This window comes from Chanodichthys erythropterus, chromosome 18 (assembly GCF_024489055.1).
Source record: "Chanodichthys erythropterus isolate Z2021 chromosome 18, ASM2448905v1, whole genome shotgun sequence".
NCBI lineage: Eukaryota > Metazoa > Chordata > Actinopteri > Cypriniformes > Xenocyprididae > Chanodichthys > Chanodichthys erythropterus.
Window position 1 is genome coordinate 13630287 of NC_090238.1, and position 135611 is coordinate 13765897.

The window sequence follows — 135611 nt, forward strand, 5'->3', positions numbered from 1 at the left end:
TCAAACGTACACATGGACATACACTCGCACAGAAATGTTTGGAAATGTTTGACACTGCTGCCATTACAGACGTACAGACTCAAGTAGGCTAATTCACATTTGCTGCTTATTCTCTCTCTCTCTCTCTCTCTCTCTCTCTCTCTCTCAACTGTGTTAATAGAGACTTTAAGCAACAGTCGTTCCATCAACAGCGACCAGAAGTAAACTGTCAACTGCCATAGCTAAAGAATGCAAAAATCGCTAAGCAACAACAAAGAGGACGGTATAACAAAGGCCTACATTTAAATAAAAGCAAGAGAATGGTTGCTTTTGGCATTAAATGACATACAGATAGAATTAAAATGTCAAATAACCATAAAACATGACATTTACTTATCTAAAAACGTATTATCAACTACGGCAAAGAACGTCAAGAAGTAACGTTAGCAGTTAAACTCGCGCATACACGACAGATGCCGTTGTATCAGCAGCTGCTACTTAAAGGGTTAGTTCACCCAAAAATGAAAATAATGTCATTTATTACTTACCCTCATGCCGTTCCACACCCGTAACACCTTCGTTAATCTTCGGAACACAAATATTTTAGTTGAAATCCGATGGCTCCGTGAGACCGGCATAGAGAGCACTTACGACTTATTTAGTAATGGCCGATTTCAAAACAATGCTTCAGGAAGATTCGGAGCACAAATGAATCAGTCTAATGTTAACCCTTTAAAATCCCTAATGTATCAATGGTATTATTCTGCTATCAATGGCTGAAGCCTTCGATACTGGTTCTGAAATGTTCTTTTGGATTTAGCAACGGAGCCTTAGGATGCGATGCGTAAGAAATTAGTCCCACACACAAGAGTGTTTTAAGGACAAAAACCTGACAAATGTATTGAAATACAACAACGGAACAGTGAGGTGTGGTAACCGTAGTATAAGCGGAATAATTGAGTCCAGGCCACTGAATTCTTAGAAAATAATGCACACCCGAAATGTAACTTCGCATCCTGGCCGCATTACCACCTCGGGTGTGCATTATTTTCTAAGAATTCAACGGCCCGTCCTCAATTATTCCTTACACAACTGACAGTAAAGACATTTATGGTAAAATGTATCACAGTTTCCACAAAAAAAATTAAGCAATTGTTTTCATCATTGATAATAATAAGAAATGTTTCTTGAGCATCAAATCAGCATATTGGAATGATTTCTGAAGGATCATGTGACACTGAAAAATTATGATGCTGAAAATTCTTTCAGAATATTACTGTTTTTACTGTATTTTTAAATCAAATATATGCAGGCTTGGTGAGCATAAGTGAAAATCTTACTGACCCTATGGTTACATACATATAAAATATATTTTCAGTGTGGTCTCAGACATTTGGTCTTTGATAGCTTCTGAATGGAGCATTTCTTTTGAAGGTCTGCTGAACCAAGTGATAAGGTGATGCAAATTACATTCACCCACCAGTAGCTTACTATCCTCTTCACTGTGCAGTTATGTAGATATGGGCAAAAGGAATAAGGTATGACAGTTATGAGAGCCAGACAGCTCGCATGCCATCTGCTTCCTGATGTTGTACTGCAGACACTTCAGACCTTCTAAACAGCTGTATAAAATTCATGACTCAACAGCCTATTGATTGCTTGAATTGCTTATCAGGTATTTCAGATGAACTGAAACGTATGAGAAGTGCACAGGACAAAACGAACAATATCGTTTTTAACCGTCCATGAAATATGTGCAATGCCAAAATTGGTATGATGCAGGACATCAGATCATTTTCTCCAGCACTTTGTATCTTGAACTTTGAAACCTGCTTTGTTTATTTTGAAATGAATGACTGTATGTATAGGTGTAATGCATGAGCAATTATAATAAAATATGCTTTGCCAGTTTTGCTGGGAAATCTTGTAAATGTGTGTGATGTGAAATTTTTTATTTACTATATTTAGCCTCACGCACCGGATGCCGTGCGTGCGCTCAAAGCAGTTGAACATGGTGTTTTAGAGGTAAAAAAATGATATAAAAACTGTTCGGTTTCTCGCACAAACTGATCGTTTCGTGTCTTAGGACATCAGTGTGTCGTCACGAGCCGCAGGGTTTAATTTGGATTTGTCTGTGCATGTTTTTTTTTTTACTCCCATAGATTTTGTTACCATTGACATGCATTATACGACTGACAGACTGCAACGGTTGGGAGTTAAAAATCATCATTTATGTTCTACTGAAGAAACAAAGTCACCTACATCTTGGATGCCCTGGGGGTAAGCAGATAAACATCAAATTTTCATTTTTGGGTGAATTATCCCTTTAATGAATGTGACACACGTCTCCTGGACATCCTGTAGAATTCAACCAACCAGATGACGACTTTGAAAATCCTGAAGTGTTTCCAGTTAAAGTTGGCATGAAGTGAAAGTTTGTCCATAGGGCTGCAACGATTAATCGAGATTAATCGTTTACAAAATAAAAGTCTGTGTTTACGTAATATATATGTGTGTGTTCTGTGTATAATAATTATGTATATATAAATACACACACATTCATGTATATATTAAAGAAAAATGTTATATTTATATATAAAATATTTGTTTATATGTAATATAAAATACATATAAATATATATATTTATAATACATGCATATATTTCTAAACTTTATACCTGTATGTGTGTGTTTTTATATATACATAATTATTATACACAGAACACACACATATATATTACGTAAACACAGACTTTTATTTTGCAAACAATTAATCGCGATTAATCGTTGCAGCCCTATTTGTCCGATTGTCCGAGTACCAGGAAGGCGGTAAAAATGGAGCTCCAGGGGATGGGGGTGTCGCTTTAACCCGCGGACTGAAAAATACAACCCGCAGCTACAGTGTAAAAGTAGCCCAATGCCGCGGGAAAACTGCAGACTTGGCAACACTGCGCTTCCATTATTATTTATGCCATTTTGAAACTATATTGAATATTTATTGGAAGTGATATTTGGTATTGTGTGTGAACGCTAATTAATTTCCAAATTTTGATATTAATCAAATCAAGTAAAATGTATCATATTCTCTTTATAGAAATCATTACTAAATTATACTCTGCAATTGATTGCTGGACAATTTCATTTGATCAGCCATAAAACTGATTCAGTTGTCAAAATTTGCTATAAATACAATTATTAATTACCTTTGAGCTAAACTGTTCTGCTTTCCTTACAGAGGCCTGTCATGTCTGAGTATGTCATGACATTCCCTCTATCTGTCACCAGCAGACCTGCGGCCCTCGCCAGCTTTCACACCCACTAGTGTTGATAGAGTCAGATCCTGCGCTCACATCAGGGGATATCAGAGGTGATGTGAAAGCCAGCAAGTAATTTAAAGGATTTCCAAACAGAAAAATAGATGCTTTCTAGCATAATCTCGTATTTGTTGGTTTGAGCATTCTGTGCTGTCAAAATGAGTGAGTGGATCAATGCTCCAAACAGTCATATTGTTGCACATATATTCGACTCCAGAACACCTGAGTTATTATATGTCTGCGGGTTGATTTTAAAACACAGGCCTGTCATGTCTGTGTATGTGAGTCATAGGCTACATAAAGCTCCAAATAAGCTTTATTCAACAAATAGGCCTACTGTTCATTGAACACAAACTCACTGACCGTGACCATACATTTTTATCTTCTTAAAAAAATAAAATACAATTTTTATTTGTATTTAAAACAATGTGATAACTTGCTTCAACAAAAATCTGCCTGATTTTTTATGAAAAATACCCTTGTTTAACTTTTAAAATATACCTTATATAAATGACTTTTGGTTGAATGCCTTTACTGTAGTCATGTGTTTAACAGTACAAAAATATGATGATGTTGTACATTTAGTTTGCATTAGAGAAACAGAATTCACAAAATTTACTGAACTCAGTATTTGAAACCAATATATAAAACACTCATTTGTATATATATATTATATATAATATGGACAAAACCCTTTGGTGTGTATTTCTTACAGAAGGTTACCATAGCTTATAGTTTCAACCATAACACCATATAACTACAGTTTTCATTTTTATTATTACTATAAATTATTATTATTATTAATAGTAATAATAATTGATAATAATTAGCCTAAAATTATTATTGATATTTTGGTGGATACTCTTGTAAGAGGTCTTTCTATGCTAGGTCAACTCATGGCAATTGCGACAAATGTCCACTAGAGGGCGCCAGGATGTTGAAAAAAACCCTGAAGATCCCTTTTGCAGGTGTTAATAGAAATTAGATTTTATCAAGTACAATCAAACGTTTTTATCTTTAAGTTTTTTGTTTTTCTTTTTTCCCCCGACAGTTTTTTCCACAAAATGATTGAATAGCTGATGGAATTAAAGTGAGTCTTTCTTAAAAAATAAATAAATAAATTATTACGTGGAACAAATAATAAATATATAGACTCCAGATTATGCATATTTTTGGAAAAATATGCATACATCAGCATGAATAGCTTTTAAAAAAATCTTATTTCAGAAAATAAATTTGAGAAATATAAGCAGAAAATCCCACATCCTGTCGTCATGTCTTAAGCGAATAAAAAGTCAGAAATAACATTTTTGTTCCTGCAGCAGTTGGTGAAAAATGAGCGAGGATGAAACTGTACCATATTCCACTGGATTTGTAGTCCAGCGCTCGGCGAACTCCCATTGAGTGTCACTTTCCCGCCCGCCGAGATGAACTACAACTCCCATGAAACCACCGTAGCGCTTCTGTTAATATCAATATGGCTTCTGTCAGTCAGACAAAGGCGAATCAGTTTTTGCCTTGAAATGAAATCAAATTAGGGAAAGGTAGCGGGAGAGTCGGACATCGTCCTATTTTGCTGGTACATGTCTGGCGACGGGGATTAAAAGGGACGGAAACACTGTCAGTTGAGTTGAATAAATGCTGTGGTGCACGGAGGCCCCGCACGCGCACAATCAGAATCAGGTAAGTCTGAGATGCCAAATTATAAGAAAGGCGTCATTTGTTAAATATGTCTGGAGACATGAAACATGCATTGACGAGCAAATGACACCCGGGCTGGAAACGAGCGCGGTTCGACTGCTGGTTCGCATCGCAAGCGAAGTCACATCTGCTCTCATTCTGTGGTGGGATAGGGGTTTAGAAAAGAAATGCTTGCAACTGTGCAACAACTGACACTGTGTTGACATTGGTGCGTTGTGTTGATGCTTGCCTCATTTCATATATTATTATGACTATGTATTGTGTATTTCTATATTATTATTATTATGTTTTGTGTTTTAACAAAGTGCTGTCAGCATCTTATATCAATTTGGTACAGGGTGTGTGTATATATATATATATATATATATATATATATATATATATATATATATATATATATATATATATATATATATATATATATTGGGTTAAGGTGACGTATAGTAAATTTTTATTCGATAGTTCACGCAGTGATTTTTTATTTATTTTTTTAATTGCAATGATTTTTAATGAAGGAAAATGTCACTCTTAACACACTAAATTGTCCATGTTGTCTTATAGCAGTGGTTTAATGATCTTATAGTGCTTGCAATGTACAATTAATCTATAGTAAAGCACCAATTTTTATTTTTGTCTCAAAATTAAATATCTTAATTTACTTGCAAATACTGTTAATCCAGAGTGAAAGTATAATACATGTGGATCCCATCACGATTTGTTTTTTTATTGTAAAGTCTTCACATTACATTACATTAAAATGAGTAAATACATTACATCAATTTAGAATAATGTTTGATTTACCAAGCTAACAAACTGCAATAACTGCTGATCAAGCTAAAATATGGATTACAGTTTTAGTATTTGACACTTTTCAGCATCCATCTAACAACAACCAAAGTCAGTCTGGATGTTCCTCTACTGGTCCATCCAACCTGTTCTTATATCTTACCTTAGGACAGCTTGCATTTTCACTGGCTGAGCGTCTTTCTGCACTCTGTCTTTCACTTTGTGTTTCAGTTTCTTTCTATCAACTCCATATTTTTTCCCAGTGCAGCAAGCTTGTGAGACTTCCCTTTTTTATGCCATATCAATTCATTTTCTCAGTGCCCAGTTTGTCCCCACAATGAAAATAATGTGGGGTAAAGTAAAATGATATAAAAAAAAAAAATAATATAAAAGAAAAGAATGTGTTTGAGCAGTTAATGCTTTAAATGAGGATTATATGAGGTTTAATTGGCTTAGTAGGCTAATTAGGAGCAGGGAATAGAATTACTTATAAGCCCACTTGACAAAAACACGTTTATGGATTATATTACTTTTGGTCCCACTTTATAATAGGTGGCCTTAACTACTATGTACTTACATCAAAAAATAAGTACAATGTACTTATTGTGTTCATATTGTATTGCAAAACACTTTTGCTGCTATTGAGGTGGGATACGGGTAAGGTTAGGGACAGGTTTGGTGGTATGGGTAGGTTTAAGGGTGGGTTAAGGTGTAAGGGATGAATCAACATCAACAGTGTAATAATAAATGTAATTACAGAAATATAAGTGCATTTTATCAATAAGCCTATTGAATGATTCATAGTAGTTAAGGCCAACTGATATAAAGTGGGACCTATCTTTTTGTTTGTTTGGTTTATTAATATCTTAATTTAAAAAAAAACAAACTTATCAATATGCAGCTGAACCTAAAAACTTTAAATGGCATCTCAAACACCTTTGTTTTTTCAAACAGAAGTTTTGCTGACTTCAATATTCATCTTATTTGTGTCACGTTAAAGGGTTAGTTTACCCAAAAATTAAATTTCTGTCATTAATTACTCACCCTCATGCCGTTCCAAACCCGTAAGACCTTTGTTAATCTTCAGAACACAAATTATTTTTGATAAAATCTGAGAGGATTTTTTTTTTAATCTCCCATAGAAAGCAATGAAATTGCCACATTCAAGGTCCAGAAAGGTACTAAAGACATTGTTAAAATAGTCACCGTGACTACAGTGGTTCAACCTTAATGATATGAAGCGACGAGTACTTTTTTTGCTCAAAATAAAAATAACAACTTTATTCAATTTCTTCTCTACCCTGTCAGTCTCCTACGCAGTGCAGCGCTTCCGTGTTTACGTCCGAATGCAGACTCTTGTTCACGTGAGCAGCATGGCACATACGTGTGATGCTGACGCAGGAGCCGGCCAATACAGAGCCGGCGTTCTGATGTAGAACCTGGAAGCTCTGCAATGTGTCTTCAACGTAAACTGCGTAGGAGAATGACAGGGTAGAGAGGAAATTATTGAATAATGTGTTATTTTTATTTTGTTTTTACGCACAAAAAGTATTCTCGTTGATTCATAAACCACCATACTAGTCACGATGTGTTTACTACTTTTAACAATGTCTTTACCAGTTTCGTTGCTTTCAATGGAAGATAAAAAACCTCTCTGATTGCATCAAAAATATCTTCATTTGTGTTCCTAATATGAACGACCAAGTTTTGCGGTGTGGAATGACATGAGGGTGAGTAATTAATGACAAAATTTAAATTTTTGGGTAAACAAACCCTTTAAGTCCAGTGTTATTAAATATGATAAGCATCTACAGAATATTTAAAAATATAATTTTAATTTTAAAACCACAGTGGGCATCAGGTACTACAGACGATAGTTCTCTGGAAGGGCTTTATTTTCATTGATCAGTGGGCATGAACGTCTAATAATTACCAGCTGTCTATAGAGGGAAATGATACTTTAAAGATCACTGCAAGTTACATCTGAAACAAATGGGCTGTAAGAAGTGTTTAAAATTGTGGAGAATAGAAGTAAAGTGAGATTTGGGCTATTTTGGATGCCGTGCTGATGAAGGGAACCAGGGCATATGGACAAAATCAACTTTGATCTTGAGCTGCTGCAAAACAGATGCGTTTCCGAAAACTGCAATAGTTTCATAACTATAATCTATAGATGCTTTTATGCTTCCATGCATATGTCCGATAAGACTATGACTATGATAAGACCATGCAAATAAAAAAAGAAACAATGAGCAACCTAAACTCTAAAACTCCTCTGTGCATTAAAACGTTATTAAAATTGCATGCACACCAGTAGCCTTGCATTTTAATGCTTGATATAGCAAGATTGCATCCTTCTTAATGAATGTTGTAAGTAGTGCTGCATTTATTTAACATTTATTTGTCTTACTAGTCCTACATAACTGCATGTGGGAAGGCCAGTTAACCGAGTTGGTTTGTCATCAAGTGACAGTATAATCTCAGAAGAAGCGGTTGTGCGTGCCTGTGGTTGAACTCGTCTCCATATGGGCTATTCTGAATTCTTGTGTCACTGTGGTTTATCGGCTAGCTTGGTGATGATTATTCAAAACCAGATTTGATGTCTAAGGTGACATTTTTAGATTTGGGACGCTTTTTATTCCCATATAAGAAAGATTTTGTCAGCCTGTGGTGCACACATTGATGGGACAATAGTTGTTTTATGACTGTGTCTGACATTGTTTGGCTTCCACCAAATGCTTGTTTGTTACAGGATTCATGTATTGTTCTTTAGGAGATACATAAAAATTACAGACTGATCTGATACCGAATGAATCCTCAACAACTCAAAAAACACTCCTGGTTGGGTTTATTGTTGTTTTTGCTGATTTGCTGTATCTGATGTCTCTGGATAATTAAACCTTTTGAAGCTTTTTAAGGGTGCTTGGGTGAGCAGAAATCTTTTTTTATTCATTTTATGCAGCGCAGACACCAGGAGACAGTCGTACTCGCTTATCAGCAGAATTTATTCTTAAAGAACATGTCGCAGGGAAGTTGAAATCTTCATTTTGTTAAAAGGAGCCTACCATTTTCTCCTTCACTTGATTGCGCTCTGCCATATGGAATGCATATTGCATTGGCACGAGTTTTGCATTTGCTGCGTCATAAGTTGTAGCTTCCTTTCAAAACTTAGGCATTGAGCAAATGAACTGAAATACAATGTGTTACGGGATAACAATTCAGCAAAGCATGTGTGTGTGGGCAACAGTCAAATGCCTGGCATTGGGAGGACTATTCTCAGACAAATGCCTGTACGGAGATTCATTCTCAGCTTCTTGACTGAAAGTAGGTTGGCCGCCTCAGATGGAATTTTTCTTGGCAGTTTTCCCTAAAGTTAACCTCCTTCCCCCTCCTCACGTGTCCCAGCTTTCTGCTGTTTAAAGTCTATTAAAAATTCTGTGGTAATGCATGCAGTGTCTTTGCCTTGACCTCAGACAGGCTCTGCACTTCTGTTGCAATGATTGGTCGATAAAGGTGTGGTGACTTTGACATTTTCTTGGATAAATAACACTTTAGTTAGAGCTCAAGCGCATGCGGCCCCTGCTACACCTCCTCCGCTGCATTTCTTAAACTAAAGCTTTGTTTTGTTTTTTTTAGTCTAGGCTATGTTATTATGACTTTTATACATTATGCAGCCATGTGTCGTGTTTTATCAGCATGGGTTTAAGGATTTCCTCCAACATCAATTCTCTAATACAGCAGCTCTCTCTTTTTCTTGGCAGAATGTCCCATTATACAGATGAGCCTCGTTTTACCATTGAGCAGATCGACTTGCTGCAGCGGCTACGTCGAAGCGGCATGACAAAGCAAGAGATCTTGCACGCCCTGGACACCCTCGACCGGCTGGACCGCGAGCACGTGGAGAAGTTCGGCCACCGGCACGCCCATGGCGGAAATGGGGCGGCCGGCGTCAACCACGGCAACAGCAGCAACGCCACCACCTCTTCCAACTCCTGCACTACCTCCACTAACAACCTCGCAGCCTCTTCTTCGACGACCTCTACGGCCACGCAGACCGGTTACCGTGGCAACGGCCTCTCACCATCTCCTAGCAACAGCTATGACACCTCCCCGCCCCCAATGGTCCCCACACCCATGCCGGTAGTAGCACCCATGGTCCAAAACGGACGGGAAGGCCTCGCCTCTATGCCCAACGGGAAGCTCTCCCCGCCCCGCTTCGCTGTTAGCAATGCTTCCTCGAGGGCCTTTGCGATCGAGAACCCCGATGAGGAAGTGGACATTGATGACAAAGTTGAGGAGCTCATGAGGTCAGTGGAAAACTCTTCAGATGGGTGATAAACTCATAAGGGGGAAAGTGAAATCATGGTAGGGAATCGAGTGCTGGTTCAGTTTTGTTTACAAAAAACACTCATTGTATTCTCATGTGAATGTGTTGAACTTGAAAAATAAGAAATGTTAAAACTCAATGTTTCAACAATTGACTCTTATGAACAGTTTTTTTTACATGAATCACAAATGAACTCAGGCTAAAATGACTCACTCATTAACTTTGGTCGTATCTGAACTGAAATAAACTGTATATTTGTAGTTTGTGAGACTTAGATTAGTTTTATTAGTACTGACTCGTTGTTCATATGACAACATATAGTTAAAGTCGGCATGAAACAGAAGTTACAATAGTCTTTTCTTCTATATTGTGAGATATATAGGCTTCTCAAACAAGAAAAAATGTAGGGTGGGACTTAAAGGGTTAGTTCACCCAAAAATTAAAATAATGTCATTTATTACTCACCCTCATTTAATTTTTGGGTGAACTAACCCTTTAATTATGTCTATCGTGGTTTGCTATTGCTGTGATGTCATGTGAGTGACAGGTTGTCCCTGCATGACTCCTCATGTCAGTATATGCATCATCAGAGAAGAGATGTCTCTGCAGTTGGTAGAAGTTATTAGGAATAAAGATTACTATAATAAATACTAAAATATTCCATATAAATAAGGTATTTTCTATTTGAAGTTCATGGTGATTTTAAAGGTATGTATTAGGGACATTTTGTTGTAATAAATGGTTATGTAAAAAAATGTTACCAAAAATAGTATTGCTGTTTTCCATTTGATGTCATTTTTTAGTCTCAGTGTCTCTCTCTCTCTCTCTCTCTGTTGTTGTAGAATGGACAGTGCTATAATTAAAGAAGAGATTAAAGCATTCTTGGGGAATCGGCGAATATCACAGGCAGTAGTTGCCCAAGTTACAGGTTAGTGTGCTTTGGCTTTTTGTTTTCCAAATTGAAAAACAAATATATTGTGATATACGGTGACTTTTCCTTTTTATTTTGTATAATAAAAAAGAGAGCAGTTAAAGCACACCATGATATTTTGTTATGAAAGAAATGTCAGCTGTATGGCTGCCTTTTATTAAGGTTGAGGGATTTGTCAAGGCCGGCCTTAGAAAGACATATGCAAGTCAGATTTTGCCCTTATATGCTGTGTGTCTTTCTCTGCAGGTATCAGTCAGAGCCGGATCTCTCATTGGCTGCTCCAGCAGGGCTCAGATCTCAGCGAGCAGAAGAAAAGAGCCTTCTACCGCTGGTACCAACTAGAGAAAACTACACCTGGTAATACCCAACACCAATGTCATTTATTATTGCAGGACGTACAATGTCGTTCTAACATTTCTATCAGTCACTTTAACTTTAACTCTAAACATACCCCTAAAATCAAAAGATATTATTAGTTGATAACAACAATGTATCCTATTTGGGATATATTTAATTTAATTTATTGATTGTGTGCATGTTAATTTCCTTAATTTACATTAAGGCTGTGTGTCCACCAGAGCGTTTTTAGCCAGCTGAAAATGCTAGGCGCTCTGCTTCTGAGGAAAAAAAGTCAGAATCCTGAGTTTATCATGCAGTTCTGGGGAAAAAAAGTCAGAATCGCGAGTTTATCATGCAGTTCTGAGGAAAAAAAGTCAGAATCGCGAGTTTATCATGCAGTTCTGAGGAAAAAAAGTCAGAATCGCGAGTTTATCATGCAGTTCTGAGGAAAAAAAGTCAGAATCGCGAGTTTATCATGCAGTTCTGAGGAAAAAAAGTCAGAATCGCGAGTTTATCATGCAGTTCTGAGGAAAAAAAGTCAGAATCGCGAGTTTATCATGCAGTTCTGAGGAAAAAAAGTCAGAATCGCGAGTTTATCATGCAGTTCTGGGGAAAAAAAGTCAGAATCGCGAGTTTATCATGCAGTTCTGGGGAAAAAAGTCAGAATCGCGAGTTTATCATGCAGTTCTGAGGAAAAAAAGTCAGAATTGCGAGTTTATCATGCAGTTCTGGGAAAAAAAGTCAGAATCACAAGTTTATCATGCAGTTCTGAGGAAAAAAAGTCAGAATCGCGAGTTTATCATGCAGTTCTGAGGAAAAAAAAGTCAGAATCGCGAGTTTATCATGCAGTTCTGGGGAAAAAAAGTCATAATCGCGAGTTTATCATGAGTTCTGAGGAAAAAAAGTCAGAATCGCGAGTTTATCATGCAGTTCTGAGGAAAAAAAGTCAGAATCGCGAGTTTATCACGCAGTTCTGAGGAAAAAAAGTCAGAATCGCGAGTTTATCACGCAGTTCTGAGGAAAAAAAATTTCAGAATTGTGAGTTTATCACGCAGTTCTGAGGAAAAAAAGTCAGAATCGCGAGTTTATCATGCAGTTCTGAGGAAAAATAGTCAGAATCGTGAGTTTATCATGCAGTTCTGAGGAAAAAAAGTCAGAATCGCGAGTTTATCATGCAGTTCTGAGGAAAAAAAGTCAGAATCGCGAGTTTATCATGCAGTTCTGAGGAAAAAAAATGTCAGAATTGTGAGTTTATCACGCAGTTCTGAGGAAAAAAAGTCAGAATCGCGAGTTTATCATGCAGTTCTGAGGAAAAAAAGTCAGAATCGCGAGTTTATCACGCAGTTCTGAGGAAAAAAAGTCAGAATCGCGAGTTTATCATGCAGTTCTGAGGAAAAAAAGTCAGAATCGCGAGTTTATCATGCAGTTCTGAGGAAAAAAAGTCAGAATCGCAAGTTTATCACGCAGTTCTGAGGAAAAAAAGTCAGAATCGCGAGTTTATCACGCAGTTCTGAGGAAAAAAAGTCAGAATCGCGAGTTTATCATGCAGTTCTGAGGAAAAATAGTCAGAATCGTGAGTTTATCATGCAGTTCTGAGGAAAAAAAGTCAGAATCACGAGTTTATCATGCAGTTCTGAGGAAAAAAAGTCAGAATCGCGAGTTTATCATGCAGTTCTGGGGAAAAAAGTCAGAATCGCGAGTTTATCATGCAGTTCTGAGGAAAAAAAGTCAGAATCGCGAATTTATCACGCAGTTCTGGGGAAAAAAGTCAGAATCGCGAGTTTATCACGCATTCTGAGGAAAAAAAATGTCAGAATTGCGAGTTTATCATGCAGTTCTGAGGAAAAATAGTCAGAATCGCGAGTTTATCATGCAGTTCTGGGGAAAAAAGTCAGAATCGCGAGTTTATCATGCAGTTCTGAGGAAAAAAAGTCAGAATCGCGAGTTTATCATGCAGTTCTGGGGAAAAAAGTCAGAATCGCGAATTTATCACGCAGTTCTGGGGAAAAATAGTCAGAATCGCGAGTTTATCATGCAGTTCTGGGGAAAAAAGTCAGAATCGCGAGTTTATCATGCAGTTCTGAGGAAAAAAAGTCAGAATCGCGAGTTTATCATGCAGTTCTGGGGAAAAAAGTCAGAATCGCGAGTTTATCACGCATTCTGAGGAAAAAAAAATGTCAGAATTGCGAGTTTATCATGCAGTTCTGAGGAAAAATAGTCAGAATCGCGAGTTTATCATGCAGTTCTGGGGAAAAAAGTCAGAATCGCGAGTTTATCATGCAGTTCTGGGGAAAAAAGTCAGAATCGCGAGTTTATCATGCAGTTCTGAGGAAAAAAAGTCAGAATCGCGAGTTTATCATGCAGTTCTGGGGAAAAAAGTCAGAATCGCGAGTTTATCACGCATTCTGAGGAAAAAAAATGTCAGAATTGCGAGTTTATCATGCAGTTCTGAGGAAAAATAGTCAGAATCGCGAGTTTATCATGCAGTTCTGGGGAAAAAAGTCAGAATCGCGAGTTTATCATGCAGTTCTGAGGAAAAAAAGTCAGAATCGCGAGTTTATCATGCAGTTCTGGGGAAAAAAGTCAGAATCGCGAGTTTATCACGCATTCTGAGGAAAAAAAAATGTCAGAATTGCGAGTTTATCATGCAGTTCTGAGGAAAAATAGTCAGAATCGCGAGTTTATCATGCAGTTCTGGGGAAAAAAGTCAGAATCGCGAGTTTATCATGCAGTTCTGAGGAAAAAAAGTCAGAATCGCGAGTTTATCATGCACTTCTGAGGAAAAAAAATTTCAGAATCGCGAGTTTATCATGCAGTTCTGAGAAAAAAAGTCAGAATCGCGAGTTTATCACGCAGTTCTGAGGAAAAAAAGTCAGAATCGCGAGTTTATCATGCAGTTCTGAGAAAAAAAGTCAGAATCGCGAGTTTATCATGCAGTTCTGAGGAAAAATAGTCAGAATCGCGAGTTTATCATGCAGTTCTGGGGAAAAAAGTCAGAATCGCGAGTTTATCATGCAGTTCTGAGGAAAAAAAGTCAGAATCGCGAGTTTATCATGCAGTTCTGGGGAAAAAAGTCAGAATCGCGAGTTTATCACGCATTCTGAGGAAAAAAAAATGTCAGAATTGCGAGTTTATCATGCAGTTCTGAGGAAAAATAGTCAGAATCGCGAGTTTATCATGCAGTTCTGGGGAAAAAAGTCAGAATCGCGAGTTTATCATGCAGTTCTGAGGAAAAAAAGTCAGAATCGCGAGTTTATCATGCAGTTCTGAGGAAAAAAAATTTCAGAATCGCGAGTTTATCATGCAGTTCTGAGAAAAAAAGTCAGAATCGCGAGTTTATCACGCAGTTCTGAGGAAAAAAAGTCAGAATCGCGAGTTTATCATGCAGTTCTGAGAAAAAAAGTCAGAATCGCGAGTTTATCACGCAGTTCTGAGGAAAAAAAGTCAGAATCGCGAGTTTATCATGCAGTTCTGAGAAAAAAAGTCAGAATCGCGAGTTTATCATGCAGTTCTGAGGAAAAAAAATGTCAGAATCGCGAGTTTATCATGCAGTTCTGAGGAAAAAAAATGTCAGAATTGTGAGTTTATCACGCAGTTCTGAGGAAAAAAAGTCAGAATCGCGAGTTTATCATGCAGTTCTGAGGAAAAATAGTCAGAATCGTGAGTTTATCATGCAGTTCTGAGGAAAAAAAGTCAGAATCGCGAGTTTCTCATGCAGTTGAGGAAAAAAAGTCAGAATCGCGAGTTTATCATGCAGTTCTGAGGAAAAAAAGTCAGAATCGCGAGTTTATCACGCAGTTCTGAGGAAAAAAAATGTCAGAATCGCGAGTTTATCATGCAGTTCTGAGGAAAAAAAAAAACAGAATTGCGACAAACTCGCAATTGACCCTTCGCCGGGAATTTGATTGACAAGCGATCTAACCAATCAGAACGCTGCATCTGCCATTTTGTCCGACAAAGCAGCCAGTAGTTAGAAGATTAACCTCGGTGAAGTTAAACTTGAAAACTTGTGTATATTGATGTCTTTCCGCGTTTGAAACAACATTCATTCTCATGTTCATTCATGTTTATTTGACACTATAAGAGATGATCTTTTAACGAGCGTCTTGAGCTGAGGCGTTACAGCACTCTGTCATGACCATGGTCACGACATATTAAAGAGCCACAAAACAGTTTTTATTGTTTGAATTTCTTTAATAACTACACAGTTTGAAAGCAAGGACTTTGTTTAGTATCTTAAATAACCTGCTTTGTCTTGTCTGTCGACGTGTTGTCAGCTTCCTCTTTGTTCTGTGATGTATTTTTCACTGCGTGTGGCGTGACTGCACTACGGCTTGTCGGACAAAGCAACAGTAACTAAGGGGGGGCGGGTCTTTGCGAAGGGTCAATTGCGCAAAATTTTCCTAGCGAAATCAAGCCTCTATAGTCATAACCTAACGGTCACATAAAAATAATCATTTAAAACGCTAATAATTTAATTAACACTGTTAAATGTAATCTTTTGCAGTCAAAATGAATATCTATTTTCCATACTTACGTTATAATGTTGTGATGCCAAAATTCACTTGAAGCATTCAAAATTATTTATTTGATTGTTTTTAGAATTATTATATAGTATTATATATTTAGTTTTATTTTTAATTTATATACACAAGATATGTAATATCAGCTATGTATTGTTTAACAGTCATAACATGAATAATTATTGTGATCTTGTGCTCTGTCAGTTTCATCTAGGCAGATCTTACGGAAGATATCAGACTTTCAGTGAATAGATTAGAAGATCATGACCCAAACCCCAGAACACCAGTTTCTCATTATCATTTGCTTCCGGACACAGTGAACAGGCTACCAGAAAGTCTGTCCTCAGAAGCCCACAGACTGTTTTCCTTATGACACTTCATCTGAGATGACATGTCATGTTTGTGTCCCAGGTGCAACACTAGCAATGCGGCCCACCCCGATGGCCCTGGAGGACATTGTGGAGTGGCGTCAAACACCCCCTCCCATTAGCAGCACCCAGGGCAGCTTCCGTCTGCGGCGTGGAAGCCGCTTCACCTGGAGGAAAGAGTGTCTGGCGGTGATGGAGAGGTGAGAGGATGTGGTAAATTGTGTGAATGGCCAGGACAGGTTACTGTGGGTCATCCAATGAAAGTACATTACTAAAAATGAAAAATAATTATAAAGCACACTTTGATAATGTTAATTTCGACATTTACTAATACATTAACAAATAAAAAGTTCTATTCATTAGCATTATTTAGTGTTAATTTATCTTTTAATTCATTTTTTGTTATTGACTTTATTTCATTAATTACTTGAAGAAAAGTTTTCTCAATTGACAAATACTCTAAGGCTACATGCCATTGTTTTATTTCAATTAGTTAACATTTTATTAATAATTAATACTTTAAATAAAGCTATCAAATGTGTGAATTGCGTGATAATTTCATGTTATCTGCCTTTGCTGTCTTATATCATTGCTCAAGTTATTTCAATGACAACCAGTACCCCGACGAAGCCAAACGAGAGGAAATTGCCAACGCCTGCAATGCAGTTATTCAAAAACCAGGTAGGATAAACACAGCCCCCATAAAGAAGATGAATGCATGTGTAAATGCCTGTTATCGTGGCCCCAGACATTATTGATGAGCTCTGCTGTGATTTGATTAAGGGAAGAAGCTTTCAGATCTTGAGAGGGTCACGTCTCTGAAAGTTTACAACTGGTTTGCCAACAGACGGAAGGAAATTAAGAGAAGAGCCAACATAGGTAATGTTGAAGCCCTCTGGGGACAGACCAAGCTCGAATTACACGCAACAATGCATTTTGAATATGGACAATGCAATTATTTCCATTGCATTGTTATCACCGTGCTGCAGCTGTCTCATTCAAAATATGCATTCATCAGAAATATTGAATTTACAGAAAAATCCCTTTCAGAAAACTTCCATCATGTTAGGTACATCCTAATGGGCTCAGATATGTTATGGCAAGGTCTGTTTTTTTCTAAGAAGCAGCAATCCTGGAGAGTCATGGGATTGATGTCCAAAGCCCGGGAGGTCATTCCAACAGCGATGAGATTGATGGAAATGACTACGGTGAGCCAGTAGCTGCTGACCAAGTTTTGGGAATGGTAAGGGATTATTATTTATTTATTTATTATTTTTGGTTACACTTTATTTTACAGTGCCATAGTTACATAGTAATTACTCAAATAAGTACTGAGTACTATTAATTAACTACATGTAAAAAGGTATTTTCTTTTAATTTTAAAATCTTTTTAATTTAATTAAAATGGCCAAAATTACCTAAAGATTATTGTCATGTTAAGGCTAATAATTACTAAAAACTAAAACCAAACATTTTAAATGCTTTAAAGAAATTACGGAATCACAGCTTTATAATGTACAGTATAAAAATGTATAATAATTTTGAGATCTGCTAAAGATAACATTTAAAGGGGTTATGAACTGAGAAAAACAATTTTCCTTGAGCTTTTTGATATATAAGAAGTCATCATACTATAAGAGTATCCTGTAAGTTTCAGAACTGGAAACTTCCTTGTAAGTCCAAAAGCAGCTTTTAAAGGCACAACATGTAAAATCTTTAGATTAAAATATCCAAAAACCACTAGAACTATGTTATATATTTTGTTGACTTGTGTCCAAGAATGTTTAAATCCAGAAATAAGCAATTTTAACCAGGCCTCGGGACGTGTCCGTGTCTCGCTTATCAATGACATCATACCCGCGTTACCCTCGGTTTCCGGTTTCATTTTGTAAAAACCATGGAAACGCCAAAGATGCTTTAATATATTATGTGTTTTATTAGACTGTTGGGATGAATACATTCATCGACAAAAAAATTATTATTTTCCACTGGCTGTAGATGTGTAGACAACACATCCCATGATTCCGCGAAATAAAGACATCATCAAGCTATGCCTTTGTTTTGAATAAGTGACCTTTAGTGGCGAAAAATTTACATAAAATTTACAAATTTACATATTGTAGCGAACGACTCGTCCTGGAATGTGCCTATTTATGATGTAATAGATACATGTAGACGGCCTCTGCAGAAGAAAATAAACACCTATTTCACCATTGCAACTTGCCCCACCCACTGGCATTAATGAGATGAGGAAGAGAGAAGAGCACAGGATCACTCACTGGACTAAAAATAACACCTTTCAAAGGATCCTAATGCTAGGAATGTGGTTATTTTATTTATTTTCAACATTGTGAATGTCTCAGTTGAGCATTATTTTTTATGGGGTACATTTCACTGTGGATTCTTTGGTAAATCAGTCACAATTTTGGAGCAGGCTTTGCAAAAATACATTTATGCTAAGGACTTGATAGTAATGCGACAACATGCAAGTAATCGTGTTAATTCTAATGTCTGATCTGAGACCAGTGATTTCTGATTTGTAATGATTCATGTACAGTCAGATGTTCTTTGTCTGTGTGTCAGTAAATCAAACCAGTGATGACTTAAGTCAACTTCACATCGTTTCTCTTAGTAGGATGAAAATAATCTGTTATTTAAACGGCGATTAAATTATAAATAGAAAGTAATCAAAGAACGCTCCCTTTCCAATCGCTGGAGCTGTCAATCAAACAGAGTGAGTTTATCAGTGACTGAGTTCTGCACTCTTGCCAAGGTTCCCATAATAATCAACAAATCTCTTATTTACAGCATGTTTACACTGTTAGTTATGAAAGCATCCGTTAGTGTGCAAAAATCGAGTTGCAATGATGAGATCCCTAAATTCATGTGCTCAACAACATGTCTGTGATCGGCTACATGCTCATCACTGCAACCTTTCATGCCACGATTTAAATATAATGCCATAGATCTAAAAATTTTTATATATATATATATATATATATATATATAAAATAATTAACACCTTACACGATTAGTTAACCGAGTGAAAGCAATGGCCGTTTAAACTGAAGTCTCACGGCAGATACTCCCCTTAAAACAGAGCATTCAAATCAGAGGGTTAAAATCAATTTAATTGCCTTTTTTTTCTAAATTATGATATTTTTATGTAAAAATCATACTAACAGTATAAGTGCACCACAGGAAACATTATAAAACAATTAAACAATGCAGTTCATGACCCCTTTAACTCTGTTATTAAATTATTATCCTCTAATATTGGCCAGTAACCGATATACAGTGGGTACGGAAAGTATTCAGACCCCCTTAAATTTTTCACTCTTTGTTATATTGCAGCCATTTGCTAAAATCATTTAAGTTCATTTTTTTCCCTCATTAATGTACACACAGCACCCCATATTGACAGAAAAACACAGAATTGTTGACATTTTTGCAGATTTATTAAAGAAAAACTGCAATATCACATGGTCCTAAGTATTCAGACATTCAGTATTCAGTATCCTTTGCTGTGACACTCATATATTTAACTCAGGTGCTGTCCATTTCTTCTGATCATCCTTGAGATGATTCTACACCTTCATTTGAGTCCAGCTGTGTTTGATTATACTGATTGGACTTGATTAGGAAAGCCACACACCTGTCTATATAAGACCTTACAGCTCACAGTGCATTTCAGAGCAAATGAGAATCATGAGGTCAAAGGAATTGCCTGAAGACCTCAGAGACAGAATTGTGGCAAGGCACAGATCTGGCCAAGGTTACAAAAAAATTTCTGCTGCACTTAAGGTTCCTAAGAGCACAGTGGCCTCCATAATCCTTAAATGGAAGACGTTTGGGATGACCAGAACCCTTCCTAGAGCTGGCTGTCCAGCCAAACTGAGCTAAAGGGGGAGAAGAGCCTTGGTGAGAGAGGTAAAGAAGAACCCAAAGATCACTGTGGCTGAGCTCCAGAGATGCAGTTGGGAGATGGGAGAAAGTTGTAGAAAGTCAACCATCACTGCAGCCCTCCACCAGTCGGGGCTTTATGGCAGAGTGACCCGACGGAAGCCTCTCCTCAGTGCAAGACACATGAAAAAACACCTGAAGGACTCCAAGATGGTGAGAAATAAGATTCTCTGGTCTGATGAGACCAAGATAGAACTTTTTGGCATTAATTCTAAGCAGTATGTGTGGAGAAAACCAGGCACTGCTCATCACCTGTCCAATACAGTCCTAACAATGAAGCATGGTGGTGGCAGCATCGACTGGTTGCAATTGAGGGAAAGATGAATGCGGCCAAGTACAGGGATATCCTGGATGAAAACATTCTCCAGAGTACTCAGGACCTCAGACTGGGCCAAAGGTTTACCTTCCAACAAGACAATGACCCTAAGCACACAGCTAAAATAACGAAGGAGTGGCTTCACAACAACTCCGTGACTGTTCTTGAATGGCCCAGCCAGAGTCCTGACATAAACCCAATTGAGCATCTCTGGAGAGACCTAAAAATGGCTGTCCACCAATGTTTACCATCCAACCTGACAGAACTGGAGAGGATCTGCAAGGAGAAATGGCAGAGGATTCCCAAATCCAGGTGTGAAAAACTTGTTGCATCTTTCCCAAAAAGACTCTTGGCTGTATTCGATCAAAAGGGTTCTTCTAAATTTTCTACTAAATACTGAGCAAAGGGTCTGAATACTTAGGACCATGTGATATTTCAGTTATTCTTTTTTAATAAATCTGCAAAAATGTCAACAATTCTGTGTTTTTCTGACAATATGGGGTGCTGTGTGTACATTAATGAGGAAAAAAATGAACTTAAATGATTTTAGCAAATGGCTGAAATATAACAAAGAGTGAAAAATTTAAGGGGGTCTGAATACTTTCCGTACCCACTGCATTGTGGTTTGTATGAACAATTTCATGCTCCTTTTTCTTTTAATGATACAAAGTCATTCAAACAGGTTTTCGGGGCAAAAGCAGAGGGCTTCAGACCAATCTCTGGTTCTCTACTCCCTTATAGGACGACAACGCCGGCCCAAACGAACACCAGGACCCTATAGCTTTGGCAGTGGAGATGGCCGCTGTCAATCACAGCATCCTGGCACTAGCGAGGCAGGGTGGAGCCACCAGTGACATCAAGACAGAGGTGCTGGATGACGAGTGAGAATCTTCCCTTCCACGTGGAGCACGGAGGGAAGCCGAAGGAGAAATGTGGGGTTACGAAAATAAAGCCAGACAGTTGTGCGTGAACTGTGATTGAGGAATATGGCCAGGTCGTGGATGACCAAAGTGAATGCGGAGGTTATAAAGACTGTTAACCCAACGTTCCTTCCTTCCACCTCCCTTCTACATGTGACGCCTCAGTAGTCTTTTCATTAATATCGTTCTCATACACGCAGCAGGTCGGGGAGGCGCTGCGTTTAAACTGTTGATGAAACACGTTCACTAAAAACTTCATGCGACATATCACCCTGCCATATCACACTTGGATAGTGAATTTCGTCTCTCAGTTTTTCCTTCTTTCAGGAAGTCTTCTTTGCAGGATTTAAGAGGTCAGTATCATACTAAATGTTCACTGCCTCAGCCTCTCCAGGGAAAGTGTGTTGGGAAGCATATTCTCTCTCACTTCTTAACTTATTTCTTTATGTATGTGCAGTCCAGCATTGCTGAAGTTGCATTTGAACTTGTACACTTGTCACCAGGGTCCAAAATTAACACTCGCCTACCACCAAATGCATACCAGCGGCTTTTCCAAGTTAATAAAGCAAAGTTACTGGGTAGTTGTTAAGAAATGCAACATAGTTTGGTTATGTGTAAAACCACATATTTCCAAAATTGACTAGTTTATTAATCAGCCCTGTATAATTAGGTAGATTTTAAACACGCTGTTTTGGCCGTTTGCATAAAATGCGAAATTCAAAAACGGCTCTAGATGAAGTGCAATGGAATTGTATACAACACAAGGGGTCTTAAGATGTGGTTTTAAAAATGTTTTAAAAGTTTTACCTTATTTTACCTTCAGATGTCATCTTAAAAATGGTTAAAATGCTCAAAAAACAAACAAACAGTGCGATACACAGTGCAAATCTTTCTGAATATGTATATTGCTGAGGTGATCGTCTTTAAACAAGATGAATTTAAAGATGCAACTTTTCTGGAAAAGGTTTCATCATGCAAAATGTCTTACGAGCCAAGGTGTAGCATCGCCGCTAAAATATCTAAACTAAAAGCAAAAATAAATAAATAAACAAAAAAAATCAGTTGTTGGACGATTAGTCGTAACTAGGGCTGCATGATTTATCACGATTAAACCGCACACGATTTGGCAAAGGCTGCGATTATTTTATGTGCAGCTTGTCAGAGCTGTACGGCTCTGTGACCAGTATTAAATGCTGCTTCATCTGAAAGCCAGAGGTTGCTCTCACACAGAAACACTAAATATGCCCTGCCGCAGAAGAAGATAACACGCGTCATATCACTGTAGCTGAATAAACAGAAGATTGAAACTCTTTGATTGATTAAACATAACTAATACACACACGACTGCCTTATTCTGTGTAAGAGGCCACATCATCTCACAGAAGGATGCTCAACTGTCGTTATGAAGTGAGTTTGGAGTAAAAACATGTTATTAAATGTTGTCTTTTGTTGGACAAGACGTTAATAAATGCTTCTCATGTCTGGAAAGATGTTTTGCGCGTGTCGCTTTTTCAAATGTACATTATAAGCGACTCAAACTCACAGTGCTTTCAGATGGATTAGCATTTAGAGCCATACTTCATTGACAAGCTGCGCATAAAAAAATAATCACACTAAGAATCGTGTTTATGCGATAATCGTGTTCGAGTTCAATGTTATTTTTCGTATCGTGCGATAAATTGTGCAGCCCTAGTCGTAACTCATAACTGAACATGTAAGCGATTTCAGTCAACGGTATCTTTTGCGACTTGTGGTCTTCAAAATTTTTCTCAGTAAACAAAAAATTCTAAAGTTTATCTGGGATGATGGCACTGTTTGTCACTAATATGGGGGAAAACTTCTAAATAATTTAATTATAATTGAGGTAAGAATGTTTTAAGTAAAACAAAATACTGTTTTATGACCAGAATTAAATATTTGTTTCCGTAAAATTGGCCTAACGTTAATTCTGGACCCTGGTTGTCACCGTAGAAGTTGCACAGGACTGTATAGTTGCATACCATAACCGGCCTGCTGGCTTCAGCAATTACGTATTGCACTTTTAATTACTGGCGGCAGCTTATTTATGTTCCTGCCGCTACACAACTGTGCATCTCTGCAGGGAGGCATCGAGGGCCGCCTGGAAACTGAAGCCTACTCGTGAAGATTGTGCCATTATATTTCAGCATTAGCAGACTAGAAAATCAGTTGGGCTCTTCTGCAGGCCTCTCTAAAAGCAATCAGACAACAGCCGTTTATTTGAACGTATATAACCTCAAAGTGTTCTACTCAGCCAATAACTGTGCAAACGTTTCAGCAGCACACGGCTGGAAAATGTTGTAGCATTGGGAATTTCTTTGTCTCAGCGAACGGGAAAACACTTGACAATCAGGATGACGACGTTCCAATACAAAAACCTGTTGGTGTTTGCCCTCGTGTCCAAATATGGGGTTTCTCTGGAAAGTGATGATAACTCCTCTCCATGGGGATTAATAACAGTTATTTCCGAAATTAAAGTGGATTTAACCACTCTAATAAATATCCCATGTAATTGCTTATTTGTTTTTTGTTTTAATAATCATAAATTGTCACTTTAAGGGGGAGGGTTATGGTGCTTTGGGTTCTTTACCCTAACATACTTTTTTTTCCCTTTCTTTTATCTGGTACTGTTTCAAAGAAAGGTAAGAGGGATGGACTAATTCAGGTTATTTTCATTTGTGCTTCAGAATTATGGTGCTTGTTTTAAAAAAGGAAAGGAGATACTAACAGCAGGCCCTCTCCCACCTTTTACTGTCTTTTCTCTGCCTTTTAGGAAGCTGCTTTCTGTGTGTAATGCATATCATTGCAGTCACAAATAAGCTTTTTTTAGACTTATCAAAATAGATATCAGATGACAAACCTGTGAAAAGTATCAGCTGCTTCAAAAGTTCTCTCAGAATGTCTGAAATACCATTTCAACTCATAAACACGCCTTTGTTTTTATTGAGCAGATTTATATAGATGAGATCGCCACTAGCTAACAAATGAGCTCGTAATTAAAACGCCAGTTGCAGCTGAACGTGAATCTTGAAAATTGATATTGGGCTTCAGCCTTAATGCAAGTATTTCTAAGCACTTAAATGACAGAATATGGCAAATCTGTCAACACATAATTTCTGTGAAAATTAACTGTGGGTGATGCTGTTTAATTTAACGCTAATGTTCCTAGATACATTTATTCCATAAATCTACATAAGTTTAACATAAATGTACCAAGAGTAAAATATGTATCAAAGGAATATTGTATGTTCAGAGAGAATGTTAATTGAAAATGTAATTTCTCATCTTAAATTCTGCCAAGCAGAAAAAAAAAAAAAAAATCAATTGAGACTTTGTTCTTTTTGTAGTTATGCCTTGTAATTTGGTTGAAAGGTTAAAATATGTTTTCCTTTATAGAGGTGACCGGGGCTAGTTGACAAACTTTTTACTCCATGACTATTTGTTAGCGTGAGATTATTGTTGAAAGTTAAGTTCTGCATAGACGCAAACCTTACAGACTAGTGCTTGTTGTGATGTGTTATGTGGGGTAAGTTGTCACAATGGCAACCTGCTATGTATTAACACAGCATACTTGTGTTTATATTATATGAATTATATTACTATAAACCGCTTAATGGCTTTTCAGAAAAAAAATGTAATCTGTAAAATGTATAATATCAAGCAAAATCTTTAAATTAATGTTAATGTTTTGGCTAACAGAAATTGTAATAAAATTACAAACTATAAAACTTGCCCCAACCTAAATTTTAAACCTGAAAAAGTTCAAATTTAAAAAGGTACACTATGTAATTTTTGGCCTTTTAGCAGTTAAAAACAAACCTGAATGTATTTTGCGGAAGAACATTGTTTTAGTTGTGCTTTGGCTCTGCATGACTGTGCGGATGAATACGTTTAATCTACTGCTCACAAAACATTCTAGGCTTAAAGGATTAGTTTATTTTAAAATGAAAATAACCCCAAGCTTTACTCACCCTCAAGCCATCCTAGGTGTATATGACTTTCTTCACAATCGGAGTTATATTGATAAATAGCCCGACATGTCCAAGCTTTATAATGGCAGTGAACAGGAAACAAGTATGAAGCTCAAGAATGTGCATCCATCCATCATAAACGTACTCCAAAAAAAAACAAATAAAGTAAAAAATAAAATATCTACGCTTCTGTTTCAACTTACGAAAAAATCGTAACGGACGTCGCGCCGGTTACACTTTGTTCGTAAGTTGAATAGAGAAGGTGTAAGATGTAGTGTAAGTGTTTTGAACTGCGAGAGGCGTTACATTTTCTTTGCAAGTTTAATACAGAAGGCGATCTGGCGGAAGCTAGATATTTTACTTTATAACTTGTTAAATATGGATATTTTTCTTACACAAACGCATCGCTTCAGAAGGCCATTATTAACCCCCCGGAGCCGTGTAGAGTACGTTTATAATGGATAGATGCACTTTCTTGAGCTTCAAACTTGTTGCCCCCATTCACTGCCGTTATAAAAATTGGACGCATCAGGATATTTATTAATATAACTCCGATTGTGTTCACCGGAAAGAAGAAAGTCATATGGATGGCTATGATGGCTTTAGGGTGAGAAAATCATGGGGTAATTTTCATTTTAAAGTGAATTAATCCTTTAAGAGATATGGCCAGTTTAGATGGAAATGATCTCAAACTAACTACCTAAATACATTACTGTAGCTGTACCCATTAATAGACAACAACCTGTTGAGTAAAAACCAAAATACATAATAGGTGAATCATGGTAAGCCAAAAACAGATTTTGGAAGAAGGATTGATGTATTGATTTAAATTTTGTTAATTTTGAAAGAAAAGAAAAAAGTTACATAGTACTGTACCTTTAAATTGACTTTCATTATATAACTGACTGTAGTCTGAATGTATACAAATGTGGTTTAAGTGTGTTAAGTGGCTGTTAAAGACAAATGTGATGGAATGGTTGGATGGTTTGAATCCAGCATGGAGCATCACTGTTAGCAATTAAGCAATTTTGACTCAAAATGTTTTATTTTCTGAAATACAGTAGTTGTGATAACTTCCCAATGTGACAACTAGCCCTGGTCTCGGTTTCACATTTCAAAGTTTTTATTTTCTTTAGTTCACTGAACGTCCATTAAAATACTAGATGCTATTATAGCCAGACAATGAACAGTATTGCAAACTGCCAATCATACATTCAGCTAAGAAAAAGTTAGAATTGTCCCTGAAATGTGTTTTTACGTCATTGCCAACCCAAATTTGAACGTGATGTATCGAGCTTACACAGCAATCATGTAGTCTTGTATATTTTATTCTAGGATACAGACAGAGTCCCTCATTAAACGCTTTCTTAGAAACAGTACTGAGGCACAGTGTGATGGACTTGTGCCCAGTGAGTTACCCAGAAGTCTTTATTAAGCTAGTGTTGGAATGTGTTTGGAACAGAAGTCTGTCGTGAAAGAATGAGGGAACACTTTGACTGTGTTTTTAATCTGTCCATGTTCAATATGTGAATATATTAAAAATGTATAAATATATTCTATGAGTATAAAAAATTAAAAATATATCACTGTTGTATTAACTTGAAATAGTCTAATCATGTATCTCTTATTACAGAATTTAGTGCCTTTTTTGGACAGTAGACTGTTCTGTAATTAATATGTAGTATAAAACGCATATGCTTTGTTACTTTTTTAAGTTTTGTTTTGACACTTTTTTTGGTTCGTTTTCAAACTTTGTTTTTAAGTTGTTTTTATTTAGAACTGTACCTTCTAGAGAATAAAGACTTAATGAGCTGAAAGACACTGGCTAATTGTACTTTTTACATTATTTTATATGTTTATATGCAAAATATCAATTATATTAAAAAGTCTGAAGTTGTAACTGGATTGTTATTTGAAGACGATAAAGTAATGTGAGGCATTTATGTATCACAATGTGTGCAGTTGAATAACATGATCACTGGCTGTCAAGTTCAATTGCAATGTTGTTTGTCAAAAAAATCAGACATCGTCACATGGGTCCTTAATAACAGACCTGCAAACTCACAAGTGGTGAAAAAAGTGCAGGGCTCAGCAAGGACTCATAAGGACTGCCAACGTGAAAGACACCCAGTCCTTCTGACGAATCTGTCATTTGCCCGATCGGGCCAGTGCTGTGCCTTCATGGAAGTTGATAATCTGCACATTTTTAAGCCTTGACAACTTAAATATTCAAGCACATGCACCCACGTCTCTTAGTTTGGTATTTGCGCGCTTTGTGATAACTTTTGTGTGTGCAACCAAAGTGCGTGTCCAGAACACCGCGTCTCACAGCGTGCGAATACATCTCTCTGAGCTTGCATGGCTATATTCACACAAAAATTGCCCGTCTTGTCGAGTATCATTGTAAACATAGTTATGTCTGAACTGAATGTAAACGTGAGATAAGATGCATGTGTAACAATATATTGGAAGTGACAGCAGCCTAATATTCCAGCTGCTGTCTGATTTTATGTTAATCAAACAAAAGAGAAAAGACTGCTCTTGAATGGATAACTTTAATAAGGGTTAATCTATATTTACACAGTGAAGACTATGCAGTGGTATTTTACATTTGACATACTATTTTCTATACTATTTCTGTACTTGTATGTTTGCTCTGTTGTATTTATGTGCTATTGCTTGTAATTTGATTATTTGTTCTTATTTTATTACTGTCTTTAACAATATAAATGTGATTTAGGCCAATAGTTTTTGGTGTCATAACCTTATTTATTAAGTTCACATGGATCAAAAACAACAAAAACTAGGCATATTTTATTTTTTGTTTATTTTTTTATTTTTTTGGTGGGGCCAATGAAATATTTGGCAGGAGAAGTAAACATTTGAATAACTGGCCCAACCAGGCCAGTAGAAAAAATCCTTAGCATTGAGCACTGAGGTAACATGTTTATGAAATAAATCCATGGAGGAGGGTCTGGGGACATCCTACCTCAGAAGACACATTTTTGTGATTTTAACCCGTAAACGAAGTTTTCTGGTGCACTCTGGGAAAAACACAATTTGATTCAAGTAAAAAAAAAAAAAAAAACATTTGACACTAACTCTGCAGGACAATGGCCCTCCAGGTCCAGATCAACGTTCCCCACCCCTGCTATAAATGGACATTGACACAAATTTGACAATTTGATTCAATATGTATATTATTCAATTTGAATATTCAATTCGATATTGATTAATTTGGGGCCTACCAGGTAACGTAATTTACAGTAGCCTACATAGCAAATTTCAACTAATGCTGTAAACTATACAGGGAACTCCAGTTGGTACATAATTATAATATTAAAGGTTAAAATTAATTGATTTGTAGGCTACTAACATTTAAATTACACACAAGAAATTTATAATAATGTTATAATACATTTTCAATAACAATTACTACTTTTTTTTAATATATTAATATTTAAATGGTGGCTGAAATGGATTTAATCAGACATTAAATGTTGAAGTACAGGTTAGGTACAAATATAAAGAATATGCAATATAGAGCATATATTTAGCAAAATGCTCCTTATTAAAGTTAATTTTTCAATCTGACTAAGGAGTTTGTGGACACCGAATGGCTTTTCTGAGGTAAATGTGACGTTATTATGTTTAAAAGCGGTTTTATTGACGTCTTTCCGTGATTGAAGAAGTGATAAAGCAATTAACGTTACATGTGACATGAATCTGATTTTGGTAAGTTGTTCTGTATCTTTCAGCATACCTTCTGATGTTCATTCTTGTTTATTTCGTGCTGTAAACCGGAAGAGATGATCGCCGCTACAGCGACCCGTCACGCCACAAAAGCAAGCGGCAAAAACAAGATTTCGACAGCTCGAGACGTCTCACTCCAGCCTACGGGAAATTAGCCCATTTCCGATTATTATTGAGAGGTTTATTGTGCTTGTGTTGCAGGCCCCGCCTCCGGAGACCTGTCAAACAGATTACTGTTTACCTGTAAAACAGGATAAAATGAAAAGAACGGGAGACTCTCATCTGCTCTTCCACAGCTGGTCTGTTGATAATGAGGGAGCATGCGCAGTTCACCAGTCCGTTCGCGTCTCCCGAGCCAGAATATCAAAATAAGAGTCTTTTTTTCTGTCCACATAAATCAATATACTACATTTGTTAATTTGCATATCAGCACTGCATAAGAAAATAATGCAATAATTGAACTTCTAATAATATACAGATTCAGAGAAAGAGGGAAAAACAAACAATTGTACACATACTTTGTGTGTATCACACTTGCAAATGTAATTTTCAAAAGCTCAACTGCAATTTCCGTCAAAATAAAAGCTATAGGTTCATCTCTTGTAAGTGAAGAAACTAGGACAAAATTATTATATTCTAATTGTTTGGCATCCTACAACACCAGTGTGAATGTAATGTCGATGCTAAAAAGAGGTTTAAAGTTCAGGTACAAGTCAATGTCAAGACTTTTTTTTTTTTCTTTGTTCAATTTGCACACTGAACATGTGTAGAAGAATATTGAATATAGGAGGTATTGAACTCTCAAAGTGCACCAGATTGATGAATTTAACTTTCTTTGCAGGGGACCATACCTCAAGACCCCAGTCTCACAAAAACATATGGGGAAACTCTATTTTTAAGTTTTAAGTTGGTAAAGCTGTTAAAGGTGCTAAAGAGGATCTTTTCATCGACTGAGAATCCAAAGACTGTCAGTGAGTTTTTGAAATGAGCGCATGCGTAAGAACATCCCCCTCATTTCAAAGGAACGCCTCCCAAAACTCGTGCACGAGTATTGGAACACGAGTGTTTACCACCGGCATTCGCTGTATCGTGTTAGTGGATTCATTATGTCGGACTCACCGCAGGTAACTCATAATCTGCAGCTGTTACTCCTGTCTCCGGACAAAAACATTGCATGCGGCGCCTGTTGAGTGTGGAAAGTTACTGGAGCGCGCAGTCGCGCTCATCTCTCACAAGGAACGTCACGGCAGTGATTGACAAGCCTTTCCTGTAGCTCAGTGGTTAGAGCATGGCACTAGCAATGCAAAGGTCATGGGTTAGATCCCAGGGATTGCACATACTCAGATACAAATGTATAGTATAATGCAATGTAAGTCGCTTTGGATAAAAGCGTCTGCCAAATGCATAAATGTAAATGTAAGCCAGAGGGCCAATCGTTTTCGTGATGATCGCGTAAACGATTAGCTGATGTTTTTAAGGCCCTACCTCGTGCACAGATGATGTATATTAATATTATTCCTTTCAGTGCACCTAATAAATAGTCTTTTATCAGTTAGTAAAGACAGTTAAGTAATATTGCAAAAATGTACTAAACAAAACATCCTCTTTAGCACCTTTAAAGCCAAATTCTTTCGCTACCTATCTTATGTAACTTTAAAATAGTTACATCAGACAATTCTTTTAGTTGGTAGGAGTGAAAATTTGACATCCTCAAACCGTGTTGTTATGGTTTCAAAATGCTGAAGGCAGATAACATTTAGAAAAAAAAATAAAATAAATCATATACATGCCATAAATGTGAGAAAAAATATGACCCCGGACCAACTAGATATGGCCTAAAACTGCAAATGAGGCCACCTAAATTATAAGATGACAATGATAACAATAACTATAATGATAAGACAACTATGTAAATCAATTCACTTTTTATTTTTACCTTTACAGCCAGATTATTGTACAGTCAATATAAAAGAAATTATAAATGAATTATTATACATGATTATTCTTTGGATATCAGCATAGAATTGCAGATAATTAAATTAATCAAACCCAGCCTTGTGCTCAGATTGAACTCTCAAGATGCAACTATATACAAAACACACATACACTCGTATACTTGGGGACAAACACTCCATGTGCAGGACAACTTTCATGACATAAAATCAAACCTCAGGAAGAGGCACAGACTAGTGGTGAAAGATGGAGCCGTACACTTACTGCTCAGAAAGAGGGAGGGGAAAAAAAAAAAAAAAAAGCTACAAAAGTAGAGCAGCAACTTCCTGCCAAGAGCTTCGTCTGACATCTGTGTAAACAGCACGGCCCAAAGCTTCCTTCAAAACCTTTTTTCTCCTGGTGCCCTTAATGGGAAGGATTTTAAACAGCAGGAGAGCATGAGTATCCACACCTGTATTTAGTATTTGACTTCAAAAGGCCACTGTGTGGTTGCTCGGATATGGCTCTGGTTCTATGCCACTTTATGACAGATCAAGGTGTCATTGCTACTGAAGACTTGCTGACTTTGACCAGAATGGATGCAGAATGCATTCAACCTTTTTAATGATAAAAATTAAAAATGGTAAATTGCACTTGAAAATGAAATAAACACCTAGTACACTAGTATACACCAACTTTAAAGTTTCTATGACTGAAATATGGGGCTGTGGAAGGGGATCAGCTCATTGAAAATTCTTCAATAAGTTCATTTCCCCTTTCTAGTGACAAGTAACACATTAGGTTCAAACCAATGAACCATCAAATTCCTACAAACGACATGAGTGTTATTGCTAAAATAGAAAATGTATTAAAATAAACTTAGTTGAGACTTGTCATTCCAAAGGCAATCAATCTGTTCTTGTACTACCTTGAAATTAATACTCAAGAATGACTAGTTGCTAATATGACCCAACAGACCTTAAAATCACTGGGGTGATAATTACAGCAACAAAGTCATGCTCCATGTGTGCGTTTGTTTTTTCTCATGATGAATGAGGCACAGGTCAAGATACATTTAAAAAAAAAAAAAAAAAAAAAGGGGAAGATCTCAACCCAATTTTACACGACTGAACACAAACATCAAGACATCACTCTACAGGAAAACAAATTCAAGGCAACTTGAAACTGGAGAAATCATCTTTTCTCGGATCAAAATTTTGAAATGCTTTTGACACGAGCACCAAATCCAGTGAAAAGCAGATTTACAGTGGATCATTGGTTAGTTTAAGTTAATTTACAACAAAACTAAGTACCCTTTGGGCACATAAGCTATCTATTATAAATCAAATGTGCAAATTAATTTTCCATTCATGGGATTTTTACACTTTATAAATTCAATATACATACCTACAACCATTAAAATATATTTTAATAATTTGATATTGCATTAGACTTCAGAAATCACGAGGATTTCCACGAAAATAGAGTATAAAAGGAACGAAATAACACGTCTTTTCTCTCCATGATGATGTGAATGAGCATCATATCTGTATGGTATAATGCTCCTCATTAAAAACTATATAAATGTGCCCACAGTATGCACTATGCAGTATACAGTATGCTAAAAATATTTAATGAAATCATTTTTAGATCTTTTAATTTGAATAAATATGTTGGTATTGCCAGTAGTTGGTCCAATACACAAAACTGGAATGTGCTTTTACCGTGACCTTCTTGTGGAAGACAGTCCTTTAGAAACCAATCAAACTGAGCTATGTTAAATTGTCACTAAATTGCAGCACAAAGTAATTTTATGTTGAAGTAGTTTCAATAACCCAGTTCCAATTAAAAGGCTGCTTACTAAAACGTGCCCCAACCCATCAGATTGTAAATAAGCCCTCTAAAATACTTTTTTTTTTTCTTTCAGTCCAATCATCAAAACCATTAAGAAAGAGACTAATTAAGCCAGTCAATTAAGCCTGAATGTGCCAATTCAGTCAAGTCTAAAAATTATCCATGTGCAATCAAGGATACACACCAAGTGGGCAGTTTCCTTCTTAAATACTGATAGGCAAGCCTTCAAATGGCACCAAACCAAATAAAATATTCAATCTTGTGGATTTAGTCATCCAGTCACTGGCTGTGTAATAGTAGTACTTCACGAAATGACAAAACTGACATCAATTACCTGCATTGACCTGCTCAGGGCAACACCTATCTTGAAATACATGCAACCCTCCTTGATAGTGGCTTAGAGATGAACACATATCCAATAACTCTGATCGAATCCCTGAGATAATCTCTTACTTGTCTACCATTTACCATGTTTATACTAGTGTTACAAAGGTGCAATGAGGGATGACAAACAAGAAATGGGTTGACTTAAAAGGCACATTCAGGAAACTACAAATCGATTACTGACTGCACAGAGAAGATAAATCAAGCATAATTTGCAGTATCAAGTCCAAAAATGGACTCTTGATAAAACCAGGGCACGAACAAGAATGATGGGTTGATCCTAAAGACCTGGAAGATTCATTTATGGTCAACTCATGGAGGCTTTCTTGAGTTACCAAACCAACTAATCTCAAGGAACATAGCTGAAGCAGCATGTTAAAATACATAGCACTCCCACATGCTACACATTAGCATAGCACCAAAACTGATTGAGGGGTTTGTAAGGGAATGTTGTACCACCTCCATGGAAAGCCCAAGAACAGTGATGGAGGTGACCTCCTCCGTTAGATTCTGATGTTGGAGGTGTAGCTCAGCTATGGAGGTTCGGTCCTGCTCAGCTCAATGTCAATTAGCTGGTCCAGGATTTGCGATTCTCTCTTTTCTGAATGGCAGTGCCAGCTCCTCCCCTCAGTTGCTGACTGAACTCCCCGCTGCGACGATTTTCGGTGTGCCTTTTGGAAGCTTCCCTTTGAGTCAGCCGATCTGGACGGACTAGCACCCCGTAACCAGGGTTGCATTGGAAGTACTGGTGGCCCTCAATGGAACCATCATTCTTACCTGGTGGACAAAGGATACAAGAGGAACAAGGTCTATGAATTGGCTTCACCAAGAAGGTGTAAGTATCTTAGGAAACTTGGAAGACTAACAGAAGACTTGACTTTTCCTTTCTTAGTGACAAATAACACATATTAGGGTCAAACCAATGAACCATCAAATTCCTACAAGCATTTTAAGTGTTACTGTTAAAATTGTATTCTAAACTTAGTTAAGACTTGTCATCCCAAAAGGCATTCAATCTGTTATTTTATTTCCTTTTCAATTAATACTTAAAGAATGACTAATTGCAGCAGGCCGTGGAAACTTGAAAACTGGCAACTTGAAACTGGTTCTAAATCTCAGAAAACTTGTCAGATATGGAAAACTTGACAAACCTGAGGGAGTGTCCAGCTCAACGCCGACCCAGACGCCCTCAGAGAAGTGCGTTGGGCCAATGTAGCGGACCGTGCCGGACTTACTGGTTCCAACAGTCACTCTCCCTCCCACCTTGAGCCAAGCAAGTTCCTTGGGTTCTACATCCTCAAAGGTTATCTCCAGCTTCTCCAGGCTGTTAATTTGCTGCGTTTGCATTGTAGTTGCTTTTCCGCCACCGTCTCCAAGAATGTTACTGAAAGACCTGAGTTCATTGGCTTTGACCTTCTGGAAGGAGAAAGGGTTGTCTGTGGAGGTACTCAACACCAGGGGAGGGTTTGCGTTTAGCTGTACATCCTGCTGAGAGGTGGTGACGCCATTTCTGTGGGCCGCCTGGGTATCTTCCTCTTTTCTAAGCCTGTCAGATCTTAGCCCAGCTTCTACAGGAGCAGAGGCATTAACACGGGTGGGTAGACAGTCTTCAATGTCATCTCCTTTTTGCCTGGATGCTACAGGGCCAGCTTGGGTATTGGGAGTAGGGGTAAGGTCCCCGCAAGCTATGGAGACATCGGAAAGGGTGGCAGTGGAGACGCTAGAAGAGAAATAGCCACTGGAGGCCTCACTAATGGGGCTCAGGGGCAGGTCATGCGGATCATGCATAGAGGACGGGGCATCAGGAGCATCTGAGTGTCTGTCTGAAGCAGGACTCTTCCCCATTACTGCGACCTATTGGGAAGCACATCCAAAACCACAAGGAATATTTACTACACCTCAACCTATCATCTGACTCTCACACAGAGAGCACATGCTAGGAAAACCACAGACTTAATAGCATGCAATTTACATCACATGCAGGAGAGAAAGATTGGGGTCTTAAAATATCTTCCTAGGCTATATTTTCACAAAATACAAGTCTGTAAGCCAATTCATCATTCATATTTATTTAATTTTGCCAAAGACAGAGCATGAGATCACAGTGGAGATATACTTACTGGTTCTATTCTTACTCTTCCTTCATCAGGGTTGTTGGCCGTTTGCATCATTATTCGTGGCATATGCTGGAGAGATGAATGGAACGTATTAAATTTGTTTTTACGATTTCAGTAATGGTTTTCAAAGAGGCGGCACAAAGCTTGATTTAAGTGTCACGTGTTCATTTTTTATGTTGGGAGCCTTTGGATTACGTTTGATCTAAAGTACTGACAGATCAAAAGTCTGCGTGCAGGGGAGGAGTGGTGTACACGATGAAATATTACTGTCATATTTTTTTCCCTCTACGCCTCCGTTGAAAGCATGCTAGGAGATGTGATGAAAGGGTATGGCTTGACAATCAATCTTGGGGAAATTAAACACTGGAGTTTATCTATGGACTTCTGCCTAACATATAATCAGGTTTCTCTGACATGATTTACTTTGACAAAATGAGGACACAGTTTTAATCAAGGAAAACCAAAAAAGCCTGTTTTTCTCACAAAAAAATCCACCACCAAGCAATGAGGCTTAAGTTAAAGACTTAATTTGCCTAATACAAGAAGGATAATATATCACGGATATATTGGCAATGTAGTAGCGTATGGAATTTCTGTCTATATGGAAATGAGGAGGCATGAAGACAGAACGACATTATACTAGAATCTAAAATTGACTCAAATTAAATCGGTCAAGAGCATTCGCATCCCTTTTTGATTACCACATATGATTTACTCATCTAAATGCAGCATATTTCTGAAAGGCTTTGCAAGTGCTAATTTGGCTATTTTTATGACGGATGCTTCATATCAGTTTTTTACATTTATGCATGAATCAATCCATGGAGGGTACTGTTGACTGAAATTTGCATGCAGAAATGTTTATAAGCATAGATCCTGCTTGTCTTTTGAATAAATTCAACAATTTGAGAGAATTGTAAAAAAGCCTAGTTTTAGGATCATTACGTTTTTTTGTATTTTCATGTTTATGCCAATTAAGCACATTTTACCACCAAATTCTCATTTTTGTAAAACTACTGTAATATCAGCATAAATGAAATACACTACAACAAATACCACACGATCTATGCATAATTTGATTTCAAAATGTAGCATATCATCATATCATTTTTTCTTCTGGTTTAGGGTGAAATATGACCTGGAAATGTATTGACAGGTAACATGAGACTCACCCAAGCAGCCAAAGCATTGTTTGGGCATGGTTTACTCATTAAAATGTCTGAAATGGGGCAGTTGTGGCCTAATGGTTATATAGAGGTGGACTTGTAACCCGAAGGTCGCGGGTTCAAGTCTCAGTATCGGCAGGAAATGTAGGTTGGGGAGTAAAGTAACAGCACTCTCTTCCGCTCTCATTACTCACAACTGAGATGCGCCTATCCTCCAATAACTCCCTGGGTGCCGCAGCAAAAATGGCCACCTACTACTCTAGGTGTGTGTTCACAGTGTGTGTGTTCAGTAAAAAACAAAAAAGATGACTGAAAAGTAAATTAGTACAGACCTGTTGTGACTGTGGAGAGGGTCTCAAATCTTTCTTGTCGTCACGCACAGGGAACAGGGACTTGAGCAGCTTGGGCATCTGAGGGACAAGGGCCTTGACTGGGGAGATATAAGAAGCAGCAAGCCCTGAAAAACCTGTGGGCAGGTTGGGAAGGAGGCAAACAGCAAGGTAGAGGTATGGAGAGAGACAACAACGATGGTGAAACAAAGACAGATGTAGAAAATATATAGAAGGAGTCCATGGAGCTGGAAAATAATGTCACACTGATACAAAAATGTCACATTGACATTTTGTGACAGATCACAAAGACAAGTGAAAAAAAGAAGCTGTAGTTGGACAAGACAGAGATTCAGTGGTAACCAAAAGGTGGTCTAATATTTTCCCTCTAATAAGCGTACCTGAAGTTGATTTAGATAAAAGTTAATAAAGTTCATAAACCGGGTTAGAAATGACACCACAAGTTCAAGCAGAAATGAGAAACACTTGCAGTAGAGAATAGAGTCGAAAGTTGAAAGGAAAGACAAATAAAGATTGGGTCATGCTGGAAATGGAAAAGGGCGATTATTTTATTGCAGGAAAAAAAACGTCAGATTCTGAACTGCTCACTTCAAGAGTGATCGCTATGTCGTACCTTGCTCAGGGTCCTGATTCTGTGTAGGAGGTGTCGGAGGTCTGGATGGTCGTGGCAGTGTTTTGCTAAACTGGGAGGATGTACCGAAGATATCCTGCTGACTTTCCCATCGATTCTTACATAAGCAAATTGGATATCAGAGGTTACATAAAACAACCTGTTTCCTGTGGTGGACCATATGTCCTTTTTCACCCTAGAAACTTACCTTGTTGTCATCCAGCACTGAGTTTAGTGACAGATCCTGTCTGCTTCCAGATAACTAGAGGAAGAGATGATGTGTGAATACACAATGTGCCAGACTCTGATGATGCTGAGTGTCCTTAACATTTCTCTCTGTTAAGATTAATTTAAGGCTCCAGATGCACTTACCCTGTGCACACTAGGAGAGCTGAGACTGCGTCTGCTGCCCTTGCCTTTACCTGCCAAATGCTCCTTCACTGCCACCTCCTGTAGCACATGATAGAAAATCTGATTTACATGATGAAAACAACATGATGACCTGAACTAGAGAAGACTGGACAGCACTGAGAAGTCGCCATTCATTTTAGTGGACTGTTCATTTTAATTAACAGTTTTTTTCTGTTTTGTTTTTTTAAATGGTTCAACTATTTGTTCAAAGAAGTCCCTGGGTAATAAATATTAGGGGTGTAACAGTACATGTATTCGTCCTGAACTGTCACAGTACAGACGTCCCGGTTTGGTGCATACAGTCAGATGATGAATACAGTCAAATCACAGGCGATCCACACTCCAATCCAGTGCAAGAAAGGGTTCCCTCTATATAGTTTACAGCATTAGCATAAGTAGATTTTTTTATCCTTCAGAAAGTGTTAATTATAATTGAATTTATATAAAGAGAGACACAATTTCTTTAATAAACCACTGTTTAATAAAAAAGAAGGGAAAAAAAGCTATTTGTGTGTTTAGTTTTCTCCCTTGCTGTACTGAACCCGTTCTGAACCGTGACTTTAATACTGAGGTACATACCAAATCACCATGTTGGTGTACCATTACACCCCTAATAAATATATTTAAAATTTAATTAAAATACTGCTATTTATCACTATGAAATACAGAACAAGTTCAATCTTGTGCTTTTAACATATTACTCACGTCTGTTTTACTCCCAAAGTACAGTGATTTACAAACACTTTGTGAATCAGTTTGACTGAATCATAAAAGACAAAATACGAATTAGATCAAATATTATTGCTAAGGGTGGTTTTCTGCTTTACTAAACCAAGTATTCCTGATAAATTCAGATAAAAAATAGAAAAACACACACAAATGATTATAACATTAGAAAGAGATGATAAAATGCAGATTTATCAGTTCAAAAATATTAGTGGCGGTAGCTGGGTGACCTGTCTCAGACGGTCCAGTGTGAGGATGTTCTCCACAGCCAGGACGCTCCGCAGGTACTTCTCTATGGCAGCTTCATTGTCTGAGGATTTGGGATTCTCAGCGCTGGCGGCCACACGTGCCAGCATCTCCCTGTCCTCTGAGCTCTGACTGTCCTGCTGACGTACACAGCCAAGAAAAGACAGGTGCTCGTAAACAAACCAGCTCAAGAAACCAGTCCATCTTTATCTGATTCAAGTATATTTCTTGTGGGTAATGGCCTACTAAAGCCGGGCACACATTTAACGACTAGCTAAAACATTCTAAGATTGTGCTCAACATACAGCGACTGTTTCCTGCGACTGAAGCAGATTTAAATACTTACACATGGAATTTAAACACCGACTCTAATCGCAGACTGAAAACAACTGGCTCTGACTGGACGCGTTTGAGCGTGATCAGTCATAAGTATCAATTTACATTCATAATCGGCCTTACAATCGTTAAGTGTGTGCTCGGCTTAACATTGCCTTTAGTTGTTGCCGAGAGTTCGGAAGTGATGCATATGAGCTTATAAACTGATTGTTTTAAGATTATTGATAAATTAAGAACACTGAAGTTTCTCCTTGCTTCAATTCTGAAATTTACTGACATTTTTTTCTGAATCAGTGTTTTAGAATTTTAGTACTATTCATATACTATTATAGTATTTAAAGTCCCCCTGTGGTAAAAATCTAGTTTTTAATGTTGTTTATATGTCTATGTGGTGTTTTTAATATATTTTAAGACATACCATGTGCAAATTCATGTCAACACCATTGCTGGGTATTTTCTCTTTAAAACTGCAGAGACCTAAAGACAGTTTCAAAAACGGTTTGAAATCGCTGGTGTTTCTGACGTCACAAACTACCTTGTAACCAATCATGTCAACGTGCCGGCAGGCTTTGGTATATCATATCATTAACTATGAACGCTCTGAAAAAGGGGAGTCTCGAGAAGCCAGGTTATTTTTCTGTTGTTCTATTGTTATGAAAAATTGGGTAGATTTAGCAATATAGCAGGTGCATGATGGACATTACGATGTTATGATGAACTATATGCCTTACTCTACCAATGTTCTGAGTTGTTCAAAGAGTTTGTAAGGATGCTGATTATTAGAGGGCATCTGTCTGACTCTGAAATGGCGAACAGGAACATGGTTTGTGTAACATTAGCAACACATTATTAGCTGTAGTCAAGCAAAAGGCTAATCGTATTAATTAAATATGTTTGTGTCCAATGTTGTAAAAAACGATACCACTGTGCAACTTTACCTCAGTAATTTGACCGAGTGGATCTCTGAGCTCATGCGAATGAGTGTAGGCGGAGCTAATTAGCATATTCATAGATCCACGTATACTAAATGAAGCAAGGGGTTAGAGTTACATTCAAGCTATTTTAAGGTATGAAGAAATTGTTTTCACAGGAAAAATGTTCAGATATGTCAAAGATAAGTTTTAAAGGATAGATTATTGACTACAGGGGCAATTTAACTTGAATTAGCTTTCATTTTTATATTTTCAGTATATTTTCATTTTAAGTTTTGGTAATTTTGTTATGTGGTTTTGTCATTTTTATAAGGGTTTTATTTTTGCTGTACTATTTGTATTTAGCTTTAATTTATATTTAACATGTTTCAGTTATTTGCCAAGGCATCATTTATATTTTATTTGAATTCAGATTTATTTTAGTTAACGAAAACTGATTTTTAATAGTTTTAGTATCAGTTAGCAATAACAACACTGCTTTCAATTTGAAGAGAATGTATATTGTCATTGGTCACAAAAAAAAAAAAACACATATAATTAAGCTACTAATGCATTATACACACACACACACACACACACACACAAAAAAAAAACCCAAGAGATTTTTTATGCCTACCCCTGGGATGTTGGAGACAACCTCAAAGGTCACACCACAGCCGGGAATAGTGCTCCTAGTGGACATTCTTCTCAAGAAATTTTGGGCAAAACCCTGTTTAAACAAAAACACATATGCAGAGATAGGTATGAAAAAAATGTTAAGCTTAATTAAATGGCAAAAAAAAAAAAAAGTGTGAGAGGACTTTTCTGCAGTTCTGATAATGTTGTAGGTCATATAAATTGGACTGTGCCTCACCGGTCGTCCAGTGAGGTTCACACAGATGCGTTTGCGCAGGACTAGCTGCATCTCTGCTGGGTGGCTGAGCTGTACCACAGTGCGGACGATCAAGTATACTCTCTGATCTGGGGTGGCCCCTCGACTCAGCTGTGGACATTCATGAACCGTGGAATCCCAAGTGGCTTCGGCTTTCACCTGGAAGTAAAACAGGTTTTAATGTGTTCCTTCAAAAACAACTATGGAGCCTGCGAGAGCCCCGAGGGTACGTGGGTCACATTCTCACCTCTCCATCATAGTGTTTGACAATCTGAAGGTCAAAAAATTCATCTTCGTCTTCTGAGCTGAGCATAGCATCCCAGCCGCCCGCCTCAGGAACGTCTAGATTCTCCTGAGAGCTGAAATCATCAGCTGGAGGGACGAAGAACAGAAACAAAGGAGAAACAAGTGTGAAAATGGGTATTAAGATAAATAAGGCTTGCAAATGGGAGTAATAGAAGAAAGGTCACAAAGGACATTGCATTTCTGCAGAGAACATTGCTGTTCTTCAGCAGGCAGGGAAAACATACCGCTCAAGTCGAGGAAGAGCACTGGAATGTGAGTTTCCATCCCAGGTACTGGTACCCTGCCAAGACAAACATAAAATCCAACACATGGCCCAAATACTCATGACTACACATTTGTAAAAACTGTTTAACTGATACTGACATTCATTTAGCAAACAAAGCCTCAAATCCAAATATAAATCTGTCAAAACACATCATTTAAGGATTATAACAACCTCCCTAAAAAGCAAGCTGCATAAAACTTAGCTGATTTTACATTAAATTTCATTCAAACCTTCTCTGACAGACAACATGTGTATCAGCTATTTTTGACACTGCATTTAACTCTTCAGTTTAAATGCTAATTGTTCAGTATGGTTGTAGCAGTGTCGTACCACTCAGCAGGAGCTCCTGGTATTCCACTGCCAGCAGAGGGCACCAACACTGCATTTCTCTCCTCTGTGAGCGTCAGACGCCACTCAAGCAGCTGGGCCTCCCTCTCCACGTCATCCTCGGACTTATCTGGTCAAAGAGAGAGTCAACAATGTTTCCGCTAATTTCTATTTCATACTTAAAAAAGCCATTCCTGCACAGAATTCCCTTCATCAATGTATATACACAAATTTATAAAATAAATATATTTGTGTGTATGTATATATGTATATACAGTGCTGGGTAGATTACTTACAAATTGTAGTCGGTTACTGATTCTAAATTACATGACAAAAATTGTAGTTAGTAACGTAATCCATTACTTTACACATTAAAGGCAACATAATCTGACTACTTTTTGACCTAACTCGTTTATCACACTGATTTGAAAAATGAATAAAAATTGAGGAGGAGCATTTTGCTAAATAAAATCAGTATACTGCATAGTCATTGTATTTTTACTTTATATTTTAAGCTTAATATTCTTCAATATTCAATGTTTGAATAAGTCCATCATGTTTTTATGACAGCCACCAATTATTACAGAAGAGGATTAGGGCCAAGCAATAATAAAAAAATAAAACCATCTCGAGATTAAAGTTGTTAAATTTCGAGAAAAAATTCGAGATAAAATGTTGAGAATAAACTCGTTAAATTACGAGAAAAAACTCGTTATATTACGAGAAAAAAGTCGAGATAAAATGTTGAAAATAATCTCGTTCAATAACGAGAAAAACCCATTAAATTTCGAGAAAAAAGTTGAGATAAAATGTTGAGAATAAAGTCATTAAATTATGAGAAAAAAAGTTGGTAAATTACGAGAACAAATTCGTTATATTACGAATTTGTTCTCATAATTTAACGACTTTTTTCTCGTAATTTAATGATTTTTTCTCATAATTTAACAAAATTTGTTCTCGTAATTTAACGACTTTTTTCTTGCAATTTAATAACTTTATTCTCAACACTTTATCTCGACTTTTTTCTCTAAATTTAACGATATTTTTCTCATAATTTAACAAATTTGTTCTCGTAATTTAACGACTTTATTCTCAACATTTTATCTCGACATTTTCTTGAAATTTAACGAGTTTTTTCTCGCAATTTAATGAGTTTATTCTCAACATTTTATTTAGACTTTTCTCGAAATTTAACAACTTTAATCTCGAGATGGTTTTATTTTTTTAGTATTGCTTGGCCCTAATCCTCTTCCGTAAAATATAAATGTTTATATAAAAAAAAAAAAGTAGAAACATAATTGTCTTTCAAAATGTATTGTAATGTTATTACAAAACCTTCCTTATGTGTCATTTAAATGTAAGTAGCCTACAAATCAGATAATTTTAACCTTTAATATTATAATTATGTACCAACTGGGGTTCCCTGTAGTTTACAGCATTAGTTGTGAAATATTTTTTCCTTGAGAAAATTTGCCATGTACTGTACCTGACAGGCCCTAATTAACCGATATTGAATAAAATTTAAATTGAATCGAATCACAAGCTTGTGAATCGAAATCAAATAGAATCGTAAAATGTGTCAGTGCCCATCCCAATTAAATATTTATATTCAGCTCTATTCCTTCCATCTCTCTATAAAAGAATTATTTCATATTATAATAACATTGTACACTATAATTTATTTGAGAAAACTTTATTGAAAAATTTAAGATGTTTTGTTGAGTAAAATTTGTTGGATCACGATAAATACACTATAAGCAGAGCTGTCAAGAAACCAAGAGCTTGAAACCTTCTGCTAACAAGATTTCTCACAGCTTTAGCTTAATGCTTAAAAAAAAAAAAAAAAAGAAAAAGAAAAGAAAAGAAAAAATGGACATGCAGAGACACAATGCTGCCCAATGTAGCTCTGATTCAGGCAAATGTCAAATATTTTCCACCCGCTTTTGAGTATGCATTATGCAACATTTTGATCGGCAAAGGAACAACAATATGTGGAGTGGGATTTTTAAACCAATGCATGATGTGATACAAATAGTAACAACAAACACAAAAGCTCCCCAAACAAGGACAGAACAAAGCTAATTAGCATCAAATTAAAGGCACAGCATGCAAGTCTCGCCGCTAGAGGTCGCTTTTTCAAAACAATAACAAAGGCGTAGCTTGTTGACCCTGTGAATGGGAATCATGGAAGTTGTCATCTTCACATCCACAGATGATGGAAAGCAATCTGACAGGACTCAGGCAAAAATCATGTTCATGGGTGAGCTAATGTATTAAAGTTTTATTAACTTTATTGTGGTATGAAGCAAGGCAGGGCCAAGAACCTGGGACATTTTACGTTTTATTATGCTTATACACAGCAGTCGTCCACTAGTGCCGCTCCTTTCATTTTTTTAAACTTATTTTATGATTAAAGTCACGTTTAATATTCGCCTCCTTCGTCCCAGAACTTGAACTTTGTTACTGTTACGTTTGATCTCTTAAAATCACATTATTTTATTTCATTCCAATAAAACAGCCTCAAGTGCTGAATTAGTACTCATACAATCACTTTATTTGACAAATAAAAATGGTGTGGTAATGCAGAGCTTTTTCACTTGTTTAAAACAATCATACTTAATATGTTTAAATATGAGTGTGTTGAAAGTTATGTTATAAAATTACTCTGTGCGTTTGCTCGGTGGCTGCCATGAGACACTTGTTGAACACACTGCAGTAAGATAGATCGATATTAGAATATCATATTAATAAAAGCTGGATGACTTTGTTGCTAAATTGCATGCAATTCATTTTAAATGTATTGTATGGCAGAGAAAATATTACTTGCTGTATTACACAGTGTTCACACCGCCATCGGCGAGAGCGTCAAAGTGACGCTAGTCATTAATTTTCAATGAGAGCCGGAGGCGAGCTCCGGTGAGAGCGTCGAGGAGAGTTGAAATCAGGTTAACTTTATGGTAATGAGCTATGACGCGGTTCGGCGGCAACCAATTACAAAGTAGAGGTCCTCTCTTGAGAGGCTTCCGATTGGTTGACGCGACTTGTCATTTACTTTGGCTCTGCTTTGACCCTCCCGTCGGCGGCCGTTTGAATGAACAGTACAGCGTTGTTGGCAGGGTGGCCAAAGCGAATGTTGACGCTCTCGCCGGCGGCGGTGTGAACACACGGTTACTGTTACTTCAAATAAAGCTCTTTCTGATTTTGCCATGTTAGCCACCGGAAAAAACAGTGTTGTCTCTGAGGCATGGTACAAACGGTAAATCGGAAAAACAAGAGATTCAAACAATATGACTAACCGTGTTGAGCTATATAACATTAATTAGTTTTCTGTCGATGAAAGTATCCAAGCAGTTGCTCACCTGTCTAATAAAACATAATATATTAAAGCGTCTTTGGTGTTTGGATGATTTCTACAGAAGTAAAACCAGAAATCGAGGGTAGAGCCGATATGACGCCATTGACCGTTGACCCAATGACAGGGGCCGTTACACTGCTTAAAAAAACGAATTAAAATTTCTCTGGAAACATTTGGGATAATGCAAGAACACAAGTCAACAAAATATATAATACTGATTTAATGTTTTTTTAGTTAGTGGATTTTTGAATGAAAACAGCTTACATATTGTGCCTTTAAATAGAGGAAGCACTCTTTTGTAGTCCATTACTGAGCTGAGACTACAAAACAGTAAATGTGTGTCTGGTTTTTACCTGTTTTGCTGACCAAAGTCTGAAGATGTTGGTCCAGATATTCTTGTCTCTTAGTGAGGGCAGTGAGCCACTGACGTCGCAGACGCTCTAAATCACGCTCCTACAGGATGATGGACAAATGCATAATTACAAAAGTTGCTTTTGCCTGGCATCTTTTTTTGCTAATTAATAGACCTTTCATGCCTTTAATGGGCAGGACAGTGGAGAAGAGACAGGAAACAAGTGGGAGGGAGAGACAGGAACGGGATCAGGAAATGATGCAGACCAGATTCAAAACTGCACCTCACACCACGAAAACTCATTTTCTATTGAAATATATGTTAAAATTCAATTTATTTGTGTGATGGTAAAGCTGAATTTTCAGCAGCATTGCTCCAGTGTCACATATTCCTTTAGAAATAATTTTAATATGCCGATTTAGTAAACATATTTCTAATTATCATCAATGTTGAAAACAGTTGTGCTACTTAATATTTGAATATAATATAATATAATATAATATAATATAATATAATATAATATAATATAATATAATATAATATAATATAATATAATATAATATAATACTTTATTTATGATATTTATTAGCAATTGAAAGTCAATGTCATAGATGTATTGCATCACAACCAAACATACCTGATAACTGTCCATTTCATCACCCTCAGGCTACAAAGAAAACCAATATAAACATTAGCAAGATCATGTCTGAATATGTCAGAGATATCCGAGAATCTGTAAATGATAAAAGCTCAAGTGAAAAAATGCACATGTACCTCTTGTGGCTCATTGTTTTTGGTCATCCGCACCTGCCTGATCTCCACACAGCCGATAGACACTCCCAGAATGATCTCTGATATCAAAGGCATTGTGCCGGAGTCCTGCACTGAACGTACCTCCACCTGAATCCGCCGAGACTGGCCCTGGGAAAGACGCATAAAAACTGTTATTACCCCATGGTAAAAAAAGTGAAGTGAAATGTTAAACACAGTGTTAACAGAATAACAGAGCACAAGCAAAATACAAAAGTACACATGCTTAGGAATCATAAATAAATCTACAAAAATAAAAAAAAGCAATACAGAGTTTGCTCAAGACAAGCATTCAAAAACATCTCGTTACCATTTATTGAGCATGTGACTAAAAAAAGCCCCAAAACTGAGTCATAAGGTATAAATAAATAAATAATGCTATGCTTTATTCTGATTGTAATATAATTTATAAGCCTGCAGGAACATGAGGTGTCTGACTTGTTTGAGCTGGAAGATTCCACCCGTGCGAACATCTCTTGCTGGCACCACCTCCACGGGCATGTACTCTCCGTTCTCATTCAGCTCCAGAATCTGCACCCACATCTCCAACTTGCGCGTTACCTCACTCCACCTGAGGACACATAAGAGTCAAACCAGTCCAAAAAGCAGGAAGCAAATCATACATGTTCTCTACCATTTCTTAAGTTTGTATTAGCATAATTGGACAATTACAGAGGGCTGAAGCTCAATTTTGTGTTCACCTGTCACGTAATGTGCGTGTTTTGGCCTGGATTATGCTAAGGTCCCACAGCGCAGGGTTCCTGCCTGGATCAGCCTGTCTGTGTCCGAATACCTCGATGGCCACGGCACCCTCTGTTAGATACTCTATAAAATCCTCTGTCACAGTCACAGCATGCTCCTACAGACGGTATAACAAAAGTAAATGCATGTTAATAGTTTCTTGATTAATCCTTTGTTAACAAACTAAGAAAGAGATGCACAATTAACCAGTTATAAAAGCTGAAGGTAATAATACTTCAAAAAATGTACAAGATTCATTCAAGCAGCATGTTCCAGGATCACCATTAGAGACAGAGATGGCCCAAGGCGTAAGTGAACTAAGTGGCCACCAGGGGGCCCCCATTCTATCAGTTGCAGTTCTGGCGTCCCAATACTGTACAACTCGACGTACATTTGCATCACATGTTAATGCAGCGGTAGAGTTACACTCACAGGACACTGAACTTACTCGCAAAAGTTCATTATTTGCATGTGCAAAATAAAAGCCTGTCAAACAGCACCCGATTAGCTTTATCTTTCGAGTCTGATTGCACTAATACTGTCAAATACACACAAGGTTTACATCTAAAGTGAAAGTAATCAGCTGAGAGAAAAATCGGATGCGTGTCTGTATATTAGATGCGTGCAGATCTTAAAGTGACAGCAGCCTAATAGTAAACATGCTGCTGGGATAGTTCACCCAAAAATGAAAATTCTGTCATTATTTACTCACTTTCATGTTGTTCCTAGTAAAATTGATAATGGTGTGTTAGATTTATAGCAGAGCTTCCCACACATTGGGTCTCATTCATGAAACACGAGCAGAACGAATTTTTGTGTAAATCGTGTGTAAAGTGGTTCTGGCGTAAATTTTCAGATTCATTAAAATTTTCGTATTTTCCAAATGTTAGTTGGTATGAAAGAAATCTACACCTGTTCCCAGCCACGCGTAAATAGTGCGTTTAACATCCGAACGTTTTGCTCATTAATAAGGCTGCATTTTAATTCACCTTAATAAGGTACATATTTACACAGCATTTTGAAAAAATATTATATATAGTAATTACATACGTTTTTTCTTTTTACTTTTATTGTGAGAGCCAGTAATAGCATCTGCAAACGGAGCACTTTAATCAAATAATTAATTGATTTAAATAGGGCTGGGCAAACTAATGGCCCCTTAATTGTTATGGAAATTGTTTTCTATAAAATGGCCAAAATCCTTTGTTTGGTGTCATAATATGATGCCCATATATAGTTGTCCGTCGGATTTAATGGGTGGGATTTATGGTAATTGAGAATGAGCGAGCACGCGCGTCCCATTTACGACTGATTGGAATTCATTAACACACACACATTTCACTATCACTTCTGATGTTTACGAAGTATTTGTGAATCAGGAGAAGAGTTTTCGGGAAGGTCTCTTTACACGCAAATCACTCACATATTTACTCGTATTTATTTATTTTCATGAACGAGACCCATAGACTTAACTTGGGCGGGCCGCCCAGGTATATTAACCGTCGCCCAAGTATATTTGGAGACATAGTTTTGCTTTTGTTATTTTTATCCTCTTTACATTTATATCTGCCCAAGATAATGAAACCATCCACGATCAATTAACTAGTCATTTCATACCTGCTCATTATGTGTGCGTCAGAACTGTTTACTCCCGCTAACATTCCCACAGGCGCTGCATTATAAATTGTATTTAATTTGATTTCCATTTAACTCGTTGTAAATTATTGTAGTCTCCCCCACAGGAAGAAAAGACTAAAAACATTATTTGAGACATATAATATTCATTATATAAATATTACTAGTAAAATCTGTGTCCCATTCACTGAGAGAGACACTATATGACATAGCAAGGAGAACATAGGAAAAGGGTAACCTGCTTTGTAAAAGGACACATCTTGACTTGTACCTTACAGCTGTCAAACACCACCATGCAGTGGGGGTCTTTGCTGCTGGAGAAGGAGGCAGATGGATCTACTTCTGGGGCAACAATAACAGGCTCTGCTTGGTCCCAGAAAGAGTACTGACAGAAGACAAAATTGGACAGGTACTGTGGGAGACCTGTAGCCTGCAGGATCTTAATCTGTTTGAGAGACAGGAGTAAAATAAGTACGGGGTCAATATGTTTTTTGTTTTTTTTAAGAAATTAATAAATTTATTCAGCAAGGACACATTTATAACAACATTTATCATGTTATAAAAGATTTCCATTTCAAATAAATGCTGTTATTTTGAACTTTCTATTCATTAAAGAATCCTAAAAAATAATAATGTACACAAAAATATTAAGCAGCACAACTGATTTCAATATTGATAATAATAAGAAATGTATCTTGAGCACCAATTAAGCATATTAGAATGATTTATGAAGGATCATGTGACAGTGAAGACTGGATTAATGATGCTGAAAATTCAGCTTTGCCATAACAGGAATAAGTTACATTTTAAAATATATTCAAATAAAATAACAGTTATTTTAAACTGTAATATTATTTCACAACACTAATGTCAAAATAATACAGACCTGGTAAGCATAAGAGACTTCTTTTAGAAACTGTGCCTTAAACTTTTGCATGGTAGAGTACACATTTATTAATATAATATAATATAATATAATATAATACAATATAATACAATATAATACAATATAATACAATATAATACAATACAATACAATACAATACAATACAATACAATACAATACAATACAATACAATACAATACAATACAATATAATATAATATAATATAATATAATATAATATAATATAATATAATATAATATAATATAATAAATTACTTTTAAAATATAATTTAAACCAAAATCTTCAGTGACTTAAATTTCTCAAACCTTAACCGCACTGTTTTTGCGAACTTCAGTACTCACCATACAGACCAGCTTGCGTTCCTGTACATCTCCATCCGGGCTTCCGTCACTGTCATCTCCTCCAGCTACGCTGTCATCAAACCCTCCACCCATCCTCATCACCTCCACATGCAGTCGCCCGGCAACCTGACACCAGCAACAAGTGTGAACAACACATCAGTGGCCCGCTGGAGATGAACTGTGTCTCATGCTTGATATGATGACTCGATTAGATTCAATTTCACAGATCAATTCACACTTGATTTAATTTACATCCCACTTCATAATCCAGAAGAAATTTCCTTCAGAAATGAATCGAGTCAGTTATCATGAATTATCCATAGCCACTGATCATATTTGCTGGAATATCTGAATGCATAATCCTCACCTCCCCTTTCTGATTGATGATGGGAACTGCATATTGTAGCTTTACATCATAGAACAGGCAGGAGAGGAAAACGTTGGCCACCCCGATTAAACTGTGGTTCACCTGCTCATCGAAGAAAGGGTCGGCTCTCTTGAAGTATGAGCACATCACCTATGAGATGGAGAGCAAGACCACATCTATAGTGTCACCTTTTCATTTTTATGGAACAGTAAAACATCGGTGACGAAAAAGAGCTTACGGGGTTGTCCTCGTCAAAGTCTTTCCACTCCTGGTAAAGCTCTCTCATGTCCACCAGCCGGTTTTCCATCTTCTCAAGGGCCCAGATTTGCTTCCCTTTGCCTTTCCTCCTCACTTGAATGGCGGGTTCACTCAGGACAGCATCTCGCTGCAAACACAAACAAAAGAATTAAACGGACTGCACCCTCCATGCTGTGTTTCTCCTGTGCACTGCTTTAAAAGGTGCCTGACCTTCCTGTTGGCATTGAGGTTTGCAGCAGGGATCTGTAGAGTAACTCTGTACTCGGTTCTTTTGTCCAGCTCCTCAGCGATGAAGCTTGCCTCCTGCACCAATAGATTAGCTCGTACGATCTGCTCCCTCAGTTTCCGGAAGCTCCGTGTCAGCACCACCTCCCTAGCATCATCACAAAAAGAGCGTTACAACAAACCCACCATGTAACGAATTTCTCCTTGCTAGGACAAAACACATTTGTTTCCTCCGAAAAGGTAAAGCTCACCTTTCCTCACTCCACTGGCGCAGGCGGTTCTGGGCATTGGGTGACGATGACATTCCTCCCTGGCTCAGTCTCTCCAAGCTGCGGTAGTGCGGCTGCAAGGGCTGCGATTGTGGTATCTGCATGCTCTGCCTGTCTGGAGTCAGCTGTCTGCGCAGCTGTTGCAGCTCCTGCTCGTACATCTGCCGCTGACGCTCCAGAGCAGTCCGCTTCTCCTCCTCATGTTGGCGCTCCAGAGACTGTAAAACAGCCTGCATGGGGTCTGTTAGATAACAAAAACAGTAATGTTTTACACCATTTTGTTTTTGCTACTGTACCTTTAAGACTTTATGCAAATTACCTCGGTTTTGATTGGATAAACTTTTCACATGTAAAATGAGAAACATTCCTCCCTTAAAAGCAAAATAAGTGCCCATATTTTCAATAGCAGCATTATGTTTTTACTTATTACAGATACACTACTTTTCAAAAGTTTGGAGTCAGTAATATTTTTTTTTTAAAGAAATTAATATTTTTATTCAGCAAGGATGCATTAAATCAAAATTGACTTAAATATTTAGTAAAATTACAAATATATTTACCATTTGAAATAAATGCTGTTTGTGTATCACAGTTTCCACAAAAACATTAAGTAGCAAACAATGTTTTCAATAATGATAATAATAATAAATGTTTCTTCATCACCAAATCAACATATTAGAATGATTTCTGAAGGATCATGTGACACTGAAGACTAGAGTAATGAAGCTGAAAATTCAGCTTTGCAGTCGGAGGGAAAAAAAGCTTTAAAAATTAATTAAAAGAGAAAAACAGTTTAAATAATTTCACAATATTACTGCTTTTACAGTATTTTTGATCAGCCTTGGTGAGCATAAGAGACATCTATTAAAAAAATCTTACGGACTTTAAACTTTTGAATGGTTGTGTAGATAAAAGATTTAACATGAAGTCATATATTTCATATGCATTTTGCTTATAATATAGCTTAATGGCTAAAACTCACCGTTGCTGCCCAAAGCCTTCATCATGACTTCAGTCTGAGCAAACTCGTAGCTGAAGCTGACCTCACTGGACACCTCGCTGGCGGTGTCTCCCTCTCCGTCCAGCTGCTCACTGCTGTTACTGTTCTTCATGTTCCCTCCCTCACCCTCCTCTTCCTCACCCCGTAAGCGCCGCTTCGGTAGGTTTATTCTTAACAAGACACAAATATAAAGAGTCTTCGTTAAAGAAAATATCCTTAATGCACTTGCATTTACAAATACAGTAAGCTGCAGTGTGACATTCTTCAGTCTGGGGTAATAACAACCCTAACTGACCTGAAAAAGTGATTGTTTCCCCAAAGAATACGGTCACCATGGTGAAGCTGCTGCCGGCTGGTGACTGGAGATCCGTTCACACAGGTTCTGCAACAGAGGCAACATCAGGTTCTTTTATATAACTTAATATTTAACATTTACCTAAACAGAGATGAAGATTTGCTTGTATTTCATCAGTTTTTTTATCCTTTAATTTATAGTACTAACTTATTATTTTGGATAAAAGCACTTGTCAAATGCAGTATGCATACATAGTGCAGAGAAAGCCTTTGGTTAAACACTCTCCAGTTCATGGACTGGCCCCCTCTGGGCTTTAAACCTATGACCTTTTGATTAGGGATGAAGCAATACAGATACTGATACTGTGCGTGTGTACTTGTGCTCGTACTCCTTAATATACTCAGATACCAAAAACTGATACCACGCAGAGTGTACAGTGTGTAGAGAGAGAGAGAGAGAGAGAGAGAGAGAGAGAGAGAGAAAGCACATTTCTGTTGCATGCTCTTGATTGCTGATCACTCACTCAGCACACATGCGTCATTTGGATTAAAACTAAATCGTGTTTGTAAGTGAAACATGTGAAACTGTTACATGATTTATGTATAACGAGTGCTTTCCTACATTATTACAGGAAGGTGATACAGTAATCACATGACGTTTTCAAGAAGTTTTCTGAGCGCAAACATCCAAAGCACGTGCCAAGAAAGCTGCCTCTCAGACAGCGCGTGAATAGCCTATTAAATCGAGTTCTCTTTCAAGTCTTCTTGCACTTGAATGGACAAATTCACACAGAATTATTTCAAAATGCCCGTATCGGCCAGTGTCCTTGTGAAACATAGTTGGTGAACATAAACCATTGAGAAAGAAAACGTGTGTGTAACAGTATGATGGATGCATGCAGCTCTTAAAGTGACAGCAGCCTAATAAACCTACTGCTGACTTTGTCCTTAAAAGGTGCAGTATGTTGGATTTCTGTCCACTAGAGGTCTATTCAAAATGAAGGCATAGCTTGATGACGTCAAGTTTGAGCATGGAATCTTGGGACATGTGGTCTCCCCTCAACGGACGGTGCAAAAGAATAGGGATAGGACTCGAGAAGAAAAAATGTTCATGGATGCGATTATTAACGTTACTGTAATATGAAGCAGAGCAGGACTGAGTGTTGTGGGAGCTGAACGAGGAGCTGGAGCGACTGCGCAACACACGCCTCACGGGCAGCAGGACTTTTATTATGCCACAGTCGCCGGCAACTCTGTTTATCATATTAGATACATTTGAGTGTATTGAAAATGATGTTATGACGTTACTCTGTGCGTTCGCTCAGCTGCTGCTGTGAGACACTTGTTGCACACTGCAGTAAGATTTTAGAATATCATTAATGCTGGGTGGCTTGTCATGCAATTAATTTTAAAACATATTGTATGATGGAGAAAATGCTGTATTACTGTTACTAAAAATAAAGCTGCATCTGATTATGTTATGTTAGCTATTTGACAAAATAGTGTTTTTCTCTGAGGCATGGTAAAGCATGGTAACGTTACTCGCAAAAAATTTATCTATATTTAATTTATACAGGGAAGACTATGCAGTGTTATTTTACATTTGATTACTTTATTCAATTTTTGTACCTGAAAATTGTGATGTTTGACTGGTATCTAAAAATCTGAACCACTGGCCCAACAGCAAAAATAAATCCTAAGTATTGAGCCCTGCTGGAGCTCTAAATATTTACTGTGCTATTAAATGAAAGATAAAATAAGATAGGGCAATAGAATAGAATGAAAAGTGAAAGTAACAGAAGCTCCTACAATACATTTTAACAGTCATAATTAGCCATGAAAATAACTGAAGAAAATATCTATTTGCTAAATGAAACGAGGAAACTAATTTGATTCATATTATTTTGGTTTCTCCACCCAATATTTAAAAAAAATTACAAATGCAATGGATATACAGGTATCAGTACTCTCTATCGGCAAGTACCAAAAATGAAAGTATCGTTATCTGACTCATTCTGGAAAAAGTAGTATCAGTGCATCCCGACTAAGGCTGGGCGATATATCGAATGCTTTTGTCACGCGCATTTCGTCAGTAAAGCCGGTTCCCTAATTACCACTAAATCGCCATCACCTGCTTTCAAACGAAGCGGCATTTAATAGACAGAGCCGTAGTTCACTGATAAGCCACGCAATATACTGACGAAATGCGCATGACAAAAGCATTCGATATATCGCCCAGCCCTAATCCCTACTTTTGGTTTACACATCTCAAACATTTATAACACTCAATGCATTACCTTGAGTTTCTGTAAGGGTTGATAAAGACAGCTCCCTCAGGTGTGATGTTAATGACACAATGCTCTGCTTGGATCCCCATTCCACACAGCTGGATGTCCTGGGAATCTGCTGATCCAACCTTAGTGTGTTCCTGCAAAACATCCCAGCATTAACCACTGTTACTACCACACAGACCACATCCATAAAGGCACAATTACAAAAACTTAATGGATGCCATATTTCAAGCACCATATGTACCAAGACAGGTTCCAAGTACATTATATTATTCTAAAAGAAAAAATGAACGCACTCCATCTGAGGGTGCAAGCCAAGAAGGATAAATCCAAACTTATATGAAAAATATGACTGCACACTCACTTGCAGACAGTTTATTCACCAACGTTTCAGCAAAAAGCCATTGTCAAGGTGCCATTATATTATTATACCATGATGTTCATGATATTAGGCAGCAAAAAAAAAAAATGTGATGGCAAGACTGAACTATTCTTCTAGTAGGCTGATTTGGTGCCATTTTAACTTGAATTGTCTTTACTACCTTTCTGGGCCTTGAAATTGGTTATGACTTTGCTGTATATAGGGAGGTCAGAAAGCTCTCAGATTTCATCAAAATATCTTTGTCTTCCGAAGATGAACAAAGGTCTTATGGGTTTGACATGAGGGTGAGCAATTAGTGACAGAAATTTCATTTTTGAGTGAACTAACCCTTTAAACTTGTCCAGCAATATACAAAACTACCATCAGTACCTTAAACTAAAAAGTCCTGCTTGTGCATTACCTTTAGATAATAAACCAGTAGTTCATTAAGGGCAGGGTCAGCATTGAGATTGACCAGGAAGCACTTATCTTCTCCAACCTTGATACCAGAAGACTGCAGAGAGATGCCAAGGCTCTCCAGCTGTTTTTGTCTCTCCTACGCAGAACAAAACCCAATGCAAGAAGAACATGAGTGTCCACTTCTGTTGGTGTTATGGCACATGAATAACAGAGTAACCTGACATAAACAAAATTATGATCCAGATAAAACGTTGTGGCCATTACTTGTGCAATTTCCTCAGTCTTCCTCAGCTTCTCTTCCCAGGTGACAGTCATCTCCTGTATCAATTTTTCAGATTCCTCCAGTCTCTCCTTAAGCTCTGGTGCCTTCATAGACTGAGGAGGAACAAGACAGGTTCTTAAACACATTGTTTTTGACCTTTTGCAACAACACCAAAAAAAAAAAAAAAAAAAAAAGTGCCTACCTCAGCCTGCGTTAGCTGATCTCGCAATTTCTCCACTTCCTCTCGCAGTTCCCGGATGATCCTGGCATTGGGGTCTTCGTTGACCACGGCGTGGTTGACAATGCTCTTTGCTCGGTCTGCATAGCGTAACGTTGACAGCGTCTCATCGTAATTATCTGCCGCAGGGCTTACGGTGGCAACCATGGCAGTCCGACTGTTTCCACCCAGACTGTCCTGCGGTCACACCAGAAGGACGGACATTAGACATTTAAAAGGGGTGTGTGTGTGTGTGTGTGTGTGTGTGTGTGTGTGTGTGTGTGTGTGTGTGTGTGTGTGTGTGTGTGTGTGTGTGTGTGTGTGTGTGTGTGTGTGTGTGTGTGTGTGTGTGTGTGTGTGTGTGTGTGTGTGTGTGTGTGACAGTGGACTGGAAAAAGTAAAAAAATACTGTGGAAATTCCCCCTCCTAGTGTTTACTGGACAGAATGAGTGTTCGTACCTTGAGCAGCCATGTCAGCACTGAATCTCTGTAGGGCACAAACTTGTTCTTGTTCTTTCCAGCCCCCTGGTCTGCCAAGGCTGAGATCACCAAACCCAGAGTGGTTAAAGACCTGTCCAGTGTGGAAAGGGAAGATGGAATTGGAAAGAAAAAAAAAAGTGAGAGAGAAACAGACCGAGACACACATCACACAGAAATATGCACCGGCAGGCCAAAAAACCTTCACCAGATTTATAAACCTTCCTCAGAACAAACGGTGCCCTTCGATGTAGCCATTTTAACAAGACTGATTCTCCACATTAGAAAGTCCTCTCTCATCCACAGAAAAAAAGAACGTTACAAATCAATGTTACAAAAAACATTCTTAGGTGACTAAAACGTCCAGACACAGTATTAGAGAGGAGCGTCACACTGTAAATAAAGAGTATGTCAACATAAAAGATCAGATGTATTTCAAAACAGTTATTTTCCATGATACTGCATGTGCCCTTTAAAAAGCAAAGCACCCGTCCAACAGAAAAGGAAACGCCTCAACTCAGTGCCATAGGAAAATATTCTGAGGTGACTCAGACATTCAGAGACTTAAGCAAAAGAATCTCACAAAAACATATCTGGGTTGCATTTTACCCCAAAGGTTATGCATAAAGAAAATGAAGAGTTTTGGACCTTCTAATTATTATATTCCTAATTAATTAATATATCAAAGTAATATACTTAAGTAATAAAATATTACCAATTAATATAATTAAATATTAATAATTATTGTACAATAATATACAATAATAAGAACAGGCGAATCTCAACATAACACCAACTGTCACGTAACAGTCGGGATCATTAATATGTACACCCCCAATATTTGCATATGCCAGCCCATGATTGAGGCATTACACAAGGGCAGGCAGTATTAACGTCTGGATCTGTGCACAGCTGAATCATCAGACTAGGTAAGCAAGCAAGGACAACAGCGAAAAGTGGCAGATGGAGTGATAATAACTGATATGATCCATGATATCATGATATTTTTAGTGATATTTGTAAATTGTCTTTCTAAATGTTTCGTTAGCATGTTGCTAATGTATTGTTAAATGTGGTTAAAGTTACCATCGTTTATTACTGTATTCACGGAGACAAGAATGTCGTTATTTTCATTATTAAACACTTGCAGTCTGTATAATTCATAAACACAACTTCATTGATGGAGTACTATCAAACTCGTTCAGAATCAAAATTAAACATCCAAATAAATACTATACTCACATGACCCGAAGCATGCATGCAGCATACATGACAAACATCTTGTAAAGATCCATTTGAGGGTTATATTAGCTGTGTGAACTTTGTAAATGCACTGTATTATAGAGTCACGAGCTCGATGGGCAGGGAGCCTGTGATTTAAAGGGTCAGCAGCCCCTGAATCGGTGCATAGTTAATGATGCCCCAAAATAGGCAGTTAAAAAAATTTATTTAAAAAAATCTATGGGGTATTTTGAGCTGAAACTTCAGACACATTCAGTGGACACCTTAGACTTATATTACATCTTGTAAAAAAACATTCGATGGCACCTTTAACTGAATTATTGAATTATATAATTTTATTATTTTTTAAATCTACTAAATATAGTATACTTAATTTAAATTGATTACATTAATTAATTAATAATTACTGTACATATAAAATAAAAATAAAATAAAATAAAAATATTATGTCCTAAAATTATTTCCTAATGCAAAAAAAACTATTGTCTTTTTAGGCTACCTCTTTAGGTTAATTTCTTAGTTAAATAAAAGTTTTTTTTTTTTTTAGGATCCAATATGACTTAGGCTTGTTCTTGACAGGTTCTGTAAGATTCTTGCAAACCTTCTGTAGGTTTGTGTATTAAGTAAAAAAAAGTACCAAGACAAAACAGACTAAACGAAAAAGGACAAAGAAAGTAATCATGCAGAATGAGACAAGCGTGCACACACTTGTTGATGTTGCTGCCTTCCTTAAGCCGCTCGCCTGCAGCGCCTGTCTTTGCAGCTCTCTCACTTCCTGCCAGGTCCACCAAACTCAGCTTACTCACCTTTTCCCCACTCGTCTGTAGAAAGAGAATCCAAAAAAAAGAAATGAAAAACTGTATGTTCAAAATGTAATACTAGCATACTGTAATACTAGCATACTGCACAGTATACACTGCCTACTGTTTTTTTTTAAATAGTATGTCACATGACCTTATTATGTGTATCTTTCCATGAATGCCACCTAGTTATACTGGAAATAAATAGCAAATTAACGGTGGTGCGAACTAATAATTAAAGGAAAAAGCAACATAATAATCCCTCACTACTGAACATTTCCATGGCTGTCAAGCCTGTCTGTCCTCCCTAGAAATCCAGGGAAACAGCTTCAAATGTTAAATTTGTGTATGAATGACCATGCTGGACACATTCTGGTGAGCTGTCCTATATTACGCAGGAACAATGGCAAGGGAGGCTATGGCGGGCCATGGACAAGCATCCATTGTTCTCCACTCTATTGCACAGCATTGGACCAGTATGTGGGGTGGAGTTCCTTTATATACCCCAGCATCAGACCTTACTGTACACAATCCCCCTGTTTGAGCATCAGAGATGAGGTTTAATTAAGAGGAGAGGCAGAGAGATGCGAGCGGGAGGCATAAGGGATATGGGAAGTTGTGAGGGGGGCTGGGAGCTGGACCGAGATTACAGTGCATTACAACAACAAAGAAAGCCCTTGTGCTGCAAAAGCTCCAGGCTCCACATGCACATTGGCTGAGAATACAGAATCATATAGAGCTCGAGTTCATTTCGTTAATCTGTAATCAACTATTTAAAGCAGGCATATTCTGTACTTTTGTAGCATTTTATTATTTTATTACCCATTGAGTCCACTTACATTGCCTCAAGTTAATTTTGAATGACCCATTTCCACCTTCTTGTTGACCTTTAGAATTAATAAGCTCTTCTTGCTACTGTAACTTGAAGATTTCTATACATTTTAATGACCTCTGCAAGTGAACTCCTCAGAACACCATAGCACTTGCATAGCAATTCCCTGACAACCAGCCAGAACACCCTAGCAACCATACGTCTATGTGTTTACACCTCAGAACAACTTAAAAACTGCATAGCAACACCCTGACAACCTCCCAAAATACCTTAGCAACTGTGTAGCTATGAATTAATCCTAAGAACACCTTAGCACTTGCATAGCAACACCCTGACAACAACCCAAAATACCTTAGCAACTGTGTAGCTATGAATTAATCCTAAGAACACCTTAGCACTTGCATAGCAACACCCTGACAACAACCCAAAATACCTTAGCAACTGTGTAGCTATGAATTAATCCTCAGAACACCTTAACACTTGCATAGCAATACCCTGACAACCACCCAGAACACCCTAGCAACCATACGTCTATGTGTTTACACCTCAGAACAACTTAAAAACTGCATAGCAACACCCTGACAACCACCCAAAATACCTTAGCAACTGTGTAGCTATGAATTAATCCTCAGAACAACTTAGCACTTGCATAGCAACACCCTGACAACCACCCAAAATACCTTAGTAACTGTGTAGCTATGAATTAATCCTCAGAACACCCTAGCACTTGCATAGCAACACCATAAAAAACACCCAAAATACCTTAGCAACTGTGTAGCTATGAATTAATCCTCAGAACACCTTAACACTTGAATAGCAATACCCTGACAACCACCCAGAACACCCTAGCAATCATACATCTATGTGTTTACCCCTCAGACCAACTTAGAAACAGCATAGCATCACCCTGACAACCACCCAAAACACCGTAGCAACTGTGTAGCTAAGAATTAACTCCTCAGAACAACCTAGCAACCATACAGCTATACGTTTAACCCTTCAGCACTTAGAAAATGCATAGCAAAACCCTGACAACCACCCAAAACACCCTAGCAATCATACATCTATGTGTTTACCCCTCAGACCAACTTAGAAACAGCATAGCATCACCCTGACAACCACCCAAAACACCGTAGCAACTGTGTAGCTATGAATTAACTCCTCAGAATACCTTAACACTTGCATAACAATGCCCTGACAACTACCCAGAACATCCTAGCAACCATGTGTTTACACCTCAGAACAACTTAGAAACTATATGGCAACACCCTGACAACCTCCCAGGACACTCTAGCAACCATATAGCTTTGCATTAACCCCTCAAAACACCAGCCCTGACAAGCACCCATGCCCTAGTAACCACATAGCCATGCATAACCCCTCAGAACACCTTAGAAACTACATGGCAACACCCTAACAACCACACAGGACACTCCAGCAACTACATAACTATGATATAACTCCTCAGAACACCTTAGAAACTGCCATAAAACATTTAGAACATTCTGGCAACAGCATAGCTAAAGGGTAGCCACTCAGAACATATTAGCAACTGCATTGCAATGCCCTGACAACCATCCAGAAAATCTCAGCAAATGCATAACTATGTACTAAAGGCACGATATACTTCAAACAAAGTTCTTTTTTCGTTCTTCGTTTAGGAGTAAAACAAAACCTTTCGAAATGCATGACCAGCGATATACTGTAATCGAACATCTGACGCTGCCCACACTGCTGAGAGTGACGGTTAGATGAATATGCAAATAACATATGGGCTGTACACTTTCTTCTCAGTAATACAAAAATCACAACAAAAATGAGAAATCAGCAAGCATTTTTATAGAAACCATAAGAAAAGCGCCTGATCATAACAACATTGGTATGTTAGCACGAGCTCTGCAAAGTAGCACTCCAGTCACGTCATGTTTATTTATATAGCACTTTATTCAATAGATTGCTTAAAAGCAAATAACTTTACAGTATCAAACATGAAAAACAGTGTCTGTGCCTCATTTCATCAGAAGCACAACTTCATTTTGTACTATAAAAGCGGCTATCCAGTGTGTTCATGTTTTCACCCGTGGAGATCTTACCTCAACGAACTCGAGTAATGAAATGATTTAGAGAGAAGAGTTCCACGTAAATGAAGGCGGAGCCTCGGCGCACACCTCCTATTACGTTATCGTCACAGACCAATGGTAGTATGAAGGTGTTTTGCAGCTGGAGCAAACTTTTCCTGAAAGTTCGCTTTGGCAAGCCTTTTCGAACTTCCAAAGAGAACTCAAATTTTGGCCTGATTTTGTTCTAAATGACGTCACATCAGTTCGTTCTTCGATTTCGTTTAAAGCATATAGGGGGCTTAACCCCTCAAATCACCTTAGAAACTGCATAGCAACACGCTGGTAGAACTGCTAGAATTGGACAGTGGCAAGTTTGCATGGCCAGGCAAAGACAATGTAAAAATCTTTTTTTAAAGTCGTTTTCCATGATATGTTAAATATTTAAAACAAAAGAATATGGAAATCCATTAGAGATAATCCATTGCCCTTCTTTCTTCCCCACAGAGCTGTTTGCATGGGAAACCACAGCATGCAAAAGTAAGCAATGATGACTGCGCTGGAAAAATACACACATCATTACTTATCGATGGCTGAGCTGACAAACACCACATACATAAGGGCTGGGCCCGGTGTGTGTGTATATGCAGGCTAAAACTTTATCATGGCTCTGTTTTAGTGACAACATGCTAAGTTTAGATCTCTACTGTAGTCTTGCACCTGTTATTAAGTGACCAGTGCAGTCAAGGCTCTGATGAATTATAGATTAGGGACTGGACACGAGTCGAGTCAGGTAATCATGACATATGCCACAAAAGAAAAGCGCAGTGACACCAGGACAGCGCCAGAGGAGATCAGTTGACATCTAAACTTGGACGTTCTATAATTTATTCATCAATTTTCCTGCCATTTGCATGAGCTCTCCCATGCTCACGATCAAGCCGATAAGAGAAGCTTACCGTGGGCTGAGAGTGCACTTACTGGTAAAGTTCACACAATTTACTCGCTCCAAAGCTGTATGCTTTGATTGTCAGCTATAGTCGCTGAGATCTTTGGAGCTAAATTAATTAAACGATTTATGCAATATTACAAATAGGAAATGACCTGTAATGATCTAAAGTGAACGAAACAAAAGCAAGGGCTTTGTCATATAAATCTAAGAGGAACATTTTAGACTTAACACTAGACTGCGCCAGCACAGGTCCACATCAGCGGACAAAAGGTAATCAAATACATCCATCAATGAGATCATCAGGGCTGGACATGATGACTCATCTCTCAACCTTCCCCTTCCTGCAGTACTTAGCTTTATTTCACAAGGACCTTGCAAGAACATTCAAGATCTGTGTTTTATCAGCAAACAGCAGGAGCAGGACTATTCATAAATTAAATAAGACATCAGGGAAAACAGTTTCCAGGCTCTTTTAAAATAAGAGCTTTGAGGACAGACTCTGATGCTAACAAAACAATGTTCCCAAGGCAGGCCACCCAGACTATTTACAATAAGGAGCTGCAAAAACAAGTAAATCAGAGATTATGATTGTAAAGTTAAGAATATATTAACATATGACCACCTACATTTGCATATCAATGTTTCATTCAGTATTCAGAAACTTGAACCAACTATGCTGGTAAGCAAAGCCAATCATGGATTTGGAAAAGGTGTAATTTACATGCAGAAGTCTGAAAAGGAACCGTACCAAAAACAGAAAATTCTGTAAAATTTTCTGTATGTCAATATGGAAAAGGGTGTAAAATTATCATGATTATGAGTTTTATGGTGCAAGAAAGTTAGACTAAAAAATGCTTGAAACGTGTAGAGTTTGACCCATTTAAGTGTCTTATCTTGTATCTAAATCTTAATCTATGTAAATCAGTTCTGAGCTTCAGAACAGTTTGTTTAAGTGTGTTCTTACCCCTGACTGCAGGTCCTTCAGTGTGTGTGTGAGGATGATATTGAAAACCGCATGGGAGCGACTGCTCTCTTCATTCATATTGGTGGCCGCCACAGTGCGGGATTTATTCCCCTCAGACATCAAGGACTCTATGTCCTTTGGGTAGGAAAAGGGACATGATTACAATCTCAGACGTATTTCAAAGGTCACAATTGTACACAATTATTTTTGTTCCAAAAAAAAAAAGAAAAAAAGCAGGAAGATGTCCTGAATATGGCCTCTAAATATAAGGCAGACACAATGCTAATGAAATATGGTTACTGCAAAGTAACCTGTTTTTAGGTTTTGAACTGACTTCTACACTGTGGAATCTGTGGAATTCTACAGAATGGATTTAGATTTGGAAAAATATGTTAATCCAAAATATTTAACACATCAAATCCAGTTAAACACAGTATACTTCAGTATATTTAAAGGGATAGTTCACCCCAAAATAAAAATTTGATGTTTATCTGCTTACCCCCAGCACATCCAAGATGTAGGTGACTTTGTTTCTTCAGCAGAACACAAATGATGATTTTTAACTCCAACCGTTGCCATCTATCAAATAATGGGAGTGAATGGGAACTTGGATCAATAAGAGTCGAAAACCTTGCATAGACAAATCCACATTAAACCCTGCGGCTCGTGACGACACACTGACATCCTAAGACACAAAATGATCCATTTGTGCGAGAAACTGAACAGTATTTACATCATTTTTTACCTCTAATACACCACTATGTCCAACTGCATTCAGCATTCGCTTAGTGAGGTCTGATCGCGCTCTGACAACGGCAGTGATGTCTTACGCATATACTTCAATGAGAGCGAGACATCACTTCTGCTGTCAGAGTGTGATCAGACCTCACTAAGCGAGTGCTGAACGCAGTTGGACATAGTGGTGTTTTAGAAGGAAAAAAATGATATAAATACTGTTCGGTTTCTCTCACAAATGGATCGTTTTGTGTCTTAGGACATTAATGTGTCGTCACGAGCCGCAGGGTTTAATTTGAATTTGTCTGTGCAAGGTTTTTCAACTCTTACTGATCCAAGTTCCCATTCACTCGCATTATTTGATTGACAGATGGCAACGTTGGAGTTAAAAATCATCATCTGTGCTCTACTGAAGAATAAAAGTAGCCTACATCTTGGATGTTCTGGGGGTAAGCAGATAAACATCAAATTTTCATTTTTGGGTGAACTATCCCTTTAATAATTGTACAGGTGAGGGATATGCAAAAAATCACTTTGAACGAAAACATTCCATTCATCAAATTCTGCAAAAATCTGTGGAAATCTGCTTTGAGGAAATTCTGTGCAGGCTTTTGAATGACTAAGAGTTCCATAATAGCAAAAATTTCAGCAGTGACACATGCCATCTCGTGAGCCGACTACAAACATTCCAAAAGCAGGATTTGCTCAGCATCAACTACAGACCCAAAGAGGGGATAAATTAACCACATGATGACCAAACAAATGACAGTCTATTGTATAAATAAAAAATAATAAAAAAAAGAAGGTCAATGATTGTATGAAGGACATGTCATTCTCCCATTAAAGATTTTGTTACCTTGTAACTTTCAACCGCAAGCCTGGACAGACCATCGACATAAGGCCCCAAAACTTTATGTTCTCTTACTCTCAAGGCCTGTCGACTACTGTGGGAACAAAGCAAACATATATTGTGTAAGATCGACATCTACAGCAGCGTACAGCTCAGAGATTAAACATAACACAAAAGGCTTCACCCTTTGGGGTCCAACAGGTCCCGGACTTTCTCGTTATATATTTCCATATAAGAGACTTCCACGGTGAAGCTCTCTTCCTCTCGCTGGTGTTGTATGGTCCGCTCAAACAGAGAACTGCAGAGTCTGGGGATCAAACCGGGCTGGTCCACCGAACCCATCATGGTGTACGACTTTCCCGAGCCTGAGGGAAATGAGATCACAGCAGACAAGAAATGATCTCATGCTACTTAATATAAATAATAATTACTTAACATAAATGGATTACAAAAAATGAAAGGTTATGTTCAGAGTGTTTTTAAAACATGAGCAAAGGTCACTGTGTACAAAATATTACTCACCAGTCTGCCCATAAGCAAAAATACAGGCGTTGTAACCCTGAAAAGCATTGTGCAAAAGACTCTCCCCAAGGCACTGAAACACTACATCTTGACCTGTAAAAATATGAATGACAGCTAAGATTAAGTCTTTGGGGGTGAATCTCACAAAACCTGCCAAGAACATATCAAAGTAATATTTTACCCTAAAATGACAATTAAGCTAAATTAAGGCCATGATCCTAAAACAGGCATATTATATACTGTATATATAAAATTTGGAGGTAAAATAAAATCATAAAATAATGTCACTAACCAATAAGATTCATTGTACATGGTTCAATATAATTTTGCTAAAAGACCATATAGCAACAAAATACAGCAGACTGTAAACAAAACTTTGCTTATATTTTACGCAGATGCATTTAAAAATAAAAAATAAAATGGGCCTGGCCTTTGTCTTAAAGCCAAATCATTTTAAGAAATAAATTTTGGAATCACTTGGAAAAAGTGCCAAAACTTTATCTGTAATTGTATTGTATACTTCAAGGTGACACATAGATTTTCTGGAAAAACCTTGTTAGTACAGATGATCTTGATGTGTAAACAAAACCTTATCTTCACTAGCACCAGCAGCACAAGCACCATCATAACAAGATGATACAGATGAGATACTTGGTCCTGAACCAAGAAACAAACAAAGCGGCTTCTTCAAGAAATGTTTTCAGAAACTGACCAGCAAACTTCTCTGTCTCCGACTCATCCATCGACCAAAAACAGTAGTCATAGGCGAAGGTCTTAAAAAAAGACAGAGAAATATGGTTACTTTGAGTTTCCATTTGTTATACTCATATCAAACTAAAACTCATTTTTTATGATGCACTCATGTTCGTTTCAAAGAAAAATGAGTGCTGTACCTTTGGCAGACCCCTGCTGCAAGATGATCCAAGGAGAGGGTTCACATGAGAATAAAGATGAAAAATAGAGTTTGTTAAAAAAATAAATCATCATTTCAGAAGAAATATGTAAAATGTTAAATAAATATATAATAAATATAGTAGTCAACATTTAAAGTGGATCAAAAAAAGTTCAAGGACAACTTTGATAAAAGGTTTTTATCCACTTTAAATGTTGACTACTGTATATAAAATTAAATATAGAATAGAATAAAATAAAATAAAATAATAAAATATTTTTTTTTTAATGTGATATCATGATAATACAACTAACACCATGTTGTACATATACCAGGATTCAGTACCATTGTATTCTTATAATACACTGGAGTACTATAATATATATGAACTTAAATTATCCTTGAACGTTCCGACAAAAAAAAAAAAAGTCCAAATTCAGTGGACCCACTGACTCACAGCTGACCAAAATAACATGTCAACACCCTGAGCGCACTCAAACGGGAACTAGGAACTGCCGGCTCTGCACACAATCGCACATCCTGAGCGAATCCATGTCATCAGTTGTACTTTGCTCAGTGGACCTGAACACAAACAGACCGTCTCTCACTGAGAAAGCCCTGCCGTTTACAGGGTAAATACGCATTTGGAGCCCTGACTCAAATGTTGTGTTATCTGTAGAGGGCACCTCAATGGCTTTGCACAGCACTCTGTGAACACAATGACCTATATAAGGATCAATGACAGACTATGGGAGCATACTGAATGATCCTAATCACTCACAGAGCACTGTGCCTTTCCAGGGCCAATTAATTCAATTCTGATGTTGTTCTATGGGTAATGAAAAATCACTAATGCAAAATGCAAACTCCGTTCCAAACCATAATGGGCTGCCTAAATGCACTGATGAATCAATAAGCCAAAAACGTGTATAAAACGTTAATAGGGTCAATTACAATTTCAAGCTGACTAAGAATCACATAACTAAAGATATATTCCATGATGAGCAATTATTCCCTATTTATTCATGCCCTCTGCACATATAACAATCTTCAGCAACGGTGACCCTTTTTATAATCCCAATCTAGAAATCTACATCCATGACAGCATATGGAAATCACCGAAGCGTGTACAGCCATGCAGTACACAGTGAGCAAATGAAAAAGCGAGGGATGGAAAGCTGGGGCAAAATATGCCTAGATTCAGTTCCAACGACCCCAGGCTCAGCTTGTCGTTTAAAATCAGGCCATGCCACACTTGTGATATAATAAGTTGCACGATGACGTCCCCCCGTCACACCATGCTGAGAACTGGGGGAGATGTTGGCCCTTGAAGGATGTGTCAGGATGATGAGCTTCATCTTGAATTCCCGGAGGAGGTTTGAGCAAACAGGGTGGACAAACACACAGCAGCTGTACATCTGTATCACTGAAAATAACATTTCTGAGTGACAGTCCCTCAATTCTGACCTTGAAATAAAGATGTGGATATTCTTAGAAAATTATCCTGTCTCTCCATGCTATCAGTTTCCCAAAATCTTCTCTCCCTATCCTTTCATCTATCGCTGCAGGGCATAAACTGTATGTGATGACTTTCAGGGTATAGCAAATCAAATTTCAAGCATCATAGGGAAATAATGCATGTTTTCCAAGACACCTAAAGGACAGATTACCAATTCTAAAGAAGGAGGTCTCCACCAAACCTCTACAGCCAAGGGTGCAGCTTGTAGTAGGTATGTGTGTAATCGTGAATGAGTTCACTGGGTTGTGTGCTACACCCAGACTGCTCATGCTCGCAGCTCCCGCCGGTGGCACCTCCCTTTGCAAACAGCCATTACAAACCTTAGTGACTTTGACCTTGTACTATCTGGCATAGCCTATACCAACCGTACCTCTGGTCACATCTTATCGTATCTGATTCGTCAACATGACAAATACAATGACATACAGGCTCTGACGGAATGGACAATGTACTGAAATTAATCATATTAAATGATACCATCCATCATCATTCTGAACACAGGTGTATGGTTTTGCACATGCAATGTTAAACCCACTCTGCTAAACAGTCTACTCTTGTTAATGTAGGATTGAGAATTCAAAATCATTTTAGTGAATTGTTTGTTTGGTTGGTTTGTTTGAATGAATAAATTCAAATAAATGAGTATCTGCACTGTCTTACTTGGAGCAAAATATTTAGTTAAAAGTCTGTGGCACTGCTCAGGTGTTATGAGAGCCCAGGTTGCTCTGATAGTGGCCTTCAGCTCTTCTGCATTGTTGGGTCTGGCATATCGCATCTTCCTCTTCACAATACCCCATAGATTTTCTATGGGGTTAAGGTCAGGCGAGTTTGCTTGCCAATTAAGAACAGGGATCCCATGGTCCTTAAACCAGGTACTGGTAGCTTTGGCACTGTGTGCAGGTGCCAAGTCCTGTTAGAAAATGAAATCTGCATCTCCATAAAGTTTGTCAGCAGCAGGAAGCATGAAGTGCTCTAAAACTTCCTGGTATACGGCTGCGTTGACCTTGGACCTCAGAAAACACAGTGGACCAACAGCAGCAGATGACATGGCACCCCAAACCATCACTGACTGTGGAAACTTTACACTGGACCTCAAGCAACGTGGATTGTGTGCCTCTCCTCTCTTCCTCCAGACTCTGGGACCCTGATTTCCAAAGGAAATGCACTTTGGACCACTCAGCAGCAGTCCAGTCCTTTTTGTCTTTAGCCCAGGCGAGACACTTCTGACGCTGTCTGTTGTTCAAGAGTGGCTTGACACAAGGAATGCAACAGCTGAAACCCATGTCTTGCATACGTCTATGTGTAGTGGTTCTTGAAGCACTGACTGCAGTCCAGCTGCAGTCCACTTTTTGTGAATCTCCCCCACATTTTTGAATGGGTTTTGTTTCACAATCCTCTCCAGGGTGCGGTTATCCCTATTGCATGTACACTTTTTTTTCTACCACATCTTTTCCTTCCCTTCGCCTCTCTATTAATGTGCTTGGACACAGAGCTCTGTGAACAGCCAGCCTCTTTTGCAATGACCTTTTGTGTCTTGCCCTCCTTGTGCAAGGTGTCAATGGTCGTCTTTTGGACAACTGTCAGGTGTCAACTGTCAAGCAGTCTTCCCCATGATTGTGTAGCCTACAGAACTAGACTGAGAGACCATTTAAAGGCTTTTGCAAGTGTTTTGAGTTAATTAGCTGATTAGAGTGTGGCACCAGGTGTCTTCAATATTGAACCTTTTCGCAATATTCTAATTTTCTGAGATACTGAATTTTGGGATTTTCCTTAGTTGTCTGTTATAATCATCAAAATTAAAAGAAATAAACACTTGAAATATATCAGTCTGTGTGTAATGAATGAATATAATATACAAGTTTCACTTTTTAATGGAATTAGTGAAATAAATTCACTTTTTGATGATATTCTAATTATATTACCAGCACCTGTATGTAAATTAGGGTGTTTCCTACTTTAATTTAGTGTAAATGTATGTGTTCAATTTTATGCGCATCCAAAATAAGTTTGTTTATAATGTATGTTCTGTGTACATTTATTATCTATATATAAATACACACACACATACATGTACATATTTTTACATTATATATATATAAATATATATATATTTTTTTTTTAAACATATTTAATACATATATACACACACATTATGTAAACAAACTTTTATTTTAGATGCAATTAATCACGATTAAGTGTTTTCACAGCACTAACTCTGATATAATAAATATAAAATCAAATGAAGCAAATAAAAAAAGAAATCAACTAAAATAAAATAAAAAATTAAATTAAATTAAATGTATATAAAATAAAATAATAAAATAAAATAAAAATGAACAGTTCGTGTGTTAAGGCTGGAGAAAATAAAATGGGTGCTTTGTTAAGAGAGCAAAGTTAGATCCATGTTTTTGATTGTCCAATGACGGCGGCCATGACAACCTCAGGAAAGCTGGCAGCTGCTCCCAAGTTCCCAGTCTGGTTTCCAAACAGTGCTCGAATAAACCCACAATGCATCACTCTGTGTTTTCCTAACACGGCTGTCCTGTACATCTGCACCGATTGGAATCGTCCCTGAGCCAACTGTACAAATGAAAAATGCGAATGCTCTGTCTCTACGCCTGTGCCTGCTTCCCTACAGGAGACAGAGGCATGTGGTTGTTATTACACAAAAATGCCTTAGTGACAGGTGAGACCAATCGCTGAGAGATACCCAAGCTAGATCTGGGATCAGCGCTGTGGTGCGGTTAATCACACGAGTTCTCTCATGATGTCATCGAGTAGCCTCGCGAGTAATCCTGTACGTTGCTTTATGACATTGTTTTTGTCAGAGTGAGTCAGAGGGTTCCTGATATGAGGCAGCACTGACTGAGCAGAGTCCACAGCTGCTGGGGAAGACACAAACTCTCACTTTTTTTTAGCAAATCGCACACACAAAAACATTCATTTAGAAAGTGACGGTTTGGCAGCATGCAGCACAGACTCTGAGCTCTCGAAACCCTTCCCCCGAACCACAAGTCTTGCGGTTAGGGCTGGACGAGCATTAACAAAATTATTACTGAACATAAATACAGAATGTTTAAAGTAACAATGTTTAAAGAAACGAGTAAAGTCCAGAAAAATGCTTTTCACAAAATAGAATACTAAAAAGAAAAGCCTACTTAATATACTACTAAACTAATATTTTAATACACTACCATTTAAAGTCAGTAAGATTTTTGTTTTTTTAACAGAAATAGACTTTTTCTTTAGCAAGGATACATTTAAAAAAATTTTTTTTGAAACTTTCAAATTATTACAAAAAAAAATGTATTTCAAACAAATTGTGTTCTTTTTAACTTTCTATTCAAAGAATTTTTGTTTGCACACAAAAATATTAAGCGGCACATTGGTTTTTAACACTGATAATAAGAAATGTTACTTGAGCAAGCAAATCAGCATATTTGAATGATTTTTAAAGGATCATGTGACACTGAAGACTGGAGTAATTACAGATTTTAAAGCATGTTAAATGCCACACACAGATTTCACATGAACAATAAGTGAATTAATTATTGAATCACTTTCGAATCAAATCACTGAAACTGACTGTGCAAAGAAATGATTCATTTTTCTGGATTCCGTTTTTTGTGCTAAAAAGGTGCCCTAGAGGTGCCTTTTCAAAAGATGTAATATAAGTCTAAAGGTGTCCTCTGAATGTGTCTGTGAAGTTTCAGCACAAAATACCCCATAGATAAATTTTTTTAACAGCCTATTTTGAGCCATTATTACATATGCACCGATTAAGCGGGCGGCCCCTTTAAATCTCTCGCTCCCACGCAAGCTATCAACTGCCTTAAACAGCAAACACAAAGTTCACACAGCTAATATAACCCTCAAAATGGATCTTTACAAAGTGTTCATCATGCATAAATCGATTCCTGTGAGTATAGTATTTATTTGGATGTTTGCATTTGTTTATGAATGAGTTTGAGGCTGTGCTCCGTGGCTAACGGGCTAATGCTACACTATTGGAGAGATTTATAAAGAATGAAGTTGTGTTTATGAATTATACAGACTGCAAGTGTTTAAAAATGAAAATAGTGACGGCTCTTGTCTCCGTGAATACAGTAAGAAACAATGGTAACTAACCACATTTAACAGTACATTAGCAACATGCTAACAAACCATTTAGAAAGACAATTTACAAATATTTTTTTTTGCCAGTTTTTGCTATTGTCCTTGCTTGCTTACCTAGTCTGATGATTCAGCTGTGCACAGATCCAGACGTTCTGCCCTTGTAATGCCTCGATAATGGGCTGGCATATGCAAATATTGGGGGCGTACACCCCGACTGTTACGTAACAGTTGGTGTTATGTTGAGATTCGCCTGTTCTTTGGAGGTCATTTAAATAAGTGAGATTTATATAAGAAGGAGGAAACAATGGAGTTTGAGAATCACTGTATGTCATTTCCATGTACTGAACTCTTGTTATTCAACTATGCCAACGTAAATTCGATTTTTGAATCTAGGGCACCTTTAATTTTTTGGACTCGATTTTAATGGTTAAATTTTAATAATCAAAAAAAAAAAAAAAAAAATCAAATTATTTGAATTCTTGAAAAAAAAAATTATTAATTAAAAAAAAAAATATTTTTATGATTTTTTTTTTTTTTTTTTTTTTCAGGATTTCTGTTGCACATTTAAATTTTGCTGGCAATCAAATGAATGGATAACATTAATTTAATTTATCTTTTAATCATGAAATTAAACTCTTTATCGAACAAAGTACTGCACAACAGTTAAAAATAAAACATGGAAGAAAAACAGATTGCTCCTTAAAAATATAGTTTTAATAATTTATTATTATTATTTTTAAGTCTATTAGTGTTAGTATTATTATTACATTGAAACGTATCTAAAAATTCTACTGTACAACAGTAATATGTTTCTATCAAGTTAAATCGAACTTTTATTTTGACGGGTTGCCAAGAGCTTTGAGTTTCTGTGTGTTTATGACGATAGATTTTCTTAAAGCAGTAAAATGCTGATGAAATCACTCAGAGCAGCTCTGGAGATTAATTTTTTTCGTTCATGTCCTCATATGGTGAGGCGACAGAGGATGAAAACACTGGGAATGTAACACGTGCTTCAGTGCATGTGGTAAATGAAACCACGCTTCTGCGCCATTAATTTCAGAGGCATACAGGCATGCAAGATTCATATTTAAATAGTCTTTTTGCGGTTTAATATTCACAGACACTAGTCTATATCGTGATTTCATTTAAGTGTACTGACCTGCATTTAATTCATTCATCAAAAATATGATAAATTCCGTGACATTTTGTGTTATATAGTAAATTCCGTTTTTATGAATGGATTCCGCGATTCTGTCCGCAGATTTCCGCAGAAATCATAGGGCCCTAGATATAGGTAGGAACTAAACTAGTGGTGTGGTCTTCTGGGAATATAATTGCCAAATAAAAAGCACTTAAAACAATGCAATAATCATGATCTTTGTTAACTCTGTAAATCTATAAACAAAACTGCATAGCAGTTTAGTAAATCTTTTCTGCGTGAAAGCATGAAGTGATATGTCAAATGACAAAATGAATAATCAAATGTTTACCATCCTCACAAAAATATACAGTGGCTAAAAAATAAAGACTTTATTTGCAACACATTTACCACATAATAACAGGAAATTCACCACAAATGGTTACTACTTTTAATAGATGCACTTTTATTATACAAGGAACTGTCTATAGGGGAGGAGGCTGCTATGAAAGACTGTGTCAACAGTGTCGTCCCTTCCCCCACTTTCTGTATCACTCCATTGGCGCTGGAAACAATGAGGAAATCACCACTCTGCCTTGGTGCTATAATAGTATACAAATGAAACCTAGACCAAAGCACCACAGGCAGAATATAAAAACCACACTGAAACCACTGGAGGGAAAACCCTTCACATACAAGCTAAGAAGTGGTGGTTGATTTGAATCTGCAGACTAACAAACAAGCCACTGGCCTCAATCTGTCTTTGAATGGCATCAAACACACATTTAATTCTGCCGTATTCAATCAGGCTTTCATGCAAACTCGGGGAGCATTCCAGAAACATGCTTGCGATTACATTTCGTGCAAGTTAATGGATACACTCATTGCCTCATCAGACCATCTTAATATTCCTAATAGGTCCGAATGCTTCAGGAAAGCATTTTCTACGGAGAACAGTTTAAATCTCTCCTTCGAGAGTGTATCGACCCCTCCGGAGTAAAGTGTCGACGCAAGGCCAGGACTGTAAATCCCTATGTCTTTGTCTGCATTCTTGCAGGGGCTCAAGTCTGAGAACAACGGGGAGGAAGGAATGAGCCTTGATTATGGTCCACTGCAGCTTTTTCATGGGTTAGTGACGTACGCTACGGTGACAGCTGTCAGTGCGAGTATGCCATAGATCGAAGGTTGTGCCCAATACAGTCTAACACCTCGTGGTCAGCGTTGGCATGACAGACTAGTTAGAAAGGCAACCTGAACGTGCACCCAGACCCACATGAACTACCCTTCAGCTCTTGAGGTCTGAGGTGGAGTCATTTAAAAAATGTGATTCCGCTTCGGTTGCTTGCAAATGCGCAGCCCGTGACTGGGATAGATGACGCTCTGTGCTTTTGACCTAAATTATGATCCACTAGTTTTTTCTTAATAAATGTATGCGCACCAACAGACGTGGCATCCTGAATGAACTTAATGCACTCGAGCAGGCCGAAGCCAACACAATGCACTCTAGGCCATGTTTTACACATGACACAGAGATGATTTTCCTCAGCTGAAGCAGCACAATTGTATATGAAGGTTCTGGTAATTGAAGGGGACCTATTATGCCCCCTTTTACAAGATGTAAAATAAGTCTCTGATGTCCCCAGAGTGTGTATGTGAAGTTTTAGCTCAAAATACCCCACAGATAATTTTTCATAGCATGTTAAAATTGCCACTTTTTGGGGGTGAGCAAAAACACAGCGTTTCAGTGTGCGCCCTTTAAATGCAAATGAGCTGCTGCGCTCAGCCTAAGAGGGCGGAGCTTCAAGAGCTCATTCTCCGGTGTCAGGAGTCAGTCAGGACGCACTATAATGTCAGAAACTGTGAATATATGCTGCATGGAGATAGAACAGATATAGTTTAGTTTAGTTTAATTAGAGTTATAACTTATATCGTCTTCTTGTTTTTATCCACTATATTAGTACAAGCCTGTTTACCGATGAGTTTTATGATGTTTATTGTACTTCGCACAAAATATGAAGCGTCTCTACAAAATCACTGTAAGAGCTTAATAAAACAGTGCAAGTGTACATTAAAATATTATCCATAAACTCTCTCTCTCCCTTGCATTATCGTCAACATTCATAGCGAAGTACACAGAAACACTTGTTACAACTAAAGGCTGATTTATACTTCTGCGTCGAGTGTGCCTTAGCTACGGCGTAAGCTGTGCGTAGCACGCGTAGCATACGACGTAGCCTGACGTGCACCTCTTCAAAAATTTAACAACGCGTCAATTCTATGCAGACCGCAAGCGCAGGTCAAAAAACTGGCGCGAAGCAATCAGAGAAGAGCGAGCGTTTACAACTTCCATATGAATGAAAAAATACTGTTTTAGTGGACAGGCAAACTGCAACAAAAGTCATTACCTTTTTGCCGGTTCTCTGTCGCTTCTATTTGTAAGAGTCTCTGACATCATACATGATGAGCCGCTTCTTCAGCTTTTGTTTTGATACTCAACATGACCGCGGACACTGCCTACTAGTGGTCTGCATGCACGTCAACGCGGATAACGACGCAGAAGTATAAATGAAAACGGACGCATAGCCTACGGCGCATAGCCTACGGCGCAGAGCCTACGGCGTAGGTCCGAAGCAGAAGTATAAATCAGCCTTAACAGGAAACAAATATATAAAGACCTTATGCCTTTTCGGGTGGTGCTTAATAAACTGGTAAACTTTATATCCGTAAATCTCCGATATATATCCGTGCTCTCACCTTCATTACTGGCGTATCCAGTATCACTCTGGAGACTGTAAGCTGGATCACAAACAGTTTACTGATCTATCCTTGAGTAACACATTTTTAGCACAACCTCTGTTTTGTATTGTAACTTCGTCTTGACATTCGTTCACAAAGCAGTCCGGTGTGAAATGAGTTGCGCAGACAAACGAATTTAGGTAAAGTTGAGGGAGCATTTTCTTCGAAAACAAAATTAATCCACCTCGTCTTCAGAGACTCAGATTTAGGGAGTAAATGGAGAGGTATGTGGATTAATCCATCCAGCTACAGAACACCTAAAACTCTTGGGAGACATTCTCGTCAGTGCAGTAATGGCGGACTGTGTACAACTCGCTGGGAACTCGCTCAGGGCGGTTCTATGTTAAAACGGCAGTGTCCGTCAACATTCATGGACGGGTCCTGTGGCTAAAGTGATGTCACATTGCCAGGGATCTGGAAACAGCTTGTTCTGAGACACTGCTTATGATTTATGTGGATTAAAAAAAAGGAGTGGTTGGATTTTTATCACTATATGGTGGTTGTTTACACACACTGCCAACACACATTTATGTCCAAACACCATGCAAAAGTGAATTTTGCATAATAGGTCCCCTTTTAAACAAGAAACTCACCCTCCTGTCGTTCCAAAACCGTAAGACCTTCGTTCATCTTCAGAACACAAATTAAGATCTTTGTGAGAGCTTTCTGACCTCCCTATAGATAGCAACGTCATAACCAATTTCAAGGTCCAGAAAGGTAGATATTGTTAAAATAGTCCATGTGACTACAGTGGTTAAACCTTAATGTTATGAAGCGACGAGAATACTTTTTGTGTGGAAAAACAAAACCAAAATTATGAAGCTCGACCAGTCAATTTGTTGAAATCCAGAGGTTGGTGAGTAGGTGTAGTTATCGGAAGATTACGATTTTGACGTTGCTGGTTGGTTCTGCTGGCTATTAAAGATGTTATTCTCTGACGCCTATTCAATTAGTGCATTAAAAAAACTAAAACGAAAAAAATCAAATGTTAAAATAGCATTCAGATGTTACAGCATTCATGACATTTATGATTTAGACCAAGGATGGGCAACATTGGTCCTGGGGGGTCACTGTCCTGCAGAGTTTAGCCCCAACCCTAATCAAACACCTTAACAGGCCAATCAAGGTCTACAGGATTACTGGAGAGCTACAGGCAGGAGAGTTTTACCATGGTTGGAGCTAAACTGTGCAGGACAATGGCCCTGCAGGACCGAAGTCTAAATCAGGGATGGGCAACTATCTAAATCAGACTTAATATGGTTAAGATGTTTTTGCACAAATGACACAAAATGTAACAAGGGTTTGCCGTTTGCTCTCAGAAACAATTCCGAGTCCTCAACTAGGGCTGGGCACTAAAGCAATGATAAGCTCTTTTTGGGGAAAAAAAGGTCACAACTATATGGAAGTGGTTTGGGTTGCTTAAACGCGATGAAGTGCAGATTAAGGGCCGGTTCACACAGAATGTGTTTTTGTAGTTTAAAACACAAGATGAAGGTCAGTGGAACAAAAAAAAGCCAAGCTCTTCACCATGTTTTTAGATGCTACAAAAGATGCGAGCACAACAGTCAAACTGTGTGTCCTTCTAGTGCACTTTTACAAAGAAAAACAATGGAAAACGTATGCAGTGGAATGCAAAAACGCATTCTGTGTGAACTGGCCCAGACGGTCTGCAAAATAAGTCAATGGTCAGTTCCAGCCAAGGCGGGAAACACAACAAACCTTTTCCATCACCTGAAAAGGTACCATCCCAGCCTCAACACTGCGAGTACGAAAATGCAGATCAATCTGTGTAGCATAATAACTGGTTTACAATGTTTACATTTCGCACTTTTTACACAAATTCCTACCTCAAAAATTATTTAATAGATATGTAAAACCAGTGTATAGTTTATATTTTTGAACTTTATCTAATAGTGAACTTTTTTGTATAGGTTGTACCTCTTTAAATATTTAAGATGTTTGCTAGCACTATTTTAACCCAACTTCCTCGAGTACCTGATTGCTTTTATAAAACAGTTACCACATAATACAAATATTAAAGGCAAAAATATGTAACAATGCAACTTTCATGAAGTAAACTTTCAATAAAAGTAGGGTTGCATGATTTATCGCAATAAAATCGCACGCGATATGGCAAAGGCTGTGATTATTTAATGCGTGGCTTGTCAGAGATGTATGGCTCTGTGATCAGTACTATATGCTTCTCCATCTGAAAGCCAGAGGGCGCTCTCGCGCAGAAACTCAAAATATGACCTGCAGCAGAAGAAGATAACACGCATCATATCGCTGTAGCTGAATAAATAGAATGCTTTGATTAATTAAACATGACTAATAAACACACGACTGCCTTATTCTGTGAAAGAAGCCACATCATCTCACAGAAGGACACTAAACTGCCGTTATGAAGTGAGTTTTGAGTAAAAATGTTATTAAATGATGTCTTAAGTTGGACAAGATGTTAATACATGCTTCTCGTGTCTGAAAAGAAGTTTGACGTGTGTTGCTTTTTCAAATGTACATTATAAGCGACTCAAACTCGCAGTGCTTTCAGATGAATTAGCATTTGGAGCCATAATTCATTGAAAAGCTGTGCATTAAAAAAAAAGTAATCGCAGCCTTTACCAAGCGATAATCGCATTCAAGTTCAATGGTATTTTTCATATCGTGCGAAATATCGTGCAGCCCTAAATAAAAGCCTTTCTTCCGGTGGAAAAAATAGTCCCTGACCGTGAACGGCAATAGAAGTTACATTATTACGCCATAGGTGGCGGCAAAGATTGTCCTTATGAGTGTGTCAATCAGTAGCGAAGACTTTTACATTGAAAAGACTGAATTATTGTGAACACGGAACAAGACGCAACTGACAAATGCTTTGACTAGCGCTGTCAGTCACGGAAAACCCCTTAACTGTTAAAAGGACAAGATAATACATTGGACATTTAAACAAGATTGTTTATTATGAACATAGGACTGACCTGAAGGAAAATGCTAAATCTGAATGCAGGTAATAAACTCGCTCGCTCACTCGATCTTTCTCACAATACTCTTCTATGTAATACAGTAAGCTTCAATGAACAATATCAATTGAGAACATACAGTTTATGTTGCTAAGAGTGGTTGTTAAGGGTGTCATTTGGTGATGCATAGAACCGTTGGGTGAAGCGGTCATAGCCGTGTGTTATCATGAATAAAACACAGCTATTGACCAATCAGAGTCAAGGACAGGAATTAACCATTTTATAATTGTTATTAAACTAGTCAAAAATTTAAAGGTGCCCTAGAATCAAAAAATTGAATTTACCTTGGCATAGTTGAATAACAAGAGTTCAGTACATGGAAAAGACATACAGTAAGTCTCAAACACCATTGTTTCCTCCTTGTGTAAATCTCATTTGTTTAAAGGTCCCGTTCTTCGTGTTCCCATGTTTCAAACTTTAGTTAGTGTGTAATGTTGTTGTTTGAGCTTTAAAATTTTACAGATTTTATTTATACTCTAAGTTCAATGCCAAGCAAGATATTTTATTTAACAGAAGTCGCCTACATCGAACGGCCAGTTTGGACAACATCCCTCTACTTCCTTCTTTAATGACGTCACTAAAACAGTTTTTTGACTAACCTCCGCCCACAGGAATACACAAAAAAGGAGGCGTGGTCTTGTTGCGCTCCCACGGAGAAGCGCAAGAGTTGTGTTTGTCGCCATGTCGTCGAAACGGTGTTATTTTCATCCCGCAGTCCAATCACCTTTGTTTGGCCTTCCCAGGGACGCTGTACTTACAGATCAATGGTTACAATTTATGTTTAACTCGGTTGCCGAAAATTATAATTGTGGCATCCTTACTGCAATAGTTAATGTTGGACTGCAGTGCACATAATGGCCACAAGAGGGGACTATGTTTATGTATATGGCTGTTTTCCATATGAGGTACTCTTCTGAGTGAGTGCTAACTTTGTACATTTTCTGTCGCTGCTTGTGGAGACTAAAGAGTTCAGTCTCTCGGGAATTATTGTCTTTTGTGTTCATTCGGCACAACACCACAATAATCCACATGTAAAACTATGTGCAGCACACGTTATGGTAAGAGGCGTGACCTTTCCGGGCAAGGAGCCCTAAGCTGCTGTCGAATCACAACACAGGAACCGCTGGCACAATCAGAACTCGTTACGTATTTCTGAAGGAGGGACTTCATAGAACAAGGAAGTCATCAGCCCGTTTTTATGACAGTGGAAACAGCGGTATACAGATAAGTAAATTATGTGAAAAATACTGTGTTTTTTTACACGCGAAACATGAACACGTTATATTGCACACTATAAACACAATCAAAGCTTCAAAAAAACACGAAAAACGGGACCTTTAAAAGACCTCCGAAGAACAACATAACACAGATTGTTACGTAACAGTTGGGATCATTAATACGTACGCCCCCAATATTTGCATATGCCAGCCCATGTTCAAGGCATTACCCAAGGGCAGGCAGTATTAACGTCTGGATTTGTGCACAGCTGAATCATCAGACTAGGTAAGCAAGCAAGGACAATAGCAAAAAATGGCAGATGGAGCGATAATACCTGACATGATCCATGATCACATTATATTTTTAGTGATATTTGTGAATTGTCTTTCTAAATGTTTCGTTAGCATGTTGCTAATGTACTGTTAAATGTGGTTAAAGTTACCATCGTTTCTTACTGTATTCACGGAGACAAGAGAGCCGTCGCTATTTTCAATTTTAGACACTTGCAGTCTGTATAATTCATTAACAACTTCATTCTTTATAAATCTCTCCAACAGTGTGTAATGTTAGCTTTAGCCACGGAGCACCATCAAACTCATTCAGAATCAAATGTTAACATCCAAATAAATACTATACTCACATGATCCAACACATGCATGCATTATGCATGACGAACATCTTATAAAGATCCATTTGAGGGTTATATTAGCTGTGTGAACTTGATGCACTGTTAAATGCATCAAATGCACTGTATCATAGTTGAGAGCTCGGGGGGCAGGGGAATTAAAAAAAAAAAAAAAATCTATGGGGTATTTTGAGCTGAAACTTCACAGACACATTCAGGGTACACCTTAGACTTATATTACATCTTGTAAAAACTGGTTCTAGGGCACCTTTAATTAAAGAACCCTCTGGTTTCTACAGGCTTCAGTAATTTTTGGGATACTCAACCTGCAGCACCATCAAATTATCTATCATGATAAATATAGATTTCCATCAAATATTGTGATTATATTTCTTGCCATACAGCCCATCCCTATCCTCAACACACCTGACCTCAATCTGACTAGTGTATGTCTCACTGCCTTCCTGCAAGCCCAAAACACGCCCTGTCTCCAGTTCAGGTGGGATGGTCATAGTCTTGATGTGCCAGCAATTCTTTATCACAGAACAATCTGTGATAAAGATAAAAGGGCACAGCTGTTAAATACTCTTAATAATACCAAAATAGTAGGGAGTGACAAGCAATTATTGGTCTCTATAACTATTATAGTACCTGAAAGGGATTTTGTTCTATCATAATTCATAAAGATAGTCATAAATACGTTGATTTGTCAGGCATATACAAGCCTCTGGAAAAGATGATGCTCTTAAGCTTATTTGCTCATGTTCATTCCATCCAAAACAACCCTAGGAGCTGCATGCAAACATAAAACCTTTCAAATGTCATTACATTAAAGCAAATGGACAGGCACTAAGATTCATTCAGCCTGAATACGTGATGCCATCGGACACGCTGAGAGCGGTATGACCACACAAAGGATTGAAAGATGAATATACACTGACATATAAACACGCCATGTGTAGCCATCAAAAAAATTATTTTCTGGAATGTGCTGTAGCGCCTGACAGATCATAATTAATATGAGATGCCAGCAATAATCTGCATAAGTAAAGCTATTTTGGTCATGTGAACCTTGCCATTTGAGGCATCTGCGTTGCAGGGGCCATTAACAGGGCTGTCGATTCAGCGCGGCACGACACATGAACTCAGCGCTGCAATTAAACTGTCTGTTGTTCGAAGGCAGCAGGCGGCTCGTCCATTCACTTCCAAGTTTAAAACCTGTTCAACCTCTGTCTTTGTTTGCACTCCACGACAAGAGAAAAGCAGCAAAAAAAATAATTGTGCTCTCTTGTGTACCCACCATAAAAGTCAGAGGAAATGTTTATGGCTGACAGATGCTAAAGCTAGCTTGTATTTTCCCCTTTTTCCAGACACAAGAGCTCCTCAGCTATGGATGACCTAGGGTTAACCCTCCTTCTGCGTTTCCGTGACAACGGAGGGCAGAGAAAAAGAGAGGAAGTCAGACGGAGGAGAGTTATGCCCCGACACACGGCAGGACGGAGCGAACAGCAGGCTGCGTTAAAGAGAACCGCACGTCCACATTCCTGTTCTCCCTCAGCCCCCATCGTACGAGCCGCTCGATCGGAACCAACAAGAATACATCCGTTCTCAAAGACCCTGCTCTCAGCTATCTAATGAAGGGTCCAAAATATGTAATATTCGAATGAAACAAGAAGCTAAACAAATGGAAAACAAGAAAGCAATATGCTGCACACTTAATATTACTATTTAAAAAAAACTGAAGCAATAGCCATTATGCATTCATAATATTTAAACAGTATATGCTATATTATATGGGAAATAAAACATAGATGTTTAATTCCACAAATGCTTCAATTCTTCATAATCTTAAAAAAACTAAAAATGGTTATTTACATTTTTAATCCAAAATTGAGTATCCCAATTCAGTTTAATGTGTTACTCTAAATCAGATCAAATGAGTCAAGAAAAAGAGGTTATAAACAGCGGAAGATATTACTTCTGGTTCACTCATTACTCTGGAAATGGCCAAGTCAAGCGTAAAACTGTGGGATACAGTTTCCATAGCCATATGCAAATATAGTTGTAGGTCATTGGGTATTGTTTCCATACAGAAAGTCTGCATACTACATACTCCAAAAAAAGTAAGTAGTATGCCATTTCGAACAAAGCCACAATGTCAGCAAATTTTCTAGTTTGCGGTCAGCAACATTTCTAAATGTGTTTGAAAGAAGTCTTTGATCAAAAATACAGTAAAAACAGCTATAATATATTACCGTAATATTGCAATTTAAAGTGCCTTATTATGCAAATACAATTTTCATCTGTTCGCATCACCATGTATCAAGAGCCGAGGAAGCCTCTGGAGCTGAAATTCAGATATGGTAATAGGCGATTCATTTCTGACATGCACTGTAAGTGGTAGACCAATCACAACAGATTGGGCCATTGTACCAATCAGAGCAGAGCAGGGTTTAGAGAGACCTGAATTTTAGAAAAACTTGAACCGCTTTCAGACTCTTTAATAATTGAGGTGATGTGCAAAGTATATTTTGAGAAAATTCTTTGACCTTGGATGTATGTAAGCCTATTGTAGGAGAGCTTCAACACAAATCTATGTACCTTTAAAGGGGGGGTCTAATACTATTTCATGCATTCTGACTTATTTACACTGTTAAAAGAGATGAATTTTCTCGCTAAACATGGCCAAAGTTTCAAAAAAGTTGGACGTATTATGGAGTATTTCTGTGCCAAATACACTCCAGTCCATTTCCTTCAGAAAAAAATCAAATATGCTAATAATGTGGTGCTTAAGAAACATTTATCATCATCAATGTTGAAAACAGTTGTGGTATGTTAACCGTAAAACATTTTTCAGGATTCTTTGATGAACACAAAGTCATGACTTTCAAATTCAACTTACCTGGAATCTTTTCCCAGGTTTGCTGGGTAAAGATGTGTTTGATTCCCCTCCATTTCCACTACACATTTTGTGTTCAGATCCTTTTCTGTTGGGGGGAAAAAAAACAAAACTCTTTGAGACAGCCACAAATACGAAACAAACAAATATTTAATTTTATTTTGTTCTTTATCATCTCAAAATAAACAGGTTGTTGGAAAATTAAAAACGATCCAAAGCCACTAAACTGATCTTATGTAACTGTTGCTCAAAATATGTTTGTCCCATCTCTGCCCTTAGATGACTCTAATAAGACAATCTTATGACCTATTGGATTCCCAGCTATCCTGATTATGCAGAACAAATGGCTGAAATCAATAGCAGGGGGTTCACAGCAGGGGAAGACGCTTGAGGACTGAATTCAGACCAGCATTCTGACACAGAGTTTTCTTGATATTAACCATCACTATTCTCACAGCTATGGAAAGAGTTCAGGGCATACCAGTTTTAGAGACACATGCCTTCAGACACTAAAGGCCATTTCAGGACAATCAAATTATATCTCCCTTGACAGGGGAGACACTCTGTGAAACTGAAGCTATGATTCTACACATGCTAGATGCCATATGGGAATCTTATTAATAGCATTTTATCAATTATTTTGCCAGGTTACCAAAAAGCTCCAAATCTGGATTTATCCAAAACTGAAAAAGTGCAATAAACTCATTCCCAATAATCCATTTTCATCAGCTATATATATATATATATTTTTTTTTTTTTTATTTATTAGGGCTTGCATAGACTAGTCGAGTGATCAACTACTTCAACCAAAGAGAGAGCTAGCCTACGTCACAATATTGTAAATCTTTCCGTTTTAAACCAAAAGGGGAGCCAATGGATATCACACAAGAAGCAACGTGCATACTTTGCACAAGAGTTATGCCGGTGAAAGCTTTAACCTCGGTTAGTAGGCTATTCAAAGTGAGAGTAAAAAGTGACAGAGCCGTCTGACGCTGCATTAACAGACCATATTCTCTCAGGGACGAATTTCAACATAATATGCTGATAACAGTATATAACTGTCTTAATTTATTCCATTATTTTTCTTGTGCCCGTATATAGTGAAACAAATGAGAATAATAGTATTTTGTGTTAAACAGGTTGTATTTTTTAAGTCGGTGATGGAAGTTGCTCTTAATTTTCATTGATGACAGTCAGTCAGTGCAGTCAGTGTTAGGAAATATTATAGACTTAATAATTTTAATTATAGGCCTATAATTCATTGTATAATAGACCTAAATAAAATGTTTAAAACATTTTCAAAGATGAGCTAATAGCCTAATCTTTTATTATCCTCATAGCACGTCAGGCCTATGCGGTCATGAATGCGCTATGCGCTATGAAATTATTGCGGGGCAAATTTATTAATATTAATTTAATAATAAAAGCAGCCTAATCGAATAGTTATAATAATAGACTAGAAGAATGTAACAGGCCTACATTAATTGGAAATGCCAAATCCTCTTAATATTGCCAATATTTGATGCTTTTGACAATATCTCTGGCTATTGTTGATTCATTGCCTGTTGACGCAACCCGGCTTATCACAGGTTTATTTGGCTTTGAAAACATGAAAATTTTAATGGTTACATGAAAATTAAAATATGTAATGTCATAATTATGTTTTGAGAGTTTACTTATAATTGCTGCATTAGGCTATGAATTATTAAACATTTATTGATAAGAACTATTTTATGTCTTTTCATTTACAGTAGCACGAACCACGAGTAGTCGAGTAATATTATATATGTACAACAGACCCAAAAAAATATGATTGTCACAAAAAAACTATTACAATTCATTTTACTACTGATTTTTATTTTCAATCTGCAGTAAAATATTAGTGTATAAATAACCACTAAACAGTATAAGTGATTTCATACTTCCCCATTCTAGTTTCATATCTCTGACTCCACAGTTCTCACATACTAAAATAATTTAAAATAAAATTAAAGGGTTAGTTAACCCAAAAATGAAAATTACCCCATGATTTACTCACCCTCAAGCCATCCAAGTGTATATAACTTTCTTCTTTCAGATGAACACAGTCAGAGTTATATTAAATATAGCAGTAAGAAGAGGATGAGATTTTGAAGCCCAAATAAGTGCCTCCATCCATAATAAAAGACATCCACACGGCTCCAGGGTGATAATAAAAGCCTTCTGAAGCGAAGTGATGTGTTTAAGAAAAATATCTATATTTAAAACTTTAAAAACTAAAATAACTAGCATCCAACAGATGGCTGTACACATCGATTTACAGAGAAAGAGCGAACTCTGACCCGACGCATGACGTATTGACGAAGCGCAGAACAAAACACGAGTCATGAATTAGAAGTATAAAATGAGAATTTTTAAATAAATGTCTGAGGATTTCGTTATAAGAGAAGAGGAGCTTGAGTTTGTTGCCGAGCCCCATTTCTTTGAACAGAGACAGACATCTAAGCTTACGATACTCCTACATTGCATCAGGGGTTACTCTTTTTAAGTAAATCAATGTGTGTACATTTTTCTTACACAAACACATCACTTCACTTCAGAAGGCCTTTATTAACCCCCTGGTTATCTTTTATGATGGATGAATGCATTATTTTGGGCTTCAAAATCTCATCCTCTATTCTCTACCATTATAAATCTTGGAAGAGCCAGGACATTATTTAATTTAACTCTGATTGTATTCGTCTGAAAGAAGAAAGTCAAACACCTAGGATGGCTTGAGGGTGAGTAAATCATGGGATCATTTTCGTTTTTAGGTGAACTATCATGTAAAATTATTTGTTCATTTAGAAAGTAGCCATGTATTAAATGGGATAATGTATGACCACCATGTTTATTTTGTAACACTAAACGTAAGATGTAGTGACAAACTACATCTAGTAGCGCTAGTATGGCTCAAATGACATCCATGAACTGGCAAGAAACTCTTTCACACTGGCCATGTGCCATTGGGTCATCCTTAATGTTTAGCCTTGGAATTGGCTCATGTCTCACTCTCAGCTTAGCCAGAGCTGTCCCTCAGACAGCAACAGCGGGAGGAACCTGCAACAGCATTCCTTCAAACACTATGTCAGCAGCAGACAGTTGCTAAAGCAGCTTCCTGTCCAATAAATGGGATACCAAATAAAGTTCTGTAGTTCAGTCAGCTGAAAGTTTATGATGCACTGACTAATGACAAACACAAGACATGGCCTAATAGTAACACACCCAATTCGACGGCAGGCCAAAGCATGTCTGAAAGCACCAAATATCTCCTGCTGACAACAACGGGGAAGTGGAAAGCATCTGCAGCGGACTCAGAAATCCTTGGAAAGGATGCACTCCGAATCCACACTAGCTGTAACAACTTCCTGTTGGAGCAGGAAACAACTGGTTTCCTCCCAGCATTGGTGGCCAATGTCCAATAAGGAGACCCATCTGGATTTACCACATCCAGCCATTCCAAAAATCAGAATTTCCTGCATTATGTCACGATGAGTGTCAGAGATAAGCACATGTAATGTTGGCAACAGCGATGAACTGGAAAGACTGACAGAATAACTGAACAATAACACAAAGTCCATAAGTGAACAAAAGGCTGCGACAATGCCCCGAAGCACATTTCCATAATTATTTGCCTCAGTTTATGGAAGTAAAACTATTAATGCATGGTTGAGTTAGTTACGTGAAACTGCCATGTGAGAAGGTAATGAGGTAACTGGTGTCCTCAACTAATGTGGGGAACTGGTAAAACATTAACCAGTTAAAGGGTTAGTTCACCAAAAAATTAAAATTCTGTCATTAATTACTCACCCTCATGTCGTTCCACACCCATAAGACCTTTGTTCATCTTCAGAACACAAATTAAGTTATTTTTGATAAAATCTGATGGCTCAGTGAGGCCTCCATTGACAGCGAGATAATTAACACTTTCAATGACCAGAAAGCTGCTAAAGTTATATTTAAAGGTGCCCTCGAATGAAAAATTTAATTTATCTTGGCATAGTTAAATAACAAGAGTTCAGTACATGGAAATGACATACAGTGAGTCTCAAACTCCATTGTTTCCTCCTTCTTATATAAATCTCATTTGTTTAAAAGACCTCCGAAGAACAGGTGAATCTCAACACCGACTGTTATGTAACAGTTGGGATCATTAATATGTACGCCCCCAATATTTGCATATGCCAGCCATTCAAGACATTACACAAGCCAGTATTAACGTCTGGATCTGTGCACAGCTAAATCATCAGACTAGGTAAGCAACCAAGAACAATAGCGAAAAATGGCAGATGGAGCGATAATAACTGACATGATCCATGATATCATGATATTTTTAGTGATATTTGTGAATTGTTTTTCTAAATGTTTCATTAGCATGTTGCTAATGTACTGTTAAATGTGGTTAAAGTTACCATCGTTTCTTACTGTATTCACGGAGACAAGAGCCGTCGCTATTTTCATTATTAAACACTTGCAGTCTGTATAATTCATAAACACAACTTCATTCTTTATAAATCTCCAACAGTGTAGCATTAGCCGTTAGCCATGGAGCACAGCCTCAAATTCATTCAGAATCAAACGTAAACAATATAACAGTATACAATACTCACATAATCCAACGCATGCATGCCGCATGCATGACGAACACTTTGTAAAGATCCATTTGAGGGTTATATTAGCTGTGTAAACTTTGTTTATGCACTGTTCACGGCAAGCGTGACCTCTGTGGGCGTGGAGCACGAGAATTAAAGGGCCAGTAGCCCTGAATCGGCTCATTTATAATGATGCCCCAAAATAGGCAAATTAATTTTAAAAAAATCTATGGGGTCTTTTAAGCTAAAACGTCACAAATACATTGAAGGGGACACCTTAGACTTATATTACATCTTTTTAAAAAAAGTTCTAGGGCACCTTTAAAAGGAGAGTTATTAAGCGACGAGAATACATTTTGTGTGCAAAAACAAAACAAAATAATGACTTTATTCAACAATATCTAGTGATGGGTGATTTTAAAACACTGCTTCATGAAGCTTCACGAATCTTTTGTTTCAAATCAGTGGTTCGGAGTTCCAAAGTCACTTGATTTCAGTAAACGAGGCTTCGTTGCATCATAAGCGTTTTGAAATTTCTATAGTTCACATGACTTTGGCAGTTTGATACGTGATCTGAACCACTGATTTGAAACAAAAGATTCATAAAGCTTCGAAGCTTCATGAAGCAGTGTTTTGAAATCGTTCATCACTAGATATTGTTGAAAAAAGTCGTTATTTAGTTTTTTTGGCACAGTATCCTTATCGCTTCATAACATTAAGGTTGAACCACTGTAGTCACATGAACCATTTTAAATATAACTTTAGTACCTTTCTGGGCATCTGAATGTGTTAATTATCTTGCTGGCAATGAAGGCCTCACTGAGACAACTTTTTTATCAAAAATATCTTAATTTGTGTTCTGAAGATGAACGAAGGTCTTACGGGTGTGGAACGACATGAGTAATTAATGACAGCATTTTCATTTTTGGGTGAACTAACCCTTTAAACCGCCAGGTCCCTTTATCCACCTAAAAGGTTTTGTGACATCTCTTTACATAGTCTTAGGACTGAATATGAACATTTTCGTAGAAGGACCCAAAAACTCATTTGGCCATGGGAACCTGCTCGGTTATGCAACGTTGGCAAATAGTCCATTCAGACTCCCTTCCTGCCTTTGTCCAAAATAGAGCGAGAGAGAGAGAGAGAGAGACAGAGAGTGCAAGTAAAACAGAAAGTTAAAGTCATTTAGTCTTTCAAACAAAAGTTCTCCATGTCATATGACACAGGACAGAAATGAGGTCTGAAAAATCTTTGGTTTTGGAATATTACAGCAATGAAGGTCACATTACAATTCAAACATTACAAATGAAGACTGGGAATTGTTCAAAAGGATATTTGGGAGTCGGAAAGCTCACACTGGCTGTCAGCACACGATCAGTGCTCGAGTCTTGTGACTGAATGTTACGCTCCAGCGAGACACGTGACCACGTCACTACAATGTAGCAAATATTTCACGCTCTGGTGGATTTACCAAGACACATGTTCTCCCACGGCAAGACCAGCTTTAATGTCAGCCTTTCATGTGAGAGACATGCATGCAATTAATCATGCAAATAATGTTGGAGAAGTAGAAAAAGTGATTAGAAAAAAAAAAACAGGACAGCATCTATGACACTAATTGAATGTCCTCAAATAGACGGATGGAGAGAGAAAGAAAGATTTTTATCATATCATCTTCCCAATGTCATAGAAAACCTGGAAACAGGTAGTCGACATTAAACTTCAAGCAGTGTATATAATTCACCTCAAACATCTTGTTATAATTACATATTTTGAATATACACATATTTAAAAATACATGTCACATTGTAGCCCATTTAAAATGAACTAGTAAGGGAAGAATTTAATTAAAAATGGCAAAAACAGGCTACTATCCTAATGTTGAATTAAAAAGTTAAAATACATTATATGGTATCTGACCCAGATAGATAGATAGATAGATAGATAGATAGATAGATAGATAGATAGATAGATAGATAGATAGATAGATAGATAGATAGATAGATAGATAGATAGATAGATAGATAGATAGATAGATAGATAGGGTCATGTGACCCAATACAAAAACATCAGTTCTGAGCCATACAGTATATAGAGAATACTGCTGGCATTGCCTTATCTGATGGACTTTCTCAGTCGAACCCCATTACTGACTACAAGATTAAAAGGCCGTGTCACAAAACCTAGTGAGCTGACTAACTAGACAGCATTTAGAAGGCACCACAGAAAAGATTCTAACGTCTAGGAACCGCTAAACCAGGTTTTGAAAGACAGCTTGTATGTGTGTAATGTGATATCAAGAGACAGAACTGAAACTCAACTCACCTCTCCGGTTCATGGGCCGGACCCGAACCGCCACCTTCACATTGGAGTCGTTCAAATTAGAGTCGCCCATGTTGTATGTCGATATATCCACGAGAAGACGTGTTATAAAAGCTTCCTGACAGCCTCGAGTTCATCAAATAAAACTCATCTAGATATGCCTGTCACCGGAGTCCCGGATAATTCGTGATATATGAAGCGTGTCGTGTCCAAAAATGGTCAGCATCGTCCTTAATGGGTTGTTTTTCTGCGTTTTGAACGGCAAAGTAAAAACATTGTCGGTTTAATAATGTAAAAGAAAAGTTTAGTGGGATGTCTTGACAGCTGGAGCTTTATTTGGATCAAAAACAGAGTCGAGAGCAAAGCCAACTCCCTCCTGGATTCCTGTCACACTCACACTGGGTCAAACTGCAAATGTCAAGACTTTTGTCCAGCAGGAAACCAAGCAACTAATAAGTAAGCAGGGTTTAAATAATTCATGCCTGGCGGGGTCAGTTTAACTACCACATTTTGCTTGAATATGGACGTTTTGCATTTTTTAAAAATAAAAAACAAATAAATAATATATATCTGAACGATTTAAATGGTGGTTTAAAATCGCATTCAACTGGGTAAACTGCACTACAGGCAGATCTGTATAGTGATTATCCAAAAAAAAAAGTTAAATAAGATAATGTTTGCAATACACAGGACTATTATACTAATGCTAGGCTGTCAAACGCTGATTTGTCAATGCAGCACTTTTACAAAATGCCAAACAAATCAGTTAAGGCAGAAAAACACATTGAATTTACATGTCAACGACTGTGAAAAACGTTAAAATCCTAATCTGGCAGTTATTTCTGAAATCTGATCGCAAAGTGTTGATTAAATGGTAGGAGATCCCAAAGTATCTGTTGCGGATTTGTTGAATTTTCAGTTTCTTTTCAGGCTGGATCCAACTTCACGAGCTGATTAAAACAATGGTGCTGCTCTACACTCCCATCCAGCTCGGCAAATCTTCAAGGTTAATATCCAATATCACGGAGACAAGACATGATATTTTATAGAATTAGCGAAGCCACGAAAATGAAGACTGAACTGATTTAAGGACTCCAGCGTGGATGTTACGGCCGCAATAAGGAACCGCTTTATTTCATGACTGAGCCAGTGAAGCCAGTGCTGTTAACGGTGATCTATGTGACGCCCAGCGGAAGTTCCTCTTTCAAAGTAAAAGTCCCTAAAATAACGACAAAAATAAAAATATTAATAATACATCCACCAATATTTATAATAATTATTATACAATTAATTAACAAATCACCAGTCCTATAATAATAATAATAATAAATATTATTATTCTGATTGTTATTATCATCATCATTAATATTATCATTAGAAGTAGTAGGCTTAGTCGTACTAAGCTTTTTTCATTACATCAAGATTTTTTGAGGCACTTAAAAATTCTGCATTCAGTTTCAGTGAGAACTGAAATCATTACCATAATAATAATAAGAGCATCTCTGCCATTACATCATTTGCGATCAGCTGATCTCCTGGAACAGACTTTCATCCTCAGATGAGGAAGAGCTGATTACCGTATGTTTGGAAGTCCATGCCATTGTGATGATGTCAGATATATTTCGGTAGTTTTCCCATTTAAGTCCATCTTCTACTTCATTTACAGACATTTTTTTATATTCCTAACGTTATCCATATAAAGTTGGATATTCCGAATGCTCGCATAAACTCAGCGTAAAATAGCTTTGGAAATAGAGAAAGTTCTTCCATATTACTTTGAATATTTCGAGGAGGGTAAACGCTGCCAATGTATGTTGTACTTAGTAAGTTACTTAGTACTGTCTGCAACGGTTCCTACTATTATTCCTTATTTGTTTATGTTGTGCGACACCTGCTGGTCATATTAAGCACATTGATTCACACATCCCACACAAATAGAAAGAACATATAGAATATTTTAAATATCTTTATAAATATATTTGCTTGCTTCATATATATATATATTTACAGAGTCATTATTAATTTGTAAATTGCTGTTTAGAGCCGCTGCTGAAGAGGGCGGTGTTGTCACGTGGTGCGTTATTTTTCACAGCGCTGTTGAGATTTACCAATCACAGTCGTTTGTAATTACTATTAATGATCACTAAGGGGGGATATGTATGTCAGATTCCAACAGAAGATGCTTTTTTATAATGCAGATTTAAAATTATATTTATTAGAGAGTTTTATTAGAGAAATGGAGGTTATGTAATACTGTTATAATCCCACTAGAGGATGCTGAATTCTCATATAAAACCACCCAAATTCACTTTCGTGAGACCAAACGATTAATGTAGTAATTAATTAGTCACAAGTTTTAAATTATTAGTAGTAGTATTAAATTAGGCTACTATTTATCTATATCAATAGCATTTTTTGAATACGTTTTGAAAAAAGTAAGCAGAATTATTATCTTGTCAAAAAGTGCCAAAAAAAAAAAAAAAAAAAAAAGTTAGGTCAAGATTTGTCACTCAAGTTTGCTTGAAGCTGAGTCACTGTTCTTGTACAATCACACCCACTGCACTTACATGAGTACGTTGTCTGTAACTGAAATGTCATGGTCCACCCTATACATAAAGGTTGAGAGAGTCTCATATGACTGTACTTTAAGTAAAAGGAAAAAGTTGTTCGTACATGTTCATTCATCAGTGTTGCAGTGAAAACATGTCTGCTCAAGAACAAAGAGTCACAATATGGAGAAAACTCAAGACAATTAATACAGCTGAAATGCAAATACAGTCTGACGTTTGCTGATTGTATCATTTATTTAGAGTTGCTGCAAAAGTGCAATTATTGGCAAAGACCCTATTAAAATCTAAATTAGATTTAGATCAGCTTACTGAACAAATCGCATACATTAATCACAATATAAGCAAAATTCCACAGCGAAATTGAATCCTCATGGTTTTTTTCAGGATCTATGACTAAATCATTGCAGTCTGGGTACATACAGTGCACTTTGAAGCTTGGTAATTTAGAGTAAATGTTAGAGCGTGAGGGGTCTGACGGGGCCTGAGAGGGAACTCCTGTGATCTGTGTGGCTACAAGAGGAGGGACCTTCCAGGGGAAAGGGCATCTGCTTTGAATCCCACTACACGGGCAGCCTACACCCCACTGTTATGCTTTCGCCTCCTATCAGACCTGAAGATACTATTAGATATGATCAGCAAACCACATTCACTTCACAACAGTATTAATGACCTCCTTTCTATTGCATTATTATGGATAAATATTTGTTTATTGTACAAATGTGTGAAAAAATCAGTATACACACTATTAAAGGATTAGTTCACTTCAGAATGAAAATCTTTCTGATAATTTACTCACCCCCATGTGCCATGTCATCCAAGATATTTATGTCTTTCTTCCTTCAGTCGAAAAGATATATATAGTGGACTTCATTGGGGTACAACAGGTTGAAGTTCATAATGTCAGTTTCAGTGCAGCTTTAAATCGCTCTACACGATCCCAGCCGGGGAATAAAGGTCTTATCTACTGAAACGATCGATCATTTTCTGAAACAAAAAATTTAATTATATACTTTTTAACCACAAATGCTCATCTTGCACTACACTGTAAAAAATGACCGTGATTTTAACAGTAAAAGACTGTAAAAATGCTGCGGTGAAAAACTGTCAATTGGTTTACAGAAAGTTTCCGTACTATATACGGTGAATAACTGTATTAGATCTAACGGTACATTTAATGTAATTTTACGGTAAAATACCGTTAAATTCACAGTTTTTGGAAGTGAAAAATAACAATTCATTGTAAAATTTACTGTGAAAAACCGTAAATTGACATTCCCACAATTCCCTGCGTGACACTTCACATTTGATATATTTTCGTTGCAATAACTCTGTTTCTTCTTAGTTTTTCTCATTTTTTTTCTAATCAGTTATGTACATTAGGGATTTATGTTACATCTAATGTTGTTGAATTAATTTTTATTGCATTTTTATAATTTCATGCATGTTACCATGATGGTGTTTAGTGTGTGTGTGAATGACACTGTGTGCACCTTCTATATGTTAGTGTTGTCCTTCTCAGCTTGTGGAAAAGCTGCTTGTGATGAACTTTGATTAATCATGTGACTCTTATCACCACTGTGTTTGGTGACTGTCAGTGTATTTTAAAGAAAAAACAGATATACATTTTAAAAAAACAGATATTAGTACTTCATTAGGTTGTTAAATTAACATTATATCAGTTAATGAAATACGTTATTTTACCGTAAATTTAACAGATTTTTTTTTTACGTTGCTACTGTATTTTTTACGGTAAAGTTCTGGAAACCACAGCTGCCGTTTTTTTACCGTAAATTTTACTGGGATTTTATTTACAGTGTAGCTCTGCGAACACATGTGACATAGTGACCTTTCCAACCTGATTACGTAATGCGTGGCGCATCGCAGAACTAGTGCAAGACAAGCATTTGTGGTTAAAAAGTTTTTTTTAGAACATGATTGATCGTTTCGCTAGATTAGACCTTTATTCCTCGGCTGGGATCGTGTAGAGCCCTTTGAAGCTGCACTAAAACTGACATTTGGACCTTCAACCTTTTGAACCCTGTTGAATCCCATGAAGAAAAAATCCTGGAATGTTCTCCTGAAAAACATTAATTTCTTTCAACTGAAGAAACAAAGACATAAACATCTTGGATGACATGGGGGTGAGTAAATTATAAGGAAATTTGAATTCCGAAGTAACTAATCCTTAAAAAAAAAAAGTTGTTTTTTGAAAGAAATTAATTTTTTTTTATTCAGGAATTACAGCAAAGAAATGTATAATGTTAGAAAAAAAATTATTTGTATTTCAAATAAATTCTGTTCTTTTTATTCTTCAAAGAATTCTAAAAAATGTTTCATGGTTTTCAACATGATAATGATAAAAAAGAAATGATTCTTGATCACCAAATCAATATATCATATATTATTAATATATATATATATATATATATATATATAGTTTGTTTCTGCATGCAAGCTAGTTTTTCAACTTGTTTTTCCTAACATTGTTTTTCCACACATTAAATGTTGCTCAGTCATGATGATGATTTAACTTAATAGCTTGATTATGAATTATATGGGATTACATCAACATCAACTGCCAATAACAAACAAGTGTAAACACCCGCAATGGGAACTTTATGTTGTCTTTTCCTCGACTTAATTCATCTTTATTATGAAGGGCGATAAGGGACAATATTCCGTGTAGGCGAAGGTCTTCTGGATTACTGGCCCCAAGGCGGCTTATCGTGGGGTTCGTTAAGATGACACGATTAAGATAATTGTTCCGGCAGCTAATCAGACGGAAGCGTGGCAGGCAGAGGGTTCGATTTCAGGGACGACACTTATCTTTACAGAGAGGGCTCAAAGGGGGTAGGTGGCATGGGTAATCAATTAACTGTTCCCCAGGCTCAGAGAAGTGCAGTCTTATGAATGGTCCTGTCGACAACATTACAGAGAGGACAAGATCTAACGCAGAACATCTGACGATTGTTTGTGTGATTGTCGACACAGAATGTAACACAATGGCGTGCATAAAACAGACCTGAAGGAAGTAAGTATGAATCATAAAACTGAGAAGGTTAAACCAGCGGTAAAAAGGTGGACATATACATCAGCAGTTTTTCAAGAAAAAAACTCCAAATGAAATGCGGTCTCCTGCCCTTCTTGCCCCGTAGAGAATGCAGACAGAGCCGCGCTGCTCCGTGTGTTAGATGACTCATACTGTGCGAGAGCAGGATTAGTAGATTGGAAATGTGTTTCCGGAAAATCGGAGGTGAGCAACCATCTTCTCTCACTCAGCACGACGTTAGATTTCATTTCTCAGCTTTGTCTTCTCTAAAGTTTTTTCCTCGCTTCAGTTTGCGTGGTCAAAGCCTAAAAAGTAAAAAAAATAGATAGATAGATAGATAGATAGATAGATAGATAGATAGATAGATAGATAGATAGATAGATAGATAGATAGATAGATAGAGTGAGTTCAATGTTGTTTAAATTCAGTTACATTTCAAAAACTTTCAAAGTTCATCAATTATGAAACGAGTTCAGTTCAACTATAAGCAGCTCTAAGGGCAATAGTGTCTTTTTTTCAGCTCAATTTATTTAATTTTTTTTTTTCTAATCCAATGTATGATATAGCCTAATGTTGAAAATAATTAAGTAAGCAATAAGGTATAAGGCTGTGCTGTATCATGAATAAGTCACGGCTGAAGGGCGCTGTTAGACACTACGCAAAGCGGTTCAGCACTCTAACCTTGAGTGCCTGATTGCTTTTATAAAATGGTTACCACACAATACAAATACTAAAGCCAAAATATGTATGTCAGTGCAAATTTCATGAAGTAAACTTTCACTAAAAGCCTTCCTTCCGCCGGAAAAAAATAGTCCCTGACCGTGAACAGCAACAGAAGTAACATTATTACGCCATTAGATGGCAGCAAAGACTTTTTATGAGTGTGTCAGTCAGTAGCAAAGACTTTTACGTTAACACGGAACAAGACGCAACTGACAAATACTTTGACTAGCGCTGTCAGTCAAGGAGAAAACCCATTAAATGTTAAAAGGACAAGATAATACATCGGTCATTTAAACAGATTTTTTATTAACAACATAGGACTGACCTGAAGGAAAATGCTAAATCTGAATGCAGGTAATAAACTCGTTCACTCGATCTCTTTCTCACAATACTCTTCTACATAATGCAGTAAGCTTCAATTAACAATATCAATATGAGATCAAACATATGTTTACGTTACTAAGAGTGGTTGCTAAGGGTGTTGTGTAGTGATACACATGTAGAACCGTTGGGTGAAGCGGTCATGGGCGTGTTTTATCATGAATAAAACACAGCTATTGATCAATCAGAATCAAGGACAGGAACTAACCATTTTATAAAAATAATTAAAACATTATTGTCACTGCAAAAATATATTATTATTATTATTTTATTTTATGGTGCAATATGGCCCATACATTTCTTTGGTTGACCCATTTATCTTTTATGGATTTGAAATTTTACAATTTCACGTCTATACATTTACTTTAGTGTGATCACATCATCTTTCAGTTTTCCATTATTGAATAGTGATTAAATTCTTAAGTTTGTTTTTGGTGAATTAAAACACCTGCTGCATTAGTGAATTTCGAAAGAGATGCTGTACATATGGAGCTCTCAGTGGTGCAGGTGTATCGCTGTGTTTTTATGGTCCTTTCTAATGAGTCCTGTGGCAGAATATTGTTTCACATTATGCAGGAGTCAAATGAATTGAGCATGTTTATGGGGAGGAGTCATTGCCTATGACAAAGAACCTCATCTGGGCCTTTACCATAAGCAAAATGACTCAAATTAGATTGTGGGTGATGTAAGCTCTACTAAAATCAGTGAGTAGCCCTCTGGGTACTTTTCTTATTGTGGCGATATTGAATGAGGTGATCGAGAGGTTATGGTGTGATTTGAATGATATTTTGCTTATAAGAGTTGGGCTACCAAATGTACAGTCAACAGCAAGTTTTGTCATTCCAATGCCAAATACACTTAATTTACCAGATTTTTTAAATATGTGTGGCATTCCCAAGAATATTGAAACCCTGCCATCATCTAAAGTTTGGAATTCATACAATTTGAAGAAAAAAAAACAGCAACAATAATAATAAATGAGTGAATTAGTACTTGACATTTCTTTTTCAAACAAGAAACAAGTTTTTACCAAACATTCTATTTTTTTTTTTTTAGCTTGAAGGTTAGTGCAAAAAGGCCAACAATTGACTTCCGTTTCAGCCATGTGGTCAAAAAGATGATTTTAGAAAAAAAAATCAGTCTATATTAATTTTATTAAAGGGGAAAATGTCAGAAAATGCATAGAATGTTTAATTAACATAATATATATGACCATAACATTAGCATGACATTATGAGCACTGACAGGTGAAGTGAATAACATTGATTATTTCTTCATCGCGACACCTGTTAGTGGGTGTGATATATTAGGCAGCAAGTGAACATTTTGTCCTCAAAGTTGATGTGTTAGAAGCAGGAAAAATGGGCAAGCGTAAGGATTTGAGTTTGACGGGGCCAAATTGTGATAGACGACTAAGTCAGAGCATCTCCAAAACTGCAGTTCTTGTGGGGTGTTCCTGGTCTGCTGTGGTCAGTATCTATCAAAAGTGGTCCAAGGAAGGAACCGTGGTGAACCGGTGACAGGGTCATGGTTGCGAAGGCTGGTCCGTGTGGTCCGATCCCACAGAGGAGCTACTGTAGCTGAAATTGTTCAAGAAGTTAATGCTGGTTCTGATAGAAAGGTGTCAGAATACACAGTGTATCGCAGTTTGTTGTGTATGGGGCTGCATAGACACAGACCAGTCAGGGTGCCCATACTGACCCCTTTCTACCGCTGAAAATGCCAACAGTGGACACGTGAGCATCAGAACTGGACCACAGAGCAATGGAAGAAGGTGGTTTGGTCTGATGAATCACATTTTCACATTAATGTGTGTCGCTTACCTAGGGAACACGTGGCACCAGGATGCACCATGGGAAGAAGCAAAGCCGGCGGAGAAAAAGTGATGCTTTGGGCAATGTTCTGCTGGGAACCCTTGGGTCTTGCCAACACGTCCATAATACGTACCACCTACCTAAGCATTGTTGCAGACCATGTAAACTCTTTCATGGAAATGGTATTCCCTGGTGGCTATGGCCTCTTTCAGCAGGATAATGCACCCTGCCACAAAGCAAAAATGGTTAAGGAATGGTTTGAGGTGTTTCGATCTCAATCGAATTGAGCATCTGTGGGATGTGCTGAACAAACAAGTCCGATCCATGGAGGCCTCACCTCGCAACTTGCAGGACTTAAAGGATCTGCTGCTAACATCTTGGTGCCAGATACCACAGCACACCTTCAGGAGTCTAGTGGAGTCCATGCCTCGACGGGTCAGGGCTGTTTTGGCAGCAAAAGTGGGACCAACACAATATTAGGAAGGTGGTCATAATGTTAAGCCTGATAGAGTAAATAGTGTTCTACATTTATTGAATAACTTCACAAAGTTCAGTGTCCTCTTAATTACATCAGTATAAGTCATGGGGACCATCGAGCACAAACCATCGTTTCCTGTAAATGACCCAAAAGCAGATGCAGTATCAAACTCTACAAGAGCCTCGTGTCTATTGAGAGGAGCTCTGGAAATTCACTTTTCTCCTGGACATGGGACAAACACTCCACCTTTTCTTCAGCAGTTTATCTAGAATATCTCCCCTTAACCAGGTGCACAGGGCAATAGGGCAGCTCTCTCCATCAGCCGAGTTCAAACCTCAAACTGCCTTTCTTGTGAATCACTGCAGTGATAAAGAAATCCCATTAAGCGTTGGCCAGTTTGCAGACCCCATCAATCTCACTCGTAGCAATGAGGAAGCCAAAGTGTGTGAGAGGCAAGTGAATGATAGTTGGACACATGCAGGGAATTGTTTAAAGTCCTTTGAATTCATCCTTAAAAAGTATGAAAGGATCACCAAACACTGAATTTGTTTCTTCCTAAACAAACTAAAACGTATTTAAATATTTTTTCAAATATCAGAGTAAAGAGTGATAGAAAATAACCAGACACCCAGGACGTCCTTTGCCTGCAGCGTGTGAGATCATCATCAAGCTGCAACAGGCAATGATAAGACGCCATTGACATCTCATTGATTCAGCCTCATCTCATTGATTTGACTCCCGTCATGTGCGTCACAGAGGGACAGGAACCTTTGGATCTGTCTGCTTCTTTCTGCTCATGCTGGCCCACTGGAGAGTAATGGGGGTAACAAAATAATTAATAAATAACACAATTTCCAAAGATCATTATAGAGACGTTTGCTATGCAAATAAATCTTACATGATTATTTTTGCATGCCTGTTTTTCTCCTTTTTGGGTTGGTTTTGTGCATTATCTATAAAAGAAATAAGAACTTTGCTTATGTGAGTGTTCAAAACAAATACTGTAAAAAAAAAAGTTAAGTAAATAAATGAAATAAAGGAAACTCGCATTGAGAGTTCAGACTGCTTCAAGCACAGTCAGAGCAGCACAACAGGAGAGAAATCGCTGTGATCTGATCTGTTCAGTGACGTCTATGAGCATGTGACTGCACTTTCACTGTCAAGCAGAGACCACTTGAAAAAGTCATACATTTATTTTGGGATTACAGTGTATGCACATCTGAAGGTTAAACTACAAAGACACACTGACATAGTTCTAAAAGTCACATTATTAGTGCATATCAAGTTATTTCTTGTCCAGAAAGAGAGATGTGTGTTTACTTAGCTATAGTTTGGGGACAAATCAGTCCCCAGAACTTAATTATTATAATCTTTCTACACTGTTGAGACCTAATGTCCCCAGAAAGACCGTTACATTTGAAATCACCTACACTGTGGAAACCAGTCACCATGAGGAAAACAGCTTAATAAACATGCTTGAAATAATGTTTTGTTAAAAATTCGGAAATGTTTGTGTGTTAGGTTAAAGGTTAAGGAATAGAAAATATTAGAAAATATAATATTGCATATATTTTGCATATAGAACAATGTGATGGGCGTTTCTGTTTTGTTGGGAAGTGTTTAAATATAAATAAATTTAAAAAAACATTCACGAAACGCTATTATTTGCTAGTCCTTGAGGTAGAATCCATTTAGAGAAGTATAATTCAAGGCCACAATCACTATGATGTTTGAGTCTCTCAGGCCCCAGACGGCTGCCATCTGTGTCGCCAGCAGAAATGTTTTTGACCCCAATTAGCTCCCCTGTCTCTCCCTAGCACCTCAATGACAGTCTCCTCCACCGCGCACAGACAGGTCCTTGCTTTTACAACTCTTGTGTAGTCACTATGGTTAACAAACAGGTAAATATATTATCTCCTCTTACCAAAAAAAGAAAGTCTGACATCTGAGGCTTTGAAGGTAAGTAGCTTTGAACACTGAACTCTCTGGTCAAATACTTACTTCCTAGTTAGTAGGTACAACAAGCCCAAGTTTAAATATGCCCTTTGATTAATCTTTTTTTACCAAAACACTAAATAGCAATTAACATTATCACAGCATTTGTTAAACACTGTTTGAGGTCATCAGCTGAGCTTTTTAATATATTAGGGGTGTAACGGTACATGTATTCGTCCCGAACCGTCACGGTATGGTGCATACAGTCAGATGACGAATACTGTCAGTCACAGGCGATCCACACTCCAATCCAGAAGGGGCCGTGTGCGGTAATGCAATGCTGTTTGTTAACCACCACAACAGGAATGACAGCAGAAAAAGAAGATGATCTATGCACCAACCCAAAACAAGAGTTCAGATGCCACGCTAGAGCTAGCCAGTAGCCTATACACTGAGTTTCAATTAATTTTTGTGATGCACAAACTTCACGGAAAGGAAACCAGGATGGTAGACGAGGAATAAGGGTCTTATCTAGTGAAACAATCGGTCATTTTCGAAAAAAATACAATTGTTTATGCTTTATAAACACAAATGATTGCCTTACGAGTGCTTCCGCCAAAACTGCTCTTTTGTATTCTTCAAAAAGCTTACGCTGTGTCCTACGCCTTCCCTAGTCTACTTACGGAACGAACGCAGAGCATTGGACGTACAGCATAAGCTTTTTGAAGAATACAAAGCACAACAGACGTTTTTTACCGTGAAGCATTGGTCAATATACCAATTAAAGTAACAAATCAACAATTCCTTAATTTGTTGTTTTAAAGGTGCTAAAGAGGATGTTTTGTTTTATACATTTTTGCAATATTACTTGAAACTGTCTTTACTAACTGATAAAAGACTATTTATTAGGTCTACTGAAAGGAATAATATTAATATACATCATCTGTGCACGAGGTAGGGCCTTAAAAACATCAGCCAATCGTTTACGCGATGATTGCGTAAACGATTGGCCCTCTGGCTTGTCAATCACTGCCATGACGTTCCTTGTGAGAGACTGAATAAAAAGTATTTTCAACAAGTATTGTGCCAGTCACCATCACTATGATCCACCAGGGGGCCTTTTGCCCCTTATTGCTGCCTTTATATTTACATGACTTTACAAGCTTTTTTTATAATTTGTTTTGCATGGATCATTTTGTTTAATCAAAATTAAAAAAATATATATTTTTCAATTGTCCAGGAAAAAGCCCATTGTAGCCTATACTGTCCTTGCCGACCATTCACAAAACCATATGCTGGTCCTGAGTGTCATCTGTTCAATTATGATAAAAATTCAGTAACTACACTTCACTTGTTTTTACACTGATAAGCATGTTATTTTTGTATTGCTTTCTGTCTTGCTCTCTTTAAATTTGAAGGCAGCACCCTGACCCTCGCCAGCTGTCCATCATTACTGTGTTTAGTAAGCCAGTTAATAGACTGCCTGTCGGATCACAGGTCAGCCACTCGCATGAATTTTATCTGAACAGTCTCATTACGTTTTTTGCAAGTTTCTGAGAGGAATTCCTTACGCAGACATAGTAAGCAGAAACAGAAATCCACAACTGATTCACTTGTTAAACCCAGTTGAAATATATGTAAACATAATTCTTTGGATCCCTTAAAGGGGACCTATTATACCCCTTTTTTTTAAGATGTAATTTAAGTCTCAGGTGTCCCCAGAATGTGTCTGTGAAGTTTCAGCTCAAAATACCTCAAAATATATCATTTATTATACCATGTTGTAAATACCCCATTTTTGATTGCATGCAAAAACATGCTGTTTCCATGCATGTGTCTTTAAATGCAAATGAGTTTTCAACAAAGCTTCAGCCTGCATCGGATACTCTGCCAAATACTAACTAAACATCTGCTTGGTTTTTATTATCATCTATATTGCAATCACGCTCACAGACATTGCAGTTCTTCTTCATCATGAAAGTTTATAATCTGTATGCGTTTTAAAGCCATATCAGTCTAAACTTCTAATCCAACATTTTCTGAGTACAAACATCTAAAGCACATACACAGAAAGCTGGCTGTCAGATATCTCCTGAGTATTAAACTAACTTTTCTTTCATGTCTTGTTGTGTTTAAACTGTCAAATACACACAAGGTTCTGTCAAAAACACAAAGTTCACAAGCAGTCGGTTATGTCTGTGAACGTAAACAGCAGGGACAGAAATTGCATGTGTATATTAGATCTGTTGCGCATTTCCTTACAAAAACTAAAAAACTAATCCACTGCGTCTTCAGCGGGTCAGATGTTGGGAGTAAATGAAGACTTTTATGTTCACTCTTATGCTGCTTTTCCACTGCATGGTATGGTTCGGTATACGGCTCACTTTTTGGCGCTTTTCCACTGGATGGTTCGATACGGAACGGTATGACTCGCTTTAATAGTACCACTTCAGTTGAGGTTTGTACCGATACTAAATGTGAAGTGTAAACACAGCAGATCACTGATTGGTCAGAGAGAATCGTCACTACCAGCATCATTGGATTTGAAATATGAGACACCAAACCTGCTAGATTTAAATAGTCAGTAACAGATGTAAAAAACGCAGAAAATCGAACCTGATCCAAAATTTTTTATGACGGACGAAAGTTTCGGAAGCAGTGTGTAAACGTGATTGACACAACGTGAGGTCGTATTTATTTTTTAACGTGCGGAAATTTCAGATGTGAATTTCGGACTGGCACTGATTACATTGCCCCGCTGTATCCCATTCACTGGCCTATATAAACTGTCCATTCACCATTCCTCTTAGCAAGGTCTTGTATTACTATGGTTTGCATTTCTGAGCAGTTTTCCCTGTGTTGACTGTCTGTTGTGACCCCGTTTGTTCCCCGATTCTTTGCTGCCTGCCTTATGAAACTATTTGCTTTGCTTCTGATCTGTGATTGTTCTCCACCTGCCCTGATCTACTGCCCATTTATCGATGATGACTTTGTCTGCTCTCCGTTGCTGGGTTTGCTGGTATTTGACCTTTGCCTGTTTGACAAGATTTTTAATAAAGCCTGCTTATGGATCCCACTTCGAGTGACGCTTCATTACAGTGTTCCACGGCAGTAGAGGCAGCGCAACTATAATGAGCAGTTTATAATCCCTCCCACTTAGAAGAAATACTAACTGCAATGGAAAAGCAAACCGAAAGTAAAGGGAGCGGAGCTGTGCCATACCGAGCCAATAGTACCACGGATTGAAGTGCCATTACAGCCAAAAACACCACAATCACTTCCGAGACATTTTTGTCGCTACAGCTGCTCTGGCGTCACTTAGGGCAGAAACTATGCTAATACGGCAGAGTCCGTTAATGGTCGTGGGTGGGGCCTGTATGTGACATCACATTGTACAAAGAGTGAAAACATTTATGTTCAAACCCCATGTAAAGGTGAATTTTACATAATAACTCCCCTTTAAAGTTAACATTTTTTTGGAATATGGACTGCTTTTATGGTGGTTTTTTTTAATGTATTATGTTTTCCTTGGAGCTTGACAGCAATGTTTACCAAAAACTATAGAATAACACAAGACGGGTCACTCGTATTGTTTTGAATGGGAGAAAGTGTAACCGCCTTCTAAATAAGAGCCAATCACCGACTGGTAAAGTCATCGCGTCACTGCAGCGTCCGTTAGAAGCACCGGTTTCTATAGAAACAGTCAGACGCGTGCCTCCGAAATGAGGCACAAGAGACGCGCATTTAGGTCTGCGCATGCGCATTAGCTTGATCCAGCATAAAAATACAGGTTTTTTTGTCATGATTCAAGCGTTTGGAAAAAAAATTATGAGACAGTTGTTGTTAGATTTCATTGGTGATTTCAAATATGAAATTTAATCGAAAGCTTGGCAAACAGCTTTGGAGCTGCATGATGCCCAGGATGCCCGAGAGGCGTTTCAAAGATGGCCACCGAGTGAAATGACTTGTCTTAAAGGGACTTTGATGTTTACCCAACTTGAACCGAAAACATTTCCATTTTTTTAGTTAAACAACATGAGATTCAATATTTTTAGGTGAAATATCTAGTTTAGTCATGAAAATATAGAGGGCACAAGGTCCTTTACATGGCAATCTGAAAGAAATCACATCATTACTGTATGACACAAGCTGATTGGCCTCTGCTGATTCTACAGCCAATGAGATTGCTTCGTTAACATATAAATAGTCCAGTTCATTGTTTACTGTAGGCTAGTCCTGCAGCACAAAATCAGAGTTCATCTGAAACCCTCCACCTCCCCCAGCTCCACCTGCCTAGATCTGCTATGGGATCCATGTATGTCTATTTAAAGTGTTGTGCAAGTTACTTCCAAACTGTAATACATCATAGATTACTTGTTACTGTTATTTAAAAGTCATTCTTTACCTTACATTATTACTGTCTCAGAAATGTAATGCGTTACATTACTCCTGTATTACTTTTGAGTTACTTTCACCAAAATATCTACAGAAGTAGAGCTTAACATTCTAAAATGACAAAATGTACTGCAGAGCATTTTACATCCAGTAGAGGGCAATATGATAGCATAATGACTGTGGGCTATCCAGGCTACTAACAATATAGCTTATAATTGGCAAAGTGAAGGCTTAAGACAATGCAAGAAAGGATGACTGACAGAATCACAAACGATCCAAGTATGGTAGAGGTATAAAGTGATTATCTGACAAACTCGAAGTAATGCGCATACGTCCGTCTTCACCCATTAGCCTCTTTTCCACTGACCAGAGCGAGCACAGAGGCCGAAATAATGCCGCGTTTCCACTGTCGGCCCGTTAGTCTCTTGGCACTTCTGTAAAACCTGCCCTAAACACGCCTTCACTGGACTGTCACACAATACAAAGTTACACCAGTGAGAGGGAGATGAATGAAATAAATTGCTAAACAAATATATCAAAAGCTGTCATTTAGTATTTATTTACAAACTTGGACACCACAAGCGACTATTGACTGACCACGAACAGGTAATAGAACTTACTTGCAGCATTTTTCATTCCTTAACGTCCACTTTCTAATAAAAATGTCCTGATAATTTACTCACCCCCATGTCATCCAAGATGTCCATGTCCTTATAGTGGACTTCAATTGGCCCCAAATGGTTGAAGGTCAAAATTACAATTTCAGTGCAGCTTCAAGGGGCTTTATCTAGCGAAACGATCGGTCGTATTCTTCAAAAAGCTTACGCTGAATGTCCTACACCTTCCCTATTCAACTTACGAAACGAACGTGGCGCCAGTTCTGTTTTTTCCGTAAGTAGAATAGGGAAGGTGTAGAACATTCAGCGTAAGCTTTTTGAAGAATATGGAATCGTGGTCTGGTGTAAGCACTTGTGATGCGATCATTTGTGTCTATAAAGCATATACATTTTCTTTTTTTTCTTTTTTTTAAAGAAAATGACTGATGGTTTCTCTAGATAAGACCCTTATTCCTCGTCTGGTATAGTTTAAAGCCCTTTGAAGCTGCACTGAAACTGTAATTTTGACCTTCAACCGTTTGGGGCCAATTGAAATCCACTATAAGGACTGAAGAAAGAAGGACATGGACATCTTGGATGACATGGGGGTGAGTAAATTATCAGATCATTTTTATTAGAAAGTGGACTAATCTGTCTCGCGATATTGCTGGGTTGTTTTTTTTTGAACAGTTAAATTTTGGGCTAAAAGTGTGTTGTAACGCAAGTGTTACTGAACATGTACCGAGTAAAATATTACTCTAGTAATGCCTTACACTACTGCGTTACAGCAAAAAGGAATACGTTACTGTAATGCATTACTTTTGTAATGCGTCACTTCCAACACTGTCTATTTATGCAGCAGCAGCAGCATATCTTACAAGCTCACAGCAGCGTGTCTGTGTATCTTAACATTGCCATATTCAATAACATACTAAAACTATTTCAAGAGGTATCATGATTGAACTATTCAGGTGTTTTCTGATATGTGGAATATCTAAACAAAAAGAAAAAAAAAAGTTAATTAATGCACTTTGTTGCTTAATTAATCAATAGTGATCATCACCACTCCTTTAGTCAATCTGCTGGTTTCTTTTAGGAGCTGATGTTGATTTCAGCTTCTGCTGCTTATCTTAAATCCATTCGCTCTGTCACACATCACAGAGCATTTATTTCGTCTGTGGACTTATTCACCTCACATCCCTCGTCTTTTAGCCTCTGCAGTGCAGTAATATAACAGTAAAATGCATAAAAATGCTTTCAGGTCTGTCAGCTGCTGAGTTCAGTCGATTGGGAGTATTTATCATGGGGGTGCTTTCTATCTTTAGAAAGCCTATCACCACATCAGAGTGTTCAGGACAAGCGTCCACAGAGCTCTGTCATCGGAAGACGTCCGTGTCTCCCGGCCAGGACGGAAAGAGAACTGGTGAGTCCTCTCGGTTCACTGAGCTGATGATTGCCTGAGTGAGAGAAAGGCCCATGTTACATCTCAAATGGAAAATTCAGTCAATGGGAACAAGTTAAAACAAAGCTTTTTGTTCAGTTTCATCACAACACAGATATTCCAAGATATTATCATTTCAAACAATACCCAAATCCTTCCAGTATCCAAAGGCCATTTCTCTCGAGCTGTTTATAGGTAGGAGACATGCAGTGATTCATTTCCCATTGTTTTTTTTCATCTCATATTTTCTTTGTTTTCAATAGCCAATTATGCTTCCATTACTGCTTTTGTGGCACCACATGTCGCAAACAATATGACATACAGCTCTTGAAGATAAAAGCCATAAACGATTAACCACCTGAAATATGATTTGCAATAAAACCAAGATAGTCTTCAATATCTATTCAATATGTCTGCAGAAAATAATGGTGATGAAGGATCAATGCATGTTCATATCCATCTCTCAGGGTCACAGAGGTTATTGGTAATACAAATTCCCAAGCCAATGGTGTTCAGAGCCATTGTAAAATGGAATGTCTTAAAGGGATAGTTCACCCAAAGACGAAAATTCTGAAATCATTTACTCAACCTCATGTTTCTTCAGTGGAACACTTGACTGTCAAGTGTTAAAATTGACTGTCAAAAATGTAAATGTATGGACACGAATGTTGATTTGTTGTCAGGGATTTGTTGTGTCGTGTTGCATCGCACCGCACTGCACCACATCCAGTGTAGATGCTGCGGTGCAGGGAGGGAGAGACAAGAGCCATTTTTTTTTTAATGGATGTTAATGGAGGAGAGGGTTCACTACACTGAATAAACTGCTTTTGTGAAGAAATAGTTTAGCATTTAATGAATCAACAGCCCAGTGGCTAATCTTCAAAATGTTTGCTCTTAAATATTCGCTTTGGATTGATCTATTTTTAGTTTACACATAAAAAAATGCTGTATTATAAGAAGTCACGGACAATTGGACAACAGGTATGATTCACTTCTCATTCATTTCTATAGTATCCGCAAACAGTGACTGACTCTCGCACAACTCTGAACAAAATTCAATGACGTCAAGGCTGTAACGTGATTGGTTATCAAGGCACACGTGATCCAAGTTAGCCGTTATGCCTTCTCCAATGGTTGAGCCATGGACCCTCGTATCTCCCAATAATAAGATCATCTCTGGTTAGAGGCAAAAAATAAGTTTAGCGCAGATATAATTGCATTGCCTGCTGAGCTTTACGCACCGTCACAGTGCCTTCTGTCGCTTTCTTCTACACATGCGCACTCAGCGTGAGAGAAAGAGAAAGGCTTACACATGCCATGCAAAGAGAACTGACACACTAGAGAACAAAAGAGAACTCAATTCAGTATTCACGAAAAAGAAAAAAGAAAGCTGCATCTGACAGCATGCAATTACTGAATTGAGTTCTTTTTCAAGTTTTCTTGCACTTTAAAGGGGACCTATTATGCAAAATTCACTTTTGCATGGTGTTTGGCTATAAATGTGTGTTGGTAGTGTGTGTACACAACCACCCTATAATGATAAAAATCCAACCACTCCTTTTTTTAATCCCCATAAATCATAAGCAGTGTCTCAGAACAAGCTGTTTCCAGATCCCTGGCAGTGTGACGTCACTTCAGCCACAGGCAGTTGTTGTTAGATTTCATTGGTGATTTCAAATATGAAATTTAATCGTAAGGTTGGCATATAGTTTTGGAGAATTTGATGTTTGATGTTTCAATTCGACACACACGTTTCGGTTACAAACCACAAAACACTCGATTGATTAAACTAGTTTTAAATCAGATGAAACACCCTCAACATTGAGGAAAACAGGAGAAACGTGCCATGAATGAAGATAGAAGACTTTTAAATCCCAAAATCACCACACTTACAAACATTTACCATGAATGAACTGTAGTAATTTACCCATGGATTGTGGAAATGTGGAATATTTATATTTAATACCACGTTGTAGGCTTTTATATTGCAATATATTTATTAGGTGGGTAGGGGAATATATAATTAATTTCTTTGTGAAGGTGTGTATAGTTTTTAACTACATTTAGGTGTTTTTTTATAGGCCTATATAACATAACATATCATAATATAATATCATTTGACAGTGGTAGTAGTGAGTAGCCATGTATGATTTTACCTGTGTGGGGGGGGGTGGGGGGGTACTGTCATGGTTGTGGACTTCTGTTTTGTTTTTTCTGTTCTGTTAGTTCCTGTTTTGCCTACCCATTTAGTTCTGGTTTCATTGGTTTCGGATTATCTCCTTGTTTGTTTCTATAGTTACAATATAATGATCACCTATAGTTACATACAATCATCATTGTAACGTAGGCGGGACTCAGGTAGGGATCCAAATGCAAAGCTTTATTTACAGTGAGCGTTGTCATACAAGCAGGGTCAAACGGGAGCAAACGGGAACAACAAGGAACAGGCAGAATCGTAGTCAGGGTGCAGGCGATGGTCAGGACAGGCAGCAACGGGTCAACAAACAGGAAACAGGCAGGAACGGCAACACAGGACAGGCAGACAGGATATAACGCTTGGTAATGCAACACAGGGAAAACAAGACCTAGCAACAAGGTGGTGTGTGTGTGAGTGTTTTATAGTCCATGTAATGTGCTGCAGGTGTATGTGGCAACTGGTGATTGGACAGGAGTGTGTGCATGTGACTGATGATGACTGGCAAAGAGGATGATGGGAACTGTAGTCCGGAACTTGACAGGATTCATGACAATCATCATCATTGTCAGTCCCTTGTTGGTTCTCATTTCAGTTTATTTGGTTTGCATTATTCTATGTCCTCTATGATATCTCCTGAGTTTTTGTTATTCTGAATAAAGACTTTATGAAATCATCATGCGTTCAGCAGACCAACCTTTACAACAGCCTATTCCTGCTGCCGTCTGTTTTTAATGTTAATCAAACAACAAAAGACTCTTTTGTAATATCTATATTTAAATTATACAGTTATTTTACATTTATATGCCCTCATTATTCAATGTCTGTAACTATAATCTACCTAATCTGTATAACTGCAGTTAGATCTACCTTAAAAACAGTTTATTTTATTTGTATCTGCTCTATTGTGTTTATTTGTGCTATTGCTTGTAGTTTGATTATTTGTTCTTATTTTATTATAGACTTTTTACTTGTCTTTAATAATGTTTGAAATTTAGATTTCAGATTTATTTTATATAGAATTTTTATTAGATTTTTTTTTCAATTGCATAGTTCTTGCATTCCATGTAAAAAGCCTGGTGGGTAAAATAAAAACTTTATTAGCCAATGGCATCTCGAGTTTCAGTGTGTCCATAGGGGGTTGCATTTTCTCTTTTTTTTCCCCCTTCAAAAATTTGCCTGGAATAGGTCCTCTGGGAGGCATTATGGAAAGGCAGATAAATTATAGCCACGCTGGCCCGTGAGATGTATTAACGCATACACAGGGAAATTATCAATTATACCCAAGTCTAATGGAGCTTTCCTCTGAATTCATTCCCACATGAACCACAGACTCTTTCGTCTCTGATGCTGCAACATCTGCATTTTAAGTGAGTATTAAAAAAAAAAAAGTAATTATGTCACAATCCTGAAAGGCTTTTCCTTTTAAGATTCTGTATCAGTGGCGAAACGAATTGATTAAGAAGACGTGTTCAAAAAGGCTTTTTTCTCTTTAAGGAGGGAATCCCCATCTAAGCCTGTTGTGATTTCCTCCATTATTCTTAACTGGCTTATCTTGTTAAGAACTTTACTTTAGGAGAAGTGGAGCGCTGAAAGGCGTCTGTAAGTGCGAAAGTATTGAGTTGTACACTTTAGATGCACAATCAAACACTTCCATCGTAACCCAGAATATCTGTCAACACTGGGGAACTGGAAATGTGTGCTACATCACGATGGGTCCATTAACTTAATGGACAGAGGGTGGTTGTGAAAAGAAAAAAATAGATGGGGAGTGTGTTAAAGAGACAGGAGGGGGCTGGGACAGTAACCTTTGGGCTTTTTATTGGAATGAGATGACACACTCGAGCAGCTCTTAAATGAATGGCATCTGTAGTGCGGTTTCTGCTGAGAGGGTTGCCCTTTTCCTTGAAGCACGATCCAACTGAAAATGAAAAACTGCCTCTTGCCTCTGAACACCTCGGAGTCAAACTTCCAGTCTCACTGTGCCCCCGCCAAATGTAGCATCAGTGCAATTTTTCAGCTACATTATCGAACTGTAATGTTGGGTTTAATTCTGACACTGGTGAAACTTCCTGTTTAAAAGGTTAGCTTCAGTTTCACAGAAAGACTCAATGGCTTTTTTGAATAGCGACATTGTCCAAATGACGCAATTTCATTACAACAAGCCTCGTACAGAAAATTCTCTGAACGCAATTACTACCGTTCTTATCAATGTTATTGTCCCATTTGAGGATTCTAATGTTCATTGCTTCTTTTTGAAGAGTTGTCTCTGAACAGATAATTATTTAATCATTTTTAATGTCCACGCACCAAGCATACAGACGAGCAATGCTTCCATAATTCCTCGCTCTGTTGCACTTACAGAGATTGCTGTTTTAGAAATTACACCCAAATTGCTCTCAGCTTTCCGGCTAGATAACACCCAAGGACCTCATATCCGAAGTGGAGGATTTCCTTGAATCACCTTAAATGAGAAAGACAGGCGTCTTAAAGTGGACTTATCAAGAATGTACAGAGAAAATTTCACAGTTGGCCTAGCAGCATAAAAAAACACACAAGCAGTTCCTGGTCCACAGTTAAAAAAAAAAAAAAAAAAAAAAAACCTCTTTGGGGATTTTCATATTATACATTGCTTGGTAAATTTCTGTGGTTCAAAAGTGTGCTAAAAGAGTGCTGATGTCATTTGTTCCCTACTTATAATGACTATGATTTATTATAATAAAAATAAACACAGTTTATCTTGTTCTTTTGTCCTGATTAATGTTTAAATGACAGGTTTGTGAAACACTGAAGCTTTTGAGTGTTCTTAAAGGGTTATTTCACCCAAAAATGAAAATAATGTCATTTATTACTCACCCTTATGTCGTTCTACACCCGTAAGACCTTCGCTCATCTTCTGAACACAAATTAAGATATTGTTGATGAAATCCGATGGCTCAGTGTGGCCTCCATTAAGAGCAAAGATGAAACTCTCAAGATCCATAAAGCTACTAAAAACATATTTGAAACAGTTTGTGTGAGTTCAGTTGTTCTATCTTAATATTATAAAGTAACAAAAACACTTTTTGTGCACCAAAAAAACAAAAAATAATGACTTTTCAACAATATCTATTGATGGGCCGATTTCAAAACACTGCTTCGTGAAGCTTCTGAGCTTTATGAATCTTTTGTTTCGAGTCAGTGATTCAGAACTCCTATCAAACAGCTAAACTGCTGAAATCACGTGACTTTGGCGCTCCGAACCACTGATTTGATTCGTAAAGCTCTGAAGGTAACACTTTAGAATACTGATCCTTCATTAATGAATAACTACACAGGAATAAATGAGTAATGCATTATTAACACTCTAGTAACTACTATTAACTAACAAGAAACTCTGATTAATGAATTAATAAGTAATAGTGCTCAGTTGTAGGTGGTAGTTCACTATTAGCTAATCAGTAACTACTGTTTTTTCATTCCTCCCACTACTAAGAACTACTATATACGTGTTCATAATTAATGTGAATAATGCATGATGTATAATTAATTCTAGAGTAAAGGCCTTGGTAACCCACTAGTAATGACTGAAGTATTACTAAATACTTAAGAAGGAATTACTAATTATTTGGATCAGTATTCTAAAGTGAGAAACACGATAACTCTCTAGTAACTACTGAAGCCATTGTAAAATTTTGATGTTTTTGTACAGTTATTCCTTCTGATATATTTGGTAACACTTAAGTAATTACTAGTGTTATCATGATCTTCCCTTTAGAATACTGATCCAAATAAGAAATAGTTACTTTAGAGTTAGCCTATATAGTAACTCTTGAGTTATTACTATCCAATACTTTACAAAAACCTCAAAAGTCTACAATGACTTCAGTGTTTACTAGAGAGTTATCATGTTTCTCTCTTTAGAATACTGATTAGTAATGGAGTAATTCCTTCTGAAGGATTTGGTAATACTTCAGTCATTACTAGTGGGTTACCATGACCTTTACTCTAGAATTAATTATACATTATTCATTATTCACATTAATTACGAACATGTATGAAAAAAACAGTAGTTACTGATTAGCTAATAGGGAACTACCACCTTCAACTGAACTCTTTTACTTACTAATTCATTCATCAGAGTTTACTGTTAGTTAATAGTAGTTACTAGAGTGTTAATAATGCATTTCTCATTTGTTCCTGTGTAGTTATTCATTAATGAAGGATCAGTATTCTAAAGTGTTACCGCTCTGAAGCAGAAAATATTTTCATTTTTGGGTGAACTAACCCTTTAAACAGCCAAGAACATTATAAAAATGGATGTGTAACAAATATACTGTTTTTACTTTGTTTCAGTGTGTTTTTAGTTCTGCCGTTTACCTGTTCCTAGTCTGTTTCTGTTTGATTCATTACACCTGTCGTCCAGTTAATTAGCTTATTAGTTCCCTCATTTGTTGTAGTATTTATACTCCCTGTGTTCTTGCAGTCCTTGTTCTTGTCTAGTCATTGTTGAGATGTTGTGAAATCCGGTTTCCTGAGTTTTTTCTGAATTAAAGATTGTTTCCTGAATTATTCCTGTTGTGCACTTTGTTCAGAACAACTACCGTTGTACAGTTACTAGTCGTGACAGCATGTGAGAAAAATCTTCAAATCTTATGGAATAGCATACTAGCACACTACTCATATTAATATTGTTATAAATATTTTGTATGTTTATGAGTGCTTTTTTTACTGATATTGCCCTTCTCTTAAACTAATCACCTGAGCTCTAAAAGCCATTTGATTAATCAGTCTGGAGCTGCAGGAAAACATTTGGATGGATAAGCCATAAATACATCAAAGACAACAGACAGGGGAAAAAAACATAAATCCATTTCATGTTTTAAAGAGCTCTGCTTAAAACTTATGATAAAAAATATTTGTGATATTTAAAAAAAAATACATTAAAATGATTACATTTTTTATCTATCTATCTATTTATTTAATTTCCTTTTAACAAATGTTTTAAAATGTCAGATTTTTAAAATCAATTTCTTGATTTATTGCTTGATTGGACTGCCACACTGTAAACACGAATAATTACATCACGATTTTTAAGTTAAGAAATTCAAAGTTTAAGTAGGCAGAACTGGCAGAATTTTATTTTGTAGTGTACTCATACATTTTGAATTGAAATATTTGAGTAAACTTATTCATAACAAATCATTCAACTTTTAACTTAAAGGGGTGATGAACTGAGAAATCAAATTTTCCTTGAGCTTTTGACATATAAAAGGTCATCATACTATAAGAATATCCTGTAAGTTTCAGAACTGAAAACTTTCTTGTTAGTCCAATAAAAGCTTAAATTGACACCAGACCCAGCAAACGACAGGATTTTCAAAGTGGGGATCTATGATGTCAAGCACCGCCTCCGCAGAAGAAGATCAACACCTACTTCATCACTGCCTGTTTAACCCCGCCCACCGATTCGCTCATGACATGCAATATAATAGATAGCCTAAGAAACATAGGCCTATGTGGTGCTAAACCGGATCGAACTACCAAGCAATTACAAAATATTGTGCAGTGCCTGGACTCGACAGTAATGCAACATGTAAGTAACTGTGTTAATTCTAATGCCTGATCTGATATTAATGATTCATGTACTGTCAGATGTTCTTTATCTTTGTGTCAGTAAATCAAACCCGTGACTAAATGTCAACTTGCATTGTTTCTCTTAGTAGGATGAAAATGATCTGTTATTTAACGATGGTTAAATAATTTAAAGAAAGCGATCAAAGAAAGCCCCCTTTGTAATCATTGGAGCAGCACGCGCTGAAGCTGTCAGTCAAACAGCACGAGTTTATCGTGACTGACACACAAAAATCCAGTTTTATTCAACGAATCTGTTAACTATATTGCGTTTGCATTGTTAGTGAAGATGAAAGCATTTCTTAGTGTACAGAAATTGAGTTGCAATGATGAGATCGCTGCTTTCATGTGCTCAACATATGTGACCGGTTACACAGTGTTCATCACTGCAACCTTTCGTGCCACAATCTAAATGTAATGCAACACTTTTCATGATCAGTTAACCTTGAGAGCTGTAATAGTGCAAAGGTGCTAAAAGAGAGAGTAATACTTCAATTCTATTTCAAATGGAAAGTCGTTAGCCCATCACTGCAGTGGACGTTTACACTGAGTCTCACAGCAGACACGCCCCTTAAAGGGATAGTTCACCCAAAAATGAAAATTTGATGTTTATCTGCTTACCCCCAGTGCATCCAAGATGTAGAGGACTTTTTTTCTTCAGTCGAACGCAAATTATGATTTTTAACTGCATCCGCTGCCGTCTGTCAGTCAAATAATAGCAGTGATTGGGAACTTGAACAATAAGAGTCGAAAAAACTTCCATAGACAAATCCAAATTAAACCCTGCGGCTCGTGACGGCACATTGATGTCCTGAGACACGAAACGATCGGTTTGTGCGAGAAACCAAACAGTATTTATATAATTTTTACCTCTAATTCACCACTATGTCCAACTTCGTTCAACTTCAGGTTAGTGAGGTCTGATCGCGCTCTGACAACGGAAGTGATGTCTCGCGCTCATTGAAGTCCATGGGCGAGACATCACTTCCGTCATCACAACGCGTTTTTTGACCTCACTAACAGGAAGCTGAACGAAGTTGGACATAGTGGTGTATTAGAGGTAAAAAATTATATAAATACTGTTCGGTTTCTCGCACAAACAAATCGTTTCGTGTCTTAGGACATCAATGTGTCGTCACGAGCCGCAGGTTTTAATTTTGATTTGTCTAAGCAAGTTTTATTTACTGTTATAGTTGAGGTTCCCATCTACTGCTATTATTTGACTGACAGACGGCAGCGGTTGCAGTTAAAAATCATAATTTGCGTTCGACTGAAGAAAAAAAGTCACCTACATCTTGGATGCACTGGGGGTAAGCAGATAAACATCAAATTTTCATTTTTGGGTGAACTATCCCTTTAAAACAAAGCGTTCAAGGGCTAAAATCAGGGTAGGAAAAAATGTCTTTTATTTAAAAATTATGACAATTTTGGATGTAAAAAGCATATGAACATTATAAGTGCACCCCAGGAAACATTATAAAACAATAAAACAGTTCATGACCCCTTTAAGTTAATCTAAGTTCATCTAAATTTAAAAGAAATGAGTTCATAAAACTCAAAACAATGAAGCAGTTCAGTTTACTTAAAATATGTCAGTTCTGTGAACTTGAAAGAAAAAGAAAGCGCTAAATTCTCATTTGACTGATCTAATTAGTTTAATTTAAGTTTGTCCTACTCAAACCAATTAATTATTTTAAGTGTTAGGGTTTACAGTGAAGAGTTAAGGCATTTTTACATAAGTTTTAAGTATTAAAATGCTAAAAAGCATATTTGTTTCTGATATGATAACTGCCACTTGCTGAATTAAACATGTGATATGATAAGTTCATTGATAATTTATAAACAAAATATTAGCAGAGTACGGTGTATACTGCACAGTATTCATTACTATTCCTTTCAGAATATAGCCACATAACTATAATAAAGATTGAATTATTTAGACAAATCATGTCAAATATAAGCACATCATTCTTTTTACAAATACCTGTAGTTAAATTCTCATGCTACACATTAATCACACTGAAGTGACTTCCTGCCTAGTTTGGCATATTAGGGAATCTAAAAAAGATTAAATGCCTTTTATTTTTTCACAAACATACTGGATCTACAAGAGCTCAGGAGTCAATGAATTCCTTCTGAAATTCCCTGATTGGATCGCAGTCTCAAACACCTGCAGAAAGAGAGATAAGCTACTTATCTTCGCAATGTTCCAAACCCCGGTGTTTCCGCATCCTTTCACACTGGATTATGGGGAAACACATAAAAAATATAATTGCTTGTTTACTGTCATAATTACAGCATCGCAGAGCTTGGCAAAGCATTTTCTTATAGTCACAGCATTATTAAATGCAAATCAAAATTGTCAAATCAACTAAAGCAATGATGAGATTCGTGTTGATACATATTAGTTTGATTCAGTGTGCACTAAACTGGAAAAAAAAGAAAATCACTGGCTTAGTTATTGCTGTTTTCTTTAAATATAGCCTGGAGGCAGCAAAGTATGCCCCTTCGAAAAGTCTCTCTGTCATTTCTCCTCAGGGTAATCATAAATGAGCTGCAACTCCTAATGACTATTTAATTAGCGACTAAAATGACTGAAATAATGAAAGGTATTTTTCATAGCTTAACCGTCAAATGAATTAACTTACACCATTTACAGTGTTTATGAGTTTACATACCGCTTGCAGAATCTGTAAGATGCATTTTTTTTTTTTAAATAATCAAATGTTTTACTGTATTGTAATCTGTACAAAATGTAATTTTCTATACAACATATTAACTAAATTTACCCAAATTATCCTGTCACATATAGCTACTGCATGTGGATCAGAACTCAAATATGCAGAGAATGCTGGAAAAGCAAAGAACTTACAAGACTTGGAGGATTATTTTATCAAGAACAACTTGAATAAATGGCTGCAAACATGCAAACACCACACATTATTAAGAACTAAGGGTACATAAATATTTGAACAAGATCAAGTTTTGCCTTGAGAACATTTTGTAAATGTTTAAAAAAAAAAATGGAATACTAAATAAATAATAAAATCAACGCTATTACAACTTTTTCTGAGGAATGTACAGTATGCAAACAGATTAAAAGGTCCAATAGTCCTGAAAACGTGGTCTAACCAAACATCATGTTCTTCTCACATGTCTGGCAGCATCTGTTTTGGCTCCTACAGGCCGAATTCATTTGGCAGAAATGCTTTCTGACTAAAATGTGTGGTTTTGTTGCACAATGGTGATTCATTTTTCAAGGAGATTTTTTTCGATGAGTGACTGCCTTCCATGATGTATCATTGGTGACAACAGTCTGCTGTGACGTTGAATGATTAATTAAATGAGTACCCTATTGTGAGCAGTAATGTTATAAATGCTTAGTTTGACAACATTAGTACATAGTTTTATTATATGATCATTTAGTCAATTTAGTCAATTAATGACCAGTCAAAGTTACAAATTCCCTTTTATTTTATATATTTTATTAGTAGAGGTTACTAAAGCAAGCACCAATATTTTTTCAAAACCTCTGACCCTGTATTAAACTTTGAATTGTAATTCAACTCAAATCGGGCTCAAATCGAAGCTTGTTGAAGAGGGGTGTGTTATTGCTTTTCTAAGAAATCAGACTCATGATTTTCGCTGGTAGATGATAAAACAGATGAAAAAATCCTGTAGACTTGCATTGAACGAGACCAGAATATCATAAAGACTTAAGCTGCTTTTCCACCGTTGGGCCAAACTGTTCTCATTGTTTAACTGTTCCATTCCGTGCCAATTGATTTTCCACTGTGGGACTGATAACGGAGCTCTCTTTGGAATGTAATACAAATGCATCAGTCGATGCCTTGGTAACGAGTTTACAGACGATGTGAGATGTAAATAGCGACCGTTATGGAGGATAATCTGATATTTCTTTTAATTTTATTATTAACTTGCGTTAAAGGGTTAGTTCACCCAAAAATTAAAATGATCCCTTAATTTACTTACCCTCAAGCCATCCTAGGTCAGGGTTGCCAGGTCTGTCAAACAAAAGTAGCCCAATGCTATTTTCTCCATCGAGCAGCCAAATTCTCCACTGAATTTGTACGTCTACGGGGTGTTTTAGGGGTGTTGGAGTGCTGAAATCATATGTAGGCTACAGCAGGCCCGGTTCAGATTTTTTCAGATTAATAACAGCTTCAGATTTAATATTAATCACAAAAGTACTTTCTGTGATTCTGAAATTGAAACAACAGTACATTTGTTTTTTGAATATTTAGTTAGTACAACTGTTTAATTAGACTGTTTAAAGACTTTTGGTCTAACATATACGAATTGTTTAAAATTACAATTAATACAAAAAATTTCTAAAAATGACATAACTTTTGGTATAATATCGGAAGATGTACACATTCAATTTCTACTGAACAATATTTTCGTTTTGGGAAAATGTTATATTCATGTTATATTAATTTACTGTAAGTTCCTTAAAACAAAGCCATGGTTTCTGTTTTTTCAGAAAGAATTTTGGATTTGCTCTAAATCTTTAAGAATGGTAAAATTTAAAAGTGGAAGAAGAACTTGGTTCATTGAAGAAATTTAAACCATTAGAAGACCTGGTTGAATGATTCTTTTTCGTGTTTTTCCCTATATTTTTGGTTCATTTCTATAGAGTTGTGCTCAGTTATTTTGGCTATATAAAAATAAAAACCACAAGACATAATAATAACCTGAATTTACATAAAAGATCTAGTTCAAAAGTTTATATGCTTGATTCTTAATAGTGTGTGTTGTTACCTGGATGATCGAAAGCTGCAAACATTCACTGATTCCCAAGACAACACAACACAATAAGAGAGCCAGTGGGTTGTAAACCTATGAACAGGAAATTCTGACTGGAATAAGACTGAAAGTTCTTATTTTATTTAAAGATCTACTTTTTTTAGTTCTTTCCTACAAAAGCTTCATAAAACATTTTCCAGAAGACAAAATAAAAACAATTTACCCCCCAACCAACGGATGGAAATTAGCCTTCGGCTACAATCCAGTGTATTTACATTCATGTACTATCATGTCTGTCCATTAACACACACTGTCCCTATCAAATAAATAAATAAATGAATAAACTATCCTGTGCAAATGTTTATACCCCCTGAATTTTAATGCATTGTTTCCTTCTGGAGTATCAGTAAATGTTTTCAACATTTGTAACAGTTGGGTATGAGGAGAGACCCAAAAATGGATCTTATCATAAAGAAAATTGGTAACACTTTATAATAACGTTCAGTTATGTCACTTGTAAATTATTAGTAAATGGTGAACTAATCATTTACAAAACATGATTATATGTTTATAAATGATTGATAAGTGATATGTTAATATTTTATGAATGCTTTATTAATTCAGTTATAGGTCATTTATAAATTATTAGATAATGTTCAACAAATCATTCACAAAACACGAATATACATTCATATATGATTAACATTTTATGAATGTTTTATTAATTTGGCTATAAGTCATTTATAATTTATTAGTTAATGATTATTAGTAAATTATCATTAGTAAATGCTCAGTATATGATTTATTGATGAAGTTGTAAACTGGTCTGTGTTCAAAAGCACAAACATGCAGGTATGCTAAAGTACTATTTTTAAGAAGAGTAATTTATTTGTTTTGAAGTGGATAAACATTTATAAATGCCTTACAGTCAGGTGATTCCAGTGATTATATTAAATCCTTTCACTCATCAGCACAGACTTGTGTTCTGAGTGTGTGGGGTCTAGTGATGAAGTCAACCTCTGATCCAGATTTACCTTCCACTGAAGCTCACATCAGGTGCACAGAGTTAAACACTCCATGTGTGTCAGAGAAGACAGCTGTCTATACCCTCACCAGTCAGCACTTACACTGCAGTACACACTACAAAGTGTTCAACACCTGTTATAAATGATGTGTAAACGCATGAATAAATCATTTACAAAGCTTTCTGCGTCCCCTATTCTAAAGTGTAAACTATTCTTCACTTGTAAATGTGTTACATATAATTTATAGACCTTTCTTACCTGTTATAAATTATTTGTATATGTATACAAGTCATTTATAACACTTTCTGCATACCCTATTCTAAAGTGTAAACTATTAATCACTTATAAACGGCAGAAAAACACAACCGCAATGTTTCTAGTAATTCGCGTATGTAACTAATTTAGTGTTTATATATTTTTTACATTTTGTGCGCTATCACAAAAAAACGAGTATCCTGGGGATGTTGGATACTTTCAGTCAAACACAATCAGGGGCCGTATTCACAAAACATATTATCTTACCACTAGGAGTTCTCCTAAACAGCAGTAAAAGTTCTTAGCTACGAGTTCTCTCTTAAAACCTATTCACTGCTGAGACCAACTTTTACTAAGGAATAGACTGAAGTCTTAAGCTGCATTCACATCACCTCGTATTTACCGGAATCTTGAAATGACAACACGTGACATTTATGTTCGCTCTACGAGGACGTGAGCGCTTTTTACAAGCTAGAATCTTGTAACTACAGGAATTACGAGGCCGCGTGAACGCACCTTTAAGCTAAGAGTAAGGATGGGGTTGACCTTGTTGCTATGCTAAAAAAATCACACAGTGATTGGCTGATGGGGGAGGAGTCAGCGATTTAATCGTGGAAATATTGTAGGATGAGGTATCATGTTTCCATATTAAAATAATGGTTTCAAAATACAAATGTTGCCCTATTCAAATAAATATTTTTTAATAAAAATGTTGCCAAAGTCAAAATAAAATGTTGCCATATTGTTGCCATAAAGGTTTTAAAATGTAGGCTAATTGTCACTAATTAAACTAGTATATACGGTTAATTGTCCGCAGAATTCAAGCGACAAATTATGTTTTATAAACAAAGTTTGGGAGAAACACATTCGAACAGTCTTTCTAATCAGCTCAAGAGGAGGAATATATACACAGACGAGAGCCGACTCGCCTATAGTTACTTCGACAGGTTTCTGCATCCCTCCGCCAACCTGCTCCTCACTCTCGGCTGGGGAGAACTTTGGGTTTGGGCTAAATTCCAAGCTCAGAGCTTATTATATATATATATTTTATCTATTCAATCATTTGTAAGTGTGAAACCTTTGCCACAAGTAATCAGACAATATTTATTTATTTGTTAAAGATTTTTTTGGCGTCTCATTGTAGATTCAAATCTATAAATCAAAATGTATTGCATTTATGAAGAAAAGGTTCAGCACCCAGTGCTCTATCGCTATTGCCTCAATGGTGTACAGTGTCTTTGGGTGGATTAGGACTGTTTGTGATTTGGTCTTATAGTGACTGAGTCCTCTTGACTACTCCTAACGTTTTACAAGCTTAGGAGCTAGTTTTACCACTAAAATGCTTTGTGAAATACTCTTAGAGCAAAAATTTAGGACTCCTAAAATTAGGACTGACGTCCATTATTTTTAAGAGTTTCTCCTAAATCGGCAAGTTAGGAGCTACTTTTAGCCTTAAGATGTTTTGTGACTACGGCCCCAGATTTATATTAAAGGTGCCCTAGATTCAAAAATTGAATTTATCTTGGCATAGTTAAATAACAAGAGTTCAGTACATGGAAATGACATACAGTGAGTCTCAAACTCCATTGTTTCCTCCTCCTTATATAAATCTCATTTGTTTAAAAGACCTCCGAAGAACAGGCGAATCTCAACATAACACCGACTGTTACGTAACAGTCGGGGTGTACGCCCCCAATATTTGCATATACCAGCTCATGTTCCCAACATTAGAACGTCTGGATCTGTGCACAGCTGAATCAACAGACTAGGTAAGCAAGCAAGGACAATAGCGAAAAATGGCAGATCTTAATTTTTACGTAACAGTCGGTATTATGTTGAGATTCGCCTGTTCTCCGGAGGTCTTTTAAACAAATGAGATTTATATAAGAAGGAGGAAACAATGGAGTTTGAGACTCACTGTATGTCATTTCCATGTACTGAACTCTTGTTATTTAACTATGCCAAGGTAAATTAAATTTTTAATTCAAGGGCACCTTTAAGCCCCTGGAGCCCTATGGATTACTTTTTTAATGATGGATGTGCTTTTTTGGGCTTCAAAATATTGGTTACTATTCACTCCCATTATAAAGCTTGGAAGAGCCAGAATATTTTTTTAAATATAAATCTGATTGTGTTTGACTGAAAGAAGAAAGTCATATACACCAAGGATGGCTTGAGGGGGAGTAAATTATGGGATAATTTTCATTTTTGCCAACTGAGAATTCCAGGCCAAGAACGGTTTGTAAGCGTTCCTTACCGTTCTTAGAACCGTTCAGCCTAACAGTGGAAAAGCGGCTTTAGAGGAGGGTTCTTTTGACTTTGGCCAGTAAATCAGCACCAAGCAACCACCCAGAACACCAAAGTAACACCACAGACCACAAATACCCTAGAAACCACCCAGAACACCATAGTAACACCCTAGCAACCACCAAGAACACCCAAATGCATAGCAGGATAACATAATTGCACAATAATCAGCATCCAAAGCAGATGCAAACTGACAACTTTCATATACTCTACTATTTTATGCTGGATTTTTATATTTTAAAATGTCTTTGAACAATTCCTTTTTGTATATACTGAAACTCCTGTACAATCGGGACTTGTTAGTCAGTCTGATTAATCATCCTTAGGCAATGCAGAGTCCAAATATACTGTAACCCCATCTGTTTATTGAGCAGTGATGAAATAATCAGCTGGTGATGTATTCAGATGAAGCTTGCTGTGGTGAATCACAGTGAGTAGCCGTATAATGCCTGCTGGTGGCAGCCTGTTTAGTGCAAAGCGTAAGTCAACCAATGTTAGCCTTCCGTCTGGAGCCGGCTTTAGCGCACATGCTGTTGCCCCGATCTCAAGCTCTTACTGTCTCTCAGTTTCTAAAGCACTAAGCATGGTCATTAAACATCAGCATGGTCACTTTCCTGTGTAAATGTACAATGGTTGATTTGGTCAGTGTCCAGAAACCCATATATGTGGACATCATGAGAAAGAAGATTTAATGTTTGACCACAGTATAGTCCAGCTATTAACCCTCATGTTGGAAAACATGTTTTTGACATCTTGAGCTGTGGAAAGCACAACAGATATTATTTTTCTTAATTGAGGAACTGTGTGACAATGAATACCTAAACAATGTTTTTAATTTGTTGGCTTCTTTAAGATGCTGCAAATGCCCTTTGGCAATGGCACCCTGTATAAATATCATGAGATGATTTTTTCAATTAAATTTTAACATGAAGCTCATACTCTTTGATTGACAACCACTCCAAAACCATTTTACTCTTTTGCAGTTCGCCCTTGGCGATAGAAATTGATATGACGTTGTTATACTTCGGCTATGCTAAGTGACAAGGGCAAATTGGAGCTGTCTTGAACTTTCTAATAGTTCCACATTCGTGCATCCTAAAAATAGCTGGTCTAGACACTCACAGACAAACTTGTCTGATTCCACAAATAACATCATCTAAATGAAACAATCACTTTCATAATGTACATGGAATTTAAAGGGATAGTTCACCCAAAAATGAAAATTAAGTCATAAACTACTCACCCTGGTGTTGTTCTATAATGCCATATGCCCTTTTTTCTAATATGGACCACAAAAGGAGAATGTTTTAGAAATGTCCCGCTTGAGTGAATAGCAACCAGCATTACGCTTTTTAAAATAGACACACACAAAAAAAAGATCCCATGTGACACGTTGTATATTCTAAGGGGTGCACAATATGAAATTTAATGTATTATTTAACTAAAACCTGACCTTGGCTGTTGGTCTTCAGTGCATGGCTACTTGATTTGTGTGGCTCTGTTAGCACCCCAGTTGTGACACGAAATGTGACATGAAATACAATGCCTAAAAATCGCCAAAAAAGTATCTGTGTATTTTCTTCACTGAGTAAAATATCTCCAGACTGAAACGTGATAACTTCTTGTTACGAAGAACACAACAGATATATTCAGAGAAGAAGGTACACAGATTGTATTTCATGTCACGTTTTTGTGAAACTTGTGTGCTTTTACTGGGCGAGACGGAGTGAACACTAACAGGAATCACACAAATGAGCATGTTGCATAGCCATGCACTGAAGACCAACGGCCAAGGTCAAGAATTTCAATAAATAATATGTTAAATTTTATATCAAATCCCCCAGAACACTTGGAATATATGATATGTGTTGCGTGGGATCATTCTTTTTTAAAATCTTGATGCTGGTCGCTATTCACTGCCATTATATGGACGAGCGCTAGCGGGACATTTTTTCAAATTTCTGACCCATTAGTATTTTTTCCTACTATGGAAATCAGTGTCTACAGTCAACTGTCTGGTTAGCAACATTCTTTGAAATATCTTCTTTTGTGATCAACAGAAGAAAGAAACTCATTCAGGTTTGGAACAACTTGAGGGTGAATAAATGATGACAGAATTTTCATTTCAGGGTGAACTATCCCTTTAAAGAAATATTCATTGAAAAAAAACCTAAGCTCTTTTATTCTCTAAGATAAACGTGTTACTTGAATGCTTTGTAGTTTCATGGAATATGAACTGAGATATAATTTATAGTAATGGCCATAGCTCAGAGGTGTTTATTGCTCTACATGTTTAGCTCCTACACACCTGCCTGGAAGTTTCCATTGATCCTAATGACCTTGATTAGACCTTGACTGATCTTTTATATCTTTTTGTAAATGATTGTGTTAAACTGTTAAATAAAATAAATTGACTCAGCTGGAAAGGTGTAATTTATATTTTAAAAGGTTTTCCCCAAACTCTGAAAAGGTCAGGTATTCAGCATCAGTGATCATAGTGTAACGTTGATTCAACAGCATTACCATTGATTTTTTGTTCACCATTGTTTCAACATTTAATGCCAACATGCAAACGTGATATTGAACCAACATCATTTCATAATGTTTATTCAATGATATTATCATTGATTTGTGGTTGAAATCTCAACATTGTTTCAACATTAACTGAGGACGGCTGTTACCGGAAGCTAGTGATTCTAGTTTATAAAGTTATAAATATGGATATTTTTCTTACAAAACCCATCGCTTCACTTCAGAAGACCTTTATTAACCCCCTGGAGCCGTATGGATTATTTTTATGATGGATGTATGTGCTGAAAGAAGAAAGTCATATACACCTGGCTTGAGGGTGAGTAAATTATGGGATCATTTTCATTTATGGGTGAACTATCCCTTTAATTTTAGGGTGAACATATCTTTAAGAAAATTCTGATTCTTTTGATTTACTTTTATACAAAGCAACATGCTTTCATGTGTGTCTGGGAATCAAACTCATGACATTGGTGTTGCACATAGTTGATAATGAACACTGGACACTGAAGTTGATAATGAACTTAAGATGATTCATTTGTATCTGTTATTTGTAAAGTATGCCATTTGCAGTTACAACGATTTTTCTATGAATTAACAAAAGAACTGAACAAAGGAATAAATTACTGCAAAGGCGTATAAATCAGAGGAGCGGAGTACTTGTTAAGAAAATATGTCATTTAAATCCCACTCATTGTCTCAGGCATTATGAAGAGCTAATTTGATAACAGTGTTCTTGATTCTGAGCACATGTAAGTAACTTAAGTTTGTGATTGTGCACTGTAAAACCCAATAAGTTCAGAATACTCAAAACATTTGAGGAAACTAACTCATTTTTTTAAAGTTGGTAGAACTTAAAATTTTCGTGACAAGCGGGGTGGGGCTGAGAGCCATGGAAGCGGATCAAGGCCAGTGTGGTGCACAGGTGTCTCTCACTAACAATCCCATCACCAGCATCCCTTTCCCAGCTCATCATAATGTTAATTACATACAGTTACTTTACATAAACATCACATTCAGATCTTGGATAAAAGTTACAGCAAATAACACATGCTATTATAATTATCAGAGAGACTGTTATTACATACTTGCATGTATGTAATCAAACAACATATGTGGTCTTAAATGTTTTGCAGCTCATCCTCAACCTAACCACAGGCTCTACTCTTCACCACAGTGGTAACCCTACAAAACTAACATCCCCTGAATCCCAACATAACACAACATTAAACATTAACTTATATCTCCATATGTTAATCTTGTGCAAAAACACACAAAATAACACTTCATTTCAACAGTTATTTATATGGTCTGACGCAAAGCATGCTGGGAATTAGAAATCTGCTGCAGCTCAATTCAATCATATTAAGTTTACTACAATGAAATTTTGAGTTCATGCAACTTTTTTCTATTAAGTACAATGAACTTTCATTATTATTTGAGTGAAACAAACTCATTTAATTTAATTAACTTCACTGTTCTGAAAGTCTTGCTCTGTTAACGTCATATAGGAATAATCCCGTGGGATTAGCAGTGCAGTGCAGCTCTATTAATCAAACTGATTGCATATGATGAATCTCTCTTCTGTCTCATGTTTTAATGATACTGGGGATTTCTTGGGTCCTTGATTGATTGCATTCATTGCTGTGGTGCATTTTTATCAATGACTCTGATTTTGGTTGAAACAACTTGGGAATGTTTACTTTATAATCAAGCTGATGATGCCAGGAAGGCAATACAGCTGTACAAGGACCTTTGGGAGTGTTTCTGAAATTGCACTCTGACATTGCCAGTGTTGAATCAACAAAATGGCTGATTGAGTCTTCAAACACAAGTTTGTAGTATCATTATGAAACTGACAGATCTAACACAGTACACCTCCATCATTAACAAGGTAACCTGTTACGTTTGTGGCACGTTCCGTAAATATGTTGCACTCTAGTGTCTCATTAATTTTTTTAAGCACTAGAGGCAGAAACATTTAAAAAAAAAATGTTTTATGTGAGACCTATTTAATTATATTTATATATTTAATAAACTACTATCTACTAAATTAAAATTAACCTAGCATGAAAAGTAGCTAGTTTTAAACACATTAAATGTCCCCAATTAAAACTGGTAATTTGGGCCTATGCCTGAATCAAACAAATAAAATCATGCCGTGTCATCTACTGAACTCCTATTCAATCAATTGTAGTAAAAACTATTTATTACTATTAATTTTATTTACCAAAAAACATAATATTTGGCTTTATACGACAGTTCTTTCTGGTTCTTGAATTTGATTGGCTCAGAGGTCTTTCCAGCCATGCGATGTTCTACCATTATCCATTTCACCATTTGAATCATTCTCACAGTCTGTGTCTGTGACGAGCAAACCCACCATATATTTATAAATACTACTGTTATTTTGGAACGGAATGTTGTTTCATAGCAGCTATTTTACATTTTGTTTAGAGGTTTTCGGAGATGCGAGCTCCAGGCCGTCAGCGGCCTTTCAGTGCTCGTGTACCCGCCGAGAACAGCTTCATCTCGGTCAGTGTTTTGGGAATTTGCTGCTGGCCCTTACAGTGGTTAAACATGAGATATAATTAATTTTGGGTACATAAAACAGGCAATCTTTGGTTTTATTAATCTATTACTTGTTCTTGAGCAAATCAAATTGTGCTATGTTAAATTTAATAATTTAACATTAAGGTTATAAGTGTAGAGCACTGCTTTGGTACGTTTGACTGAATTGTTCAATTGTGTTTATTTTCTATTGTCATTTATAATGGCTATTGTTGTTAATTTAAATATTGTTGTTCAATAAATATTCTTATATATTATATATAATATATAAAATGTTGTATTTGTTATTGAAAAAGGGTCTGTTAGTGCGTAATATGGATTGAGTGAAAGCTACATTAATACGGCATTAGATGTGTTATGAAGGGAGACTCAGGCAGGGGATCCAAATGCAGCGTTTTATTAAATGTAAGCGTGGTCGTACAGGCAGGGTAAATCAGGAGCAAACAGGTACAGCAGAGGGTAGGCAGAGTCGTAATCCAGGTACAGGCAGAGGTCGGGACTGGCAGATATCACTCACAGGTCGGTATACAAAGCAAGGGTCAGGACAGGCAGCAACGGGTCAATAAACAGGGAACAGGCAGGAACGGTAACAGCAAACAGGCAGACAGTAAACACAAGGAAACGCTCAGAATTGCAACAACAGTTAACAAGACTTCGCCGTGAGGTGGTGTGTGTGAAAGTCCTTTATAGTCCTGGTAACGATGTGCAGCTGGGTGTGGTGATCAGTGTGGAGTGCTAGGCTGTATGTGGCAACAGGTGATTGGTGCAGTGAGTGCATGTGATAGGCAAGGGAGGATTATGGGAAATGGAGTCCGGAGTGAGCAGGAACGTGACAGGAACAGATGGTGATCGTGACAAGATGAGAGATGAGAGACTTTTAAATTGTAAGGGACTTTTGTAAACAAAGGATGTTGTTTTAGCGCTGTTATGGAAAATTCCTTTAAAGGTGCTCTAAGCGATCCTGGGTGGAGTAACTTCCTGTTGACATTCGAAGTGTTGTCAAACAAAACAGAGGCTAGCTAGACCCTCCTCCTCCTCCTCCTCCTCCTCCCCTCCGTGCTTCCTGAAACAGTCATGAACGTGCATTTAAAATCATTCTTGTCAGTTATTGGCTGGAGCATGTTTATTATGATTCTTGGTCCAGGCTGCACCATTTTGTTTTTATTGCCGTTTTCGGAGCTTGTGGCGACTACAGAGACCGCGTTTTTTTACAGTGTGTTCAGGGGACAGGCAGCTAGAGGATAGTAAGGAGATGTTTGCTGTATGTGACAAAAAATGTTTTGGCCTAAAAACGCTTAGAGCACCTTTAACTGTAAAAATATCGCTTTCCTCAGTGGAGATTCAAACGGATTTTTATAATGGATATAATATTATGAACATGGACCTGAAGAACGTTATATCAGACACAGGTAATGCTCTCTCTCTCTCTCTCTCTCTCTCTCTCTTAATAATACTCTACAAAAACAATGAGTTTCAATGAAGCAACTCAACATTCCTTCATTACTAGTTTAGACTGAAAAGTGACGTTTTAGAATTAGTAACGGAGGCTTGGTCAAACTGTCAACTTGAGATTTGAATCAGTGGCGGAAGAAAGTAGTTCTGCACAAAAGAGGGTTTTAAAGACACTCCGTTGTTGTTATTTATTTACACACTCATGCCGTCGAACTGTTGTATAAATGCAATATCACACCCGTAGCCTAAAAAAAAGTAAAAAAAAAAAAAAAGTGCTATATAGCACTAAAAGTGGTTCTTGGCTCGTAATCTTTTGTAGCACCATATCTTTAAAGGTGCTCTACAGCACCTTTGTCAAATGGTTCTAAGTAGAACCCATTAGAGGTGCCATATCACATTTTATTTCTTCAACAAAAATGGTGCTAAACCACACCAACAGTGGTTCTTTGGCTCGTAAAAGAACCTTTAAAGGGGCATAACAGGTTCTTTGTGTGGCAGTAGTGTTATAGCACCTAAACCACCCCAAAGAACCACTGAAGAACCGCTGAAGAACCATAAAGGGGCTTAACAGGTTGTGTATACGGTAGCGGTGCTATATTGCACCTCAGTCATCCCAAAGAACCAGTGAAGAACTGCTGAAGAACCACTGAAGCACCAAGATTTGGTGCTATACAGCACTTAAAGTGGTTCCTCTATGATTACAAGCCAAAGAACTACTTTTAGTACTACATAGAACTATTTTTTTTAGTGTATGGCTGTATATCAGCATTTGTGATTATCTACAGCCGAATCAGTCATACAGCCGTATCACACAGCTGCTCGTGTGATATTGCTCACGTATCTCACATTTTGCATGCAGCTGTATTACCACATTATTTTTCCCTATTACAAAACAAAAATGTAACATTTCAAAATGTGACATGACGCTAAAGAAATAGCATAATTTTGACTGTTTCTACAACATGAGAGAAAGTCAAGTAAATAATATTTGTAAAAAATTGGGATTGTTAACTATTGTTAAACTCAACCATTCAACCAGGTTACTCAAATTATTTCATAAAAATGACTGTATTCAATATTTTCTTGCAAACTGCTAGTGCCACTGTGATAAACTGATATAGACTGTTATCCATTCTTGCATGTTTTATGTAGTTCATTTCTGTTTATGTTACTTTTTAAAGCACTAATTCATAGAAGGTGCCTAGTGATGGCACCAATTATCAGATCACTGAAAAAAATCGACACTTAAATCAGGTTGGATATTCTGCTGAGGGTTTCTTTTGAAGACTTTCCTTTGTTTTTCACTGCATTGCGTGGGACTTGGACTTCTCTAATATGCACATTTTATCTTCCATGCATCATGCCCTGAGTCCAGAACACAATAATCATCATGCAGTGCGGATGCAAGCCAACAGTTCTGCCCATCGCAGACTCACCCTAGAGCTGATCCCCAGAATATCTCGTAAATGCTTTCTGCTCTCTCAGCATGAGTTTCTTCTCTGGCTCCATTTCCTCAGCATGGTGACACGCTGAAGCCAGATCAGCGAACACAACTCATCCTGTAACACACTTATCAGATCTCCCCCCTCCATGTTATCCAGCTGAGAGCTACAATGATACATCATTTGGGCCAGAAGCCCTTCTTAGCATCACGAGATGGTCATCTCAGCGAGAGGCTGTTTTTACCATCACCATAATCAGAGGTTCTCTATATACCCGCCCAAGGACAAACACATGACTGCTTAAACTCACTTTATAAGATCTGGCTTAAGCAACTGTGGAGGCCACAGCTGGGAGGTCCAATTTTCTGGTCCCTTCACCTGTGGACAGAGTGCTGGCCTGTTCTGATTTGGCTGTTTTGGACTTGCCAGACAAGACTGGGTTTCAATTCACAAGCGGCTCACTGTTAGAAAAGCAATCTCAACACTTTCAGGTCCTTACATTGTATTTTGGATTTTGTGGTTTCACCATGAAATAGTTTTATTTTAAAACTGCCATTCATTGTGAGACTATGCAAAGGAGCTTTCGCTATCTGTCAGGCACATTTCTCTACAGGCTATTTTGTGTAAAACACACTCGTCTTCTGAGTGCTGTGAATTTCTCACCTCACTGGTGTGACTGTCAGTACTCATTATTGGAGATGTCTTAAACAAGGATTGATTTTTTTTTAATTTGTTCAGGGGATGTTGTGTTTAGTATAGTATAGTTTTCTATGCCTGTTTGACTGCAAACATTTAGACAATATAAAGATTTTTTTTATAACTGTGAATTACATTTTATTTCACTTTCTATCAATTAACTCTGTGTGATGTGATAGTGGTCATTTTTTTTTCTTTAGTCTAGAAGATAAATATAGATTGCAAAAACTACCAATCTCAAGTGAAATCCTATTTAAAAATAAACTTTCCCAAAGAAAACTCATGAATGAGATTTATTTAACATCTCAACTGTTTTCCCTATACAGAAATATGATTCAAGAGTTAGTTCACTTAAAAAAATGAAAATTCTGTCATTAACTCACCCTCATGTCGTTCCACACCCGTAAGACCTTTGTTCATCTTCATAACACAAATTAAGATATTTTGATGAAATCTGAGAGGTTTTTTTTAATCCCCCAAAGAAATTTTTGAATAAAGTCATTATTTTTGTTTTGTTTTTGCGAACAAAAAGTATTCTTGTCACATCATAAAATTAAGGTTGAACCACTGTAGTCGCACTGACTATTTTAATGATGTTTTTACTACTTCTTTGGACCTTGAATGACGGTAATTACATTAAACCTTTTGGATTCATCAAAAATATCTTGAAGGGATAGTTCACCCAAAAATGAAAATTCTGTCATTTATTACTCACCCTCATGTTGTTCCACATGCGTAAGACCTTCATTCATCTTCAGAAAACAAATTAAGATATTTTTGATAAAATCCGATGGCTCAGTGAGGCCTCCTTTGCCAGCAAGATCATTTTCTTTTTCAATGCCCAGAAAAGTACTAAAAACATATTTAAAACAGTTCATGTGACTACAGTGGTTCAACCTTAATGTTATGAAGTGACAAGATTACTTTTTGTTTGCCAAAAAACTAAATAACGACTTTTCAACAATATCTAGTGATGGTTGATTTCAAAACACTGCTTCATGAAGCTTTAAAGTTTTACGAATCTTTTGATTTGAATCAGTGGTTCGGAGCGCAGATCAAACTACCAAAGTCACGCCCCCCAGTGGTGAACCACTGAAATTTCAAAACTCTTATGACGTAACAAAGCCTCGTTTACTGAAATCACATGTTTGATACACGCTCCGAACCACTGATTCGAAACAAAAGATTTGTAAAGCTTAGAAGCTTCATAAAGCAGTGTTTTGAAATCATCCATCACTAGATATTGTTGAATAAAGTCGTTATTTTGTTTTTTGGCGCAGACAAAAATTATCATCGCTTCATAACATTAAAGGGTTAGTTCACCCAAAAATGAAAATTATGTCATTAATGACTCACCCTCATGTCGTTCCAAACCCGTAAGACCTCCGTTCATCTTCAGAACACAAATTAAGATATTGTAGATTTAGTCCGAGAGCTTTCTGTCCCTCCATTGAAAATGTATGTACGGTTTACTGTCCATGTCCAGAAAGGTAATAAAAACATCATCAAAGTAGTCCATGTGACATCAGTGGATTAGTTAGAAGTTTTTGAAGCATTGAAAATACATTTTGGTCCAAAAATAAGAAAAACTATGACTTTATTCAGCATTGTATTCTCTTCCAGGTCTGTAGTCAATCTGGGTTCACGACTCCGCAGTGACACTGCTGACGTAAGACGCTGCTGACGTGTTATCCGGTGCGCCCGAGCTTCGTTTACAGTCTGAGGGAGACGCATGCTGTATTCAAGCTATTCTACATTGTTTGTATTTTGGTATTGCTATGTTTTTTAAAATGGTGCGTAAGTGCGCATGTCGCGGATGTCCTAATCGCCATAAACAACCACAGTGACGTAAAAGTGCATTACCAACGCCGACAGATGAAAGGATTCAATGGAATCAATTCAATGGAAAGGATTCCGGAAGAGAAGACAATGCTGAATAAAGTCGTAGTTTTTGTTATTTTTGGACCAAAATGTATTTTTGCTGCTTCAACAAACCCTAACTGAACCTCTGATGTCACATGGACTACTTTGATGATGTTTTTATTACCTTTCTGGACATGGACAGTCTACCGTACATACATTTTCAATGGAGGGACAGAAAGCTCTCGAACTAAATCTAAAATATCTTAAACTGTGTTCCGAAGATGAACAAAGGTCTTACGGGTTTGGAACGACATGAGGGTGAGTCATTAATGACATAATTTTCATTTTTGAGTGAACTAACCACTGTAGTCATATGTTTTAAATATGTAACACTGTATGTTTTAAATATGTCTTTAGTAGCTTTCTGGGCATCTGAAAGTGTTAATGATCTTGCTGGTTATGCAGGCCTCACTGAGTCATCGGATTTTATCAAAAATATCTTAATTTGTGTTCTGAAGATGAACGAAGGTCTTATGGGTGTGGAAACACATGAGGGTGAGTAATTAATGACTGAATTTTAAATTTTGGATGAACTAACCCTTTAAATAAAGAACAAATGGACTTGCCTATGCCTATTGCTTATACATTTTTCTCCTTCAAAAACAGTATATGACATCTCTTCCAGAGTTTCATGTCTCAAACTTTGCTCAGATCTGCCAAAACACCAAAGTCTGCATTCAACGATTAGAGATTTCAGTTCGATCCCAAAAATTTCTCATCTTACT

General features: G+C 37.2%; 2 protein-coding genes across 6 annotated transcripts; one reads left to right on the plus strand and one right to left on the minus strand.

The window, feature by feature from the left end:
- Nucleotides 1-4769: 4769 nt before the first annotated feature.
- On the plus strand, nt 4770-25428 carry hmbox1a (homeobox containing 1a). Of its 3 annotated transcripts, none has more exons than XM_067367379.1 (9): nt 4770-4976; nt 9542-10087; nt 10950-11035; nt 11285-11395; nt 16312-16468; nt 16867-16949; nt 17052-17147; nt 17396-17511; nt 21289-25428. In XM_067367379.1, the coding sequence occupies exons 2-9, from the start codon at nt 9543-9545 to the stop codon at nt 21430-21432; spliced, it is 1338 nt and encodes a 445-aa protein (XP_067223480.1). In that variant the 5' UTR covers nt 4770-4976; nt 9542; the 3' UTR covers nt 21433-25428. The 3 variants fall into 3 exon arrangements, with proteins under 3 accessions (XP_067223480.1, XP_067223482.1, XP_067223481.1); XM_067367381.1 differs by having other exon boundaries at nt 21230-21435; XM_067367380.1 differs by lacking the exon at nt 4770-4976 and having other exon boundaries at nt 9514-10087.
- Nucleotides 25429-31135: 5707 nt separating this feature from the next.
- kif13ba (kinesin family member 13Ba) lies at nt 31136-91852 on the minus strand. 3 transcript variants are annotated; one of them, XM_067368302.1, is made up of 40 exons: nt 90734-91852; nt 83802-83886; nt 66472-66487; nt 66291-66351; nt 65579-65671; nt 65241-65421; nt 65063-65150; nt 63472-63606; nt 58575-58687; nt 56607-56718; nt 56133-56345; nt 55933-56043; nt 55670-55804; nt 54894-55024; nt 52598-52684; nt 52285-52472; nt 51285-51543; nt 51019-51181; nt 50789-50935; nt 50551-50700; nt 50184-50309; nt 49207-49380; nt 47261-47418; nt 46998-47130; nt 46524-46670; nt 46387-46416; nt 45751-45850; nt 42046-42172; nt 41675-41730; nt 41392-41516; nt 41127-41303; nt 40890-40982; nt 38990-39142; nt 37995-38072; nt 37831-37884; nt 37626-37740; nt 36995-37092; nt 35500-35565; nt 34531-35233; nt 31136-34156 (listed from the first exon to the last, which is right to left on the minus strand). In XM_067368302.1, exons 1-40 carry the CDS (start codon nt 90801-90803, stop codon nt 33948-33950), a joined length of 5460 nt encoding a protein of 1819 aa, XP_067224403.1. In that variant the 5' UTR covers nt 90804-91852; the 3' UTR covers nt 31136-33947. The 3 variants fall into 3 exon arrangements, with proteins under 3 accessions (XP_067224403.1, XP_067224402.1, XP_067224404.1); XM_067368301.1 differs by having other exon boundaries at nt 38990-39145; XM_067368303.1 differs by lacking the exons at nt 31136-34156; nt 34531-35233; nt 35500-35565; nt 36995-37092 and adding an exon at nt 37102-37535 and having other exon boundaries at nt 38990-39145.
- Between the last annotated feature and the right edge of the window lie 43759 nt (nt 91853-135611).

Excerpts from the sequence above, each read along its gene's own strand:
- hmbox1a (XM_067367379.1), top strand. The coding sequence starts at position 9,543 with ATGTCCCATTATACAGATGAGCCTCGTTTTACCATTGAGCAGATCGAC. Across the intron at positions 10,088-10,949 it reads AAAGTTGAGGAGCTCATGAG|AATGGACAGTGCTATAATTA; the intron begins GTCAGTGGAAAA and ends CTGTTGTTGTAG. Across the intron at positions 17,148-17,395 it reads TAAGAGAAGAGCCAACATAG|CAATCCTGGAGAGTCATGGG; the intron begins GTAATGTTGAAG and ends TCTAAGAAGCAG.
- kif13ba (XM_067368301.1), bottom strand. The coding sequence starts at position 90,803 with ATGGGCGACTCTAATTTGAACGACTCCAATGTGAAGGTGGCGGTTCGG. Across the intron at positions 56,346-56,606 it reads TGCTGACATGGCTGCTCAAG|GACAGTCTGGGTGGAAACAG; the intron begins GTACGAACACTC and ends GTGTGACCGCAG. Across the intron at positions 38,073-38,989 it reads CACTGGACCGTCTGAGACAG|GAGGTGGCAGTGAAGGAGCA; the intron begins GTCACCCAGCTA and ends CATGTGCTACAG.